General features: G+C 40.4%; 5 protein-coding genes across 10 annotated transcripts; all 5 read right to left on the bottom strand.

Annotated features, from left to right (window-relative positions):
- Positions 1 to 16,449: 16,449 nt before the first annotated feature.
- stk40 (serine/threonine kinase 40) lies at positions 16,450 to 30,646 on the bottom strand. The gene is made up of 11 exons (XM_029505312.1): positions 30,382 to 30,646; positions 26,770 to 26,896; positions 26,202 to 26,287; positions 25,390 to 25,533; positions 24,098 to 24,322; positions 23,790 to 23,842; positions 20,385 to 20,500; positions 18,865 to 19,009; positions 18,412 to 18,531; positions 18,115 to 18,199; positions 16,450 to 17,865 (listed from the first exon to the last, which is right to left on the bottom strand). The coding sequence occupies exons 2-11, from the start codon at positions 26,885 to 26,887 to the stop codon at positions 17,647 to 17,649; spliced, it is 1,311 nt and encodes a 436-aa protein (XP_029361172.1). The 5' UTR covers positions 26,888 to 26,896; positions 30,382 to 30,646; the 3' UTR covers positions 16,450 to 17,646.
- A 2,143-nt stretch (positions 30,647 to 32,789) lies between these two features.
- Positions 32,790 to 38,719, bottom strand: oscp1b (organic solute carrier partner 1b). Of its 2 annotated transcripts, XM_029504761.1 has the most exons (11): positions 38,540 to 38,719; positions 37,758 to 37,787; positions 37,148 to 37,302; positions 36,605 to 36,772; positions 36,062 to 36,142; positions 35,848 to 35,951; positions 35,337 to 35,465; positions 34,838 to 34,907; positions 34,464 to 34,606; positions 34,298 to 34,361; positions 32,790 to 33,848 (listed from the first exon to the last, which is right to left on the bottom strand). In XM_029504761.1, the coding sequence occupies exons 1-11, from the start codon at positions 38,649 to 38,651 to the stop codon at positions 33,729 to 33,731; spliced, it is 1,176 nt and encodes a 391-aa protein (XP_029360621.1). In that variant the 5' UTR covers positions 38,652 to 38,719; the 3' UTR covers positions 32,790 to 33,728. The 2 variants fall into 2 exon arrangements, with proteins under 2 accessions (XP_029360621.1, XP_029360620.1); XM_029504760.1 differs by lacking the exon at positions 37,758 to 37,787.
- A 363-nt stretch (positions 38,720 to 39,082) lies between these two features.
- Positions 39,083 to 40,580, bottom strand: LOC115045301 (cornifelin homolog). Its single transcript, XM_029504913.1, has 3 exons — positions 39,899 to 40,580; positions 39,662 to 39,798; positions 39,083 to 39,507 (listed from the first exon to the last, which is right to left on the bottom strand). Exons 1-3 carry the CDS (start codon positions 40,008 to 40,010, stop codon positions 39,403 to 39,405), a joined length of 354 nt encoding a protein of 117 aa, XP_029360773.1. The 5' UTR covers positions 40,011 to 40,580; the 3' UTR covers positions 39,083 to 39,402.
- A 1,749-nt stretch (positions 40,581 to 42,329) lies between these two features.
- mrps15 (mitochondrial ribosomal protein S15) lies at positions 42,330 to 49,218 on the bottom strand. The gene is made up of 9 exons (XM_029503821.1): positions 49,176 to 49,218; positions 47,757 to 47,972; positions 44,571 to 44,642; positions 44,408 to 44,483; positions 43,885 to 43,933; positions 43,669 to 43,753; positions 43,499 to 43,557; positions 42,826 to 43,017; positions 42,330 to 42,632 (listed from the first exon to the last, which is right to left on the bottom strand). The coding sequence occupies exons 1-9, from the start codon at positions 49,216 to 49,218 to the stop codon at positions 42,537 to 42,539; spliced, it is 888 nt and encodes a 295-aa protein (XP_029359681.1). The 3' UTR covers positions 42,330 to 42,536.
- Positions 49,219 to 49,295: 77 nt separating this feature from the next.
- On the bottom strand, positions 49,296 to 78,845 carry csf3r (colony stimulating factor 3 receptor). 5 transcript variants are annotated; one of them, XM_029504363.1, is made up of 18 exons: positions 64,568 to 64,635; positions 62,143 to 62,229; positions 56,654 to 56,750; positions 55,745 to 55,819; positions 54,960 to 55,256; positions 54,182 to 54,314; positions 53,886 to 54,052; positions 53,033 to 53,202; positions 52,730 to 52,883; positions 52,365 to 52,438; positions 52,040 to 52,247; positions 51,761 to 51,949; positions 51,439 to 51,540; positions 51,090 to 51,236; positions 50,867 to 51,007; positions 50,662 to 50,758; positions 50,502 to 50,580; positions 49,296 to 50,005 (listed from the first exon to the last, which is right to left on the bottom strand). In XM_029504363.1, exons 2-18 carry the CDS (start codon positions 62,155 to 62,157, stop codon positions 49,523 to 49,525), a joined length of 2,628 nt encoding a protein of 875 aa, XP_029360223.1. In that variant the 5' UTR covers positions 62,158 to 62,229; positions 64,568 to 64,635; the 3' UTR covers positions 49,296 to 49,522. The 5 variants fall into 5 exon arrangements, with proteins under 5 accessions (XP_029360223.1, XP_029360225.1, XP_029360222.1 ...); XM_029504365.1 differs by lacking the exons at positions 62,143 to 62,229; positions 64,568 to 64,635 and adding an exon at positions 78,627 to 78,845 and having other exon boundaries at positions 55,745 to 55,824; XM_029504362.1 differs by lacking the exons at positions 62,143 to 62,229; positions 64,568 to 64,635 and adding an exon at positions 65,551 to 65,735.
- Positions 78,846 to 137,308: the final 58,463 nt, after the last annotated feature.

Genomic DNA, 137,308 nt, shown 5'->3' with positions numbered 1-137,308 from the left:
GACACAACTTTGTCTCCTCAGAAAAACATAAACAACATGCTGATACTGTTCTTTGAATTCTCTGGACGATGCAACGTTCAGGGGATGATTCATTGAGTTTACATTTATATATACTGCACTCCTATGTTTGCTCTATGCTATGCTGTATATATACACATTTTGTTTTGATTTGAGTTGATTTGAGTTGATTTGGGATCACACTGTGTCACAGTGAATGAAATATTTCACAGCATCAACTTCCTGCCACTACTCCTTAATATATCCATATTTTTTTGGATGTAAAATTGGTGGTAGTCACAAGGATTTTGCATTTGATGGGTGTCATTGGAAGAGCTGCACTTCTCTCATTAAGAAGAAGAAGAAAAAGGAGTCACGTGTCTGACAGATTTTTCCCCGGGGCTCTGATAGCATGTAAGCATGCCTTAATTGACTCTGGCAAAGGGGCGTGAAGCTGTAATGGTCTCATGACGATGCAGAACAAATTGCACAAACAGACTTCTAATGCCTGATCCTTCTTTTCTTTTAGAGAGAAAGGGACTTTTTCTATGTACACGAGGGGATCAATCAGCTCATCACAGAGGGTAAAACGATTGCAGTGAGATTTGAAATGTGCCACTGTGAAAACAGACTGTATTTCTAACACTCCCAGTCCCTCCCTCCGGCCAACAGTCCTTCTGGGAATTGTCCTGCCAATCATGTGGCAAATAAATCCACACAACCTCTTTCTCTAAAGCCTGAGCTTCCACAATATACATCCTGGAGCAACAAATTTCCCAAAGGACACCCAGCCTCACAGTCATCCCCTTTATAAAAACAGCCACTCCTATTGCTGTATGCACTTTGCACACACAAACACACGATAGGCATTTTTAAATTTGTACTTGAACTATCCCACAGACGAGAACTAAAAATACAAGCCCCCCCCTTGTATTCATGACCGCTGAGAATGAGTTGAAATGAAACATCAAGCAGAAATTTGGGGCAGGCCAGCGTTTCGCTGTAAACCACAGGCACTTGTACAGACTCTGTTGCACAATGCTCTCAGACAGCAGCACATAATGACCAAAAGTGGCATCAATAAGATGTCAACAAACAAGCTGTTTTCATTCATGCGGTTCCCACAGTTATGGGTCTAACATTGGCTGGGCTAATATGAATATAAATATCAAACACACACACACACACACAAATAAATCAGGCTGTACAGTGCAGACGAGCTTTAGCAGAGTAAAGAAGGGTAGAAAAGCTGCACTTAAAGGCAAATATGGGCATGAATTTGTGTCTGAGTGATGCAGGCCAGAGCTATTAGATGCTGTCTTTTTTTTTTTCTCCCTCTCATTAAGGTGGAGCCTGAAGGAGTGTGCTAGAAGAGTGCAATTGAGATAATAACACGGTTGCACACACAGCTGACTGATGGGGACTGCAGAGCTAAGCGAGGCTAGAAGCCCGAAGAGTGCAGGTTTACTTTGACGTGCATACTGAGGACAGGACCCAACAGGCCGGGAGAGAGGAGAGAGAAAGGCAGGGAGCGAGAGACCATGTGTTTAAGGAAGTACATTGTTGTTTTTATATAAAGAAATACTCCACAAAAATACTTATCAAACGTATCAAATTTGCAGTTTGCAGGCTTCATGCCGGTCCTGACAAGCCGGCAGCTTGTTTGCGGCAGTATTCAGCATAATCTCACACAAATTACTATATTTTATATTTCCCAGAATCACGGCAAAAACATTTTAAAACTCCACTTTCTGCAGCATAATCCTCCTCTCCATCATTTAACCTTATCTTCCTTCCTTTCCCTGAAATCCTTCCATACTTCCATCGAAGCCTTTCTGTGGAATTTATTGGGGACACAAAGCATCATCTGGTGAAGCTGTTAGAGCTTTTAAAGTAAAAAAAAAAAAGAAGAAAAGAAGACTGTAGTTACAAGACACAAAGGTAAAGTAGACCCTGTATGAAGTGCTGCATCTTCAGGGCAGATTGGAGGCTGAAAGTGATGAGACAGGCAACAGCAAGCTGATTAGCATGCTAACTTTAGAGGAAGAAAAGATAAGACAGAGTTAACGGGAAATAGCTCATGGAGAGGAACGGCATGAAGTTTGATCCCGAACCCGAGGCGCTCCTGTTAACACTAATGGTGGCTATGAGCTTACAAACAGCTCCTTTAAGTGGATGACTGACAAAAGCTATTTCATCATTTTAAGTTAGAAACGATGAACGTATAATAAGAAGTCATAAAAACCTTTTCATCTTCTGAATATAATAAATAGGGTTAATTTAAGCTTTGTACCAGATTTTTGTTATATTAGTGGGTTATACTAAATTAATTATATTTAAAAAATGTTTTCAGAGCAAGCTCAAAGGCCTGCGAGCTGCTCATTTGATACCCCACAGGTTGGACAGAAATATAATGGAGTGTTCTGTGTTCTGCACCCCACAATCTCGCATGCACACAAACACCAACACCAAACCACCAACAACACAATAATTACAGCAGCCCACACCCACATCAATCGCTACAAACCACTCACTTTTTTTCTGCCTCAGGTATCCGTTTTCTTTGCTCCCACCCCAGAAGCTTAAGCCCCATGTAATCCTTCAGCACCACTGAACTTCCTTTCCTCCGTCCCTACATCCTGTCGTCCTCCTCTGCTGGGAACTGTTGACTCATGTTGGACTAAATCAACAGCTTTGAGTTAGAGGCATCCATCTGTGGACTGCGGTCACTACTGTGGCCTGCTGGTCATTTACCTCTTTACCGGAATAAACCCCCGCAGTTATAGTCAACACACACAGACACTTGTGATAACAAGCTGAGGTGCTTTTTGTTTTGCGAAAACGAGCACTCTGACACCATCGCACAGTTGGTGGAGCAAAAACGGTGTCAAAAAGTGGATGAAGGGCTTGTAATTGTGCCAGAACAAGTTTGTCACAAGTTCTGTTTTGCAGACCCCAGGGCTTTTAGAAGGAAGCAGATGTCCTCTCATCTCTCTAGCCCGCAGTTACGTCTGAACTTCTTTTCTTTGAGTGGAAATAAAAGAGCAGCAGGAAACGTGTATGACTGCATGACAGAGTAAAAGGGACTCTTAAAGTTTTTCATCAGTCAGCATCTTGTCTTCATGCATCTTATGGAGTGAAGATCTAAAATGCTTAATGATTTATTCCTCCCAGTGTGGAGCTGAAGCAGGACCCGACATGTTCCGGGAGCCCGTATAAAAGCGCCGCCTTATTGCACCGTATCGCTGAAGGTGCAGCTGAAAATGTATTCCTGTCATTTAAAATGTGAGCCTTTCCTGTGGCGCAGAGAGCCCAGAATAAAGATTGTACCCACTCAAATTAATAGGAAAATGTGTCCAAACTTTTGACTGGTACTGCATTGCTCTCACAGCCTTTACTGTTTAAAAGAGTGCACGCACAATATCTGGACCAGAGTTCATGAAGAGGAGTGAGTGAACCCCGCTTGCACCAATGTGAGCGCATACATGCGCTCATGAGTGGACTTCACGTGCAATGCCGTGTTAAGTGTGCATTCTTCAGCTCTCCCATGGCAGGGGAATGCAAAAACAGGACTCCCTCGGAGTGGAAACCATCTGCCTCACTGCTAATCACCCAGTGTAGTGTCGGGGTATTTACATTGAGGCTGCATGCTTGATGGAAAAAAGGGAGGCACGACTTCATACACCAGCTTCCTGCTCAAGATCCCAGAGTTTGTGCAACCACAGCATACTGCGATGCTTATCACTGATGAAATGAGTGACCTGCACTCTGGGAAGCAGCCAAAATGCTTTGCTCAGAGGTTTAAAAGCTGCACCACATGCTACTGTGTCCTCTGGATGTTGCAGTTACAGCTGGTGATTTTTGAAATATTATCTATAATCTATGTAGTTGTTCAAGTGTTTAATTGCTGACTTTTTCCTCTGGACTGGTGCAGAAAATTTCTGAAGTTTGATGAAATGTCTTCATAAAGTTTTCTTCTTCACACCATCCACACTCGCTCCAAGGATATCTCATTTTTTGCTCCATTAGGTGAAACATAATAAACATCTCCTCTGAGAGAATGAAATTCCAGGGCTGCAGCTGTAGCTCCCCCCCCCCGCCCTGCAGACACACACAAACCAACCCCCCAGACAATTCACCCCTTCTCACAGCACAGAATCTCCTGCCATCACTTTTAGGTCAAATGTCTGCTGGATCCAAACTGAAGAGCTGGTGCATTAGCTGTAATGTTAGGAGTATTGACAGGAAATTAAGTGGACAGAATAAAATGTGCTCCAGCTCTCTCAAAAAAAAAAAAAAAAAAAAAAAAAAAAAAAAATTGGATCAAACACTAAACCTTCCTCTGTATGGATTCCTAATCCAGTTCAGTAAAGTTAATTAGACACCAAAATCTGTCATTTAATACAGATTAATTCATGTAATTCAGAGCTCTGTTCTTACTGGTCAGAGGTAAGCGTAAAACAGTGTTTGCAGGATTTCCAGTTCAGGTTGACTCATCATCACTTCATTTTCAGCGTCCAGAAATAGCATCAGTTTGGTTGGGCAGTACAGGACGGTGGGGGGGGTAACGCTTACCGTGGAGGCTCAGACAGGCAGAAGTGTAATCTTGGAAAAGGCTTGACTACTGAGTTCACCCCAGGACGTACGAGAGGAGAAAATAAACTATTACAAGTTCACAAAGTATTCACTGGAAGCTATTTGAGCTGTTTGACTGTGTGTGCGTGCGTCTGCGAGTTAGAGAGATGATACAGGCAAGTGTGTAGTGGGAACAATAAACACAGCTTCAGGCCCTGAACTCTAAACCACACATTATTATGCCACTTTTAATCCACACTGCAGCATAAACATGGCGGAAACCTCGTCAAAGTTGAAGAAAAAGTCTTCCAAATTTTTCGCTCTGTGAATACAAACATGCTGAGCGAGGGATTTAAGCAGATAAAATGTTACATTAGCGCCGACTACCAGGACATAAATGTACACAAACACTCCACTAACTCAGCTTTGCAGTGCTGCTGGAGTTAAACCTTTGCTGCGCACCCTGTGTCTGAACCCTCTGCTGCTCCCCCCGATGAACCAGGTGTTTGGAATAAAAGTCTCTCAACCTGCTGCTGAGGTGGCGAGTGTGTAGACGATGAAGGAGCGGGGTCGGCTGGAGCCTCATAAATAACAGCAAAGCCTGCTCTACAGTGCAGAGAATCATTTACGGCGAAAGACACTGAGGAAAAAATGTAATCTAAGACAAAGAAGTTTCTGTTGTTGTTTCTTCATGACCGTGTCGAAAGGGTTTCAGCGGGCGCTTCGTTTCTGTCGTTTAACGCTTCTGAAAAATGAAATAAGGCAGTTTTATATTCAGAAGGAAGAGTTTTACTCGGGGCAATAAGAAAGAGAAACATAAGGTGAAATGATAAAGATTTGTGAGTGGGATTTAAAAGATAAAAAATTGTTTAAACAGACGGTGCACAGAGGTTTTGGCCTTGACACTGTGATTTAAAAGAACTGAGAATTGGAAAGGAAACCAAACTCTGCTTCGCTGGTGATTGTAAACAAACGTGTCCCAGATGACATGAGGGGTCTGGATGGTTCACGAAGCACCAGCAGATCCGTCACATGGGAAACCAGTGCAGAGATCTGAGAGTTTGAGCGACGTGTTCCCGCGTCGCTCTCCAGCAGCTGTTTCATCAAGTTAGTAAAAGTCATCTCATTCTTAGCTTTGTTTCACTTTCAGTGCACTTATTCAGAGATCATTTGGGACCATACAGCGACACCAAATGAATAATTACAACGTTACAATTATTGCATCCATGTCAAATGCTAACAAAAGGGCGCTATAAAGTGTTCCCAGAGCTACAATAGCTCTTTACTGAATACAATTAACACAGGAAGAGATGGTATCTATGTAATATTCAGGCTTCTAAAACTGTTGCTTTATCCTGTTATTTCAGTGCACACCATGCGTCACTTCAAGAGAAAAAAAATGATACAGCTTCTACTGCCACATTTCTCAAACGCATTCATTTTCTCAGGGGGAAATGACAGCCTGTCAAGAATTTCTGAGAAAGAGGCCAGGCTTGTTTAAAAAAAAAAAAAAAACTTAAAAAGAGCAGCTCCTAATTTTCTAAATTTAAACAAAGCCAAAGTGCACACCCTGTAGGTTCAGTAATTCACACTGTCAAAATGTTTAATGATTTTCAGACACCAGAGAGAAAGTGGGTGATTTTTTTATGAATACTTCACAGTAGTACAGCTTGTTGCTTGTAAGGGAAGTGTTTGCATTTCTTTATGTTAACAGTGTGGAGACAGAAAGATAAATGGCTGCTAGCAAAGGTTGACACACAAAGAGCCTGCCCTTTCATGGCACAGAGTCTGTAACCAAACCAACATTCAGCTGAGTAAGAAGCCGCATGCTCAGGTGTCAGGGCACCTTCAAAAATCTGCAGACTCCCATCCTGTTTCCTGCATCTTTCTACAGCGACTGTTCCCGCTTCGCAAAAAAATATCAGAGCGAGTCAGCAGTCAGGATGGGAAGAGCCCCAAACCATATCCCTGAGGAATTCACATCTGGGCCAGCATGAAGCCAGAGTCCGGTCCAGGCTTGTTTCTTCCCCTCCTTTTGGGAAACCGTGTTTGGCTGCAAAAAGTGGCTCTCCACCCACGTCTCATTGGGGTTGAAGACGACCACAAGAGCTACATCCTATATGAATGTTTGTCGCCCACTGTCTACTAAATGCACCGCAGTGCACCCACTTTGCACTGACTGAGCGAGAATAGACCTGAGCAGTCAGTCGAGCATTACCCTGGGAAGCCTGTAATGACTACTTCCAGTTCTATTTGACTTTCTGTGGGAAGATTGATGGCGAAGGAAGAAACACAAATGATATATAATGTGATCCCCCATATTGTTGTAGGCGGGTTGTTGCTTCCTGTTCCTCCATTAATGGCCCCCGCTTCCTCTCTCTCAGGCGTCAAGCTCAAAGGCAGCACCAACTGTCTGAAAACTGAAAGCCAAACATCAAATGAAGGATAAAATAATGGCCTAAGTTAGAGGTTGACAGGCTTGCAAGGTTTGAATTTAGGGTTGATGCCAAGCGCCACGTTCCTGCAAAGCATCCACACACTTCATAACCGTTGAGGCCCACTTCATTTGCACTGCTGGGAACACCTCTACGCCTGCTTATCATACAGTAATCCATCCAGACAACCAAACTGCAGCAGTGCAAGGCCCCGAAGAGCATGCAGACACATCTGAGCTCACATCAAACATCAGCACGGGGGGAAACCACCCGATCTGTCTGTGTAATGATGACGATAATGATACGAGATTATCCGGTAAGCAGCGTCTCTGTGGACAGCAACACCTTGTTGGTGAAAGAGCTCAGAGGACAACGGGCAGGCTGGTTGGAGCTGACAGAAGGGCTACAGATCTGTGGAGTGACGGCTCAGGCGGGAGATCCATGGATCCATCAGCATTCAGGGCCCCTGATGGCGGTGTGGGGGATGTTTCCTGGCTCACTTTGGCCAAACACACCACGTCACATCAATGTAGCGTTGTTGACCGCCTCCATACATTTATGGCCACAATTTCCCCCCTTCCTGCCGCTGATCCAACCATCATACAGTGTCAGCAAAAAAGTTTGATCCAAGAAAAAGGTGAGGCTACTTTCACAGTCCCTGAGGCTAAATGCAACCTTTTTCTCCCAGTCACAGCTCAGTCAGACATGAACACACAGATGTAAGGCGACCATTTTTAGCCTCCATGTTACTCACACTTTCCGGGGACATCCTCTGTGCTTTCACGCCATTAAAGCGGGGTAACGACGCGCCTGGTTGTCGCGGAGCTCGCCCGACGATTGTCGCATTTTACAACATATCTTCAGTTTCACAGACACCCGGAGACATTTTTCTGTGCCCCCATGGCGCCTTTGAAACAGCAACCACTGATGGATAATTCGGCCAACTTTAAACGACGTTTCGATGTGTGGAAAATGTTAACATGTACTTGTTGAAAGGATATTTTCATAAAAGGGTTGGAGCCCTCACGCTACGTGGAAAACCTTAACTTCCTGTTTACCCCCCAAAACCATTATGGGATCTGTAGTTCCAAGAAGTAGATGATTACTCCTCATTTCAAATTGATGCGACAAACTGAATGACAAATTAAATTGGCAATACAATCTGTAAATAACTAAAACACCACTATTTATTTCTGAAGAATCACAATTGTCTCAGATCTGAAAAGGTCAGAAAACCTCTGACCTTTGACCTGTAGGGTCTGTTAACCATCACTGCACAAAGAGCTGAGACGGTACATGGTGAAACCCTCATTTAAGAATCACAGAAACTTAATCAAAAACTCTTTGCAAAGTGGCAGAGAGGCTCACTCTCTGTCTCTCTTCACCTGTCTGCTCCTTCCTGTGCTTTCATGTGAGTCTTAGTGATGGACTTCCAGAGATTAGGAGTGAGCTCTGAAGTTTGACTCTTTGATTGGAGAAAATATTTGCAACAGGCACAAAGAGACAGAGATGTGTCTCGACCACCCACACCAAAACATGCTTTTGAAGGCGCAGTGAGAGGAAATCCGAGGGCTGTTTAACACCAACAGACGTGGGGTGAGGGAGTGGGAGGATGTCGAGAAGAGGAGAGGAGGATGTGAGAGTCAGAATTTATTCAACATTTTGGTAAATCTGGTGTCTTTACTGGCAAAGTGACGAGCTCAAGGCCTTGTGGTTTTTGCCAGTGGGCTTGTTTTTCTTCCACATTCTCTTCTTCACATGTTAACCGAAATCTTGTGATTTATAAACGATTCAGCTGTTAAACACCCACACAGCCGAGGCCAAAACGCAGTGTTTCATGTGCCGTCACACTAAAATTGTCTGGTTTAAGTGTGAATTGCAGTAACATGAAAAGACCCCAGGTATTTCAAAGTGTTGAATCTGTTCAGCAGGCTCAACGTTTATGAAGGTGTTTAAAGCGATGAGTAAAAGTTAAATTACTAAGCCTGAGGCAAACAAAACACAGAGCCATGTTTTTGGTTTTTTTGTTTTTGTAAAAGAAACCTCCTCTGTGCTCTGGTCAACAGCTGCATATGACTGTGTGTGTCTCAATTGCTAATAAATCTAAAAGAAACAGATTTTTTTTTTTCTGCACATATTTCATATTTTACAGCAAAAGTGCCACCCAGAGCTGCAATATGCTGTTTTTTTTTTTTTAAGAAGGACCCGACACCATATTATATTTCACCATCTACTTTATAATGTGAATGAAGCATGAGCAAAAACTAAAACACTTGTAAAACTTGATTTCAAATAAGAAAGCAGGATAGTTTTAAATCTTTTCATTTCTTATTTCATCTCATTCCAGTCAGTCCCCATTCCTAAAGCAAATAGAAACGTCACTTTGCACTCACGCAGGAAAGTACAGCGTGTAATTCACAGGGAGTTTGTCCCCAGTGTTTATCTCCACATCATCGTGGGACGGAGAGGTGCAGATGGACAGCTGAGTTTTCTCCGTAGAACGAATGTAAGCAGAGTCTGTAGTTCGCTCTGACTGTGCTGAGGAGTGACTGAGCTGAGACGGCCGTAATCGCCAGCGATGGACAACGGATGTGCTCCCACGCCAACACCACCTCAACTCGCAACTGCTCAGCGTGGGTTTGGAAGTTTGGAGGTGTTTTATTAATATAAATATTACTATCACTTTAAAAGGCCATTAAAGGTAAGTGAGGAAAAATATAGAACATACAAAGATGGCTTTCACACCTTTAGGACAAATATTTCCGAAAGGTCTGAAAATGATTCTGCCATGAAAATGTAAAGAATCATACAGAAAAGTATCCCACTCACTGAATCTGAATGTCGACCCCAATTGACATGAATCATACATTAACTCTTCTTTCAAGAAACCTGCAATGAGATGCTTATCTTTGTTTTCAAAGGTTTCAAAATGTATTTGTTCAAAAGTTTAGTCATGAAATGAATATGAAGTTGAAAACTTGTTGTGATTAATCATTCCCGTGGCCGCTGAAAGGGCTGCAGAGAACAAAAACAAAAAACAAAAACCTCACATCTTTTGCCGAAGTCGCAGATACAAGTCTACGGCATGAACAGGATTCATGTGGCAATAAACAACAGCAAGATCAGGAATGCATTTTTTTTAATCATCTATCTTTTGCATCCCAATGAAGAGGAATGAGTCCATACAGATCAGAAGCAGACAAGACATGTAAACAACAAGAGAATTAAAGACAAACACAATCGTGAATCATGTATTGTGAGTGAGTATGAGTTATTCAGCTTTAGGGTTAGCAATGCTCAGCATGTGGACCACTTTAGCCATCACTTAAGTAAATCTCAAAATAATTCATGAACAGAGGCCGTTATTAACTCAAAAATAGGGCCGGATGTCTAAATACTGTTAGACCTCATCATTTGACAGGAGATGGTCAATTTTTCAAAGGTTGTTTTCTTTCATGAATGTTTCCAGGAAAAAGGAAAAAGTACACACGTCATGTATCACGTATATATTCTATGAGGAAAATTCATTCATTCGTTGAAACTACAATAGTTCTTCCACGAATACACAGCTTGTGTGAGTCTTAGTGACGCCTGTTGAGCATCAGGCCAGCATGAACAGCATTGGTCAACACACACACACACTTCCTTGTTCACCTTGTGGCAGGCTGTTCTTGTGGTGTTGACAAGGAGGACAAGGACTGCCATTGACGGGGTCGCCCTCCTCCCCGCAGGACCAGATGTTCAGAGTTAGCGGGCAGTTTGAAAATGACACACTCATTCTTGCGCCATTTTGGATTTCCCACTCGACTCCTGACAGATGGGGTGCAGAGGTGAAGAAAGAAAGAGGGAGAAGGAGGAAATTCTTCCTGGTAGTTTGCTCGATACACGAAGAAGAGCAGTTGATTAAAAGACCTGAAGGCAAAAAAAAAAAAAAAAAGAAAAAATTATATGTGAGCAAACACGAATGCTTCACCATGATCGGGCCTGGCTCTTTTCAAACGTCTTCCTCCAGAGATTTACACACCAGGATGATAGAATCAAGCCATGTGTAGACAAAATATGCAAGAAGTAGACGGAGCAGAGCAACTCTTCTGCATCACGTCAAATCCAAATGCAGTGAAGAAGTAAAACAGAACGATGATGATAGAGTTTGAGGACAAGGCCACAGAGAGACGCAGCAGCTGTAAACAATCTTCTTCTGTACGCAGATCAGGTTTAGGAGATTATGAAAAAGAGGGGCTATACCCCGGCCTGCAGGAAGGCTCAGTATTAAGACTTTCTGGTTAAGATTCAAACCCACACAATATATCACTGATGATGTGACGGCTGGAGGATCTGTTCAAGAAAGCGAATCAGTGAAGTAGCATTGGACCATTTTGGGAAACACACTTTCACTTTTCTTCGAGTAAGATTAATAAAAAAGTTCCATTGCACGTTTCCCTGGACGTAAAATATGCAGCTGGAGGCAGCAGCCAGTTATCTCAGTGAAAGACCAAAGGGAGCTATAGTATAATACCGCTAGCTGTCATACTAGTTGATCTTCCTGCTGCTGGTTCCAGATTTGCACTTAACAAAGAGCTGAGAAAGCTGTGTCAATCTGATCATCAAACTTTTACAAAGAGAGAATTCTGTGAATTGGTTTGTCCTTTTTTTTTTTTTTTTCAAACAGTAAGCGGAAAACAACAACATCAATGCTAGATTTGGTCCCGTTCATTTCCATGAAAGGCTCGTTATGAGGCGCACACACCATGTGACGAGTGCCACAACAAAGCCTTTTCCCTCCGCTGGCACCAGATTTACAGCCACATCACACAAGTCACTGTCTGTTACTGAATTAGGCTTCCCCCTTTGATGTGGACAGAAAATGAGGACAAGCGGTTTTGTTACCTCGTTTGTTTTACTGTCTGAAATGTACAGATTGTGTTGAGATTACAGACCTTCCGAAGTTTGCAAAATCATACAGAGTGAGTTGTGGAGGGTGGCGGTGAGTGAACCGAACAGGAAACAAAGACATCGTCTCCACTCAGTCAGAGCTGCTCACTGCGCGGCGGATTGTTCGCTGTGATGCTGTTTGATCGTGTGTTTTATTGCTTATTATTCACACTCAAATGTGACGAGCGTGTCTGAAACAAAGCAATTTAAAGTTAGTAAAGAAAAAAAAAAAAGCCCTTTCCCAGATGTTTTCCATCCTTTTTAGTCATACTGGGGGCCATATCCACATGTTTTGAGGTTTATTTTGCGGCCGTGATGGCTTGCCAGCAAAAATGAACTTGAGAAAAACATAATGCTGCTAATCTCATCTTCTTCTCCCCCGTTTAAGGGTCTTAAATGGTATCAGCTGGAAGAGACACGGCGTGCTGGATATTAGTTTTACAAATTTAGGTTTTGTGTTCCAGTAGCAGGCCACACTGAGCCGAGAGATGGTTGTTACATCAATCTGACCTGACCGGCCTGACTGATACAGAATGAAGTTGTCGCCCTCAGCGGATGAATCGTTTGCTTTGCCCAATCGTGCTCAACAGATGATGAACTGTTTCTACTTTGAACTAATTTTCTTCAGGCACTGTGTCCAAATGTTCGCTTTGCTCATAACAGATTTCCTAATGTAACGGGAAGACTGTCACGACACACACCGAGGGGTACTTTAATGCTCTTTTGGGGATGAAGGCTTTCGGTTCTAATGATTATAACAAAAGCGGTTTCATGGTAGGCTCTAAAAATATCTCAAGTATCACTACTTTGCCCCATCCAAAGCTTTCACTTTGTGGAGTTTAATGTTCATTACAATCCCAGAGGGACTTTGGAAATGAAATGCTTTTGCCAGGGAGAAAAGGGAAGTTCATTTCTCTTGCTTTGATTCTTCATTGAGATAGTGAAGAAGAATATAAACAACACAGACAATGTTGGATAATTACGCCGCAGAGCCACATGTTCAGAGGCGGAAACCATCAGCTGCATAACATCTGACATTCAACACTTTCACGCATAAATCAGCTGATTTTGTGTGTTCTCTCCAGTTGTTGTATATTTGGTGTTTTGCTTAAATGCAGCATAAATTGGTTCATACAGCCGAACATCCACAGATATGAGCAGGCGTTGCATTTCCTTCATTTACTGCAAGCTTATTTATAATTAAGTGCGCTGCTACCAGTAACTCACAGAGAGAGACACCCATGGCAATGTTGTTACACACACATCTGGAAACGAGAAGGCTTTATCTGTTGTCGTCCATGTCCAGCTGGACAAATCCTACTCTTTTCCGGTGAAACTGAATACGTAATACTCTCTGAGGTAATTACTCAGGAACACTGCAAATGTCCTTACCCACGTGATTTCAGGAAGGACCTCCTCAAGGCCAGCTGGTTGTGGTTTAATGGTGACAAAACATCTGTGGAACTTTGACCCTTAAGGTCTCTGGACTCGTCTACTTAGCTTGACACGCTGGGAGACGGGCGTAATGACCCAGAGGAGAGATTCAGTAGGGACACAAAAGGGTGGGAAAAGTTTGTCAGTGTAAAATCATTCTTTTGAGTAGGTAGTAGTGGCCTTCAGTGCCACCTGCTGCTCCAACGGGGCACGAGTGATCCGTGGAACCATGAAATAGAGAATATTTAAAGGCGTACTGCAGAAAGATTCTGTTGCTGCTTCTTTTGTACATGCTATTATAATAGACCGGCCTCATGATGACATTTTTCATGTGCGCTTTTTGGCAGGCATGACATGATTTCCGATGGAATTAAATGCCCTGCTCGAGGAGGGTGGGGTGGTACGTGCCTGTGGCCAAAGGGCTAAGGTGAGGTGGGGGGAGTAGCCAGCAGGAGCCTTCCTGTTTGAGTACGTCTACCTCGGTCTGGTCCAAAACCTCAGCTCACGGCAAGACTCAGGTGGTTTAGACGCACAGAGAGCCGATTATTCCATAATCTGTTCACTCTTTACGTTTCACAGCCGAGGCTGGAGGCCACAACGTGTGAGAGCACATGAGCACGGCTGGTACTGCACATCTCCTGTAAATCCTGCAGCCCACATTTGGTGGAGAAATATGCAGAAGCCAACAAGGAACATTCAGTATAATGTGCCAAGATGAAATATTATGTTCAGTTCAGTTTCATTCTTTAAGAAAGTGCCCCACCTGGTGGCGATGAAGGGGCGTGGTTTCATACAAAGACAGGAGAGTAGGGAATGTTTCCATATCAAAGTTTATTGCTGACATGCATGTAGAGATCTGATGAAGTAGAAAAATATGTTTTTTATACAAACGCCTTTTCATCTGTACAATTACGCAGTTTTCTGTATGTAGATGCCCATGTCCGAACAAAGCAGCTTACAACACATTATCCCATCGGGTTTAAACTACACCACATTTCATATCCTACACTAAGTTTCCAGTTGAAAGAGTCAGTAATATATTGATTATATAAACTGGTGAATTAACTTTAGGGGCCAGGGCAAAAACACAAAATAAAACCAAGAAAAACTGAATTTTGAAAAGTAATTTCTCTGGGGCGGGGGGGGCGGGGTTATATTCAGCTTGTCCATTCATTGCTCTGGCACACTCGTAAATTCAAAATCATGCAAAAAAGTCACATGTTTTACAGCGAGTTTGACCTCACACTAGTTCCATGCTTTTGAGTCCACATTGCAGTCTACCAATACAACTCTGTAACAAACATCGAATGTGGTACAATGCACTAGCTAGAAAGTGAAACACTTTTTGATTAAGATGGGCAAGGGGGGGCCAATAACAACATATACATCAAGGGTCTACTGAACCTCTACTTAATATTCTGTAGTTGGGCATCGTGGAAGATGGCATTAAGACATTTCCAGGGAAGATCACTTAATGTCAGCATTCAGCAATGGTTACAGCGTTCATGAAACACCCTTCTCTGATGAACAACCTACACTACTACAATACTGCTGTATACCCATGGAATTCACATTGAGGTGGGTGAAAGCCGACAGCTCTCTTTACATATTATTTTGGCCTCCAGAGGCGGTGGTTGACGGCCAACGTGGCCTATAATGCACATCAATTGGTATGTGTTGAAACAAGAGTTGGTATCTGACTGGGTAAAACCACGTACAATATGACCAGCAGTCATGATGGTAGATTATTCACATACTGACCAGAGTGCTGCCTTGACTGAAGGATAGAGGGGTGATGAAGGGGGGAAAAACAAAAAACAAAAAAACAATAAAAATAAAAAAAAAAAACAACTGCAAAAACCCTAGCAGGAATCAAGCTAACATGCAAGTATCATTTTGTATTCTGTAAAAAATATAACTATGCAAAAGTCAGTCTCGTTATTAGTGTAGCTTAAATTGACCACAGACTCTGTGGCAAAGTGGCAAGAGAAAACGATTTAGGGAGCCAAAAAGAAAACCTTAAATGCTACTCGATTAATGTGGCTGGATCAAAATTGTTGAAGTAGAGCCAATGGTGGATCTGACAACACTTCTTAAAGCTGAGAGAGCAAAGAGATTTGGGGCCTGTTTCACTGACAGACGTTCCACGCAGTCTTACTCTAAGAAACTTTAGAGACATTTTCATTTAAAAAGAAGCTTTGTGACCGAGTATGATCAGTGTATGTGATACAAGCCCCAAGGGTTTTCAGGGGGAGTAGGAGTCTACATTAGTGAATAAATAAATCAACATGAAATTACAAGGAAAAAAGAAAACAAAGACAATTGAAAATATTCCAGAGCCTATGTTCATGCAATCAGATTGAATATAAATAGGAAGAAACATAGAGAGCCTAAAGCAGGTACCAATACCAAAGGCAAGATTGCAGTGTACAGATGCCTAACAGTCACTGGTTAGTAGCTTTGCCACAGTTTGAAGAAACACTTTGATAAAAGAGAAAAATGCACCAACTGCCAAGAGGTCCCAGCAACTAAACTTACACCCTACGAGTATGTATTTTCACTTCTCTGTGAAATATTACAGTATCGATCGCCAGTCACCAGCTATTCTCTCAGAGAGCCTAAGAAGTTAGATAATACAAGCATGTACACGTTGAACTGGTGAGAGGGCTTCAGAATGGCAATAGATATGTGATATTTTCAAATCTTAAGAAAGCATTTAGGACCATCGCTAAAAGACTTAGTCAAGTCCCATCTTTGCAAAGCCCGCTCTGGTTTTCACAGTGTATGCCACTGAGGCAGGCCAGATAACAGAACACAAAGTTCTGAAGGGTAGCTTCAAGGGTCTGAGAGTGTCAGAGGTGAACAGCTCAACAGCTCTGCCGACTCTTATTTTGCCTGGCCCGGAGAAACACACATGCACACTCATGGATACTGCAGACATGTCGAAGCACAGAATGACATCACATTCATACTGAAAAAAAAAAAAACAAAAACAAAAAACACTTGTCCCGTGATCTGTGTTGATAAAGAGAAACAAGGAAGTTGGAATACCTGGAAGCCATTTGATTCTGAATGAGGCTGTGGGTATCAGTTTCCTTGGCTAAGATAATTTTAAGACTTTTTTTTTTTTTTGGCAATAGAAACATGACAGAGCCCAGTCTTCACTATAATGGCACTGAGGAAGCGTTACCATTAATATACCTTGGCAGGGAGGATCCTACAGTTGTTCCCATTCAGTTCTTGGCATTGTGACTTCCAGGTACCTCACACTAGCTGCCTAGATGCTAAAAATAGATTTCCACAGGGGTGAGCAAAAGCAGGAGACAATGCATTCTGTCAATATCAAAGAGTACTTGTACTTTGATATTCAATATCTTCAAAGCAAGGGTAGGGATAAAATGCTACTTATTATGGTAAATATGATAAAAAGCTTATTCAGATTTCTTGAAACCACTGAAGAAGTTTCAAAGCATTATCACTGACAGAAAACATTAATGCTTTATGTCACTGGTGGCATCGCGACTCCTTTGTTACAATCCCTTGTCTCAGAACAGTGAGCATGGTTTACCAACAGAGAAGAGAGACAGAGAGGTAGATTGATTTGAAGTCAGAGTTACAGACAGGAGCGGTCTGGATCACTTTCGAAATAGGAAAAAAAAAGGAGATAGGAACAGGAGGGACTGAGAGGAGGAGGGTGGAATGGAGGTATAGAGGTGATGGCTGTGATCAGGTAATCATAATTGAGGCAATACCTCTAACCACTGGGAGGAGAAAGGGTTGCTACATGATCCTGGTCCTGTATTGCTCAGGGGATCCAGACTTGATGGGTAAAGTGTTACAGTAAGGGGATTTCAAAGGAGGAGGAATATGGGGTTAAATAGTCTTTTTAAACACTTGAGGCAGAGCCTTGTGTTAGCCCCATGTGTGACTGTGCCATCAGGTTTATTGCACAGTGAGATCTGACTGTGAGTGACCTGAGGGCAAAGAACCTTTGGTTCAGATCTTCCTCCAGGCCTTTCCATATTTCACCAGGTGATCCAGACATGAAGGGTGAAGTTCTGAGCTGGCAGATAGTTCTAGTGCCTTCCTCATGACTGCTCCACCTAGGTTGCCCAAAGTCCACCTATGAATTGGGCCATCTATACCTTGGTTCGGGCTGAGGCCCATGTATGCATGTTCAGCTTTGGGGCTTTTCCTCCTCCAACCTCTCTGGACTCTGCAGGTCTCTTTATTCCCTTGGAAGACAAGAGAGGCTGGAAAGGCTGATCGGGGATTACTTTCGGAGGAAACGTTGTGCCAGGATGGCAGCATCTAGTGGGCTAACAGGCTGGGCATCGTGGCCCAGACGCCTTACAGGTGGGATGTTTCCAAACTGACGTTTGGTGAGAAAGCTCTTAGCCTCGTGGATAGTGTTCTTTTCTTCAGCCAACAACAGCTGCTGGCGCATGTAGTTCTCAAACTCATACTGTGAAGATTCTTCTATCACCTTGGCCTGAGCAGAAAAAAAATAAAATAATAATGTTAAATGTGGCACAGCATCTGGACTGAACGCAAAACTAATCTCAGTATACTTGGGGAAGAAAAAAAAAAAAAAAAATAAGTAAGTAAGTAAGTAAGTAAGTAAGTAAGTAAGTAAATAAATAAAGGGGTGCATCATTGCTTTTCTATGCTGTACATAATTGTATCTGGCTGTTACCCAATGTTACTTCTAGGTGAAAATGAAAGATAAAATTTAATTTACCTCTTGCAGATGTTCTGGGTGATTGATCTGGTCATCAATATCTGGCACCACCTGCAGAGGGCCACTCATTGATGAAACGGTTTGCCTGTCATCAGGAACACAGTAATGATGATGATAAACGTCAGTCAGCTTTTGGCCAATAGCAGTTACTTTTGTAGACAGTGTCCATACAGCTCAAGTGAAAAAAAAAAAAAAAAATTAAATCATAAATGTGAGACCAACTGGCAGCAACTAGGACGTATTCCACACTTGTAGACAACAATAATTTTCCTATATACCAGCAGGGGGTGCAATTACCATGAGGCAATGATGGCACTAAGAGACTCCAGCACTTCGCCTGCAGTCAGCCTCTGCTGAGGGTCCAGTACCAGCAGCTTTCGAATTAGGCACACTGTGTTCTCAGATACACGACCATCTCTGTGAAAAGGTAGGGGGGACAGTTTTGAGAAAAATGTAATTATTGTAAGTCACAAGGTTTATTCTGCTAGTACATAACTGAACATGAAGTTTTGATCGCTTCCCAGAAAAGCTCTGTGTTGTACTGTATTTTTCAGATATTTTTATATGAAGGAATAAACAGAATAAATGTTACAGTACAAACTGTGTGCTATGATAGGACTGTTGTGAAAGAAATTTCTATTAGAGTGACTAGATCCACCACGTGTTAAAGAGGACTCATTCTATCTAAGAACGATTTCTTATTTGCCACTGTGGCCTGAAAAAAGGCAAGGCCTCTGAACAGGTACTCACTCTGGGATAGAGTACTCGGCAGCCTTGATCTTGCGGAAGAGCTCCTGAGGTATGCTGTCATAAAAGGGGAACTGGCCATACAACATGGTGAACAGCACCACACCAAGAGCCCACATGTCACTGGGTTTACCACGATACGGCCGTCCTGCAGACAGAGGATTGGGATATGTGTTTGACAGCAAAAATAAAAAAAAAAGATTGTTTAGTTAATAAGCAGATAAACAATAGGAGGTTGAAAATCAACTATTGATTAAGTGCAATGACAGTTTTTTTCCCTGTATGACTCAGAGGGATCAACCCAAATTCAATTCTTGTCATCAAGCAGTAATGATTGACAAGATGAGCAAACACAAACGACTATTACATTATTCTTCCAAGAAATTTCCAGAGCGCTGCCAACTTTTAAAATTGGTGAGCTGTTTTTCATGAGTTTAGAGGTAAATAAACTGGAGCTGGAGAGGAGGGTGGAGCATCATGGCTGTGCATGACCATAGGCAGTGTTGATACAGCCAGGCAGGCAACAGCAAAAGCAGCAGGCAATTCTGTTAAAGCTTGTGACACACACACACACACACACACACACACACACACACAGCCAGGCAGGCAGGGGATGGGAGGGGAAGGGGATGGATGGGAGTAGTTTCCCTCCAGTGAGTCATCAGTGTGTGAGTCACCGAAGCTCTGTTTAATTGTGTGCCTGTCACGTTATGCTGATATAAACGCCTGGGTTTTATCTGCAGATTGTGTGGCTAGAGGTGAACGATTTCTGTTTGAAAATTTTCTCAATTCTGTCAAGGATGTTGCTCTTCAAACAGTGGAAGTTGATAAAAGTGCATCTTCAAACATCAACTTGATTAGTGTGTCACGCTCAGGTTTTCACATGTGCAATGACAAATGAGCATTGTAAAGTTGAACAACAACGCTTGGTTTTCTCTTTTTTAGACAGTGATTCACACAAAGAGGAAAAGTAGCCTCCTCTGCAGTCACATACCACCAGAAAATGCATCATCACCATGATAACACAAACAAAGACAGAAAGAAAAGGGCTATTCCTGGCTTTTGTCAGTCCAGGATTGCAACATAGGCTCTTTCATGTTGCCTAATAACCGGAAAATCAAACATAAGACTGACTACTAAACGTTACGCAATCTCAGAGTCCCATCTGGACAGATGTCAATAGGAGCCACTCAACCAATTACAATGATCTTTTGGAAAATGCATGCAACACTTTTGTCTCACTTGTAGTTAATTCACAATTTATTTCACTTTTAGCAGTTGACAGGGGCAAATCTTAGGCAGTCAATAAGGTTTTCATAACTGTACACAGAGGGTCAATGGCTAAAGGGGGGGAAAAAAAAAAAAAGTAGGTGCAACTGTTGATAATAGCATGATAAAGCACCCCCGCCTGGACAAGGGCTTCACAAAGAAGATTTCAGCCACCTTCAGAGTCGTTAAAAACCACCTTGTTTGTTCTTAAAAAAACGAAATGTTTGCCAATATGTTAAACAACATTCACTCACCACTTAATACATCAGGGCTGATATAGGCTGGACTTCCTCTCTGGTCTTTGAGCAGGTCATCCTCACTCACCAGGTGCTTTCCCAGGCAGAAATTGGTAATAGTGATTCGGTGTGTCCTGCAAGGACAAACATTTATACAGGGCTGATCAACACCCGAATCTGCACCAGTAATCAGTTTTGAAACAAATAATCAACCAAGCATTTCTAATAAAACACCACACCCAAGGATTCATTTTCACTCAATTGAACCAGGAAACATATGAGCAAAAAAAGTCTTACTCATCAGGACAACATCTAAGTTTAGAATGTAAAACACAATGCATTTCTTCATGTGTTACGGGTGTTTCTTTGGCTGCATAACATTTTTACAATTTTTTGAAAAATGTTCTTGATTCAGGGGGTCCACATCCCCCTTCTGTGTTTGTGCACCTTCATATTAAAACCCCAATTAAACTCTTATGACTCGATAGTTTCTATCTTAATGTATCTAATAGTTTCTATAAACTCAGTTTGTTATCAACATCATCATTGTAGCTTTTGAGATTAGGTCCACTCCAGACACATTGGTGCTTCTAAATCTGAGGATATCCAAATGCTTTTTCCAGCAATGATTATTAATCTGGTATCTGTGGAAACAATGTTGCATTGTGAATTGTTCATCATTTACCTTGAGTCATCAAGGTAAAATTGCTTCTGTCAAAGTGAAATCTCATATCAAAGCAGAAAGACTATGGGCTGTTCAATATCATGGTTCTTTTTAAAGAGGAAAAAAAAAGCTGCACTTTGACAAACATATGAGTCAACCTGTGGCTTGGGATAATTGTCCTTATGACTAAGCGTGCCTGTGATGGGCTGGCAGACAAATATATAAAAGCTCAATAACATTTCAAATATGTACACAAAATGCACAACTTTGAGAGCACCCACACAATCACACCAATGCTGAACATGCACACACGAAAATGGACTCAAAAGCCCATGCGCACACTGAAGCAGCCATGGTCTAGAGCCTGGGTCTTCTCTAGATCACACTTCTCACCCACATCCGCTTTCTGAAAAGCATGAGGTCAACAGCTTCCCCTATTCTCTCTCACTTTCACACCCTGCTGCAGCACGCACACACAAACACACACACCATTACTGTGTCTGGAGCCAATTCCGGTCATACACTCAATTTTCCAATCTCAATCTTGCTTTAGAACATTTAGTCCACATAATTTCCATCTACTTATGTGATTCAGCTGCTTCACCAGTCTTTGTGATAAAAGTCCAACCATATAAAGACATTTTTATCTGCAAAAGGATGGGCCAGAAAAACAGTGTGATGCTTCAAGGACCCTCAACATAAAAGCTTTCTTTATGGATGAGTCTGTGCTTTTGTCTGCATACATCACGACCCAGGTTTCTATTCTTGCACCGGAGATTGGGTAAATGAAATTGCATATTTGCCTCGTGAGGCAAGGGTCCCTGGGGACTAAAGAGAGACCACAATATTGCTGCTCCCTGGTCATGTGACTCCGGGTAAGTCAGGAAACCAGAAACCCAATGCAATGACTTCTCCTACCTCCCCACAACATTTTGCTGAAAATACACCAGCTGATGAGAAATGAGGTTAAACGCAGGGCAACCTCTACATAGACCTTTAAAAAAACTAAACAAAAAACCCAAAAAAGCCAAAACATAATTTCCCAGAACTGATCATTTCGAGTATTTTACTAAAGCTTGCACCTACAACTACAATTGTCTTAAGGTTGTTGCATCCTGGCTACTGCTTGTTCAATGTCATTACTATGTTTAAGAAAGACTCTTTTTCAGTGGTATCAATTTTCACACCTTGTGCTTCTAATACCTAGATTAAAACTGATACAAACTGACAGGAGTGTAAATGCAAAAAACTTAATGTTAATGTATGGGTATGTTGCCTTTGAAATGCAACAAAAGCTGACATCCATCGCCTATGTCCCTGCTGATTGATTTATGACATCCTGCTTTCATGACAGCTGGCTCTGCAAGAGGAAATCGCATTATTCTTGCATAAACTGCTGAGCTAGTTGATGGCATCGCAGCATTTCCCAGAGTGATGACGAGTGGTGAGGAGAGGGGATTTTGTGGATCAGTCTACCTCTAAATTGTCCATGTCTTTTCCATACTGACTGTACAGTCATACACAAAAAGGGTGGAGTGCCAGAGGAAACATGCAAGCAAAGTATGATGCATAAAAGAGAAGGTAAAAGTGAAAAGAAAAAAGGGGATATGACAAATGGAACAAAACAAAGAACAGAGGCAGGAAAGAGATTTGAACAAAAAAGAAAATAGAGAACAAGAACAGTAGAGGGTGAATAAATGATGAAAATGTGTGTGCACGTATATGTATGTGTGTTGTGACGAGCTCTGTGGGGTGAGTCAGCTCTGAGCTATGGGGCCTTTGGCAGGCCTCGCCTTTGTCTCCAGCTGGGACGGAGTGTTCTGCTTGTCTACAGCTCTCCCCACCACTCTCCTCCCCTGGCCAAAACACTCTCCTGTTTCATTACTGCCACTGCTGCAGGTGCTGGTGGGGACAGTGGGCACTGGTGCCTGACATGCAGACTGATGTGACATCTAAAAGTACATAATCAGACAGGCAAATCATGTACAAGAAAGTGAGTAGTCTGTGGGATGACTATGATTCCACTCACTTATGTGTGATGCAAGAATATGACATGTTTGGATGTCAAGGTATCTGGAAGCAGGCGTGTTACACATGTCCTTCCAAATTAAATGACCAGCAATTCGGGATTATTTAAGTCTCTAGGAATGGTCCTCACTGTTCAGAAGAAACTTTCCATAAGATTAGTCCATTCTAAAGGGCAAAAATAGATTGAGATTTTACTCCTAAAGATATGCACACCTTACCACCACTCTGTGCAGACTGTATTTGGATAGGCCATTACAGATGAGTAGTTTCCCACCCTGAACTGCAGCAATGTGGCCTCAGGTGCACCCGGTAAAGTCCTGCATGATTCAACATTACACAAACTCACACCCCTAATTCCCTCCAACCCCAAACATTTCCAATGAGAACAAAGCAGTGGCATACTCTATGTTCGCTTTTGAGCCGCAGTCTACATCACCTTCTGCTTCCAAAAATCCAGCTGCGAACCACCAGGCACAGATCCAGAGACATGTCCTGGAAGTTTAGACTGCAGGTCTCACTCTTGGTCTGAGAATGTGACCCCTCTTAAAGCCGAGTTTAAAGCTGAATGCACACTGGACACAGGCTCCTGGGGCTTGCTGAAGCCTCTCACACACACAAACCTACACAATGATTTACTGGAAGGCTAAAATGACATGACCCAGTATAATGAGAGAGGACTTTAGCCAACCAGATGAGTGACAAGTCAAAACAGTGAATAAGCTCTATCTTACCGTTTGTTCAGCACCATGTTGCCCAGCTTGAGGTCTCTGTGCACTATGTTTTTCTGTAGGCAGGAAAAGGGAGAGATAAATTGTTTAGTTGTATCTTTCCTGGTGAATCATCTGTATCAAAAACATCAGTTTGTTTCTGGGAGTGGCACCTGAACATGGGAGATGAGTAATTGGGAAGGATGCGTTATCAGTAAACAGTAAAAAAGTAGTTTCAGTTTCAAATGTGCTTAATAATGAAAGTGGAAAGTATGCAGTAATTGATTATACAGCATGATGGTGAAGTCTGCAGAGCACTAACCTAGACTCACCTTATGTAAGGCATCCACCACACGCACCACATCGTAGAAGATGACGATGGCCTCACGCTCGCTTAATCGCTTCTCCTTTATGACATAATGCTGGAGGTTTATTAGATCTGCTGTCTTGTCACTGAAGTCATGAGCACATAGGCAGTCCAGCACAAGGCAGATCCGTTTCTTCATTTTGCGCACTTTATTGGCCTCCATTTCCTCCACTATTTCGTAGGCTCGATCCTGGGAATACAATAATCAAGAGAATGTGAGAAATGATCTTAATTTCAAGGGTGTACTTTGTTTGCAAGTGCAGACAGTTGTTGATGCATTTCTACCAGTGTCCATCCAATATAAGTTAAGTGATCCCTGAATGCATCAAACAACGAATTCCTGTACTGTACTGTGTGATAAAGCTGAATCATTCATCTTAAAAAAGGCGTAGATTAAAAAAAAAAAACAAACAAACAACAACAACTATCATTCAGAATACTGCATGTAGCCGATGTGACTAAGACACATCTACTCATCTACATTAGGTGGTGGAGCGTGAATAACAAAGGTCATTCTTCTTCTAACTCAAGACTTAGCAGAGTCACCACTTCTTATTGATTTCTGTATCAGGTTGTCAGTTTTTTTTTTTAGATGCAGTCAGCACCTCTGAAAGCATACATTATTAACTGGTTCCCTCGGTGGAGATGCACTATAATAATCCAATCAATATTGCAGACCTAAATGAATCAGAGTGCATGGCTCAATGCTTCTATTCTGAGAACACCGGGAGAACAAGCAGGATGTGAAAGAGAGACAAAGAAGGAAGACAGACAGACAGAGGGAGAAGGAAGGCAGATGGAACAATAACAAAGTTAGAGGAGGAGGCAGATGGGAAGACAGGTGAGGGAGGGGAGGCTCACTGTGAATGGATGGGGCTGTGAATAGAAAACTGCAGATAAATGTTGCTATTAATGTTACTCCCACTTCTCTATTGAAACAAGCCTGATAAGGAATATACATGCAGCTGGCTGGACTAATGACTGATACGCTTACATCTGCCATTACAGCGCTGAAAAGAACATGCTGCTACTTGTGCTTGAACGGTGACACCATGTTATAAACTGAAATGAACAGATACTTCCTCATGGTTATGTAGGTCTTTAAAGCAATCTCAATAATGTAAAGTCCTTGCCTACACAATGCAGAGTGATGCATTAAAAAACTAACAAACAAAAAAAAAAAAAAAAATGAAATTACTGATTTCCCCCAATCACATACATGGCCCCCAACTCAATTGCTAAACATCTGCAGTTTACCTGGAAGAGGCCATGGTGGTGGACGACCCCATCCTGGTTGTGCAGAAGAGAAAGAAGGGAGTACTCTGTGTGTAGCAGCATCTTCCCCTGCCTCTCTTCCTGAGTCTCACCAGCAGGGTCCACTCGCTCCTCCAGTGTCAGGATCTGCCATAATCACACACAAGAACAGACTGAACATTATAGGTCACAAGACAAGAGCTTGTACAGGATCAAACAGCAGCAAGAGAGATTTAACTATTTAGTATATAGCTAATCTTCAGTCCTTACAGTAAAGCTTTTAATGACTTAAGACATGACATTGAGTTATATTGTCAAGAATTTAAAATCTGTACAGTGGTGACAGCAAAGCAGGACTAAGGACTTCAAACAGTGGCTCATCTTCTAATGTGAAGTAAACAAGCTACGCAGCAGACACTGAGGCGCTGTAGCCACTGGGATGAGGGGAGGGTCACAGACTGGTTCACTACAAGGTCGTGGGGATTAAAAGTTGACATTCCAGGTGGGGCGTTACCTTCCTCCCTTCCTTGCACCCCCCCCTCAATCTTCTACTAGTCTTCTAACAGACATTGGATAGCCCCTATAAACAGAGTTTCTGGCTGTGGTTTTGTTGTTTGCATCAGACTGAAAAGGGGGGCCATAAAGTGAATACCATCAAAGTGGGGGTCAAAGGTTCAGATGTCAACTGGAACGTCATAGCCATGTTTTGAAAGACATGTTCAAATTTGTATTTAAATTGTGCTTACTGTGCTCAATGTGTTAGCAAGAGATAGAGATGCATAAAAAAAAAAATCTGCCAACCCTAACAGACTTACTTTGAGCTGATAGAAGTCATCGGTGCCGTCCTTTCTGGCCAGACACTGCACTATGCTGGGCACTGGTGAGTTGCCCAAACGAGGCCCTGCAAGGATAAGAAAAAGAACAGCTGCATGACCAAAAGGCAGGCTGTATGCCAGAGTGTGTGCTCTCACTGCAACTCATTAAAGGCTGCATGTGCATGTACCCATTAACACCCCTAGTGTAATGTTTTCTTTGGCACTCTGCATTGCATATAGTGGAAGAGTTGTGTAGTCGACAACATGAAAGACAGAGCATGGGAGAGAAATACATTTTCCAGAGGGAGGAAATAACCCCACTCAAGCAGAGATTCAGACCTTTCTGACCGATGTCATGGGGATCAGCAAAATTCTTCACATTCTTGTCCCAGGCGTGCATATACACAGACACCCCACGACTCTCTCACACACATACATGTTCAAGAAATCACTGAATGGTAGGTGCTCATAACACTTAAATACATACAACAGCTAGATACAATATCAGCCACATAAACTACCATTTCCATGCTTTTGGGACTTGGGCAAATTCCAGAAGCTTCCTTACCAAGGATGAAGGGGCCTGCTCTCTTGGCATTACTGCCGGATATCCCAGGACACTGCAGCTTGCTGGTCCTGCCTGATGACTCTCCAGCCCCCCTCTCAGACGAGCGCCGCTTAGACATGCTGGAGCTCTATGGGGGAATAAATCAGATTAGCGCACAGGATAAAGACAGTCAAGGTAAAGGGTAAGTGCATACATGTGACAGTAAGGAAGCAAACTCTCTCTCTCTCTCTCTCTGATGCCAAAATTAATGTAATGATTTGCAACCAAACAATGGTTTTATAAATAGCCTGTTTAAAAGACCTCACCAGACTTCAACAGTAGCCTTGCAGGCTGGAAGAGAGTACACTGATTAGTGAACAGAAGTGAGAGGGGTAAACTTCAGGGCAGCTCCTCCCAGCCTATTTTAAATATCCCTCCCACACATTTACCAACACCTCAGTGTGAATGTGAGGCCATTACAGCTCCATTCAGAGTGATGGCTGCTGGTGTCATCGGTAACACCTCAGATTCAATCTCCAATGGAAATGCGATTGTGCCACAATCTGCAATTTAAATGGTTGACGCTTTCATTTAATTGTATTGTATAAACACAAAATTCTTTAAACAGAGGCCTATTTAATTTGAATCTCAGCAGCGAACCGCATATCCATCTTAAGCTTTTCCTGCTGCAGTTGACACGAGTTTAGAAAATCCTTCCGCTCTTAATCTGTTTTATCTGAAAATCTGTACAACCAGCTTATCTATGTAGACCTTCCTCTAAAAGGACATGCATGTGTGAAAAGTCCATAACACACATGCAAAAAAAAAAAAAAAAAAAAAGCCAACCCCTTACACAATAATAAGGAACTAGATTTACATGCCAGAAGAACCAGTGACACGATGTGACACATCATCATTACATGAACTACTTTAACCGCCACGGTAGAGCTACCTCCCAGAACTCAGAGAAAGCAAGCAGTATGCCTTGTTTACTGATACCAAGTTGCTATGTGATGAGATCTCATGTGTTTTTGGTGACAAGGAAGTAGTCCCTTACACTAAGAGAGAGGATTCATACTACTGTCATCCCGAGTCTCCATTGGACAGAAATGCTTAACTGTTAACAGGTTTTAACGCTTGAAATATGGCATGGCAACTAAAGAAAATAAATAAATAATAAAAAACAGATTAAAAAGAATACTTCATCGAACTTAGGTGCACATGAAATACAGCACAAGCACAGAAAAGATGTTGTTCACTGATAGCAGTGGTGTGCATATTTTAACTGACTACACTAGAGAAGTGACTCAGAGTAAAAAAATCCAAAGCACTGCAAAACTGCAAAATAATATACACAGCCAGTCTTGCAAGTGAGACAAACTGGAGAAAAGTAGTTTTTCTAATGAATAAGACCATCTTCCTGTTTCTAAACTAATCATGCACTACTCGCCAGTTGGCATTTTTGGGCAGAGAGGAGACAGGACAGTTGGCAGTCAGTATGGGCTGGTATGAATTCTCACTTCCATGAGGCTTTTTGTGATCCCAGACAGCAGACAGTGTCATCATCATGTCTCTCGCCCATCTGTCTCTATCTCCACTAGTCATCACCCACTGAGTCTGATGAGCTGAGGTTTTCTGAGAGCATTTATGGCGCAAGCCAGAGTGACACCAAGTCACACTGCAAATAGTAAGAGAGCATCTTTCTCTTGAGTATGCAAACAGGAGAATAATCAACGACTGCAAAACATTAGTATCCTGGGGAAGATTTTTTTTTTTCATCCAGTGGCCAATGCTGCTGGCAGAATCAACAATGTACATAGTGCTTCCAGTACTGCCAAATAAATGTGTTTTCAATTGCTGTTTGAATGGTTTGAAAAAGGCAGAGGCAAATGAGTAGAAGAAGGGAAAGATCACATTTGTTGCCATTTCCCAATATTGTAACAAAGTTATCTGTAAATGTATTGATTACGCATATCCTTTATCTACAGTCATAATAGTCCATAATACTCAATAGATAGAAACAAACAAACAACAACGTATCATTTCATGCACCTTGGACATTAAACAATGAAGTGAGTCAGGAACATAAACTGCTTCGCAATACACAGCATATGGACCCAAGGCTATTCATCTACCTACTAAACACCAGCTGAAGTGCTGTAGAGCCAATCCCCAGCACATCTGAAAAGCAAAGGTCAATGCAACCAACTAATGCACACTGACCTAAATGACATCAGCACAATGACAGCACCCAGCTATCTTTTTCTGACACTGCTGCGCCTCTCTGCACAGACAGTGATCTGGCAAGGAAGACTATGTCTAACTGCCTCTGACTGTACCAGAGGGAGGACAAGAACAGATACAGCCTCTGAATCATATCACACAAAAGGAGGAGAGACACACTGCCGGTGCCCACGGGAAATGTGGGCTCCTTAAATAGTATCAGAACAAAACAACCACGTAGGTGTCTCAAGTTCCACCCACCCAGACTCCAAGCCACTTGTCTGGCTCTGCAAGCACAACTTAATTGCAAAATAAAGATGGTCCAAAAAAAAAATAAAAAAGACAAAAAATAAAAGTACCCTTAAGATGATAGCACACTAATAATTGGATTAAAAAGTAAAGCTGACAAGATGTATGATCCAAATCAATAGTTCCACAAATGGATCTGACAGAGAGGTGAATCAGCTCGAAGGCCGGACACGCTTCAATGCTGCCGCTCGACTGAAATGTCAATCAATCAACGAAAGCTCCCGTCCAGGCTACAAACAGCAGCAGCTGTTGGCCATCGCAGTAACAACGCCCTTGACCCCCACAACGACGCCGAGGAGGACACAAGGTCGGGCTGCAGATCGCCCGACGAAAGTGATTACAAATTCACACGCAGCCTGTCAAAGCGGTGTTTTGGTGCCATTTTGCGACCACGGGATCTGGACGCCGCTCGGCTCCGGCGGCCGGGAGGGGAGACGAGCCGAGACGAGCCGAGCCGAGCCGCGGAGTGAAACGCTGACGTTTCCCCTTTTCAACTTGGACAAAACCACTCGACGAGCTGCTAATGAATAACCAGAGCAGCTTGTAGGCAACGATAACAATAATAATTGCAACTTAAATAACCCAGGACGAAAAAAAAGAAGAAGAAAGAAACACCATTTAAACCGCTTTACACGGCGTGCGTTTCTGTACACAGTGGCCATTTAAATGAACGCTAACGTATACATTTACGACTCCCCCCCCCCCCTCCAGACATATAAATTAAAAACAGTGACAAAACCTCACTCGGTTGGTTAGGCACATATTCAAACTTCGTAGGGCAAAAAAAGCGGACTGAATGCCTCGGCTACACTGCCGGCCACACAAAGGGACACACAACACAACAAGGAGTTGGGCTTTCGGTGCAAACTACAGAGAGCGGAGTCGCTAGCTTAGGTTAGGGACACTTCGTCGTGTTAAAGAGGTTTTTTAACGTGAGAGCACCGAGGAAGGGGACGTCAGATGACGTTGGGCTAAAAGAAAAAAAAAAAAAACAAAAGCTACAGAGCAGCCGCGAGGCCATTTAAACACAAAGTAGGCAACATTACAGCTGGCTAGCCGCGCCGGAGAGCTAGGTAGCAACGCAGTCGTCGCCGTGCTTACCTCGAGTCAAAACCGCCGGGTAAAGTCTGCCTTGTCCCCTCACAACATGGGCATTTCTCTGCGGGAGGTGAGGGAGGTAGGGGGTAAAACGCTGCGGTGGATGTGCCCGGGGTCGGGAGGAGGGGAGGGGGGGGAGAGGGAGGGAGGGAGGGAAGCTTGTCGCTTTGAAAACCAGAGAGACCGCAGAGAGGGTTGGTTTTCGGGTTTGTTTTAGCTTCTGTTACCGAAAGAAGCGAACTGAGGAGAAGCCTCCGCTCGTCGCTGATCGCATCTTTCCACAGCGACAGCGCCACCTGACAACGGAAATGACGCACACGGCCCGTTTGATTGACAGCCGCGATCGACCAATAGAAGCGCCCGCCGCCCCCCCCCCCCCCACACTTTTTTTTTTCAGTAAGCTGCGGCGCACTGATGATGAAATTCTTTGGACGACGAAAGTTGGTAAATGAAAAGAGCATTACATCATTAGTACTGGAAATATGTTGGCCTTCCAAATAAAGTATGTTGTGCATGCAAGTGTCAGCGTGGATATAATACCGTAGGTAATGATTAGGTAATAATTTAGGTAATAATTTGCCGGTGAAACAACTGTCATCAAATGATAAAATAGCATTATATTGAAAAACAACACCATCTTCTTTCATCTTAAGAGCTACAGATAAAAAATGCTTTTTTTTCACTCAACAAGGAAACTTAATCAGTCATTAAGAAACTTCAATTAAAAAGCATAGATAATGATCACAAGCATAAACAACAATAACACATTAAGTCTATTCAGAGAAACCTTGAAATTTCTCTATTCATAATGGTATTGTGGACGCTGAGAGTGGTGAATACTACTTTGCTTTATACAGGGCTCGACTGTAGTTAATTTTAATTAGCTACACATTGCTCTTCATTTTGGTTAACCATATGACTCAGTGAAACCGTATGTCACTGTGTGAATTGCCCGATAAATGTTTACGATATTCAATATTTTTGAATCTTGAAACTGTAATTGGTTCAGATGTTATTGCAAACAAAACCAAGAATACAACTCAGCAAATACATTCCTCCCTCATTTACTCAGCAAGTATGGTTTTGAATAACATCAACATTTAATAAAGCCCACCTGTGTTCTTAATTTTGGTTTCCCAAGTCTCATTGACCTTAAATTCTACCCACAGCTACCAGTTTCAGATCAGTGGGCAGGTGTCATAGATGCAGAGGGTAAATGGCAGAGGGTTATTCAAGTTGCACTAGTCTTCCTGTCTTGACTCAACGCAGCATATGCCTTTGGCCACATGAAATATTTGCCAGCCTGTGGCTTTACAGTGTCCTGCCCACAGATTTTAAAGAGGAAACTGGAAACTGAATCATAATTCAAAATGCAAGCTCGGCAAGAGAAGCATGTTTTAGAGCCTCTCTTGGCCTATTCAGGGAAACTTTGGTTGACTGGACTAGAGGGACTTTCATGGCTTTGTTTAAAACAGCAAGCGTTGCAATATTTGTTCAAAAAACAAACAAAACATAACAACCCAACTTTTACTCATGGTCTTAGATCATTGTGTCATATAACTAAGATGCCTAAACTGATTTTTTAAAATTAATGGAATAAATAGGCAATTTTTCAAAACTTGGTTGCAAAAGATTGATTTATTTGGAGTTTGGCTGCCTTCGGTGCAGTTTTGCAGGATGACTGACATGATTTCTGGTTTCTGTTTGTTTTGCAGCTTGGCTGTATCCTCAAGGCACCTTGTCTCGCTTGCTTTTCCTTTGCCAAGATTATTGGGAAGACCTCACTAGAATCCTCCTCCCCTAGATCAATTCAGAGAAATGTCTTGGCATGTTTTGCCTGCATGGTATGCACCATGTCTGTGTGTGGTTGAGTGGGGGAGTCCAGACTATCAGTCTCACTTTGACTTGCAAGCAGATTTCACAAAAATATCCTGTCTACACATAGCATTTGGCATAACAGTTTTCGTTGTAGATATATGGGAGTATGAAGGGAGGCTAATTGCAGATGATCTTTTAAGCATACTGTTTATAATAATCTGGTTTAGGGATTGTCTTAATATGTGGAACAAATAAATACATATTTAGACCAGTCAAATAATGCATTTTCTTATACCAGAGTGCCACACTACCAAATGTAGACACAAACAAAATCAAGCATTGGCCTTGCGTATGACATTTCAATGCATTTTTGCTACAGCTAAGTACGACCATCAGTTTAAGCAGACCACATGCAGCACATATTTTTTTAAAGGTTTGACAGCTCCCCCTACTGTTGCATCCTATAACCCACAACAAGCTATTGCAGGATTCATGCCATCATTAGCGCTCTGTTGCATCAGTAACCAAGCTGATATTATTCATACTATCTTTCTAAAAACAGATTTACCCCATTTTTTTTTTATTGTTAAACTTTATTAAAAATCCTACAACACATCCAACAATTTGAGACATGGCAGGAATATGGACTTCCCTTCACACAGAAAATGATACAATAAAATAAATAACATATACAATAAACATATTTACACGTTAGACAGTTCATTATATTGCATTAATCTCTAACATAACCATTCACTCAATAATGAGAACGCTTTTGGGCCATATCTTGCCATTTACATCACATGAATGTGAGAAATGTCTTTCTCATACTGTTGCTCCTCTTTCCAAAATAAAATTCTTACCAAAATAAAGTTCTGATGTAATATGAATCATGGTAGAAAGAGCACTTGGGTATAATCTGATTCCTCCCCAGTATCATTTAATTACTTGTTAATAATACAAAAAAAGTCAGCAAATTCCCTCTTAATCTCATAATCTCATAATCATAAAATGGCCTATAAATCAGAAAATCCTCTCAAATTTAGATTTATTACTGACACTTAAAAGAACTGACCTTGTGTGAGATAAAATGTGTGTTTTACATACAGCAGCACAATTAGAATCAGATATTAAAACTGTAACATCTTGACTAAAAAAAAAACTCATGTTTTGCTATGACCACACAAATATGTTCACAGGTCTACTGTATACTTTGATGCAGTGAAACTCCTCTGCGTTTACAGCAAACATACTATTACAGTGGATGACAGTTTAAAGCTTGATTCATGACACCTTCTTTGTTCTTTGTTCTTTTGTCAACTATGGACACTTGCAGTTGGTCATTTAACTACGAGTGGAAACATCTACTCAAATCTGCATTTAAAAAGTACCCGAAGAAAAAGGTTCTCTGGCTGCATGTGAGGTTGCGGCAGCATTTGTGCAGGTATAGACAGCAGACTGCCCTACAGAAGAACAAACTGCTAATGATGCATGGTGCCCCACTCACTGGGCCTTTCTGTCTACGTGACATGTCACAGACCATCCATCATGGCCAGGAGATCATCTCCTTTGCTGCTGGCACTGGGTGACTGGTCTCCAGACTCTGTGAACTCTCCCATGATCTTGGCCAGCTCAGCATTGGTCTGTTGGTCCTGAAATCAATCAAAGTGTTGGAGGGGTCATGACTGGTACCTGCACCTCATTAGAGTAAATCCTGTTTGACTGGCAAAGCCTCACATATGTGGTCGAGTACTGTTCAGTATAACCTTAAACCAACATTGACCATAGCGTCCAATCATGCGGGTTGCATTTCAAGGATCAAAGAGACCCTAGTAGTTGTGAGACTGATAAGTTAACGAGGACTATAAGGTTTACAATTGTTTATTGCAAGGCCACATTTTTTGTTAAGGACAAGAAAACTGTCCACATTTTTTGTTAAGGACAAAACAATGTGTTGATCAGACTTTCAGTGTACACTTGCTATTATGATTGGACTGTTTGTCACTAAATGTGGAGTAAAATACAGATATTCACTGCACAAATACTGGACATCCAATTCCTTCATGCTAAAACAAACGAGTTGTGAGTAGAAGGACTTTACCTTTGTTGCTTGGATGTTTATTACTCCATATGAGAGCTCATCTGGTCTTGATATTAATGCCTCTCTGTAATAAAGGATTCACAGTAGTAGCTTTGAACATTTAAATACAACATTTTCTTAAAGAAGGATATGCAGCAGTTTCTTCCACACAAACAAGTGTACTCACTCTTCTTCCTCATCAGTGGCAAAGAGGTTGACTCGGAAACCACTGTCAACTGTGTTTCCTGGTTTCTGAACTTCTAACCCTCCCATTAACTTGGCCAACAGATTTAGCTCCTCTTTGGCCAGAGGGTTAGGAGCAGCATTGACCTGTTGACACACAGTAGATTTGGATATTTTCGATAAACCTGTTGTTAATAGGATCTTTCTCCTATTGCATCATGAAGTGCCACTTGATCAACTTCCTTTGTATGTTATGCACTATGGATACCGTACAGAGTTACAAACAAGTTGGAGTCAATCTTGAAAAAAAACAAAACAAAACATACTAACAATACAACAGTATGCATGTTTACAGTGCTCATGGAAAACCAGCTTCACCTTAGTGTGCTGAGTGGAATTTTTTGATGTTCCTGACATATGTGTTTCCACTGGACGAGTCACACTGTACCTGAATGAAAGGATGAGAAAGAGAGAGACCACACTTACATCCAAAAATAACCAGCAAAAGTAATACAAGTGCCTGATTTATATAGTGTAAGTACATACTGTGTGACACTGTAGCTCAGGCATCACTGTATAAATTAGAGGCTAAGTAAAGGGCTAATGACGATAGGCATTAAACCTTATACTGTTTCTACCTTAATCACATATGGAAATGTTCAATGTAAAACCAGACTTTAAAAGTATCTCCAAACCAGGGTTAGCTGATAACCTGGAGATTAAATCTCCCATGAACTGCAACATTCCTTTTTCATATCCTCTTGTGGGACTGGTGGCTTTTAAATAGACACCTATAACTTAGTACTGTTAAATGTTGCATTAAATAGATGATGAAGTCATGAACTCATTGTCATTGCATAAAGACCGTGAATCGTACATGTTTGTGCCTAGTTTGGTAACCCTGTCTCCAAAAATCTCAAAAGATCCTTCCCGGATAGCAGCACTGTAGCTTCCTCCATTGTTGAACTGCAGCCTGTTCACTTCTTCACCGGTGCAGCTAAACATCCTGGAAATAACAGACATAAAAAGATAAAATTTCTCTGATTAAAGTCGCTTCTTTAAATAGATCTGTCATGTTCTCTGTTCAACATTAAATGTTTCACAGACGACATACAAAGCTTATGTAATTTCATCTAAGCTAAACACATATCGAGTCTAAAGTTAGAAAGCAACAAAACCTCTGTAATGCAATTAGCTGTAGATAGGCCTTCTTAACATCAGATTACTGTGTCTGGGGACGATCAGAAAACAGAGTGTAGGGAAGAAAAAAGGCAAACCTTCAAGACCAAAGCTTTTTTTCTTCGCTGTCACTCGTCAAATCTCACTAAATCTGTTATTCTTTGGAGTGAAGATTGGTTGTGAGGGATAAGTGACGTCTACAGTGGTACCTTATCAAGCCAGGGACTTGTGTTCCATGAGGCACAGGACCACTGGTGGGAAGGACAAAACGGCCATTGGAGTTCTGTACTTTGTCTTTAAGGAAAATGGACACCTGGCACAAAAAAGGGCACACAAGGCTTAATTGAGAAACAAAAGAACAAGAAAATAATATCTTATTTTTAATATTCGCCTCATGATTATGTACTAAAACAATGGACTTACCCTTATATGCATGTCTTGAAAGAAAATTAGGAGAGTTTGTCTAATCAGCTGGAATTCACCACTAGTCAAGGGGGTATACATCTAAAAAGTAAAATAAAATAAACATTTTTAAATCAGTTGTTGCCTTGGCATCCTGTTTGTAGTTGTATTGGATGGATACATCCATCTTCCTTATTTTGACTGTTTGACTATTACATATGAACCTGTGTGGACCTAAAGACTATTTTTGGTCATAAGACAGTCACTCACATCTGTTTCAAATTCTTGGTTATGCAAGTTGTACTAGATAGCAGTTTCTCTTAATCCTGCCTGAGGAAAAGCAAAGACTTGCAGTACATTCCCAAATATGTTAAAGCAAAGCCAAATCAATGAGCAAGGATGCATGACTACTTCTAATTAGTTTTTGTAATTTACTCTTTCACAGTTTGACCCAGTTCACTTAAAGCCAAAACCTCAAACATCTTGCAGCACAATGCAGGAAGCACCCAGAAGCAATGTGCGATGTACCCAGAGCTGTCAAACGGTTAAGGCCACTTGTCATACCTCTATGAGCTGCCGATAAGTCTCATCAACCTGGCTCAGAATGCTGGGAGTGTCTTTCACAAAGTCTTTGATTGCATCCATGTGGTTGAATGACACGAGGAGGATGTCCTTCGGCCGAGGACACAGGAGTACCTGGTACTTGAATGCCATTGTCATCAAGTCATAGAGCTGTAAACAGGAAGACTTGCATCATTTGATTGTGCCATCCATTGGAATTCACATGCTAATGCTGTTATTGCATAAAATAACAGCAGAGGGAGCTACTCACAGTGTTAGTTGTATACACTATATTCATTACTATTTCTTCATATCTGTTAGGTAAATATGACATTGTAATTGATGTGTGGATACGCAGCATGCTTGTTTTTAGAGTACATCATTAGCTTGTATGCTTAAGACCCTGTAAGACCAACTGGGATGGCTGTTTGGTTAATCTGAATAAATGGTTAATTAGTGGATAAAATTTGTGTGGTAATGGGAAATATGAATCAGACAACAAATGGAAAAGAACATTTTAAAATCTGCAGGTATACATCATTCTACCTTGTCCATGCTAGCCTGATTGAGCCTCATTATAGATGCATGGGCCAGTCTGTCAAACACAGTCCTCAGGGCCTTCTTGGAATAGAGCTCTTGTGGTTTGAAAAGCTCCTCCAGGAACTTTTTGTTGAACATGGTGGTGATGATGTCATTCATAACTAATGAAGAACACAGTAAAAGTGCACAACACAATTAGCAAATGTTTGACAAATGTCCACAATGTGGGCTCAGAAGCAGGCAGATGAGAATTCTATACTACATGTTGGCCAAAACCATTTCATTCAAAAGTCTTATTGAAAAGGCGTTAACAAAGCAGAAGCATGGAGAGCAATCAGCATGTGTCCTATTTGACAGCATGAAGTGTACGTTGTGCCATGTAGATTCATAAAAATTGTAAATACAAGGCTCAAAAAGCCAAAAGTTTGTTTGCCAGGACACGGGCATCTGAGTACATACCTACCATTTACACACAAGAGTAAAGAGAACTGAGGTGTCATCTGTTATTTATTTATCAAGCCCTATTATTTATGAGAGCATCGCTTCATGCTAGGCCAAAGCAGAGTGAAGCGCTACAAATGCAGTGGGGCATACTACTATACTACAGTTGTAATACCTCTCCTTCTGTCCTCCTCTATCCAGTCAGCTATTGAGGAAACTTAATTAATTAAAAGTAGATATGTAAATGCAACAATGTTGTGAGAATGTCAAGACTTAATTTAACACAATAGTATGCTACAATCCTGGAAACACTATGAAGTGTATACTGTGTCCAGCCACTACACAAATATTAACAGCAGTTTTGGGCAGATGACATCAGGCGGCTTCCTATCAGACCCAACTTTATCCAGAGAAAGACAGCAGACCCAAACACTATCTTCGCAGACAGGAACAATAGTAGTGCCTTGATCTCAGGATCATGGTAACAGTCTATGAGGAGACAAAGGAGACTAACACAAAAAAAATTGTCAAGATCTCCAAGATGCTCGGACCAACCTGCCTGCCCAAGCCCAAGCTGAAGTTTAGCAGAGCTGGTGCTGTCTTCAAAGCAAAGGTGGACCACAACATAGATTTAGGTATTTTTGTATGCTGTCTGCTGGATAAAACTAATTATTCAGTGCAAGATCTCTGTAATCATCCTCACTTTATCACTTGCACAATGATATATACTGTATGTGCATGTGACAATAATTAATATAATACTCTATGACTTGTCTATGTGAATTGTGACCTTAGACAACCAATTTACTAATTAACTGTAACGCTTGAATAGTCTTTATATGGACTTTTCCCCGAAACTTCTCCAACACAAACACCATCCATGTCTGTGCAGTTATCGCATTATAGACTCTTGATGCGGGGCGGTCTCTTGTGCTGTTAGCCGGCTAAGCTAGCTACCTTTCCTGGCTTTGTCAGACGGGATATTCTGAGCCCGGAGCCGCTGGTCCAGGATGTACAGCATCTCCCCGCCGAGGTTGATGAAGAGCAGCGGCAGAGTCCTTGCAGACATGACGGCGTGTGGACGGCTGAACGGCCTCGGGTTAACCGCTGTGGCTAGCTGCTGTAGCTAGCTGCTGAGCTAGCTGCTGAGAAATCGATCTGTTTGGCGACACCTCTTCTGGTTGCCAGGCCACGAAGGAAATAGCCAATCAGGGCGCGGTGCGTTGTGACGTACAAGGAAGAGGAGGCATGCCCGTTTAACCTCCGCGTTGATAACATTTTCTTTCAAATCCAGAGGAAGTTACATCCGAAGTACCCGATGAATATCACCGATAAAAAAACAACACAAACTCAATTCATACGTGGAGGGGGTGCCAAAACATCACCACAGTTTAGAGTAGAGGTTCTTAGCAGTACTTAGATACATTTCTTTGGGAAACAGACCCATCTAGCAATTTAAGATTCTAATATTCTTCAAAGAAAGGCCACAAACAATCATAACAACATGAAGTAAATTTAAACAATCACATTTTACTGACAAACGGATTATACATAAAAGCAGTTCATTATGTTAGCAGTTAATAATGCGGCGTATTTACACTATAACAGAATTGTATAGTACAGTATACAGTGAAGGTCAAAGGTGAAATTAAATTCCATATATTGAATTGCATCTGTAATTAGCTGCTCTTTAATAGCTCATTATGTTTTCATTTGAATGAAAGCTATGAAAAACATACCAATAAAAAACACAAACTTCATCATCAAGGCATCATTGACAAAATTTTTATGAAATAGGGCTCAGAAATCTTTATCTCTTGTTACGGTGAAACGTCTCCATTCCTGATGCGGATTTCTCGTGCCATCCTGCATACCTCGCAAAGTCCACAGAAAAAAGTCATCAAGGCGTCATTGCACACTGTTCCCTGGAGTTGAAAGATTGCAAAACAAAACACAACACAGTATGTTAGAACATTTCCCACAAGTAAGGTTACCCAATTTCTAGAAATTTGGTAATATTATTTCATGAACCTGGAAAGTGTGAGAGAAATAATTAATGTCTCTATATGAATGACATACCTGAATACCATAGGTCAGTCTCATGTGAGTCCTCATGGCTGTTAAGCCTCCTGGCACACAACCCAAGCAACAGTTTTCTCCATACTTGTTTGCGGTGTAGCAGCTCAGCGCAAGAGGACAGAAGAAACCAAGAGCACCTACATAATAGAAATTGTCATGTGAATACATGAAAAACAAAAACAAAATGTTTTTAGTCTCTATGGAGAAAAAAAATTAAGCATTCTGGATTGTACTCACAAACTAACAGGTCACTACAGCAGGAGCACAGGCCAGTGCTCCACACTCCTGTTTGGACATTTGTCCCATAACCGCCTGCTCCTGGTTGGTGGGTGACCACTGGATTTGACATCTTGGAAGACTGGATCCGTTGTTTGTTTTTGATTTCGCTGCCTGGGTGATATTACATTATGCTGTTAGAACTTGACCAGGGTAAAGATTTGCCGTTTCTTGCAGGTGGAACAGCTGTAGGAGAAATTACCAAGCTCAATTTTACCATGTGGCTCAGTTATTGCCACGTTTTGGTCATATGTCCCTACACACTTTTCATTTCCAGTGTATGTGATGTTATAGTTTGATCTTTCACAGAATGATTAATCCTGTTGGTAGGAATATCTTAGTGGTATAACCCTAATAGAGATTCCATGTGACTCAACAGCTCAGTCAGCAATGATTCAAAGCACATAACGTATCACCAGACATTTTATGGATTTCTTTACATCCCTGGTGTCTAGGCTTTTAGATATTTTCTGGTTTACAAACTTACTGATGAATTCTTTCTTTGCATAGTTCATAATCAGAAATACATCAATATTTTCAGATAAGTATTCTCAATGCAATTAGTTCAACTTCCACCAAGGCTTCACAAAAAATTTTGGTCTCTTATTTGTTTGAGTTCCAAAACATTTCTTGCAAAATGTAAAATACTTCAAGAAGCTCACAAGTCACCTCATTTTGGAGTTGTTTTTTTTTTTTTTTTTTTACGTTTACGAGATCAGTATCAGAAGTATTGCTGTAGAAAAGCATGGTCAACCATTATGGCTCGTTATTGTCATGTTAGGAAAGTAAAAATATTCATATTGTGCACCCTGTTATATGCAAAGTTATGTAAAATGAAAATGGAGCTAAAACATTGCCCCAAAGTAAAAAGGACCACATGAGGCTCCGTGATTTTTTGTATCATAGCGGTCCAAAATTGTGCAGCTTATTGTGGATGCACAGCTTCTAAAATAGTTCAGTTTCAAAAAATTGTTTTGAACATGAAACATTAATGACATTAAACACCATTTGAAGGAAATTAACAGCAAATCTATCATGAGAGAAAAATGAGCTGTCACTTACCAGAAGAATCTGTCAGTCTGCACTCACTCTGATCAGGCGGACAAACTTTACACCACACAGGAAACTGTGACGAGCATGAGCTGTGAAACGCTGTTTAGCCAACAAACTGCTGTGGCTGAAAATGACAAACATCTGTGTTGACTGACAGGTAACCTTAAGTCTCCTAAAAGGAGTGCATCTTTGCTTCTAAGGCTGATCTTTTCTAATGCAGAACAGATCACCCATACAAATACTGTGCTTCTTTCTATTTACAGACTGGATTTCAATGCCTTTTTAATCTACCATTTGATCATCTTATTTCAGAGAAGTGTTGCAGCAGCAAGAAGATGGTAGACCACATTTTCAGAGAACAGCCACAAATGCATCACATCCCCTTTGTCACAAACTGCTTGAGGTCTTAACCAACATGTGTCACCATTGCAGTTTGTAAACGTAAGGCAACACTTACTCCACATGTGTCCTGGCAGAAAACTGCAGACAACTGCAAAAAGGTTATGATTAACAAAGACCATAATCAAATTGTGATTGTCCCTGTTCCACTCAAACAGGGTTACATTTGTTGACTTACATGAAATAACAGAGATTAATGGGAAGTTGGAGGATTATGTCACCTACACAAACAGTGTATTCATAAAGAAGGCATAATGTTGATATTAACAGAGGTGATTGGAGGTGTATTGACATCGACTATATTGGATATAAAATTATGACGAGGGGACCATAACCTGCTTTGATAAGAAATCCCACCAGCACAGCCTTTAAAATGTCCAGTTTCATCATCTCTCTGTGTAAGACATGTTTTATTTATAGCAGGGATTTTTCAGTGGACTCATCATATTCCTGTTATTGTTTCTAGATCCTGTGTGAGCAATTTAATACGTTTCTTCTCATATTGTAACATCAGATTAGAGACACTCTTGACGTGGATAAAACCTAAGCTGACAGAGATTTATTTTTAACATTGGCATTGCTTCATATTTTTTTCAGGGCACATATCTAATAGATGCTTTATTATAAAGTAGCCTTAATCAGTTTTTTGATAAATTATGTAACAGTAAGTTTGCCTTCAACAGTTGATGCAAAATTAAAATATTTGATAATGGCCAGCAAAGCAAGATAGCTGTATGTCTATGATGTCAATGATTTAGTGTTTAATAAACTTTTAACTTGCATCTTCAGGTTGAAAGTTTAAACAGTTTCATTTTGTATCAGACAGCTAAATATTTCTTGACATCTGGTTGTGTTAACTCAAGTATTTCAAGTAAATGCTTTTTTTCAAGCATAACAGTATTACAGAATAAAAAATAAATGTCCACGGCTCATTAAAATATAATTTTGGAGGTCACTTTATTCCAATTATTTCTAACATTCTCAGACAACCCTGACACTATCCAAAACGCACAAGGAAATCGTATTTTATAAAGGAAAACACATGAAAAGAAATGAGCTGGTTATCAACATGAGATATCATTACGTCAGAAGATGTAATGTAAAGACTCTGGTCAAGACAAACCATGAGAAGAAATAATATACAGTTTTATTGGGCCTTAGCTGCCTCTGTCTCTTTGGAGGCTACACTCTGTTTCATCTGTAGTCTCTTCTCTGCTTTCTGCTTCTGCACTTCTTTGAAAACCTGTGAAGACACACACCCACACGTTAGGTCACGACACAAGACTTGAGAAATGTTGCAATATTGTGTGCACTATTCTTTCACGAACGTGCAATGAAATGTAACTTATTTCACACAGCCCGCCATAAAACAAGTGTAAATTATCAAAGAGGGAAATATCGATTTAAATAGATAAATGAGAATCATTGTTCGCTACCTTAATGCAGAATGCCTTCTTGGCCAGCCAGCGACGGGTAGCCCATCTATAGTATTCTGGGGGGAAGGTGTAGGTGATGCCCAGTTGCTCACACACTCTCTCAAAGGCCTCATAGTGAACCAACCTGAGGTTTTTCAAATGCTTTTTTCTTCGGTCAATGGCCATGAGCATTCGCCTTTTATTAGCTTTGTCCTGGGAAAAAAGATTGGGGGGTAGTCATTATGTGCTTCAAAGAGACCTAGTTAAAAATAGAGGACAAAAAGTTAAGCAACATTTTCATGTACAAGGACATGCTTACAAAACTGGCAGAGAAAGAGTCCAGTTTTGCACAACCTCCGTTGTCAAGCTATGCCAGTTTTGAGATATATGTCCAATGTATGATGTAATGCGGAAATTTCCAACCATGACTGCACTTGTGCATGGTTTTATTTCATGAGGGGGAGTACACAGGATATCCTGTGGTTCATGCATGTTTGACGCCAGAGGAAGACAGGGAGGAAATGTGTGAAACGGCTCACATATAAACGTGTGAGCAGTTCAAAACAGAGCAAGCTAAGTTCCATGTTGATGTTTTATCATCTAAGAATCTAAATAAGTTGACAAAATAAATTTCCCTGTTTAACATGCACACAAGGCAAACGGTGCTAAAATAATGCTCATTTCACTCGCTGACCTTGGGGTGTTTCTGCAAGTGCTCCTGATAGTTTCGAATTCTTGCTGTCAAAATAGCCACTGAGGGGGAAAAAAAAACACGAAAAAGGAAAATTGAACCAATGTGAAATGTAAAATCCCATCTACTTTACATCTGTGGAAACACAACGCGTCACACTTAAACAAACTCACCCCTGACTTCCACTGAGCTGTGGTCATTCTCATCCCTCTGGACTTTGGCAATCAGCTGTTCTGTTTTCAGCTTTAACTTGTCGGTCTGAAGGCATGAACACATGTTCAGGACTAGTTATTCAAAGTGGCATGTAAGTTAAACAAATAAAATATCATAAGGATGAAAATGACAGGAGATGGCAAATAAAGGCAATCTGTTGACACAGGACAACTTACATGACACCCTAACTCCAGCGAAAGAAGCCTTTTGACAACGTCGTCAGTTCTGTGAAGAGAGGGGGGGGGAAAAAAACTCAACGAGAAAAGTAGTGGATTAATTTAATAAATATATTACTGCATTTCCTCTTATAGTGGCTTTTATTAAAAGGAAGGCTTATATGAGAGAGCAGACCTAATTGAATTAATTCTCTGCTGCATACAGCAGCATTCTCTCTTTGAACTTCATTATTAACTTGCACCTTCTGATGGGCGCCATGTCTGCAAACTGGGCGTGTTGTGGAAATGGTGCCTGACAGTATGCATGATGGTATCAGATATCCTAGTAAAAGGTATCTACAGCCACATAGTGGCACTGGCTGTTTTCCATTTCTTCATTTATTTGTTAAAATCACCTTCATGGAGACTCTGTGTCTATTGGAATGGAGGCCACAATTTGAGGAAATATGGTAATATAGTTTTACAGTTAATGGTATCTATATATTTTATGTTTTTACTGATTATATACAAGGTACAAATGTACGTTTGAGCGAGGGGTACAGCTGAGTAATCCATCTTTAGCATTGTTGGAGGAAGATCACTGAGCTGACTCTGAGGGACTAGAAGAAACAAAACAGGTTATTGAAAAACAAACATTTCAAGAACATCAGAACATGCTTGTGCTCCAGTGAAGCCTTATGAGATACCTGTCTTCTTGACGGTTTTTGCACCACGAGCGTATTGTCTCACTGGTGGTAGTGCAGCAAAAACTCCTGCAACTGAAGAGAGAGAGACAAAAGATCACGTGTCGTGAGTGGACAGAATGATGGAAAAGAAAAAGAAATTATGGTTAATTTGAGCTCATGAGAAACTGAAATGTTACTGCAGGACAAAGGAAAACATGACATGCACTAAACAAATTAAATGAATGACTAAGAATCACTGGTGGTGGTAATAACTGACTCACTTGACTCAAGCAGAAGGAAACTTCAAATAAGAACTACTAATACAAGGCTGAATTAATACTTCAGTGACAGTCTTAGCAAAGATACATCTCAGTCACACTAAGTTGGATGGAAAGACTTCCAAAGGTCATCACAAAACACATAATTAGGAGCAGAAAAACTGAAGTCCACACGATTCACCGATAGAAGATGATTTTATAACAGGCTTTGCCTTTCTTAAAACCACACAGCTGTACATTCAAAGCTAGCCAAAGACTGCTTCACTGCTCAATGTTGTTTCAGAAAAACAAATAGACAAAATGTGGATCTTTAACGATGCTGCTGCTATTTTATCGAGTCCAATTAGCACTTTCTAAGCCTATATAATAGCCTGCAAATAGAGGACAATAAATAGGCAATTTATAGGAGCAGTACTATAGAAGCAAACATTATTATCTAAAAGCATTTATGAATACCAAGATGAAAGTACCTTATGTATATTTTCTACCTCCCTTCAACCAATCTAATATATTCAATTTCTATTCCGTCAAATCATAGGTTGGTACTTCCTCTACAGGGTGCAGCTATTGAGCAGGTTAAAGAAGCTAAATTACTGGGCATCATCATTAATGAGTCTTTATTCTGGTCTACACATATAAACAATATTGTAAGAAAAGTTTGTAAAAGCATGTTTAACATCAGCTTGGTCTGGTACATAAAAAAAAAAAAAGACTTTGCTAAACTCCAGCTTGCTCAGAATAAAGCCGCACGACTGGCAAACTAATGTACTATAATGCATGAAAGGTTAGCATCTAGTCTAGTTTTGTTTCTGAATAACATCTGTATTTTACATAAGCCCACAAACCTATTCTCCCTTCTCCCTCCCTGATTATAATACCAGACAGGCCATAAGCTAGAATTTTTATTTTCTTCAAAATAGATATTTTGAGTAATAAAATGAATCAGAATGTATTTTGATTAATAAGGGAGTGGCAGTATATGGGAATATGTATTAAGGTATATGTGTAGTTTCATTCAACTGTGTGTGTGCATGTATTTGATTACCCCGGGAAGAATAGTCCTCACCACGGTGAAAGAATGTGAGTTTATTTGATCTTCAATCCAACATCAGGATAAGTAGGAGAAGAGCTGAGTATCTGACTGTGGAAGCTCAGCAGAGTTCTACCATCAAGTGTGTACAACTGACCTGTCTCATGAGGCTCACTTTATTTGGACAAAGTCTTCTTTCAATTCTGGTGAATGTAAAAAAAAGTCTTTCTGACAGTTACCAAGCCCAAGGTCAGAAATAATTTTGCAGCATCCTACTCAGCATGAAAGGAACATAGTCTCCATTGGAAGGTTCGTAGCGAAGGAAATATTTTATCTCTGCTGAGTGAGAAAAAATAAACAGGATGTTATGTAATCAACTGATCTAATTCAAGACAATCTACAAAATATGATTGTTCCATCAACAAAACCAGGCACTTATTAAAACCCATATCAGAGGGTGATAAGATTATGGCTTTAAATATCAGTATTGTGAAAAACTAAATTATGTTGTTTCCTGTGAAACACTGGTATTACAACACACACCATAAATCTGCACGCATGTGCAACTAACAGGATGATGCTCTTAACCCATTCAGGTGTCGTAGTGTTCTCCATTTACTGCCAAAAAAATAAAAAATTGGTAGTAAACCTTTCATCAAACAAGACTTGAATGTGGTTGGTTGTATGGCTCCAACCAATCAAGCTGCAGCATACATGCCTGTCCGACTAATGTATCACAACAATTTTGAATGGATTACGGTGTGGCGCTGACCTTTAACCTTTCAAATATGAAATTAAATAATTTGAGATTGGTATTGGAGATTGGTGTTTCTCATCACTAGCATATGAGGAGAGGGCTGGTTTAATTTTTGATCGTATGACTCATAATTTCGTTGAACTTGCCACAAAGTTGAAGAGATAAGTGGTTGCAAGAAACCACCTCAGTCACAGTCGATGCTGTCAATAGAAGCAGCTAGACTTGAAGAGAAAACAAAAAGTATAGTTGGTATAGATGACCTTGATATGATTCTAATGAAACTGGATGTTGCACTAGAATAGGGAGGCAAAGAGGCATCGAGATAAAAAGGCCTTCGTAGCAACTAAAGCACTTTAGCAGAAACGGGCTTGAGGTGGATCGTTCTGGTTCGTGTGCAGTTAACCACCAACACACATAGTTTGGCCATTTCTTTGTTGCGTGTTTCTTAGAAAACTAAATATAAATGCTGCTTGTCAGATCCGTCTGACACTTCTTTACAGCTGCTGCTAAGTCAAGCCAACCTACAGCAATCTTGTTTTTAATTTAACTTTCTGCTTTCACCCCCAGCCGTTGGCATTTTTATGACCGTATTACAACACCAGGCACAGCTGAGGCAAAGCTGTATTCAGGGTGTCCGCTCTTCAATCAGATTTTCTTTTCATTCACTTGGACTCAAGGATGACACGATTGGTGATCAAAGTCAAGGGTTAAGTCAAAGGTTAAGGCCACAGAAACACAAACACGTTTGTAATAAGATCGTAAAGAAAGGCCTTGTATCTATCTATGTAATAATAAGTGTGTGTTTGTGTGAAAGATTCACTACATGTATACATACACAGACTCACAGATATGTATGAAAGTGACATCACTTGTAATAAAGAAAAAAGTTGAGAAAAAAAAAAGTGTAGTTACTGATTTAAAAAAATAAATGCCTGTCTGGGGAGTCCACTCCTGATGAGGCCTTCTCACTTCCAGGTGTCACCCTGTAGGTGAAGGTGAGTTGTGTGTTTGGTGGAGGAGGACTGCAGCTCCCAGCAGCCCTCACTACCTCCACTGATGATGTCCCAGCTGAAGTGTGGGCAGAAGGGGCAGTTAAACCCTTCGGCAGCTATTTGCCCCCCCCCCCCCCTGCTCGGACTTACCGCAGCCGGCTCTCGGTCCCGATAACGAAGCCGAGCCGCACGATCGCGCCTTCAGGCACGACTCGAGCAAAGCACCGGCTGAGGACTTCAGGACGGCCCTCAGAGCCATGTCGGTGAACACGGTCCACCGGAGAACTAAGCCGCTGAAAGTGACGGAGAAACGACGGGCGACGGCGGCGACCGCTACATGAGGCTCGCCATGTTTGACAGACCAAACTAGCCGAGGGAAGACCAGGCGATGTTTGTCTCAGGACACGATATCGATCCAGGAACACATCGATGAGCCTCCGCGTCTCGTTTCCTTCCCAGAAACAACTTCATTTTTGAGATTTGTTTGATTTCTTTTATCACGAAGTGTAATTAGCTAAATTATTGTATTTAGTGCATTTTAGGTGATTCTGGAGGTTCAGTGTGGCTTCAGATTTCAAATTGAATGGGATATATGTTTGTGTTAAAATTACAATTAATACAAACTAATAATGAACTAATAAATATTTAAATGCCATTTAAATGTATCCATAGTTAGAGCTGTGATAGCCATTTCAGTAGCCTAACAGTAGTTCAGTAGTGCATAACAATAATGTTTACAGCGTTTAGTTCAAGTTTTAACTTTGCAATGTTTTCGCATTAAATGAATTTTAATCCTTGACACAGTTTACGTTTGCATAATTTCCCCAATATTTTAAAGCTAAATTAAAATGTAATTTAGTATGGGCTACAATGAACTTGAGGAGTCCCACCCAGGGAGTTAACTCCTGAGATCCTAGTTTTTATTTGGTGTGCATGTTAGTGGGAATTGGTGGCCATTTTTATTCTACACTGATCAATGTAATGTGTTTTGGTGACCACAGGATGGCAGACATAAGTATTCACAAAGGCCCAAGTTAAACTAAATTAAGTATTAAGTGACCATGGAGATGTACATGATCAGTAGTGCTGCTCAAATACACTGTGGCATTCACATGGTAACTGATTGGTTTTAGATATATGAAGTATAAGTGTAAGTGTACTATAAGCCTCAACAGAAACTGAGAAATGTTTTAAGCTTCAGTCGTTGATGAGCCTTTCCCTACTGCTGCCTCGGATTTCTGTTCTTGGCTGACAGGAGTGAAACCTGACATGGTCTTCTCTGTAGGCCACAGCTGCAAAGAGTTATCAACCAAGTTACCATAGCCATTCTGTCAGCTCTCACCTGTCACCTCTCATAAACAAGGTTTTCTGTATTCAGGACTGCCGCTCGCTAGTAGTTTTGTGGTTGTGCCAACCCTCTGAGTGAACTCTAGAGACTGTTGTGGGTGAAACTCCTAGGAGATTAGCAGTTTGAAAATCACTCTCACAACGCCAAGAGACAGCCTGTGGTTAAAGTCACTGACAAGATCTTTCCCTATTCTCATGTGAATGCTAACTAAAGCTCTCGACTTGTGGCTGCTTCATCCTTTGCATTGTCCTGGTGGAACCTCATCGTTCATAATTCTATGAATGAGCATGTGTTTCTAGTAAAGTGCTCAGAGTCTATAAACTACAACCACCGTCTTCACAAAACAATTTTTTTTTGTTTTTTCAGAAAAGACACAAATTTTCAAAGAGATGATGCATATACAAAAGTGGGTTTGGATGCAACATTGGGTTGACATTTCAAACACTGAATATAAAAATGATTGTAAGCATTACATCTAGCTCTATTTACAGTTTTTTTTTAAATGATTCAGAATACAGATTTAACAATACAGATTTAACATGAATATCTTTCTAACATGAAACCTTCTTCAGTCATTTTCCATATCGTTCATGGCTAATGCTTGCAGAAAAGGGAAGTCGTCCCAAAGAATGAGTGGCTTGGCCTTTTCTTCCACTGCACAATCATGGCACGCCCCAAAAAAACACTGCTCCCTTGGCACCCTATCAGTTGTCATATTCTGGTAGCACTTAGGACTAAAGGATTCTTGATTCTCCAGCAGCGGCTGTGTTGACTCAGAGCGCAAGTAGACACGAGTGTCTTTGGGTGGAGGGCTGCTGCACGGACCTGAGAAGATCACAGTGGCATAAGGCACAGAGTCACTGTTTGAACCAGAGTATCCAGGGATGAATGGTGAACCGCAAATGGACTCTCCCAGGTCACTGGTGTCCTCTGCACTGTTTGACCAAAGATCATCCTCTTGTTTGCGCAGCTTCATCGGAAGGTCCAGGAAGCTGAGGTGGGACAAGTATAATGGATTGGGCTCTTCTTTGTCCCAGGCAGGATGTGTTTCCTGCCAAGAGAAAATAAATTAGGATTAATTAAGATGCTGTTTGTCTGATGTGATGATGAGTGACCATGACAATAATTGCTTTACACGACTTTTAGGGGACAGTGAGAAAAGCTGTAAACATCCATCGTGTTTCTGGCAGCATGAAAATGGTATTTAATCTCCCTTTGACTCTGATTTGATCCTCACCAACGCCCAAGAAAGGTTAAGTGGCACTTTAGCTGCTAAATACTCCTATGTAATATAGAAACTGTAATTCTTTGTCTGTCATTTGGTGCTGAAGAGCAGATGAACTCTGCTGCCTCTTGGTGCAGGAAATAATGCTGATGAGAGCAGTGACGCCGAGTCAAAACGGAAAAGGATCCTCAGAACTGACGGTAACTGCAGAGTTAATTTATTATTGTTTTATACGACGCAGAATATGATCCATTGATCACATAAAACACAAAATTATTTTGTTGCATTTAACATTTATCTTGCAAAGGCTAGTTTTCTTGACCTCTGGTGATTCTGATGTCCACCTCTTGATACTGCTGTTAGCTGGATCAGGAACAACTGGCCAGAAGCAATTCTTCAGCCTGGAATTGGAAGCACAGAAGATAAATGTACAGAAAATAAAGGCCATCACAGCTTCACACCTGTCATTCAAGAAAACTCACCTTTTGTGGTTGGAGAAACAAGTCATCACCATGAAAATGAACAGCAATGACAGTCCAACACCAGTCGCGATTACAATCATCACAATGGTAACTGCATCTGAGAGAAAAAGCACATTAATTGAAATGTATGAGATGTGAGCTTTTATACCAATTTGATGTTTTTAGTCACGTTTCTTGAAAGCCACTTGAAAATAATAGTACCAACCAAATGGTTTCACTTCGAAATGGATTGTTGACCCGTTGAGGCTCCCCCCACATGTGCTAACCATCATGAGTGCTTCATACAGTGATGCAGTCTTGAGGTCTTTCAGGATGACGCTTCTCTCTTTTGGGTTGACATTCACAACTGAAAGAGAAGTCAGACATTACACAATGGCCTGTTCATAGCAGCAAGTTTTTAGAAGGCAATACATAGATACTTCTCCTACCATTGATCGGCCCCTTCTCATTCCAGTAGTAGACTTTGTAGCCCTGGATAATCCCGTTTCTTTGGTATAACGGTATTTCATCCCAGGTAAGCTCAATATTTGACTGCTGAGTCTTTTTAATCTGTATTTTTGGAACCATGGATGGAGCTTTGAAAAGATACAGATTCATCATTATTCATTTATATCCACAAGAGGGCATAATTCCTTCACATATCAGCTGTCTCTGCCAGAGTGCACAATAAATTTTATGGTCAATGCGGCCACCTCTTCTTCTACTTCCTCAAAGTTGAGGCAGCGTGACTCTCACACCTCTGCTTGCTTGATTCTCTTGGTATCTTTGGTGACTTACCCTTTTGGCTTGTGTAGGCATTAACAGTCTGAGGAAGGCCTATCCCATCCTTAAACCTGGGATAGACAGAGATTCCATAGGGCTTGTAGGGCTCAAAGCTTCCTATTGATGAGGGTGAAGATTTTAGAGCGGATCAGTGCCCATAAACTCCAAACAGTGTGTACAGGCAGGTCGTGCACAGGAAAAAGGAAATCTTAGGATCTTAGCATAAGAATAGTTGTTTGAATTTTCTGAGCACCCAAGAAGGAAAAGCAAATAAAAAGGTGGGCAAAATAAGAACCAAGGAACTTGAAAAGTGAAACATAAATACTGTAAAACATACCTGTTATAATGAAGCTGGATTCGTTTTTGTCTACATTTTCAAACTGGCTGAGGGAGAGGTCTGCTTTTAATAAAGGTCTCCATTCAACCACATAACCGGTGATGGTTGAGGTATCCACACTTTTCCACTGTACCAGGAGCGCCTGGTCATCACGAGGAATGACTTTGATGTCCGATATTACCACGAGAGCTGCGGCACAAAAGCGTCTTGGAGTAAAAATGTATGATACCGCTTCATACCTGAGGCTTTTTGTAATTGAATTAAAAATGTCAGTTTTACCTTTCGGTTTGTAAATCTGAACCTCAGTGGGGGGTGATTTCCCTGCTGTGTTTACAGCACTCAGATACACTCTCTTTGCTTTCATGGGCAGCTGGAAAGAACAGTAATTCCTTTTTGTTGAGCACACCTTTCCCCTTTCACCTGGCTTTTTTTGCACCGAGACGATGTATGACACATTTTGGCTGTTGGCGCGGAATTGTTTGGACGGCTAAAACAGAAAAAAAAAAAAAGGGAGAAACTATTGTTAAGGCAGACATCACACACTCAACCACAGCCTTAACAGAGGTTTGTGCAAGGTATCAAGTAACGTGTGTGATGTCTGCACCTTCCAAAACAAGTGTATGTTGATGTGTCTGTCCCCAGATAGTTTCACCAACGAGTCTAGGCGCCCGGTGGGAGCTGGAAACAGAGAGAGCTGTCAGCTTCACCTCCTGTCAAAAGCCTGCATTGCTCTTCTCACTCATACGGAAGTAAAACTTTTCTGTACAAGACAGGTCTAGAGATTCAATGCCAGAGTTTGGGGAAAAAACTCAATACCTCAATTCTGCTTGGGATGTGGAGCAAAACAATGGGAGATGTAGAACATGGCATTAACATATATTGAAAAGAGCAGAGAATGGAAGAGAAGGCAATAGATTGGAAAACGTTAGAGTGACTGATTGTGTGACTCTGAATTGATCTGAGCCTCACCACTCTCCAAGGTGACTCCGGACTGACTGCTGCTCCATTCACTCCAGGGGCTCCGCGGCTGGTATCTGACTCTAATCTGGGCTGAATACTGAGTCCCATGGAGGAGGCGACACAGGTCCGTGGGTCTGGTTGGTTTAATCTGGCTCACTGAGCTCTAACACACAACCGAGAGCACACACAAAATAAAGATATAACTCCAGGTATAACGACTAGATAAAAACATGAGTTCTTAGAGCTACTGCGGCCAAAATAAATCAACTAAACTTTCAGTTAATATTGAATACCAGATGTATTTGGACTCACTGGTCGTTCATTCCATTGACTGCTGTCAGCAGTCTTAAGTCGGACCTCCAGGTTGAAGCGGCAGTTATGCATCCAGGCTTGATGCTGCGATAAACTCCATCTTAACCTGAGGCAGCCGTACCTTTTAGGCACAACCTCGAGCTGCTGAATCTTTGGTGGGTCAAACTTAGCTGGAATTAGTGAAACGGTCAAGAAACAGTTACTCTGCTCTGTTTGTGAAATTCTGATCTGTGAAACACATTTACCCTGTCAGCCACGTTTCCCATCACATTCCACTCACAGAACTTATATTATATGTTCTTAAAAAAAAAAAGACAAAATAATACCTTTGAAACCTTCACAAGAGAAAATACAAAAGGTCGTTTAACAGCAGTCACAGCTGCTCTGAAGGCATTTCTAGAATCCTCTGAGATATTTCCTGAAAGGCACTTATAACCATCTGGATAACAAAACAAGCCCCCCCACCCAAAAAAGAATAAAAATAAAAATAAAAAAGCCTTTCCATAAACTGTTAAAATGAAGTTTAACCTAAGACAGTTGGTGGACACAAGTTTTAAAAATGCTAGATTGTATTATTTTATATGTGCATAAGAAATACCAAATTTACTTAATAGGGCAGGGACATATACATGAATCATGTTTCCAGTTGGGAAAAATATTTATTATACGCAACAGATGGGATTTTTTTTTTTTTCATCCAGATGGTTAGAAGTATCATCAGTGAGTGGTGTTAAGGGACTCTCTGGGTTTTTCACTGATCACCGCTCTGACATTTTGACGGAGGTTAGTACTTGCATGTAAAAGAAATCATCTGTGAAAATATTAAATAAATAAATATTCTTACAACTCTCACCTGCACTGACTGGTTCCAAAGTGATGGGCGCCGAAACTACCTCTCCAAGGTCATTAACTGCCTTCACATATATTTTCATTTCAGAGAACAGGACGAAGTCAGAACGTGGTATTGTATAGTGGTGGACTCCTGGTGGCAGGTTGTAAGTATAGTTCTTCTTTGTATCCCTGAAAAGAGGAAATCATGATTTGGAAAACACAGTTGTGAAATCTTAGAGGCATGTTCCGTAAATTACGCTTCCAAAAAAACAAACAATGACATCAAAACGATGCTTGCTGTTGGTGATAGTGTATTACCATATCTCAGTGTGGAGGGTGTAGTTAGTGAGGAGGTGGGTCTCCTGCTGCCCGGGGTCCCAGCTACAGTTTAGGGTGTTCGGGTTGGTGAGGTTTGTCTGACAGCTGACGTTGTGTGGAGCTTCTGGTGGATCTAGCAGACAGATATACATGTTAAAACACGATGATCTATAGATATATAACTAATTGCAATGTAAAAAGTTGTGTTGTGTAGCCATGGAACTGCAAAAGGAAAGAAGCTAGAAGCTAAATGTGCCACGCTATGTCTCCTGTTATGTGAAATTTATAATGAACAGTTTTATTTCATTGTAACTTTAATATTTTTTTGTCCCAAAAGGTTTTTCCATAAATATAATGTATATTGCCAATTAAAAATACGATTTCAAATGAAAAGGTACAGCTCCTCTTAGAAGTTATGTGGTCTCATCTTCATTCATCTTCTACCGCTTATTTGTTTCTGGGTCTTGGGTGCTGTGGTGTCTTTGATACAATTTTTCTTTCAAATATTTACTCTTCTTAACCAGGTATGGATCCTTATAGCTATTAAAATATATCAGGTTTCTAGTGATGACAACCTGGTTGATGAAAAGTTTCTGATTGGTTTTAAGCAGATTATACATTTCAGAATTTAAGTTTTGGTGTCTCATTATCCTCCTTACGTTGATCTCAACAACATAACGCCTCTTAAAGGTTCACTGGTAATATCTGTAGGTTAATTCAATCAGCAATGAAAGAACAAAGAAAGTGAAAGAGTGAATGAAATTAAAATCTTTCTCACATCCAGCTCTAATCTCCACTCCTCCTGCTACTTGAACAGGAGAGGTCTGGAAACAGCAGGTGAGGAACGCCCGGGTGTGATTGAAACTCGATATAACAACCTGAGAAATCTTGCCGCCCTCACTGGCCACGGGGCTGCTGGGAATAAAGCGATTGCCAAGTTGCCACTCTATGTGGACAGCTTTTCCAATCATGGCGAGGCAGTCGTCTCTGATGACACAGGTGGCTGTGACAGGTGAGCCCAGCGGCACCACTGAGCTCGATGTCCAGATGTTTGCACAGGGCTGTGCGACATGCTCTAAAAATGGAAAAAAGAATTTGAATGTGCAAATGTTGAAGATGTTTTCAACTGTAAACGGGAGGTCGAAGTAAGTCACAAATGGTGGGTGGATTCAGGAATTCCCTTAATGTATATGATTGCTTGATCATGGAGGAGTTATGTAGTCTACTGAGTACAATTCTAGTCCTATTACTTTACAGCCGACACTTGCATGGTACGGCCTAAGCCCCTCTTAATATTAATAAAAAGGTTAATCCCTCTCATTAAAATTAACCAAAATCATAAAGTCAGGAACAGCTAGTGAAAATGGTCAAATTTAATCAACAAGTCAAATGATGTGATTCGCATTCCTCACTTCTAGTGAATGCCCAGCCTTTTATAAATTATTGGTACTACTGAAACAAAGTTCTTTACATTGAGAACAGGCATAATAACACTTGTCCTTGTCTCTGCTGGTTGGGCATTTCCATTTAGATTTCTTGTCTGATTCTGAGAGCAGCACTCACCATTGCTCGCTCCGTTCACAAATGCGACCAGCATGACAATCGCTGACACCCATTTGGATATCATGATGGTAGAACCTGTTCTGGAGCCAAAATGAAATGCATTACTCTTAAATTACAAACTTTCATGCCCTATCAAAACAATATTTGAGTTGCTGCTCCTTTCCTGGGGGACATGCCCGTGTGAAGGAGGAATTGAGCGTGATAGCGCCCGTCGCTTCATGAGACATCATCAACGCTGTCCTACGCCTGTTTGTTATGGTCGGCTGATGTGAGCCAGTGTGCGATCTCCATAATGCATAATACCTCAGTGCAAACAGACACCTGGAGAACTCATTCACTGCTTCCTTCAAACAGTGAAGAGAAATATGCGGTGCTGTTTGTATAAGCCGTCTGCAGAGTTTAACGACAACAAACCAATACAGCCATACGAGACACGCTCACGAATAATAATAAAAAAAAAAAAAAACGTTCTTGACAGCTTGTATCCGCAATTATGTAGCATGATTGAACAAAGGATGTTACAATTAATGCTTTGCTTGTTGTGATGGGATTAAAATTTGAATTGTCTGGAAAATAAATAAGTCTGCTCTTCATACACTCTCTTCCATTAGAGGGATAAACCCAATGTCCAAACAGACAGGAGCATTGTTACTGCCAGTTTTTACAACGTAATCAGCCTTGTTGGACATGCGCTCCGTGGCTGATTGGTCATGTATAATGATGAGAGGCCGGCACTTGGAAGCTGAGCAGATGGAAGCAATTTTCTGGCATATTGCGAGGCTGATATTAAGTCAACACAATGTTTCTTAAATCCGAGAATGGAGCGGAACCATCTCATGATGAGCAGAGGGTTGAGGGAAGGTGAAATGAATGTTGTGGACTATTTTCTCCTCTTTTTTTAATACTCACCATCACACAAGCAGGAAAGTTTAAAAGTCACTGGACTCAGTTCACAAAGCACCACCAGTGAGACACAAACATGCCTTAACAGCTCAACTTCGGCTCTCTGTGATGTGCAGGAGGAGAGAAAGAAAGCAATTATTACTCTGAAGTAGAGATGGAATGGATGGAACAGTTCAATATTGCAAAAAAGTAAAAGTTAAGGTAAGGTAAGGTAACAGACATTCTGTGTGATAACTCCTCATAGCAGACTGTACACATACACGTATCTGTATGTTTTGGAATATATTCATACATCTGGACAATTTTTTTTTTTGGGTAAGATTAATTGACTGTCTGCTGCAGTAGCTCCAACTTCATACATTTTAGTATTTGCAGGCTCATCAGTGACTGAGCACCCCCTGAAAAATCTGATGCTCTCTAACATACAACAATGAAGCAAGAAGTGATTTAAAATTTCGTGTTTTCTCAAAAAAATGTGAGTTTTAGATGCTTTGTTGAACAAAACGGACTATAATATCTTTAAATTCTACTTCATTATCATATTTTATGTGGCGGTCACACATGGCACACGGACACACAAACACAGTACACATATGAGCACAGAGTCAGTGAGACTGCAGGGTTTGGAAATCCTGCGATCTCTGCCTCCTTGACTGAAACGGAAGAATATAAAGGGTGTAATTTATTCCTCAGGCAAAAACGGGTTTGTCACAGCTAAATTTATATTATCAACAGACTCGCGAAAGTTCAACTCAGCTTATTTCTCGTTTAGAATAACCTTTTGCTTTTGAGCATAAATTTTATGCAAGGGACCCCATGAGACAAGGAGGTATTACTTGAATAATTTGTAACTATCACTCAAGCTTGCAGTCGCTTCGCTGCCTGCAGTCCACAATAACCAACCATTCGGTGAAGTCTGAGTTCAGCAATGTGACGGAAATGGGATTTCTGCCTGTTTCTTATCAGCTGCATGCATAAAGGACTCCATTTCCCCCCCGCTTTCCCTTTTATTAATAGTTTCTGCTTACTACTAATAGGTAATCACCGGTGGCTCTGACAAAAGGCAAATGGGGAAAAAGAGAAGGTGAGAGTGGAGCAGGGTAGATATGCTTTTGGAGTGCATTCTATCAACAAACCAAATTTGGCATGCTCAAAATACAGACTGAATTCAGAACAGCCAACTGTATCGACCAGTTGTGGTCCAGATATTGATAAGCACATTGTCTACTTTTTTTTTTTTTTTTTTTAAACGTCTAAGTGAGTGATGTAAAGAACAATACGTGTATTTTGCTATGGCCACTGCTTCCTTTCCCGTTGGGGGTTACAAAAAGCCCCTCTCAGGATTTGGCAATATCCTTGACAACAGAATGCAATGTCAAACATACCACCATTTCCTCATTTTTTTGGTCTTATTTCTCACAGCATGCACTCTGTGTTTGAATAAGGGCTTTATGTAATAGAACGATTAATGGTGGTTAATCAGAGAAGAGTTCCTTGAAGCTCAGATTCAGTGACCTTTTGTGTCAGCAGTTGTAAATCTCCTAAATTCTAAATTGGAGGAAAGATTCAGTCTCACATCTGCTTTTTAAATGGATGGCCAGACCAGGAACATGTTTTCCACACCCTTACATGCTGACAACTCTTCAATTGTGACACTGTTGCCATTTGAAAGAAAACCTGTCTGTTTATAAAATCAAAATCCTCACAAAGAGAAATTAGCCAGTATTCATTCAACACTTTTCTATCATTAAACTCGAACAATCGTTATTTTAAAAGAAGTGTTTTATCTTCTTGAATTTAATTATCTGAGGACTCTGTGCTTTCATAGTCAATATTTGTTAAACAGAAAGAAAGAAAAAAGAAAGGAAAGATAAGAGGCATTTTTATACAAACTACAAAGGATGATAAATGGCACAAGCTTAATGCAGAACGGCCAAGAGAATCTTATTAGGCAAGCATTTTAAATTAAATTAAGATGATCGGTCCTTCAGCTGGAGGAGGATACATCTCTCCGGCCTGAACTTGTGTCACCCAGACTCAAGTTTTGCAAAGTTTTTCCTTTCCAATCTGACCTAAGTGTCAAAATGAAAGGAGCAGCAAATGGCTTGATGTGAAGATAAAGGAGAGGCAACAGAGAGGATTCACCACTCACCACACAGCTGCTGCGGCCGACCCAGAAGGACAAGTGGTTCTCATCAGCCCTGATAGTGCTAGATGAAACTCAAAGAAGTACAGACTGATAGGCATACGAGCGTGTTAGCCAAGCAGCGGCAACATCCTTGTTTTGAATTTGTGAAACTTCACTATTTTCCAGGAAGGAACACATGACTGATGGGGCCCAGCTATGGGAGTTTAAAATCAGCGCTTTCTCAAAACCAGCAGATAAAGGATTAAATTGCACAATTCTTCAGGGGATTTTAAACAATTATTTCAAGCCACGTTATTCAGATATCACCTATAAGGATGATTATCTAATGGGTGATCTGTATCTGGGCATTCCAAAGGCTATATAATTTTAGCTTGTCAGCATTAGCTTTGAACTTTTTTCCTGCATAAGTCACATTTGGATTCTTTAAGCAATATATTCAAACTCAGGTAAAGTTGCAGCATTAAAAATTGGGAATAAATTGGGAATTACGTAAGTGTTTAAAAGGTGGGTGAGCTTTTGCTTTAAGGTCAGCTGTGAGTGTGTGCTATATGTGAGCCTGGCCAGCTTTTTTAGTCCTAGATCAAAAATTTCATTAATACGGTGACGAGAGATGGATGATGGATTGTTAAGCGTATCATTATGCTTCAATTTGAGGGAATTAATGTCAGCCTCTCCCCGTCAGAGCTGCTCTTTGTTTGGATAAGAGCATGGAAAAATGAGTGTCCGTACGAGAGCACAGAGGATTTTCTACTTTATTCGATGGTCATTTTCCCTCAAGGTATTAGTGTGGGTGGGTGCTGTCAAATGGCCGACAGTACGGCCGGGAAAGCACTCAGAGGAACATAGACTCGGGCTCGGCCCGACCCGTCTGTATTGAGCGTGACCTTTGAAGTGTCATGTCTGCTGTAGCACAGAGACAGTCCCAAAAAAAGCCGTCATCTCCCTCTCCGCGCCTGTCCAAGCCTTTGTCAGCATGCTAATAGTACATGCTTTTTAAATGGGATTGTAAACTGTGGTTTGACCCCCCCAAGGGCACTTGAAACTACTTGCCATATCACGTTTATTAGCTTATTAAATTGTAAAATGATTCTCTGGCTGAGGCTCTCTGTCTGAATGGTGCAGCGCGGCGCGGCGGTGAGCTCGCCCACTCAACTTTTAATCTCACAGCTGTATTCCTGCTTGGTCACTCTGCCGCTCTCCAAGAGATAATGGAAGCTAACTGTTAATCAAGAGGTGCGCAGTTGTAGGTGTCTAAAGAGGTAGCAACAGGAGAAGAGAGAAGCAAGCACTAATTAAAAATACATTAACTGGTTATCATGCATTGACATATTTTGCTTGATCTTTTCTCCTAATCAGCAGTAATGAACAAAGAGTTTTCCATCCGCTGGGTATTACATGCTACGTTTCAGTGAGCAGTAAAATTAGGCGAGGGCGCCCAAAGCTAAGTCAAACTGATGAAGCTTTGCTCGGTTTGATTACAGTTCTTGCTCTCTTAATACAACGCTGTCAACTCTTTAGATTCTTAGTCACATCAGAGATGTGACTAACCCCAAATTAGTCACTGCAGGAAATATCCTCTCATATGTATCTAATGTTACATGGAGAATTACAGTAGTTAGCTGGAATCACAACTGCTAATAATGAGGTCTACATTCAAATCTACAATTATTTCAAAGGCACCCCTTTTGTTGGACAATTATCATTCCCAGCACTACACTCCACATGCGTGCACTGTGCTCAGGATTCAGTGCATTTTTTTCATTTTATTTTTATTCTAACAGTGCCTAACAGTCCCTGCAAACACAATAAGATGAATCACACATGCACGTGCTATGAGAGCCTCAGTAGTGATGCAAGGTCAACTTGTCAACAGCTCCAAATAACCCCCACCAAAAAACAAAAACAGAAGGAGAGCGAGAAAGAAAAAATACATTACAACACATAGTGTCAAGGGCAGCACGGTGGCATAGCGGTTACTGCTGTTGCCCCACAACAAGCAGGTTGAGGGTTCAGTTCCGAAGCACAGACCCAACTGGCCACTTAATTTATGATGGAGATGGATTTGTACAAATCACACCAATAGTTAGTTGAAAAGAAAGAAAAACAAAAAACCAAAATTGTCAGCCTCACAGAAAGGAGGGCAGGTGTTGTTACGACATCTCAGTTTGGACCAAATTGGTGAACCTGACAGATTGCAGTCCCTTAAGCCACACTGCAAGCTAAAAATGTACACCGACATCTGAAGGACATGTAGCCTACAGGGTGAGTGCGGTTGTGGCTGCCCACACTGTCAGATCTACCAGATGGAGGAGCCATATGTCCTGAAAAGTGGCAATGTGGAAGGTGCATGGGTTTTTCTTTCTGTTCCCATTATCGCCGTTTGCATATGCCCTGAACAAAGTGTCTGTACACATAAATATTAGATTTACACACATGAAATTAAAATATGAGACGAATCCTGCCAGTGATCTTTATCGTAACGAGTCGGCGGCAGTTTAAGAAGTTCCAGCGCGCTCCTGCCTGATTTTTATTCCGATCACAGTGATGGTCATATTCAGCCTTTACACTGGATGATCCTTAATACGCCTACATATCCCTGAGATGTTGTACACCGAGGAGTAAGGCCTTTTGTATTTCACTTCTGCTTCTACCAAGGGGTTTGGTTGAGCAAGAAAGTGAGACACGGTTGGAGAAAGAGAGAGAGAGAAGGCGGTCAGACAATCTCTGACTCACGCTCCTGCTCCTTACATGCACCCAATCTACTCCTATCTAGTACCTGTCACACGCTGGCTGCAAAATGGAATTGACTATTGATTTCCCCCTTACCACAGGTCAGTTGTGCTGGCAGCTCACAGCGGGCTCACTGAGAGCCCAGCACGGGACAACAAGAGGAGAGGAAAGGAACATGAACGGGGGAACATGTATATTCGAAAACACACACGGACACACAAGCGCATGTATGTGTTCTTATTTAACACAGTAAAGTCTCCTTTGCAAGATGTGTATTGCAACATGTGTGTCGGTTGTTGCTGTGACTTAAACATGGCTGCCGAAGCGTTTACCTCCTTGCATTACTGGGAGTGCATGAATTAATAACCGACTGTGAAACTAAATACTTAATTTAGTTGAGAAACAGGCGTCTTTTTTTTTTTTAGCTGAAATTACATAAAAGTTTGATCAAAGTTTTGCCATCATGATGGACATGATGGAAGGAAGGAAAACATAAAAAAAAAAACAGATAAGCCATATGGATAATGAGCGAATGAACGGACCTGTTCAGGTCTCAAGTCCACAACAGGGACCTTTGGAGGTGATTTCTCAGCTTTTTTAATAAATATTACATTACCCTGTGAGTGCTCATCAGAGGTTACTGAGAATTTAGCAGAGGTGTTGACTTATAGGAACTGTTTTAGTGGTCTGAAGAAGTGAAAGCCTGCAGAAAAGAACAAAAGAGAAGAACAGATATGTGAAACAGAAACATTTTCTTCTTTCTCATCCCCTTAGTCTTCTGCTCACACCTCTTCTCAACCCACAAGTTTTTTAGCAAGTGACTCACAGCAACACAAAATAAACATTTTGTGGAAGAAAGTTTCTCCTTTCTTACTATTTATTCTAAAGGTCATTGGCCCATATAATTAAGAATGGAACAGTTTTAGTTAGTTTTTTTTTTTTTGGATAATCAATGCAGGAATGATGCTTCACTCTCGTCTGTGTGTATAGACCTAAACAGTCTTTCTTGCTTTTTGTTAACGTAACTACAGTGATTCTCTATGCTTGGCTCTGAGCTCTGCCAAAATATGGATGACCTGCACTCAATATGCTGTGCCTGACTGCATTAGTCACCCAGAGGAACAGAGCTGCTGTGATGCTGCAGAAGTGCTGCGTTTGCTAGGCAATCTCACATCAAGTTAAAGATGCCTGCACACACACACACACACACACACACACACACACACACCGCACTGGTCTTCCTGCTGCGGGAGGCCAGTTTACCTTTGAAACACCCTGACAGATTCTGTCATCAACAGATGGTGAAAATGAGCATTCATAATTCTTCGAGAATAAAAGCTGTAGGTTTTTAAACTGTCAAAAACCTTGTTAGTCAGTTGCATGGCACATAATATTTATAGTACAGAGTACAGAGATTCATTCTGCCAATAATTTGCACATCACACACAGCGAAGTACTTAGTAAACATTGTTTACAAGAAGAAAATGATCTTTTGTGGAGAATTGAAATAATTTGTTGTAATTAAGTTTTTGAATGTCGGACTTAAATTGAATGATGTTAATGTAGGCAGAGCATTTATTTTGTTGGTTCAAAAGGTACCATCACAAAAATCTTTGCTCTCAACTTTAGGTCAAGGTGGGGATAAATGCATGGCTTGTCTATATGGACTACCTTAAAACTGCTTACATCTAAAGTTTAGTCTTTTTAAAGACATTTACCACTTTTTTTTTGAGGGGGCATAATTCCAAAACTGCCCAAAGTTAATGATACAAGCAATACAAGCTCCACTGGGTACTAAGTTGAGAGGCACGACTTTCTCCGTGGGCACCATAAACCTTTACTGTGTGTTCGTCTGTGAACAATAATCCGACGTTCTGTTGGATTCTCTTGTGGTTGCCAGCACACAGATCACGCCCGAACATATGGAAGCAGACAACTTAAAACGTTATCCGGTGATGAACTGGAAACAATAAACCGGAACCAGAGAGATTGTTGTCGTACCATGTGTTTGTGTGCCCTGCTGTTTTATTACATACTGCAGCGGGCATAGAAGTACACACTAAGGTGGTGTTCATTGTTTCACCCCCACCTCTCATAAGCACAGAAGTAGCCACTGTTCAGGTCATATAAAAAAAACCCAAATAAATAAATAAAATGCAGTGCCTCAATGACTGCACATTTTTCAGGCAAGGAGAGATGAATTTTGGGGGCTGATGTGATAAAGGGTATAAACCCACTGCCAGGTAAACACACTCACTTTTCAAGATAGGCTACTCACAGCCCTCATGGACCCTCAAGCACTGTTACAGACAGCTGCAATATAACTACAGACCGTGTACAAATGAAAATGTGTGAAATAAAACTCATTACAGCAGCCCTGCAACAGACATTAATACCTGGTCTGTCAATCTTTGTTCAGACTATCAAGGATGTGCTGATTTAGCTCTGTCCTCGAGTCTGAGCACAACAATAGCAATGGCTAGTCCAACATATGGTGAAAAACAGCTTCAGGAATTGATTTGTTGTAAAATGAGGGGATGGGAAAAAAAAAAAAAAAAAAAAAAAATCTAGACAATATACAGTGGCAGGTCATCACAAACCTTAAAAAAAAAAAATATATATATAAATAAATAAAAATCACACAAATCAAGTTGACCAAAACCTCCTGATAGCTGGTCAAAAAGGTTCCATTGGTCAAGGATCACTGCTGCTTTAACTAGTCTCGATGTGCTGCATATTGTCTTACTTGACTAATTGTTGAGGTGAACTTTATTTTGAGGCAAACATCCAAGTATGTCTGGTTTATCCCCCCTCCCCATTTTGTATGTTGTGACGTGAACCCGGCTGGTCCAGGTTCATCTTTGGCTGCTGCAGCCTGGATGTTTATGTGAAGCTCATTGTCATCCCTTCTCTCAATTTTCACTTAAAATACTATCCAAATACGGACAGTTTAGGCTGGATTCATTTAAATACATTTCCTGTAGTACTGCAATGTTTTGGATTTAGCCCGACATCTCCAATTGTGTGGTCTCCAAACTCACCCCTGCCTGCTACTTTTTCCCTTCCCAGCCTGGCACCCTTTATGATATATGGCCACTTTTGACTGCCTTCCTTCTCACGGTCCATAAATAGCTGATTGCTTCACTTTGTTCTGTCACTCATTTCCTTAGCAGCGTTCTGGCTGAGTGCTCATAACTGACTCCCTTTCTGGCTCCTGACTGATTGATTTATGGGTCGATCTGTGGCTAACCTTACCCGCCTACCATTTCACACACTCAAACTCTCCATCCGTGAGGAATCAAAGCTGGTTGTTGACACACAACAGTTTTTTCAATTAATCTTGCTATTGGATCTTGCTTGTCTGCGGAATAATAATTCAGGCAACGATAGATGTTTAATATTTGCTGACTATCCCCCAAATCCAAAACCTGAAGCCGCATTTCAGCACTTCATTATCTCTAGACCACCAGTGAAACATGCTGTCACTAAAAGACCAAGGCTATTAGGAGAAATTAACATAACCAGTAGTAGTACTTGCATACACCAGATTGTCAACAGATTATGGGATTTGTCGAAGGCTGACCTTCTGTTATGCAGCACCTGTGTACATCAGTGTGAGCCAAAAGGATATCTAACCTTAGAACCACCAACAGATGGCACTCTGGTAACACACAGAGCTCAGACATTTATAGTGAGGGAGAGAAGAATAAAAAAGGAGAAACACTGAGATTTATAACTATATAAGTTTTATATTCAATGAGGCATGTGTGATGCGTCTTGTTTAAGAGCTCTACAACAATGTAAAAGCTTGTATACAAATAAGTTGGACAGCGCTGCTTTCAGTAGTTACAGAAAAACCAGAGCAGAAATCATTGTTCTCCTTTCTTTAAAGGGCTTGCCTTAACTTGAATAACTCATCACAGGGACATCATTTGACAAGAGAGTTCAGATCTATGTCAGACACTTTTCTTTAATGACTATTCTCTTAGCTCTTAGGTTTTCAGATGTCTGAAGAAAGGGTTACCTTGAAAGAACGGCTTGACATTGAAGTTGCTCTGCAGACGGGCAGGGAGACCCATCCTTCCCCTTCTACTGAGTAAACGACTTCGGCCAGTCATCCCTCTGACGTGGCCTTTGTTGTGAAAATGAGATTGAACAAGGGCAGGAGCTTCGTTTTCCAGGCCAAATCCAGTTAGTCCCCTGTGGTAAGCGCCATGACCCCTGCTTTGGGGCAGGGAGAGTCCACTCGGGGACATGCCACGTCCATTTGGGACAGACTCATCAACAACAAGGTCATGCTTATTGTAGAAAAATGAGAGCGGCTTCCTGTGACCTTGAGGGTCCCAATTCACAAGGTCAGACTGGCCTGGAGCCTCAACCCATGTGGACGGGGCAGCATGCATGACCTCCTCAAAATTGGACTTATGGTCACCGACGGACTGCTCTACAGGGAAGCTGAGCACTTGGTTGATGGTGTAGTCGCTCTGAACTGGGTTGTAAGAGCCAATGGGCTGGAGAAACCTGGACTCAGGACTCCTGGGGTGAGCTTTTATATGTGCTCTGTCAAAGGATCTCACTGGCTGAGTTTCTGTGTAGGAAAGACCATTAGAGACAGTCTCACCCCATTCAGGACCACTGCTTTGGTAAGGTCCAGGTCCTGATGGCATCATGCCAGGGTGCATCACATGTTGAGCTGGCAGACTAAAATCAGGGGCTCCATGGACTCCAGGATAATCCAAACCCAAGGCAGCAGCGCGGGCTACAGCAAAACAAAAAGCAAAAAAATATATATAGATATAGTAACACACTGTATTTATCCTCAGCTTGCAGTTGTAGTTTTGCAAAATGTCAAAGCCACTCACTAATTGGTAATTATAAGATACAGTTACATCAGCCAAAGCGTGCAGCATACCTCTCGCTGTTTTTGCACAATACACACCGCCAGCTGATACAGAGTGAAGCACACCGATGCTGGAAGAGACAACAAACACTAGAACCCGAGCAGCACTGATGTTTCTTTTTCTTTTTTTTAACTACAGGAAAGATTCAAGTTTAAAACACCTGAGAAAAACCACCAGAGACAAACACATCCCTGCAGTCCTGTCAGCCGGTATTTGTGGCAAAGCAATTACTGAAACACTTGCCACTCTTGACTTCTTTCGCCAGCCACTCTGACACAGCACCTTACCCCACCCCCAAATAAGAATAAGAAGAAACCCCAGTCTGGCTTGATTTACTAATTACAGACAGCTGGTTGTCATGGAGACCAGAAACTCAACCACTGAAACCAGTCAGCCGCTGGCAAATTGCTTCATTACAAGCAATTAGTTGAAATGCTTGCTAGCAGCAGAAATCACCATAACAAGACATATTCTTCTCTAGCTCCCCCTTCAGTGAAGTGAAACAGCCTTCAAACATGCCAGTGCAGAGCAGTCCAATGATTCAGTCCAACTTTTGTCCAAAGAAAAGTTTGCATAAGCTGAGCAAATAGGCCTGAGTAAATAAATCCTTCACTGTGATGTGACGATGCATATGCTCCATTTTTAGAGAACTTTAAATGAACTGAGCAGGTAGCTAATTCAAACTTTCATTCACCGATCCTAAATCATACCAAGGAAATGATAAACAACTCTGCATGATTACCACAAATCCATAATGATCCCATTAAGCTTGACCTCCTTCGTGAAGCGGTTCAAAGAATACTGACAATATTTCCGCAGCAAACAGTGGGCTCTTATTATTTTGATTATCACAAACATGAACAGTCGGGATCTTTTATAAAAGGGGCGATTAGTGCTAAAAATTTTGAGAAAGAAGGAACCATAGACTGGATTCTTGCAGGTGGGTCCTGCCTGAGCCGACAATGATGCAACCAAGAGCAGTGGAAGCATTTAATAATTCACCTAAATTATTTCTGTCAGGACTGACAAGCTAAACGGGGCCTTGATTTAATTCTGTAATTGCACGTTCACCTTTACCCTGAACCCATACTTTGGTAATTAATAGGCCCGGGCTTTATTTGAAGTGTGGCATGGCAAGTAATGGAATTCGAATTACAGGTGATGTGAAACCAAAGCAAATGCCTTCTTGGCTAAGCAACTCGTGTTATTTCCTCGCCACTGTGTCATCCAGGGGAGAATGATGCCAAACAGTGTCACCGGCCCTCAATCAAGCTCCCCCTGCGGCCGGAAACTCTGCTCCTGAGCTATCAGCACCATCTGTACATTGCTATGAATGGACAAGACCTGCCTTCAACTTTTCTTTTTAAGGCTCTATAGGCACCAACACAACAATGTGTCTGTCTCTTGTCCATCAGCAGGGGCGGTATTCGTTGTGCGCTCACATTTCTGGGGACTATATAGCATGTGGCCAAGGTTGAATCGCTCGACACACCCTCCAGGGGCGGGCGGTGCTATCAAGGTCAGCAACAGTGCGCCACCTTTCAACCTCTGGGTGACATGAGCTCTGTCGCTCGTCTCCCATCGCCCCCTCTGGGCCTCATTTGTGACGAGCAGGAGGTCTGCAGTGTGGCTTCCACGTGGCGTTGGCACTGACTGAGCAGCCTCTCCAGACTGCCAAATGACGGTGAACTCTGACACTGCCACAGCACGGCGCTCCGGTAATGATTGTTTCAACCAAAGGGGGTGGCATGTAATGCGGCGCTATTAGAAACGTGCTGAAACCACATTTGTTTTGGACTAATTTTCTAAACTTGTGTAAATTTGTATCAGAATCAATTAGGCCTAATAATATACAGTCCTTAGAGGATTCACATCAAAGCACGTAAGCACACAATCCAATTAAGAGTGTTTACTGTTTAGACTGAAATGCTCATCGTTCCGCTCTTAATACCAATCCGCATATCAGTAAACAGTATTTGCCAGAGTGTCTTTTCCAGTGGCTGTGTGTGGGTGTTTGTGTGTGCGCGTGTGTGTGTGTGTTTACGTGTTTATGTGTGTTTTGTACGAGCCAAGAGAGATAAAGAGTGAGAGTATATGCAGCAATTTTTTTTTGTACATTTGTTGCGTGTCAGTGTCTTCAGGACACCAATCCCTGATAAGAGAACTGATAATCAGGAATTACAGACATTTCATTTGCTAGTTTAGAGTGCTTAACGGCGCTACGATGAATTTTCTAGGAGCCAAAACAGCAAAAGGCCAGAGGGAAGCATTGGTGCTAAAGTATTTTCGTCATCTCTGTTACAAGAGCACATAATAAAACCTCCATAAATCTAAAGTCATACATTTATTTCTAATGTTCATTCTCATATAGTAAAATCAGATTCTAGGTGGATAAAGGATAGATACTGAAGTCTTAAGTGCTCAGACCAAAATGCATGAACCAATCAACAAAGGGAACGAGGGAGAGCAGAGGAGGAATAAACACACGAAGAGCAACAGTTTCTGTGAGGAAAAAAATTGCTCAGATTCCACAGTGTTGTATTTCCAGAAAAATAATGGAGAACAATTGTGTAGAAGAAGAAACTAATCATTTGTTTCCATGTTACCAAATTAGCAAGCCCTCCAATCCATCTCCTGTTCATATGACATTCATTATAGGGCCTTGCCTGCACCGGGCCTGCTGAGCTTGCAATTCAAGACAACAATTAATTTGAGGTTTGGTTGTTTTTTTTTTTTTTTTTTTTTTTTTAGGAGCCTGCCTTTCTCATCATTTAACTAACTGAACACACACTGTGGCTTGCAATCCCTCCTTCTCTCTGGGCTTTTCAAAACAAGACATATATATATAAATAATAATAATAATAAAAAAAAAAAGAAAAAGAAAAAATGCTGCGAGGCCGAAAGTATAATTAAATATGACATCTCCAGGATGGCTCCTTTAAATTCGACACTAATTAGGAAAAAAAGCAGTCAGCTAATATTGCTTGTGATATCCTAAACAAAAGCTCCTTATGGCTGTTTCCAGAATACACACAGTGGCGTGCAGCGCGGCTTCAGCCTACTGTCAGGCCTCATTTCGATGCTGTGAGCGCCGCTTTGCATGGTGCTGTCCCAGACCATCTACGCAGGCATCAGCTTAGCGCCGAGGATTAATTAGCTATGTCAGCTTCTGCAAATGTCGGGACACCCAAGCAAACCAGTCAAAGAGTAAGAAAGGGAATAAGCAATGATGAATAAACATCGGAGTCTTCCTTCCTTACATTCCAAGCAAAAGGCATCGCCCTAACACCCAAGATGCTTGGCAGCAAATTCTGGTAAGAGGCGCCGTGGCAGCAGATCCACCGTATGGCTACAGACTGATAAACTAATTATGTGAGTCAGTTCATATTCGGACTAGACTCCACTGTAAACTTCCATCAATTCAAACTATTTGTGTGTTTTATTGCAGCTTATGACGGAATTCTTGAGTTTTTGTGTTCAATGTGTATTGTGTGTGCGCATCCTGTATAACCTGTCCCTGAAGGGAGAATTCAACCGAATCGCTGTCGTTTACATAAATATCACAGCTCTTGTATCATATTTCCACAACATTTATTATGATATTAAGAATTCTAATCTGTAAAAGCTCAGCTTTGGGTTCAGGCAGGGTTTAGGGATGAATCCAGTTTGATTCACCAGAGGAGGTGATGAACTTCTCTCGAACGTGCCAGCAGAGTTGGAGCTGCTAAGACCTGGATCAGCTCCAAATGGTCCATAACTGAGGAGCCAGGAGCTGGCGTTTGCGGGCTGTGACACCCAGGGAAGGAGATAAAAGTCTGTGAGTGTAGCGCACGGTGGTGATACCAGTCTGATGCTCAACACATCTGGACATGCCCTGCAGTCATAGCCATGCTGCTGTTTCTGCTAGGTAGAAAGGATCTGCAGGCTTTCACAATGGAGATGCACCAACTGGCATGGTGAGGGATGCAGGCGAAAACCTGGGGAGGGGCAGCGAGGCGTAGAAAGCAAAAATAAGTCTAAAAAAATGGAAGAGAGAAACAGGCAGAGGGCTCTTAGGCTCTGATGGCTGATCCCTGAGATTGCTGCCATGCCTTGATTCCTCCATCATCTCTCTCTCTCACTGAAAACCTGACAAATATTTCTTTTGCTGGCAAAGAAAGATTGGAACGTTTAGTTTTTTATTTTTTTTCTCCTTCCTCTCACTGAATCCGGCCTTAACAGAAGTGGGTAGATAAAAAAGTCAAGGTCAACCACAGCCTCCATTGTCTGCTTTTCGGCCTGCAGTTCAGAGGTGCGCCTTTAATGAAGGGGTGGAAGGTCCTCTGGGGTAGTAATTGGCCTCTGCCTCATTAATGAGAACCGGGCAGCTGTTGTGGAGGGCAACACATCGACTATATTGATTGTATCAAGTGAAACGCGCATCACAAATAGACCTTATAGCATTCGCACGCAGCCGGCGGCATGCAGGTGTCTCCCATCATCCGCGATACTGCTGGGAAAATATCATTGCCTAACAAGCTTCAGCAATTCACTTAGTACACGGAATTAGATGTTTTCACCAGCGTGAGACTCCTAATAAGAGTCAGGATACAATTTAGCATGTCTTCTCAGACTCTCAACGTGTTTCCCATTGTAACAAAAATAGATATCAAAATTCTCCAATTGCCATCACAGCTTCAGCGATAGTTTTCTTTCTTTTTTTTTTTTTTGACAAAGCTGCTGCGTGGCAGGAAAACAGGATGAGAGAGTAACGGTGGAGAAGGATGGAGTGGATTTTTCAGCTGTACTCCATATGTTGTGTCATTCGGGGGGGGTTGCTGGTGTCTGTGAATGCTTGGCAGGTTGTGTCTCCTTCCTTCTGCTGTGCACCCACCAGCACCCACCTGCCCCTCAGCCTCCAGGCCTGGCACCATCCACCAGTCTGCCGATACCATGAAGGCAGAAAGAACTTGCCGATGAAGCCGTCGTTGGTTCCTATGGTTCCTCGTGTGGTCGTAGAAATGTTGATGCTCACCGCACACTTGGAAAGCCCGAACAAACTGATAGCTTCTCATATCTCAAGACAATGTGTGATAGTTTTTAATTACGCAAAATACTTTATCTTATTAAAACTGTGGGTGACTGACTCCAAGGCTAGATTACATTTATAAGATTTCCCTTTATTCTCATTATCCTGGTGGAAGTCTTAGTTCTTTTGATGTTTCTTTGTCTTATTTTATAAACACTGGCAGTTGCCATGATTTGATTCCTTGTTTTATTTATTTCGTTAAGCTTATATGACTGCATTGAATTTTTTCAAACGCTATAAACATTTTTATTTCCGTCTGTCAAAACTTACATTATGTTGTATGCAGCTAAGTCATCAACAGCCAAAGAGCTGGCCCAACACCGATGTTTCCTCAAGTGACATCACCTGATATAATTCATCATATCAGGTGCAACTCTGCGTGCATCTCCCTTTGGAGTCACAAACTGCTTTATACAATTTCTGACACATATACAGACATAATCCCCAAACTGTCTTTGATATGCAATAATCTACAAGACACTGACCGAGCACTGAAAGGAGTGATAATCCAGTCTTTTTTCCTCAACAATAGCAGTGACGTTTTGCCTTGTGTAACATGTGACCAGCATAATTTTATTGCGGCTTTCCTCCCCGATGGTGTATGAAACCAATCTGTCGACCATCTGGAAGTGAAGCCCTAAACTTTTCAGAGGATGCTCTGTCCTCCACTCTCATGGTTCCTGCACAGCAGTCAACAGCCATTTGCTTTTGCTGAATAACACAGATTTTGAGCTTTTAATTGGCCGGCATCCTTGCCGTGACAGGAGACAGTACTGCAAATACAGCGGAAATATACACACGAGCAACGCTTCATCTGTGCTGACAGGAAATGTCAACAATGTTGAAAGATCTGCACTAAAAGTCTCTCTGATGGACACGAACAGAGAGACAAAAATCACTCACAAAAAATATATCTCTGCTGCGCCGTGATCATGAAGAAGTCAGAGTGCCCGTGACTCACTCTTCCCCCTGGGTCAAGCCCCGCCCCGCTCCTGTCTAACAGGCTGTGGGTGTCTCGCTCCCCTCCAGGTGAGGCAGCAGGTGCAAGGTCGACTGTACTGTGTGAAACATGGCCGTCTGTAGGAAGCTGGCAGTAGCCACGAGGTCATCCAAATGGGGGATCATCTCATTCACTGCATCCTTGTTTTGTAGAAGTGAAGACTGTACACTAATAGCTTTTCCATTTGCATGATGGGAAATGTGATCGCTGTACTTAATGTGCATCTACACCGTGGAGCTCCCAGGCTGGCCCGCTTCAAGTCACTTTATTTATTAGTTATTTATTTATTAGTAACATTTTTTCCCCCGACTTTATCCAACCTAAACATACCCAGAAAAAATATTTCATCATTCTGCAGTGACTGTGGTCTTATGCTGTTTTTCAAGATAAACAAATGACGCATACAGCCTTACATTATTGGCCATTTTGGCAATTGGCAGACAGAGCAGGTTAATGAACAAAACTTCCTGATTATGTTGTTTAAGATGTTAATTCTGGGAGCATTAGGTTTCTTCAAATATATCTGCTGGTGTAAATTTGTAGCACATAAACAAACTGCTATGACAATGTTCCCCCGGAGAACGGAGCTCTGTTCAGTACCACTTTTACTCCTGCTACCACGGAGGAAGGCCCTGATCAGTACCATCCAGCGGAGAACGCACTAAGCTTAGGTCTTCACATACACACAAAAAAAAAAAAAACACAGACAGTGTCCCTGCAGGGTGTTCTCCTGCTTCCTCCTACATTCACTGATCGGTGACTCTTTCTTTGCCTCTGTATGTTCCTAGATGTGATCGCCCTGTGATCGACTGGGTTCACCTGAGATAATGAATGAGTGACCACCACATGCTTATTTAAACGTATTAAAAAAAAACAAAACAAAACAGGGAAGCGAGACCCGATCACTTCACAAGGTGTCTACTTGAGATTGGCTCACTGAAGATGTGTATTATCAAGTGTGGACATGGTGAAGGGAATAAATGCAAAGTTCATTCGGTTGTTCAAACTGCTCTCCTCTCTGGCATGCTTCGACTTCAAGCTGGCATCATATTTGTTTACTGAACCGTTTAATTGACTGAATTACAACGCACAAAGAAGAAGGCAATGTGAGTGAGAACCTGCACACATAGTCACAGTGACAAATGTAAAACACATCTGGCCCTAGTCCCTGAATTAAACAATGGTTGGAAACATAATGGCATAAATTAAAATCAGAATGACCATAACAATACTGTACTCTACTACAGTACTCCCACACGCCTCACTCATTTGTAAGTGTTTGTTGTGATAAATGGCCTCAGCTTTAATACAAAACACATAAAACCCCCTGAGAAAAAAAGCAAAACAAAAAACCCATTTTGAATCACAACGTCAATATAGCAACTTGCTCAGACAAGCTTGTATTCCTACAAACCATGAAAAGAGACAAGATTGAGGTAAAAAAAAAACAAACATCCATCTTCGACCCCCTTTTCCATTTCCAGAATACCAATCCCAGCTCACATTGGACGAGGGCAGGGTCACCAGTCCGTCGCACAGCCAACACACAGAGACAGACAACCACTCACACACAATGTCGAGTCACTAGTTAACCCAAAAATGATGTCTTTGGACGGTGGGAAGAAACCCTTGCAGACACGGGGAGAACATGCAACTCCGCACAGAAAAGACCCAGACTGGGAACCAAACCCACAACCTCCTTACTGTTGAGCAACAGCACTAACCGCTACACCGTCAGTCTGGGCAAACGATTTCTTTTTGATTCCTAATCACAGCTGCCAAATTGGCAACTGTGATTAGGTTGCCGATAACAACAAATTCAAAAGATGTTCATTCCTCTTCAGCTGAATTGGGAAAAGGCACAGCCACTCATTCAGCAAAGAAAGAAAACATCACTGTGGGTGGTTTGAATGCACTTAGCATGCTGAAGGAAAAGTTGTGTTTGGCATCTCATCGCAAGAGAGAGTTCGAGTTGAAGTGTGGATAGACCGAAAAAGATCATATACTTAACCACTCATGGAGAAAAAGGATTCGATTGTTATGGTTCATACTTGCGGTGGAAAATGCTCTTTAATAGTCTGTGGTAGTGTCCAAAAACAAGTCACTTTTGCCTTAAAATGTCCAGTTTTATAGCAGAAAAAAATGGATGAGTCTGTTTGGTCTCAACTTCCAACAATCTTAAATTCACCCTTTGGCATTTTTGTGTAACTTATTTGTTCAACTATTATCAAGGTTTGAAGTTCTGTCTAGTTGAGGGCACGTCAAGGATATGCTAAGAGGATATGCTTGTCAACATGCTAATATTAGATATAAACACAAATTACAGCTCAGGCTGATAATATTGAGATTATCAAACTGAAATCCTGACTCAATGATCAAAGTGACTGAAGCTGATCTGTATGCAATCAAAATCAAGTTGATGTATTTCACTGTGAATCCATCCAAAAATCAATGCTGGGAAATAAATAAATAAATAAATAAAAAAAAAGCTCCACCTGCTCCGTCTTCCTGTATTATTTCACGTCTTATTCATCTTCCAACATGATAAGTTGTCATTGGAGATTTCAGAGGTGTTTTTATTCTAGGTTATAGCCCGAGTGTGACAGCGTGCCACACTTCCTTTCAAGGCGCTGCGTGCATTTGCGTTTTATTAACGAGTGAATACTCCAACTCCAAACTCCAAACAAACAATTCAAACAACTGTGGCTCTGTATGCCGGGGGATTTCATTAGAGGGATGATGGAAAGGTGTTTAGCACGAATATTTAGCATGAATAATTCACTGTGACTTCTCACACTGGAGAGTGGTGCTTCCCAAGACGGTTCCATTGATGTGCTCCGATTCTGAATGACGATACCTTCACTTTGACATCAAGGTAAGTCTGAGCAGTATTGATCTGAGCAGGAATCAATCTCACTCATGAAGTCTGTCAGTGTTTTATTCATAAATCCATCTGTCAGTCTATGTATCCAGCCATGTATCTGTTTATCAAAAGGTTTCCCTCTCTGTCGTTAATTAAGAACAGTTGTGAATTTTTGATCCGTCGTTGCCTTTCTTGCCCGGTGAGCCCGCTGATCAAACATATGTAAGGCAGGGGACATGGCAACCTTTGCTGATATGGCATTCTCTCATGGTTAGTTGAAGCTAAAATTTTCATGAGGGAAAGACAAAAGAAAAGGTAAAAGGTAAAAGGTTAAAGACGTATTTTTTGGCAACTATTACTCTACAGCACATAAACTCCATCATTTGAAACATGGGACCAGCTTGTGCTTATTGACAATTGAAAAGAAGGACTGGTTATGTAGGATAATCTTTAATTTTTAGAATACAGGGCAGTATGGCAGCATAGTGGTTAGCACTGTTGCTACAACAAGAAGGTCGTGGGCAGTAACAAAGTAAATTTACTCGACAGTAGGCCTGCAGTTTTTGAGTATTTGTACTTTACTTGAGTATTATTTTTTGGGTATACTTTTACTTTCACTTCATTTGAAGGACAAAGATTGTACTTTTTACTCCACTACTTTTCTATTGATGCTCTTGTTACTTGCTACTTTTTTGCTACTTTACATTGTTTTTACTTGTAATTTTTTTTTTGTAACATGCACATTTCTGTACGTGTTCCATGTCAGAATATGGCTACGATGTATAATCCTCATCCTACCTGGATTATTTCTCCATAACGATCAGCTCATTCTACATTATACACTGTGGCTGTATTATTACCTGGACCAACACACCTCTTGCATTCAGATGACCACACATTAGCTTGTAGCCAGAGTTTTGATGTTCTTTTTTTGAGCTATAAAAATGTCTGTAGCAGAATCGCATCAATGTGTTGTATAATGACATGCTACTTTTACTTGTATTGCAGTAGTATTTGACAAGTTCTGTTCTTTTACTCAAGTAGTGAAGTTGTGTACTCTGTCCACCTCTGGTTGTGGGTTCGGTTCCCTGCCAGGGGCCTTTCTGTGTGGAGTTTGTATGTTCTCCCCGTACCTGCGTTGAGTTCCTCCCGCCGTCCAAAGACATCATGTGTAAGTTAATTGGTGAGTCTGAATTCTGAATCTGAAGATGCATGAATGTTTGCTTTGTTTTAATGGCATGTCCACAGCACTGTGAGGCTTTTGGAAACACTGATTTTAGTGTGAAAGCTCTGAGACCTTTTGGAAATGACGACACAGTCACACCCAGCCTGGACTACCAGTGGTGAAATCCACATGAGTAATGAATTACGAAATATTACTGACCTGGCTGTCTTTGCTAGTAATTGTTGCGCAACCAAGTTCTGCATGTTGACACCACCAATGTTCTTGCTTTCCTCTTTTTTTTGGTATTTTCTGCAACTAATCAGCTGATCACAACTGAAAGCAGACATCTGTTTCCTGTTGACACCTGCTCACACATGCCCAGTGTACAATGAACAGTTTTCAGATGTGTCAGTATAAAAACAAATATATTAAGTTAGGGCGGAGATTTTAGTGTGGACATTATGAGATGTCTGGCATATAAGCAAAACAATTGGCAATGTTGAGTTTCCACAATGCTCTCGTACTATCTGACAAATAATAAATTCTAAAGTATTAAAAAAACAAAACAAAACAGTAAGTTGCAGTTATCTGGCACAGGCAGAAAAAACACCAATAATATGCAAATGCTATTTGACCCAGGTATAATTCACATTTCGCACTTTATACATATTCATAAACCTCTTCTTGTTTAAGGCGCAATAAGAAAGATATTTACTGGATGATGGAATAAAATGACCCCAATATATCTGCAGGGCTGGTTCTCTGCCAGCTGGTGAAGTCTGGCTTTTAAACCTTATTTATTTTGGAACAAATCCGCCTCTTTAGCGGTTTAATGATGCCAGACTGCGCTGCAAGTGAATGACATACGTAGCAGCTTAAGTTGTTTTCAAATAAGGTGTGTAAAAATACACGTACTATTACTTTTTTGAAGGAATTACCTTTACTATACTTTACTGCGTAATAAAAGACACACTTCACTTGTTTTCATGGATGTGTAACTGGTGAACTATATGAGATTAAGTTCATTAAAATTATTCTTTAATCAGTATCAGAAATAAAGCAGAAAAATTCAGGTTTGGGGATGTATCCACTATCAATTTAACAACCTTTCAACTGGAATGCAAGATAATAAAGAAGCTCCAGTGCCACAAAGAATTGGGATTTATTTATATAATGCACAAATTGTCACCTGCTTCCCTCTGCTTTATGCTGACATTATCAGCAACACTTTCATCAAAGGGAACGCAATGAGGATAAACGCTGATTAGTCGCGAAGGCAGTTAGCAAGCGAAGAAAGCAAATGCCTTCTTCCACGAACGAATAGCATTTCAGGATCAATTACTACAGTGGTGCCTTAATTAACTTGCAACGGATGAGAAGGGAATAAAAAACACTGGGGGGGGCTGACATAGCCAGTCAAAATGTGACCTTTTCTTCTTAATTGCAGTCAAGTTTTTAAACAAGTCAATTTAAGATTTCAGCTTGAAAAAAATCTATTTTTATAGATGATATTAGGCCGAGCCGGATTTTCCTCTGGCAAGAAACACTGCAGCCGAAGACTGAATTTGTGAAATAAATAAAATGAAACAGCTTCTAATAGTATGATTTGAATTTAAAGTAAATGAATGTAAAATCAGTGGTTAGGACTATCTTTCCCAATGAAAAATGTTTTCTTTTATCAATCGATTTTTAATGCTGAAAGTGAAATCACATCCAGTTAGTTCTACTCTTGTTTGTTAGAGACTAAATTTTGCATCAGTCTTGATCTACAGCAATTGGGTTACGTTTGTTAGGTGAGAGCTCTGCCCTGGTGCCACGGCATACGACTCAAGCGAGGCTGAAGGAAACCTTTAGTGCCTGCACAGCTCTAATCTGGTCCTTCCTAATCAGACACAGCAACAGACAAAAAAAACTGCTTCTGACACAATATGAAATTGCACCATGAAAAGTTGAGAAAGAGGCTGACTGAAAGCAAAACAGTGTGATAGAGTGGGAGCAGCTCTCTGTGCTTTTCACTGTCTGGTTCTACTTCATTGACACCAGTTTCAGAACGGTAAGCCATCCAAGGCTCAATGTTGCTGCGCTGATGCTCCCTGTGCCCACCTGCTCACAGCGTGCTCTCCAGAGGAAGGCCTCCCATCGGCTCTGTGCACGCACCTCCATGATTTATGAGCCATCTGTCGCGTCTGATGTTCCTGTCGCCCAAGACAGGATGTTCCCGGCTGGCATTCTGCACCGCTCTGCGTGGGCACCGCCTGGGCATGCCAAGGTCCGCTGTAATTAAATTACTCCAAGCAGGAACAGAGTGGTCCGTGTAATGTGAAAAAAACCTTGAACATGAGAGACAAACAAAACGTATCAAAGAGTGTCTCTGTTTTTAGTTAGCGTGAATCTGGAGCTGCATGCTACAGTGGAGGGGTTAAATAGATTAAAAAGATAACATTTATCTTTCTCTGTAGAGCATGTAAAAAAATTGCCATTTTATCCTGAAATAAAATTCAAGTTGGAAAATAAGCCTATTTATATTACTTAAGTTCAGACACTCGGGTTTGTCTCACAACAGGAGGCAGAGAGATGCTTCAGCATACACAACATGGCAGCTACAGAAACAGATTGGAGAAGGCAAACTCTGGAGAAAAACAAACACTAACAGCCACTGCACTGAGACATCAGCATCGCTCTCTCTCTCAGTTGCTGTCTTACCTGCCGCGGTGCAGCGCAACAAAATCCAAACACGGCGATTATTGAGACTGGAGTTGAGCGGTGTTGGGGGATGTCATGTTTGTTGAGCTGAGGTATCTCTAACTAACTCAAGAGAGCAGCGGTGTGTTGTGCCCCCTTGTCCTGCTTCGTGACAGCCACACGTGTCCCATCTTGTCCTGCTCAGTAATGCTGTGTGTGTTGACCCGTTGTCTGCCTGTCTTGTCCTGTGCTGTCCTGGCTTGTTGTGTCATGTCTTGTCCTGCGGTTTCTTGCCTGTTGTGGTACTGACCTGGCCTGAAGACTGACTTTGCCTGCAATGTTGACAAGTTCTCTGTGTCATTATTTCTAGCCAATTTCAAGAATATGAACTGGACAGAAATATATCTACCTACTCTGTTTTGGTACTAATTGACCATAAAATGAAGAAAATTCTCGAACTAATGGCAATTAAAATGACCTGGATATAGTAAAAAGCCCTGTAATAACATTAGGACATTACGTCATGTTGATGACTCAAGTCAAACACCACTCCTGATCTTTCAATAAAAGTCGAAAAAGAAAAACTAAAGTTATTAATGTTCTTGGACATGCTGGTTAACATCTGGCAGCCATGTAAACAGGCACTGAATTGATGGGTCCACCTGTGCACAGTCAAAAAACATCTCTCTTAGGAACACCTTAGTTAGACTTCAGCAGCTTTTCCTCTGAAACTCTCTGGCACGATACCGGCTGACTGTCATCAAAATACCACGTGGCTACATTTGCCATCAATATTCTGCTGGCTTTGATACAAACCTTTACAGTGATTTAGAAGACGGAGGCAACAGGATGTTAAAATGTAAATGTGAATTTATGAAATGATAATGGTAATTTTATTTCTCCACACCATCCTGTATGCTGTAATGTTTCACAAAACCAACGCAAAGCATTTCGTTTTTTTTTTTCATATTTGTGGTTCATGCACCGTGATGTGAACTTTCTCATAAGTCAACATGAATCTGGGGGTGTAGTATAATGGAGGTGTTAAACAGAGATTAACAAAATCAAATCTTCTCTTCTTTTTAATACGAAAAGGCCATGTTGAAAAGAAAAATCAATTTCTAAGTTTCTATCTTCAACATTTTTGTTGAGTTGGACGAAAGCAAACTTTACTTCATCAGTGCTGTGAGATTTCTTTTCATAATTGAAGATACAGGATCTTTACGAGGTAATTGCAATGGCACATTAAGTCGTCTTTGCAAGTGAGGTTAAACACTTTTCTGCAAGAGCGAAAGAGCCTATGAAAAAAAAAAAAAAAAAAACAGGAAAAAAGAAATAAGACTCTTCTGCAGAGCCGAGCAAAGAAACGCAAAGACAGGTTACGCTTTAGAAAGTGATTGAGGCTGAGAGAAACTGCTGCAGCTTCAGCACCTGGCATCAGATCCACCTTCTTTTCCCTGCTTATTCCCTGAATGACACCACATTCATCTAAGATCACTGAGTCTTCAGGTGGAGTTGCTTCATTCTTCTCACCCAAAACACCAGACAGGCTGTCTATTGATGCTATATTTATAAGAAGGTAACAGCAGAGCGAAAAAGGGATGATGTGCCTCAGGATCTCCTCACCTGCACTGTGTCAACCCACAATTTTTCCCGATGCACAAAAACCACGGGCATGTGATGTGAGCTGCTGCTTTGATACAACCTGTTATGCATCATGTTACAGCATGTGTGTGTGACAATGAGGGCAATGATGCATCAGTTTGGCTTCCGTGTGTTATTAATAACGTGCGTATTAATGAAAGAAGGAAAGAGGAGCATGTTGTTCTGACCTTGTTGGTTCGTAAAGCCGACTTGTCGATTAAACTCAACTCTGTGTCAAACGTTGTTGCACACTGAAGCAAAACTTGATGTACTGCAACAGTTAACAGAGCTTTTGGATCACAACGTGCACAAGCCTTATGCCGCATTTTTGGAAAAGTTTGAAATCCTTATTGCAGACTGCATTCCTTTAAAAAAAAAAAGGGGGGGGGGCAAATGATGCATTGGCTGGTGGTTCTGATCTTGGAAGGAGGTGGCTTCAGATGGATGATTGAAAATAATTATTTTTTAGTTTTGCTATTGCTCTACTGAGTGTTAGTATTAATAATCAACACTCATTCTAGAGGAAATGTTCCAAGATCAACATCAAACTTTCTTGCTTTACTTCTCAGGAAATGTGTCTTGTGTGAAACATTGGTAAGTGTTGTCAATCACATCCTTCCTTCTACTGAAGTAGCTCTGCCAACTCCCTGAAAATAAATAAGAGATGCTTAGTTGGCAAGGCTGGCCGACCCGACTGCCTTCACCCTTCCTATGCTGGGGCGGGCAGACGTCATGTTTTACAGACTACTTTTGATCCTCACGGAAATATGGGACAAAGTGCATCCCTTTTAAGTTCAACACAGGATGTGTATCTTTTTTACTAAATACGAGATGATGCTGTTTTTCAAGGAACGGTTGGCAAACCTATACTGAAGTCATGGTAACAGGATGGCTCCAGCTCATCTCCACACTCTCTGATAAAAACCTGGAGTAGCCTTCAGCCTGCCCTGAAGAATTACAACTACTCAGAGGGTTTATTTTTTTGCAAATGCCAAAATGATGGAGTTTCCGTATTCTCCCTGTGCCTGTTTGGGCTCCCTCTGGGTACTCTGGCTTCTTCCCACAGTCCAAAAAAAAAAAAAAGCATTTTCAGGTGAATTGATGATTATAAATTCCCTGAGTTAGGGTTAGTAGCATAGATAGAGGAAGAGATAGAGCTCTTATAGTATTAAAAATTAGTCATGACCACTTGTTTGCATGTGCTCATGGGAACAGGGTGCAGGCTGTGTATGTTTTCTGTCCATATAACAATTGCTTACAAGATTGCAAAATTCATGAGTATGTGGAGGAAAGAGGAAATAACATTATGATTCAATGAACTTCTTCTCTTTCTCTCTTTGTTGTCTCGCCTGAGGCCATATGAGAAGCTCCTGAGGAAACATCAGGCATATCAAGAAGACAGTTTCCTCCGACTCACTTTCCCACATGTACGAAACAAATCCACAGAAATTCAGAGCAGATGACTGCTCCGAGCTGGAGGTTGCACCAAAAGATAGCCAAAGTTAAATAACTGTGATTGGCTCGTATGCGGGGGACTCTTAAGCAAAATTGTTGTCTATAAATATTAATTTTTATCCTTAATGGCAAAGGATTGAAATGTGCTGCACTCAAGTGGTACATTATTTCAACTTCACACTTCAAGAGCAAAATTTCAATTTTCAGAGCCTCTTGCACTCACAACTAAAAACTGTTGTGAATCGCTTTGTGTACTCTGATGTGCAATGAACATCATCACGGCCATTAGGTGCAGCAAACTGGCCATCAATACTTGGGAGTGTTGTACTAAGTAACTGGCTGCCACAAAATCTACGAAACTCCAGATTAAATTGTCCATCTCAATTTAAGAAAAAAACTAACAAACAAACAACAACAAAAAAAAAACAAAACAAAACAAAAACACCAACCTTTTTTCTAAATAAAATGAGATGCTGTTTGGCAGGAACATCTGTGAGCCCGTGCTCTGTTTGAGGGGAAGTTTTAGCATGAGGGATTTGCAAAATGGATCAATATGCTGCCTGCGTGCTGTGATGGGGACATGGGAGACAAAGAATAAGGCGATTCCCTTAAGGATTTGCTTGGTTCATGCTGTGAATAAACTTCAATACCGTTCTAGATGAAAGACCAACATACAGTAGAATTGACGCATAGTCTCCCAAAGAAAAACCGAACCTAACCACCCCACCACCACAAAAAAAAAAAAAAAATGTTAAGCCAGCAAAGTCAGGGACATCCACTGGTTGGCCCCCTGAGATGCTGTGACAATGGACTCAGTCACCTCCACATTCCCTTAGAGTTTGAACTCTATCCAACCGCTCTCTGAAAATGGAGGCCTGCAGCAACGTGTAAACAAGTCATCAGCTGTAAACTCAAAGTCAGCGCTCAGGACACTTCACACTAAATAAAATCTTTGTTTTGGGTGTAAATTGAATTGAATTGAATCTGTAACCGCAAGCAAAACACCATTCCTCCATTTCCTTCAGTGAAATGAAACATTTTTTAATCTATAAAGCAGTTTGCCCAGTTTTAGAAGATGAAGAATAAACTCCACTAAACAAAAACAAAGTGGGCCAACAAACCTAACTGTTATTATGCCATTCATGTGGACTAGCTGGTCCATGTTGCACAAAGAAGATGATTTGACAAGGTACATATTATCCAGGTCATCTGTCAGGACAGGGACACCACAAACTAGTCCACTGTCAAGCGTTGTTATCCGTGTATCACGACGTCTAGTCCATCTCCAACCATGAACATCCGATGAATCTAACATCCTGTTTACGGTGTATCGTCAGCAGTCAAACGTGGTCATAATGTAAACATGTGCACTTAGCCCCTAAAACCCCTCACAGCAGCAGCAGGACTATTACCGTCAAAACTGAACGTGCGCCTTAACATCACATCTAATTACGCCAATCAGACAGGGAAAATTCAAAATCTCTTTTGCTAAATGGTGTACAAATGAGCGGGTGAATTTCACCTGCAATCACCACAGGCAGAATAACAGTTCTCGCTCATGCACCTCAACTGTTTGAGTGAGTCACTGTGTGAGTTTGTCAGCATAAATTAACGTTGTGCAACTTCTTTTGTTCGCTCAAAGCTGGAAACATTAACCTCCTGGTGGCAATGGAGGAAAGGTCAGGGGTGCATCGGGATTCGGCCCTGGACATCACTCATATCTGGATCAAATTTCCTGATAAAGTGTGCCGCTAGCATTGCTAAATATTTTACAGTGTGAAACAGTTCTCAAAAAACACATCTCCTCTGACCCACTTAATGCACAATTTGAAATTGCAAATTATAAAGCAATGAATGGAAGCATGAATTTTGAGCATTCAATCGTAAAAGTGAACATTTTACGCATTTGAGTCACGTGGCATGAAAAATCCTGGCCACTGCCAGGGACTGTACTTTGTTATTGCGTGCGATAGCCATGTTTATCTTCGTAGAGGAAATACTGCAACAGCTTTTCCAATTGTGCAATTGAAATTCCCATCCCAACGAGGGAGGAGGTTTTTAACCGGAGTGATATTGCAAAATGAGAAAATCCAGCTCTATTCACATAACATCAGTGAGTGGAACGTGATTGCAGTTTTCCATCTTTTGTAACAAAAAAAAATAAATCACTGCTGTTTTATGCAAAATGACAAAGGAAATGTGGCTAATGTTTGGCTGTTGTTACTAACATATATGTAACTAATAACCATTGCATTATATTTTTCCATAAGCGGAGCCCTTATTAATGCTAAATACATGCAAAATGCTCCTGCAGGTGCCTGCACATTATTGTGATGTTACCAAAGGCACCCTGTAGACAATTGAAACTGTCCAGCAAGTAATTACAGTTTTAATTCACAGATATAGAAAAATCTAACCAGGACAGGTTAAATTAAACCCCCAAAACATCTTCTCCATGCATATATAATTATCCCAGAACAGATATCATGGTCTTGGAAAAGATCCCAAATTTTGAATATTTTAACTCTGACATTGGTAAAAGTCACAATAGGCCCTCAAGGAACTTATATTTTTTCACAAGAATGAGGACAAGGGCTCCCTGAGCAACACTGACCCCTGTAATCATCAGGTGGCAAAATTGAGGTTAGATTTGCTTTAGGTGGTGGCAATTAATTCACTCCAGTCTTCTGACCCACTTTTTCCCCTCCAGGATATGGCGCTCCTCACCTCGCCTCGCCTCGCCTTCTCACACCCACCCACCACCTACGCACGCACCTTCTGCACAAACTGTGGCATGACAACAAACCTGTCGCTTGTGCTCAACACGTCTCTCTCACTCTCTCTGATGCCAGTGAATGACTGCTGTGCGTATCATAAAGAAGAGTTATTCATCGTTACTCATTTTGTCAAATAAAACACAGGTTGCTACATCCTACCCAAATTTAATATGTGATGCTGTTCACGGCTTCATTTGACAGAAGTTGTGCCACTAAACAAACCTGCTCTAAGTTTAAAGGGACAAGCTTATCGCACGGCAGCAACACATTTTTATGATTTCAGAATGAATTGACCTGTTCCCACATTCAGCTTTTCACCTCACATTGCAATACTATTGTAAATAAATTGCATTTTTGCTGCTACAGCATGTATATATATCCGGTCAAGTGATTCGGTACATTTTAACTGAGAGAGTACATGAAAACAGTGAAGTTTGACTTTTGTGACAAGGGTATACTGAACATGAACAATGTGTGCTCAGTGGGCAGGAAAATTGATGACAGCATATATCTGGAGGCTGTATACCTGCAGTGTTACAGTTGTCATGCTGCTGTTGGGGACAGCTGAGCACGGGTGATTAAAATAGAAAAGGACAAAGCATTACTACTCAACAGCAGCCGCTTTTAAAATATGATGTTTTTGACAGCTCCACAACCTCGACACATTTCACGGCATTGTGTGCTATTCAGCTTTTGTTTCTCTCTCTCTCTCTCTCTTTACTTGCTAACAGGCCCGGTCTACCCCGCTAAAGACACTCTTGCTCCAGTTCTGGTTGCATCACATTTCTTCCAAATAGGATCAGTGAAGGATTAGTTATGTGGGGGGAAAAGCACCAGCAATCATAGTGACACGTTACTTCCTTTTTCACCTGGAGAGGATCTGAACATGTGCATGGATATCATCTCTCACCGTCTGATACCCAGAATGCACCGCTGCAGAAATCTGGGTGACACCTGTGTTGGATTGAACTTTTTGCTGTTTTTTTCTGAGATTTTGTCCTCATGGCCCCCCTTTTTTTTGTTGCCTGAGGCGCCTCTAGATGGCACTGTGCAGCTGTTTGTGAAATGTCACCCAGGACAGTGATGTCGCGCTTCGGTCTTTGTGTCTCGTCTGACTGGATCCACCGCTGTGCTCTGAGGGGCATTCTAATGCTTCATTTCACTCTCATGCCATCCCCCCTTTCCTTCTTTGGTTATTTTTGTTCTTCACAGCCAATTGTGCTTAAAGAAAATTGCACTTTGGTCAGTCAGTAGGTCAATAATGAATATAGGAGCACTCAGTGAGAATTATAAGCCTGATCAACTAAGTCTTTCAATAATTTGCAATATATTTTGGTAATAATGATTGAAGCTCGTCTGATTTTCAGCATCACACTACTAAACTTCTCAATAACCAACAGAGACATGGAAAAGCTTAAGTGAAACAACCTTGATGCAACCTCTGGCAAAATACCCAACGCTAAGCTCCAAGTCCGGTCAAGGTCATTGCATTACATCCACAGGGGGTGGGATGCTGTTCCTGATTTGTTTTCCACTTTCAGAATTTGATCCCATCCTGCTTATTATATAGCCAGCTAGATATGACCCACCTGGATACATTAGTCACCCCTCTGCAACCCCTCTGCCCCGCTCTGTATGTCACACAAAGGACAAAAAAGGAGCCATGCAAGCAGAGTGAGGGGAAAGGCTGAGCCACTATATTTTCTCTCTTGATGAAATTAATCATTTAATATCACTGGGGCTTGTTAGGATTTGAAGCTATGTGTGTGTGAATAACACATTTTTACAGCCCGGTAAAAAAAAAAAAAAAAAAAAAAAAAAAAGAAGCTGTGATTCATAGATAAAGTGGAGACATGCAGGTATACAGTATAATGTAGAAAATGGCTACCCAGCAAGACGATATCCAACAATACAACCTCCCTAATGACATACCCATTGACAGCTGTGCCATTGTTGTGTTGTTAAGCTGATAATTAAGTAGAATTACACTTTTTAAGGTCAACATTTGTGAAATTCAACAAAGTACATGAATTCATGTGCTGTATTTGAGCATAGCTGCACAGCTGCTTCAACTTTACTTCAACTTGAGCTTCACAGATTTAGCATCAGAACTTGGGCTCCACTTTAGTTTTGCTCATAGTGTATGAAATATGATACACCATTGCAGAGAAAAGTATAAGGCGATGCCAAGTCAGTGATGGTTCTAAGGTTATCTCATTGTCTTTCTGTTTTTACCTTTGAAACTCAATTCTTACACCAACACGGATGGAGACAAAATGGAAATTTGGATTTGAAAGAACTGATATGGGTCATGTGACATGAGCACAAGCTACAGCTAAGAAATTTAGCTTATTCAGACAAGTTCAACTCAGCCTGTCAGCCCCTCAAGTAATATCATATTTAATATTAGTACACTAACAGGATGCTGCATAATGATCGGGATTGTTTACTAACAACCACTTATGCATGATGCATAATTCAGGTTGAGGTGTTGCCACTGGATATATTACGCCTTTTCCTCGATGCTCCATGTCAGTGTTTTCCGAAATATTGTGCTGTCATGTTTGTAATTTTGCAGCTGTAAGTGGTCTTCATTGTGAAGTGAAAGAAATATTGGTTCACGTTAAAATACAAAGAAACTGCCTGTTGGTACTAGCATGTTAACATTATCATCTGACTGCAAGCTTCGGTTTTCACATTTTTGTTGCTATGTGCCAGATATGAGAGCATAAGCAGAGTTAATGATGGCTGGTTAAAGTATTTAATGGACAAGCCATCTGTCAAATGCAGAAAAATGTCGAACTGCACTGATATTTATCAATAGGAGCCACTTTGTCACTTTGCTCTCTGCTATGAGATTTTTTTTTCTTTTTTCAATCTCAGCTGCTGGAAATGGCCAAAAGCCAGGTGTAGAAGTGTAGAATGCCCTTCTAGTCTGTCCATGTCAATGACACCTGTAAAGTTGAGTAAATGTATTTGAGTTTCCTGGAGCTCTCTCTCTGACTAAATGAGGAAAGATAGCGTTTAATACTGGGACTTGGCAACAGCTTTCATACTTTAAGATCCCGCAAATCCATCTACTGAAAAAACAGGGGTAGGGGAAATTTCTTTTTTTTTTTTTTTGGGTTGTTATTGTCAATTCCCACTAGAGCTGCGGCAGTACTAAGACTGCAGAGGATACTGATAAGCCAGCAAAAGAGACTCCACACCTTATCTCACTGGCACATTCCTTGTTCGCTCAGATTCCTTCTTTGCTGTCCTGAAAAAAAAAAAAATACAACACAAAACCCCCAAACAAAACAAAACAATTTTTTTTAAATTAATATAACAATTTCTTATTGTAAGAAAGACAATCCAGACAATCCATTTCATACTGAAAAAGAGAGCTCTCTGTTTGTCTGTGATGATTACCAAAAATGTGGGGAAAGATTTCCTCGTTTACATTTTCAATAATTTTTAATGATGTCGCTGTTTTTTTCTCCCTATGTCTTTTGAAGGAGTACGCTCATTGCAAAATCAATTATCGGAGATCATAACCAACTGTTTCTGCTGTTGATGATAAGAGCATCTGCATGAGGCTAACGAATGGCAGAATGCACGCCATATTTAGAATCACATTCTGACGCCTTAATAAAATGGTCCGACTTTATTAAGGAAGACTAATAATGTGTCCTTTTGAGTTTTACAGGCTTGTGTTGTGGGTCATTAAGCCCATTGGGGTGAGGAGCCGCGCTGGTGAGGAACAGCACAGCTGGGATCGTGACAATGATGAAAGTTAATGGTTCTAAACAAAAGTAAGGGTCTCTGTCTACCGTCTGATCCGAGTGCTTCGTCTCAGACGTGGGATGTAATGGGGCTTATACACAAACCCATGAATGCTACACAACGAGTCACCTTGCCAGGGACCAGAATTTGTCTGGCTCAGTGATCTAGCTGCAATCATGACACTGCAAGAACCTCATATACATCCTGTAGCTCTATTGTGGGTTGAAACAGGGTGACATGTTCTTATCTGCTGCTAGCATTCAAAATGAGCAACTCTGCCTGTCCAAACTCTGCTTAGCTTATTTAGCGTATTAAACCTTTCACATTGTCTGGGTTCACTCATGCTAATAATGATTGCCCTTGCACTACAATAAGTCACTCTGGGTAAAAGCATTCGGAAAATAACATATATCACGTCTCACTTCGAATCTGCTAAATACTCTGTCGCATACTGTAGAGAAAAGAGGTTCAGCATCAATTCCTACCGGGAATGCCGCATCATTTCACTCCCCCCTCAACATGCTGAAGATACGCGCAAACAAGTGGGTCAATCTAAGAGGAGATGATATATTTTGGGAGGCAGCCATCTTTCTGTCAGGATCAAAGTGAACTAGCTGTGTCTTCTGCCCCCCCAGGCCTTCCATCAACAACTCTTTAAGTCTCAAAGGGGATAATCCGAAAGGTGTGCATCGTGTATGCCAAGCTATTTCACTCTTCTGATGCAATTCTCTGTGAGACCATTTGAAAAGCCACCCATGAATCTCATCATCAAATGAAAAACATACTTTGAATGTTCAACAGCAATACAGAACAGACACCTGTAAATTTTTCCTCACTACTATTTCGGTCAAAACTGACACAAATAAGCATAAGAGGTTCCGTTACAGTACCCAGGTAGCGAGCATTATTCCCAGGGTGTCATGTTCAATAAGACTCTAACCCTGTGGTGCATTAATAACAACAAGAGTAACCTCCTCTTGTAACAAATCCACAGCTGTCGCACATTTAGCAGCACTTTGCTGGATGGTGTCAGCTGTGTGAAAGGGCTTCGCCATTCTTTAGGCTTAATGAACTAAACATAGAGATTACTTCATGGCAAACTTACAGCTTACACTGCAGGCACTGCTGGGACTCTTATCTAGTCATTAACAGATAAACAGATCTGAAACCTGATTGGCTGCGGCTTCCTGCGGATATGTCTGAGACACTCATTGGCATCCCCCCTATCTTTATCATTAAAGGAGAGTATTGGAGATTTATGAAAAAGAGTTTTCAGGTTTATGCTTGTTGAACTCCATGAATAATCCTAATTGGATATCAAATAGCTACCTGCTGCTCCGTTTCTCCTTATGGATAAGGACAATCTCCAAAGGGTGGAGCACAAATGTGTTTCCACTGTGCATTTCATTCACCAGCTCGTTCTCTCTTTGCAGCCTGACTTCCAAACAATTATGCAGAGACAACAGCTATTACTGTCTGTTACCCTTTATGATTGCTTTTCACATACAATATGACGTGTTAATAACTGTGTAGAGGACATCAAAAGGACACCTGCCCTTTCCTATCAGCATCACTGTCAATAAGCATGGAGTCCCTGGAGTGAAAAACAGAAAAAAATATATATTTCATTGCATCATCAACTTGTTTCTGCTGACTGATCACAGCATCCAGCAGAACATACTGACCACTGCCAACAGCTTAACTCTATATTTATCCCTTAAATTATGTCCAATAAGAATAAGACCAATAAGACTGTACTTTTAGAAATACTGTGCCTATGCATAGTAGAATAATAGTAATTATTTGTAATTAATTTTCAAATAGACAAACTAATATGTATTAATAAAGTGACAGGATTATAAATTAGAGCTGTTTAATTTCTGATGTACGCACCTTTCACAAAAGATCACATTCCAATATTGAGTCCAGTCTGCCCTGAGGAAATAGGATTACTTACTGGGTTTATTGTAACCTCTTGTCTTGTAAACATGACAATAACTGTGGGTTCTCATTGAACAGATATCAATGCCAACGCGGGCCATGCAGCTTTAACAAAACTGGCAAAAAGATCAGGATTTTCAGCCATTCCACATTGTTCCAAATCTTCTTTGGTGAAACTATTGCTGTTTGATTTAAACAGGCAAAAGCAGGATATATTTATTGTGCCTTTTCCATCTCAAGCTAAACTCTTGACTAAAATATATATTGCATGCGACTATTTTGATAAAGGTACAATCATTGTTGTATGTGAAGATTTATATCATACAGTATATACATTAGGCATCAGAAAATGAGTGGGCAGAGTAAGGGAAGCACTACAGCTGTGCCCACATGTGCAGTTGTGATTAAGTCATGACAATGATTAAATATCATATATAAGACTGTTGTAACGAGACCATACCTGGTTGAAATAAAATGAATGCCACATGTGTCAGTTTAGATAGAGGTGAGAACCCTTCGGACTGGATGCTTGATGTGGATTCAAACCGGTGTCAGTGTGGAGAAAGTCTCCCTCTTGATTTTGCTGTACTGCTTTTGAACTGAAAGCTTGACAGTGTATTGATCTCCTGCTCAACTAATCAGTAGCCTTGTCACATTATAACAAAGGAGAACCGATCCAAAAAGAAAGCAATTTACTTCAGCCCAGTGAAGATTGCAGGGCAGGGAGCAGTAGTTTTCTTCCCCCGTTCATGGACAATCTGATACAGGCAGTGGCAGAGCTTGAGCTGAAATCAAAACAATGTCTCAGCATATTCAGCCCGGCAGGGTGAACCCAGGGGCAAGCAAACACTCCAACCGATTGTCCATCTTCAAATCACCAGTTAATGTTGTTATTCACTCGAACTGGGTTGTGAGGACAAATGCTGAATGGATGAGGAAACATGAGATTTTAAGGACTAGGAGGGGAGGGGATGTTGGGTAATAGAACAAAAACGACAGCACAATTGAAAATAAGTTTCCAACGAGAAGAGAAACATGAACAACAGTTTTAATGTATCCATTTATCCTTAAATGCCTCTAACCCTAACCCTGCTTCACTGCAGATTAAACACATAGGTCAAGTGCTCTGCAAGATAATGAAGAAAGAACTGTCCTCACGAGGTCCCACTATAACACCACTGTTAGGATCCACAGCTAAAATAAATAAGCTCGTGATTGCGATTTTGATTGTGAAACCTGGCCTGCAGGCTAAATGTATGCACAAATAAGCAATAAAATTTGCACTTTCCGGTGTATAGGAGCAAACAGATCCGTCTGGAAAGAGCTTTAACTCCCAATTCCATTTTCTGTATCAGCACGCAGGCATGCATATGAGGCCATCACTTTGGCTCTAGAGGTACTATTAAAATAATCATTTAAAAAAAAAAAAAAAAAAAAAAATACAGTTTGGGCTTAAGAAGCATTTATGGTTCATCTTCATGCCTGTTGACAGACTTTTCACTTTCAAGTGAAGCGGCCTATCTGACTAAATGGGCCACAGAGGGAAAGGCTCCAATGTGGCACAGCTGGACGTGCTGTTCTAATGTGCAGCAAAAAATGTTTGCCTTCATGTGCAACTGTATATAACTCACTAACCTCCCAGATCAAATGTGTAGCATTCAGTGTACAGGCGGGCTCCATGGCTTAGACATCAATTTAGAGTCCCTCTTGTAACATAAAATGATTTGGATTTTTTTTTGTAATATACCCGCGGGTTAACACACCAGAGTCTTGCTTACATGGCTATACAAGGTTCTCCAAAAGAGGCAGTATGACATTGAAAGCAGTCGCTATGCAACCAAGAGAATCTGTGCCTTGCTGTGACCTACCAGGTGACCCAGTCTTTCTGACTCTGTAAGCAAAAATTAGAGGATGTGAGCTGACACTGCACCTTCAAAAGCTGGAAAAAAAAACCTTCCCTCCACAACAACCTCCTGCATTTGTCTGTGCTTCCATGTGTCAGAAGCCACACCATTAATAACACTCCCATGTGAAAATGTTTACAGTGCATCCCATTCATCACATCTTCCTCATAGTCTAATAAAAATGCCCTTTAAGGCCTTATTTTCACTCTCTGGGTTTAAAAGTGCTTTTTATTTTAGCAGTCTGCCCTCAACTTTCTCTGGAGTCCCTCACTACTCCTTTGGGATTGAGATCTCTTTGGACTTTGGGTTCAGAGAGCAGATGCTTGGGGACTGAAATCTCTGAGTTGAATAGAAAAAAAAAACCAAACTACATCAACAACAACAAAAAAACCACAGGGGCGATTTACCGCCAGCTTCTCTGCATGCGTTATTGAATTTAATGCAAACTGACAGAAGACAAAGGCTAAGAAGAATGAACTTGAAGCTACAAAGATCATCACCTCAGTTATGTGAACATTTAGTCCATTTGCTGTGCATGCAAAAGCAGGATTAAAAAGCATCAGCAAAAGTATTGTCTGAATTTGACCGTAAACTGAACTTCACTATGTCAATTATGTCTGGTAGCTTGAAAATAATCATACCTTAACCATGGGCGTGAACACCATTGCTAAGTGTAGACATTTTTTAAATGGACGCAAAAATACATTTACTTCATTTAAACAGCACCTATGGCTCATGAGTAGAGTTAAGAACGGTAGTAAAAGCGCTGAGTTAATGGTCTTTAGTCTGACCGAGAGAAACACCAACAGAGTGCATTCCATTTTTCTGTCTGTTTATATATGTACAATCTGTTACCAGCATATTTAGGGCAACCAGATAGATTATATTGCAATCTAGTACAACAGTCTGGCAGTAAATCCCTCCTTCATGAAACCTGTAGAAGGTTTGAAGGTGTCCAGACCATTTATCCAGACTGTGTGAGTGTATACTACATCTACAATATCTCTTAATCTATTCAACTGTCTATGTGTGCAGATTTTTTTTTTTCTGAATGCTGCTTGTGAACGTTCATGTTCTCCATGTATCTCCCTTCCCTTGTGGCATCTGCAAGCCTTTATTTCCATACCCATGTGTTGTTATAATCCTGGTAATGCATCGGGGGTAATGAAGCATCTGCTCATCTGCCTCCGGGTCATATAATAAGTATATCACTTCTATGCCATAAACATGAGCTGCTTTCACCTCTTCTTATCGCAAACCCGAGGCTCTTGCAGAGCTGTGGGTGTTGCACATCTGGTTAGGAAGACATGGAGTAACTCCAGGACTTGAACGCAAACCACGTGACCCTGATAAAGGCAGTAAGAGTGAAACGACCGCCCATTAGAGGAAACTAAAGTAAAATAAATAAAACCAGCCTAAATGGAATGCATTTAAATGTACTCTACTGGATTGTAGTTTTCTTTTGCCTTTCCAAATGTGGTATATCTGGGTTAATACTATTTTTCACACAATTCTTTCAGCCAAAACTGACAATAGAAGGATGATAGAAATATGATTATGGGACTGGCATTGCCTCTTGAATGGCAAAGAGATGGATTAGAACCAAAGGAGGTTCCCTATTGATAATCCCATGAGGAATAGGAGTAACTGGACCGTGAGTGGGTTTCCAAATGAAATGTAACGGAACAAGGGGCATGAGTTCAGCAGGGAGGTGAAGAATGCATGAGCAGGAAGGGATTTGTGGCTCATGTCATGTCACATATCAAAGGCTGTGAGGTCAAGGCCCTTGATTAGACATAACACACGTCTATATAATGTTTACAACCCTAGGTTTTGAAGCTTTATTGATGATGGATCATTATTCCAGAGCAGGAGTAATGTGATTTTGAGGGTCAAGCCACTGACCCTGTGATTACTGGAAGAAATACAAGGCAAGCAGCATACTTTTATATCAGGCATCCAAAATGTTCAAACTGACTACCCCTCTGTGACTGATAAGGCTCTATGTTACTCTTGATGGCCTTCATCAGTTTGATCTCATTAGATCCAGCATAATTGACTACTCGCATTAAACAATGACCCAAGCCCTTCATTTTGTTTCCTGTCTCACAAATGAACCTAAATTAACTGCATTTCTAGCCCCTGAAAGCACATTTTGAGCAACAACTACAGAGAAACTCAGCTGGAAATAACTAAAAATAGAACCCAAAAAACAAAACAAAACGAAAACATCCCTTGTCATTGAAACATGGGTAATGTTAACTGACAAATTGGCCACTCATAGGAAAAACATTGTTTCAAATTGGATGTCACTAAAGAAAGACATTCCATCCAGCAGCAGCTGGGAAGAAATTCCACAACATCCAGTGCATGACCTGCATGTAAATTATTGCCAGCATGCAGTTAAGTAGGTGAAATAAAACCATCATGTCCTCTGTACCAGATAGATTTTCTTTGTTTCTGGCCTGGAGGCACAGAAATAATCATGGAAATATGCGGTGGGGAGCATCCAGCAGGACTCCAAATTGTCCTATTATTTCTTAAATGAAGCATTGCATAAACTGACCTTTTATTTTCATTTATCTTAAGTGGGACTTTTATTTTCATTTGCGAACATGATGTTGAGCACAGTGCTACATAACAATAATCTAATCAGGTTTTTACTCATGAGCCTAAATAGAGGGTTTCTTAAAAAAAAAAAAAAATAAATAAAAAAGTGCTGCATTGATGGGGGTGGGAGCATAAAATTCAGCTCTGCAACAATTTCACATCATTTGACATTTCATATCATTTGGTTTGATATTATGGAGCCTGTGGCATTATCTTCAGTTCAATGCCTTTTCCAATTTGAGATCCACTGCCTTCCTGATTTTACCCTCATTTGTAAATGTCACTTAAGTAGAAGTGATGGAAATAATTTTCAGTGGTGTTAAAAGGAAAGATTTAAAAAAATAAAAGAATTAAGAAATAAAAAAAAAAATGAGGAAGAAAAAAGTTGGGGGGGTGGGGTGGGGGTGTTCAGAGGAGAGTGAAGGAAACAGCATCCCTGTGTTTGCTGGATTTAGTGTGTAAAGATAAAAGTTGAAGAACATTTTCCTGGCTGATAGGCTCAAAATATCATAAAATGACTTTTAATTATCAAAAATGTATTTGCTTAAACTGGGTTAAACATGTTTTAGCCCATTACCTCAAAGGTGGCTTTTCATTTGACAGTAGCAATGACAAGGTTTGCTGTACTGTCAACATTTTGCATCGTGTAGTGTGCAAATAAATCAAGTCTGATGCTTACCACTGACAATAGTGGAGTCCTGAGGGGAATCTACAAGCATATGGCATTGGGAAACCCAAGTCCATCCAATAAATAAATAAAGTAAGAACACAAGCACCCAAAAGGAATAAAAAACATAAAATCGTGTTTGTTTGTTAGTTTTTTTTTTCAAACAAACCTGTAAGCCACTGCTACACTCTTCTCTCCCCAAACTTTAATGTGATACAGAGCTCAGAAAAGACAGAAATGTTCTGCTAACATGTCTGCATTGTCAACATAAAGCCGGTGGAACAGCACTTGTGTTGAAGTGTAAGTGGGAGACAGTCGCTGCGTACCCTAATGCCTGTGTGCATCTCATCACGAGTGGTGCCAGAAATCCTGAATGAGTTGGCTCTGCCTGGTGATGTCAGGCAGAGGCGTGACCTTCCATTATTAGTCTGCTGTCACTGGCTTTTTCAGTCAATGTGTCACAAATACTCTCCTTCCCAATTCTCCACAGTCACAGCATGTCCTGCAGGGTTTTACTTTGCCCTTCTTGTCTTAAACAGGGTTAGGGTTAGAGCTGGCTATTATGCGGCACATAATTGCACTTCGTCATGCTGCAGATTGTCCCAGTAGGGAAAGCTGCGACGTGGGACATTCTTATTTGAAAGCGATATAGCAGAGGAATAATATCCAGTCATAGCAAATCCATCTCTCTGTCCCCAGAGCAATATTATGCATTCAAGCAGGAATGGACGCCAGAGCTATTTATTGTATGTATATGCTAGCAGGTGCATACTCGGGTTTGGTTGTCTCCAGAGGATTGTAATTGCTTCAAGATCTCATTAAGTGTGCATCATCTGATTGCCGGATAGTGAAAGTGCAGGGATGTAGTGATCCAGGCATAAGGAAATGACGGGAGGAAGGATGTGACCTCCCTCTGTCACCAGCAGGGAGCTGTCAGAAGCAAACACAGTGCACAGCAATAGTCACATTTCAGAGGTGGTGCAGGGTAGCTGGTAGACCAGGGGGGTGGGATTTTGCTTTCGTGCACGTTTTTCAAAATTCACTCGCTGAGCATAATGTATGAAAGTTGTTATCATCCTGTTTGAAAATCGACACCTTTAAAGATCTGCAGCAGAGATGAAGGAAATAGAACCACCTGCACTGTGATTGGACTGATGATCCAAATATAATTCAGGATTTCAAAATACGGCATTGTCAATGTCTGTGGCCTCATTTAAGGAGGTGTCACTGAACAGGGAAATCACAGGCTAATAGAAAGGTACTTAAGCATCTAGGCTAGATGCTAAATCTAGTGATACATACAAGTCTTTCACCATTTATTAATGCCATTATTGAATTTAAACAACATGCTGCAACATGTAAGGCAGAATTTAATAATTCCAACAGTATGAAGTACAATTTGGAAAAAGTGCAATAAAAGTATGACCACATTGAGAAGAAAATAACACTATCATTTTACATAGCATGCTTGTTTTTTCTTACAATGTAAATCCAGCAAACCCCTTTGTTCCTTCCTAACTCTCAAACTTCAGCTCAAATTAAATAACTCTCATCTCTGGAGGAGCCCTGAGCATTGAGTGAGCTTTACTGTGTATGAACTAGCATTGGCATGATACACAGTTAGCCAATGAACATCAAGCACCCCCTCAATTTTCAACTCCTAGAGTTTGGGCTGTATTTGGTTAAATGACTATATGCCCCACATAGTATATTGACTCTATATTGACTAACCTGTTTACAAGAAAGTGAGACCTTTATTTATTCTAATGTTTACTCTAATGTGTCAAAGCTGGGAGTCTGATGATTAAAAATATGTAACTTTTTAATGCTTGGAATGGACACATATGATCATGGCAGTTGGTGATGGTCAGTTTAAGACCAAATGATTGATTTGAGCCAAGATCCAAATGTATTTTAGTCTTAACAGGTGCATTTTTAAGATGCTAGGAATATTATAAATATAGCACATATATATAATAATATAAAAAGTGGTCCACGGTGTCTTACATGCACAAACACTCGCATACAGTAAAGTCACCTTTAGATGGCTTGTTGTTGTTGTTGTTTTATGTTCTCAGTCATATTAGGTTTTATTAGGTCAGAGATTTGCTTGTCAGTAACTGCCCCCCCCCCCCACAACAAAACAAAACAAAAAACAAGGTAAATAAATAAATAAACAAAATGTGATATAGCAATCAACATTTTTGTGTCATAAAATGTCACAGTAGTTTGATGATGCAGAAAAATATCAAAATATCTAATCAAAGCAAACTCTCTTTTTCGTGGCATTTTCTAAATAAAGAATTAAAGTGAAAGTACAAATAGCCAGCATTTAGATAAAAAATACATTTATTTTAAAAGTGTATTATCCTGAAAGTATTTCAGCATGAAGAAATGTGGCTACTCATATCTATTCCTTATCATCTTAGTATTTTTGTGATCAAACTAAGTCCAAAAGCAAGGAGAAAACACCAAAACTGCCAGCCACTGATGGTCACAGTGGATATATCTCCAACATTGGGGGGGTTCACATATTTGTGGAGATCTTTTTTAGGAAACTTAACAGTAACATCAATATCAATATTACTTTGCAACATTAAATTGTCTTCGCTGTACAGCCAAAACACAGCTTGGCTTGCAACATGACAGCCAACAGTTGCTTGTTAATGCCTATGCTTTTTGGCAGAGCATGATTTGAGTAAGCTATGAGAGGGAGACGGAGAGAGAGCTGATTGATGGATTGCTAATTGTGTCCTTGGTAAGCAGCAGATGCTCCGTCACAGATGCTGGGAACAAATTCGACTTGCTCATGAAGGAGGAGTACAACTGGCAACATTAGTATATAAACAATGAATAAGTGCTCTGTATTTCCACTATTATCATGCAGCTGGAACAACTAAAATACTTGACCTCACGGCGCCACAGTGTTAATTCATGCACTTAATAACATAATATCATCTAGCTGCGGTTGTGAAATTCTTATTTTAAACAAATTTAGCACCTAGATTTGCATGATGTACGAACAATATGTAATATACTTAACAAACCGTTCAGAAGTATATTTTGCTGTGCAATACCCATTTTCCTCCATCTATCTGGGTCAAATCACAGTGGCAGCCATGATGTCCTTCATGTGCTACATCTTCCAGTTCTTCCTGAGGCGATCCAATTTTTTTTCTGAGACAGGTGGGATATGAAATTTCACCAGCTTGTGTTTTGTCTGCCCTAGGTTCTTCTCCTGGTTGGACTAGCCTACTTCAGAATGCGACCAGGAGGCGTCTCGATGACATGGCCTAAGCACCTAAACCGGCTGCTTTTTTAATGAAAAAGTGGAGTAACTGTGGCTCATTTCCAAATACCTTTGTAACGCATGTGCCAATTCTCAAGGGCGAGCTCAGAGACCTTGCAGAAGAAATACATTTCGGCCCTTTTTTGATATGCCCCCAATAATTTGGTCACTCCCCAGAGTCTGTGACCATATTTCAGGGCTGCAAAGTCGATTAGCTGGTACATTACCATCAGACCAAGCTCCTTCTTCATAAGTCTGACTCAAATCCTGAACTGCCACAGATGTTTCAGTAAAATGCACTCAGTAACATCCACGGCTGTGTTTTCTACATGACGAGGGCATTCCAAACTTTTGCAAAATGATAAAACCAAAAGAAAGAACACTAAAAAGACAAAGGTGCCCTTGGCACAGCCCGTTTATCCACCAAGAGCTTCTGGATCATTTGCGACCTCCACAACAAAGATGGATAAGGCCTGCCCTGTGCTAGTTTGGGCACATCTGCCCAAAAAGGAACCCTTTCTAGTCACTCAGCACCCATTCGGATCACTGCGGTTTTTAATGGCCTCCTTCAATAATGATGTCCATTAGTTTATCTGGGGTCAGGGAACAGGCCCAGATCATCTTATTGCCACAACCGAATCCAATCCTCTGTAGTCTCTCTCAGGTATGTGGACAAATGATTTCAGGTAGGAGTGTTAAACCCTGACCAAAAGGGTCTCAAGCAAGATATCTTTATTGGAGTTTTTTGTCATCCTGGTCATGATCAGTTGGTGGCTCTGCTCATCTCTTCTTCTGAGTGTCAAAGACATACTTTGAGGTCTGTGGCATCCAAACAAAAAGTCTTTTGACTGTGCATTCTCCACAACCCCACTGAGAAAGTGCAAGAAGACTGCATACCACAAATTGCTGTGTAAGAGTCTGAGCTTTTGTCCCAGCGACACACTGCAGCGTGGAGAGGATCATCTCATTCCCTGAGGAAAATTCCAACGCAGTGGTTGCAGCTGGGGGCTCAAAAGTATTATCTGCACACTAGCCTGGTTTTCTATAATAATCTTCTGTTAGAAATTACAAAGATACATAGGCAGAGAGGCAACCTATTAAAGAAATACATTGTTTAAAGATACTAATGCCAACACTAGATAATTAGGAATCTAAATATTTTGAATTATGTCTTTAAATTATGAAAAGCAATTACAGGACATTACGTATACTACATATATTTACTCCCCTGTAATCTTCCAAAAGTTTCCAGCTGAATGTCTTGGAAACACCTCCGTAATCCTTCAAGGCTGGCAACAATGTCGTATAATTTGCTTACCACTTTTTATTGCCATAAATGCTTGTGTAATGCCTGTATTAGCCCTGTCAATCTTATTTTACAGGTTCCTCTCCATGTATTTATCAGAAAGTGTTTTCAATTAGTCCTTCAATCCCATGTGTTGCTTTTAGTTCAGGCATTGCAAACTCACGATATAGGGATAAAATTTCCTCCAATTTAAACAACTTTGTGAAAACACAAGTTACACAAGGGCTTGACACCTGTGCTGCAAAAACTCCCAACACAACTCAGCACAAAGGTGAGTGACATGTTTGCAGGGGACTTGGCTGGGTCACACTCCTTGTTCAGTAATTTGTGACACTAAAAACATTTAGTAACAGGTATAACACATCCATTGTGTTTGATCCCATTTCAGTTTAATCCCTCTTTTGTGTCGCCTGGAAAGACTTGCGTGTTTTTGTATTTGTGTATTTGCCAGTTAGACTTTGGAACTCGTGCTTTCAAACTGATGATGATGACGACATTTTTTTAAATCTTTTTTTTTTTTTTTTTTTTTTTAACTTGAATGTGTCTTCTAACACCAACCCAAACTCTTCTGAAGTTGTAGTGCATTGAACTCTCAAGGCTAGACAGATAGATGTACTTGATTGATCCCAAACTGGAAGATTCTCATGTTACAGCAGACAGAAAACAGACAAACTACACAACATAAAAATTACCAGAGCAAAATATACAAATGTGCAAGTCAACAGAAAATAAATCAAAATATATGTTGCTGTTTTGTGCCAGTGATGTGCAATACTAGTAATAAAAAAAAAAAAATAATAATAATAAAAATAAGCGAAGTAGAGTAAAACTAGTGGTATTGGAAGAAGTTAACAATTAAATACATAAAACAGATAGGCTCTGAATGTGCAAGTGACTGAACTAAACAGCAGAGACTTCACAGTTCTTTCTGCCTGATAGCGGTGAGTTATTGTACCGTGCTATGGCCTGGGGCAGGAAGGATTTCCTGTAACGGCCGCTACAACAGCGAAGCTGCAGCAGTCTGTTGGAGGAGCTCCGCTCTCTGTCCAGTATGTGGTGTGTGTGGTCAGGATCATCCATGATGGATAACAGTTAAGTGTCTTCCTCTCCACCACAGCCTCAAAAGTGTCCTGGGTGCATCCAATTCCAGAGCCAGCTTTCTTAATCAGTTTGTTGATTTAGGTACTACAGTACTTTAAAACATCTCACAGTGGGATGAAGTTTGATAACCTGTTATATATTAAATATAGTCGATTACCTTAAGTGATGTCTTCTGATAAGCCAACACAGAATCTATATTATCTGGGTATATACCATGAAAGCATTTCATTCCATGTAAATCATAATCATGTTAATGGAGGAGAAAATACTTAAAAAGCTATATGGATTCAAAGGTTGAACTAATGTGGCACCAGCTATAGAAAATTTCACTGAATTTCATGCCGCAGTGAAAGCGATCCCTTTCAAGTAAAAATCAGCTCGCTGTTCACATATATTCCCTTGTGTATTCCAAGGCAAGAACAAAGTATTTCTGTCATTTACATTTTCTTAAGAATGCACTGGAATTCAAATCAAGGCTAGTTTGAATGTAAAATAGGATGTTGAAGTGAAAATAAAACTCAGAATCTAATGTACTGAGCTGGACTCAACTGATCAACTGTGGCATGGAGTATTTCCTTCCCTGAGGTCGAAACTAGCATCACTGTTCCTCTCCTTCCTGAGAGTCAACAAGAGAATTAAAACTCCATTTACAAATTAAAAATGAATAGCATTAGCAGGCTAAAAACAGAAAACACTTTATTAGAGTCAGCAATCATTTAATAAATTCAGACTGCTTTTTTAGATTGCTGGCATAAACTGTATATTAGACAAATTATTAAAACTTCAAGACACACGATTCAATAAAGATTCAATGTGTGAGTGGATTTAATTCAAGCTTTCCTAAAATCCACAGTAAATGCTCCAGTTAAAATATTTGACCATTTTAATTAAGTGAAGTGTCATACTTGTGTGATGATGCCCCTTACTGCTCCCTAGTTAGTTTTGTGTGAAGCTGAACAGAAGGCGTAAGATAAGGGAGTGATGGTGGTGGATGTGCCTTCATGGCTCCCTCCCTTCAGTTTCCCTCTGAAGAAATTCTTTCTACCAACATACAAAGGACCATTTCAATCAGTCTCTTTCTTGTGACTGAAAGATACACAGGCTTTGATGCAGCATCCTTTGAGGATATTTATATATATATATATATATATTATTATTTTATTTTTTTTTGTACCACAGGATTGGTCCAAATTAGTAGGATGCCTTCTTTCCTTGTGATTCCTGCTTCGTGATTTTTGTATTATTTTTCTGGGTGCGGTGCATGGCTTTTTCTCCCCAATTTTCATTAGTTGCTAAATGTGTATGCATGACAATATACAGAATTTAAATACTAATCAGTGTTCCTTCAACAAAATATTAATTGGAACTACACTGCTGAGCTGTTTGTCATTTGTGTGCAGCCAAAACAGCCCTGCCAGCAGAGGTGTAGACTCCACTAGCTCTGTGGCCCTCAGGTCTCTGATACAAGAGATTTTGTGTTCTGCAAAGAAGTACAGCTTCCAGTTGGACATGTTCGCACAAAACAACTTTCACAGAAACACCTTTTGTCCTCTCTTGGATCACTGTCTTTCCTCAGACCACTGTCAGAACATGTTCACTACCACTGACTGCATGAGCACCCCGAATAAGCCTCACTGTTTCGCCGTCCACGTCTCTCATGTCACACCTTCAGGTCTGCAGTCTTTTACTCTGTCTGCCCGTGTGTTTTCGATTGTCTGAGAGGAGACAGGAATGCTAGATTCTGAGCAGAGCTCCACCAGCTGCAATCCCAAACCCCGATCAAATGCCCAGCTCTGCCGCTGCCTCCCTGCCAGGTCATAGTCTCTTCCCAGGCCCTTCCGGGAGGTATTTTGCTTGTTACTTCTTACATTCGATTAAACCCGTCCTCTTCCTCCTGTGGACGTGTCTGCTCCGCTGCAGCTCTTCGTCTTGTCAACGCTGCAACGAATGGCCTGGACTCCACTCAGCTTGGCTGGGCCCTCACCTCTGCATTTTGCCCATTTTTCCTGCATCCAACAAGTGGACTATGAGAATATCAAACCTTGATACCAAGAAGTTGTGTCTTGCTCATTCCATCTCTTAATGGTTGCAAATTTTTTAAGATTCTTTGAAGAAGTTCTATCTAACATAAAAAGCCAAATATGTTTCAGCTTCTTTCTTTTTTATTTATTTTCCCATTACATTTACAAAGCAAAGCATTGAAAAATAATTACAAGATAAATTGGGGGAAAAAAAATTCAAGACGCAGCCCAACTTTTAGATTTTATAGTCACTTATATTTTTTAATCTTAAAAAATTTGCAACCATTAATAGTAAATGCATAATTTATCCTCTCTCAAACAAATCACGAGAGGCTATAAAGCATGGCCAATGGTAATACTACTAATACAATGAGTCACAATCATTTCAATAACAATAGAGCAAATTTTGCAGATCTGCTGCATATCACTACGGGATGGAATGCTTTTCTTTGCAGCCCCACTCAGTGACTTAGATGGATACATTTTGCATATAAATCTAGCATACAAAAGGGTTTTTTCATGCTATCAAAATCTTAGAAATATGAGTTTTTGTCAGAAATAAAGAGCAGGAAATGAGATGTAAATAGTGAATGCATGCAATCAGTCTGCATCATTGCCACCAGTTCTTGAAAATCCAGATGACTCAATAACAGCTTTTATCACAGGCCATTCAGCTGCTGCCTTCTTTCTGATGAAATGTGCTGATTTTCCTCTATACTGTGCTGAGCATTCGTGCCCCCATCGTTTGGCCGCTGCGAGCGTCCAGACAGCTGGAGGTGTTTGCAGCTGCTCTGCCCTCTGCCCTTTGACAGCCTGATGGCAAAGCTTCCAGTCATGTAACCCATTTGTCCCTCCCTGAGTTAGATATGCCAGTGCTTTGGACGAATCTTTGGACTAATAACAACTGACTGATTCTGAAAATGGGCACAAGCTCATAGTGTAAGTCACTATAGGTGGAAGTGTCAGTATTAATGGAGTAATAGCGCTTAAATATACAATCAGTGTTCCTTTTCTTTTCGCTCTAGGAAGCTAAAGTAAGTCACTGTAATAGGGACTTCTTGCTAAAAACAGAGCCAACAGCATTATGATATAGCTAGATTTTAGAAATAGCTTCCAAGGCTTTGCATTTATTTTTGAATTATAATTTTTACATCCCAACATGTTGGACATAGAATATATTTTTCCTCTCCCAGAAAACAAAGCAAAGGCTCTCTAAACCAACAGGGAAAATTAAGAGGCATGTGCACGGTTTCATTTCATGGAGCTGCACTTCTTCACTGCCTGAAATGAAGCAAAGGTGAACAAATGTCATCATTATATTGCAAAAAAAAAAAAAAATCAATATTCTTTTTCTTCAAGCAAAGAAGTACTTATTTCCGAAAACTTTCTGACGGAAAAAAAAAATATTCATTACGAGAGACAGTCCATGCTGTAAGTATGAGCCATGTGTTTGTGTGAAAGTGTGGGCTTATGCGCTAGCCTGTGAAATTTTAAAAAGTGTGGCACTGAGCCAAGGTGCCCTTGGAGCTACTCTACCTCCTCGTCCTGAACACTCCACGGACGAGAGCCCAGAGCCCTCATGATGGCAAGTTATAGAAGTCCAAATAAATAGAAGCTGCCAATCAAAACAGATTCTCACCAAACTTTACTACCCGCTGCCCACAGAGCTGGACAGCAGAGGAGAAACTGATATGAACCTGGTCTGTGTGTTTGTGAGTACTTTTCCAATGGACTTTTTTTTTTCTATTAGCATACATCAATACAGAACTGACCGAGTTTTATTCTTGAAATGGATGTTGGGTAGATGCCTTGAATTGTACCGACAGGTGCTAAAAACAGTTAATGCCTTTAATGTCCACCAAGCATGCATACCTCCTTCTATCTTCTTTGAGTCCTGCTAAGGTTTCCATTGTATATTATTGGCAGTATTTCCCTTGGTTTTCACTTAAAGGAGCTATTTATAAGTTTTGCTCTGGCGACCTAGTTACCATTAAATGTCGTTTGCCCTCATAGATCAGCAACAAACGTAATCCCTTTTATTCCCCAAGTGATGCCTGTTGTCAACTCATTCTCTTTTGTTTTAGGAAAACATGCACACTAACCAGCTAGTCATGGCCTGCTTTGTCACTTTATGATAGGAACTCATTGTAACCTCAAACCTGCTCTGAAGACACAGCATTCCACAGAGAGCGTAAAATGATCCATGTGAATTCAGTATAAAGATTGCAGGCATATGTTTAAAAGCATTTTTGCCATTTGGCTCTACATTTGGATGTTGGCGTGTTCTGTAACAGCAAGAGAGGATTTCTGACATTTTGTTGACCACATGCCAAGATTTGGGTGCTAAAATTTTACATGTGAATCCAAAATGAATCCCATAAAAGTCACCCTCTATATTTCTTTTTCATTTTTACGATATGCCAAAATATACCCAATTTTATTTGAGAAAATTGAACACTGCTGTGGGTTGGGGGGGGGGGGGGGGCGTTCAGAAGTTTCCATGTATGTTTTGGTACTGTCTGCTGTTAACTGCAGGTCTCTGTGGGAGGAAATTACTAACCTTTAATACTTCCACCTGCCTTTTGAGTCAACAGGAAGACAGGAGCAGTGGATATTCGATAGTGAAAACAGAGATCTTGGGTGGAATGTTACTTTAAATCAAAGAATATGTTCCTGTGTAGCTAAACTTCAGATGTTGTGATTTCAAGGCTGCGGGTTTGTTGCATCAGCCTACATCTGAAGTCATTAATTCCACATTGCGACTAAAGTGAAGATAAAATACGATAAAAAAACATGATAGACCCCTCTGAAGCTAAATGCTCTGGAGCTTAGCTTATATTTCATGGTTATAGCATTAGAAGGGGACGGGAGAGACGGGGGGGAGGGTCCTGACTCTGAAAACTGAACACTGTTTTGAATATCCAACATGCAAAATTGATTTTGTGCCATGTTTTATATCATCGTATTACCTGTTCAAATCTGCTAAACCTTTATGTTTCCCAACACGTCTTCCTACTCCCCTGAACATTCCCCATCTTCTCATTTCTCATCCGCTGTCACCGACTCAATTGTCAGCACACCTCTCTCCTCTCCTCTCCGTCTGGGATATGACATATGAGTGTGAATATTAATGCAAATTGTGGCCTGAATGTGAAGATACTTTAGCTTGTGACATTCAGGAATTAAGTGGTTCTCAGTATTGTTTTTAGTACAACCTGCCACCTGAGTGCAGGAAAATAACATGCATTATCGATGTATTCTGCATCTATATCATATGACATATGCCTCTATTGGCACGTATGCTGGTCAATGAGAAAGGTCACACATCAGATATTATTTTCCATATTCTATATTTTGCAAATCAAAGCTGAATAAATTAATCAGCTAACTGATAAATCAATTAAGCAAAGACTATTTTGATAACCTTATTAACATTTATAAAACTGAAATGCTACTTTTCACTCTTACACGTTTCAGTAGAATTGCAAAGGATTTTTGATATTTGGTTTGACAGAATATTTTTAGTTAGAATAGTTTTAATATTTCACAATTTGCCATTTTCTGAAATTAAAATAGTTGTAAGTTGCAATATTAGTCCTGCAATGTTATTCATTGTTACATTGTTACATAATTTACATTGTTACTAACAGTTACCAGCATTACTGTTGCTTGACTGACTTTCATCAAAAACAACAACAAATAAATAAATAAAATACAACAAAGGATTGTTAGTCATGACAGAATAGTTATCCAGACATCAAATTGTCCAGGAGTGTCCTCATTAAACATTGCAATTCAAATGTTACAGATACAAATATATAATAAAGGTCAAGGTGTCCACAAGTAGTACTAGCACACTTCATGTGAGTGGAGAAGGTGTTTGAAACTCATATCACGCTGCTCTAGACCGGACTGCATTCAGTAGAGGCAGCAGATAATACCGTTGTTTCATGAGATGATTTCCAATTTCCATCAGGCAAGTATGAAAAGATTGTGGTGCCAAATTTGCTGCTGCTGCTAAATCGTTTGTTTGTAATACAAGGAAAGAAAGCATCACCTTCCCATGTGGCTTAATCACAGAGATTAATTTTAAAGTCGATACTGAAATGTCTGTGTAGAGGAGACCATGGTGTGGTAAAGATGGGCATCAAAGTCTGAAGTCTTTCATTCAATCATTCCCTTTGTATGCGTGACATTGCAAGTCAGAGCAAAGTAGAGCAGCCAGTATTTTGCTATTTAAAGTCAATGGCACAAAGGGAGGAAACAAATACATTTTTAACATTTAAAAATGTTTCTACAGCATGAGTGAAATCGAATTCTGCTTCTCAAATTGACACAGAATCATTACTGTTGCAGTATCAATATGTATCAATACTGAAACAGAGTACAGATTATGGGAATGGGAAGTCTCTGCACACGTGACAGGAAGGAGACAGCGAGGCATAAACGTGGTAAGGAAAAGAGACTGTGTGTGCAACATTCTGTTAAGATTTGGCAACGGGACGATTCAGCTCATCCACTCCTATCTCGTTACTGTGACACTCAAGCCCATTAAATAGAATAGATTATTGATTTTGCTCTCTTCAGCTGCTCTGAGATTTTCCATCAGATTCTCTGTGCAGTTAGAGAAGTACTGAAGAAAACCACAAGCTATTATGTGTGCTACCACACAATCATACATCACTTATACAAATGGGTAGTTACATGAAAAAAAAAAACAACCCAAAAAACAAATAAACAAAAAAACAACCAGGCTATATACTCCTCATGAGAATTGAGGGTTGTCATGGTGTGAGTGGAAATAGAAAACAAGTTCAAAACCCTCATGCGGCATAATGATTTCAATGTGTGAAGGGTTATAGCAAAAATCACATGCTGTTTTTGAATCGATCTGAAATTGCGAAAAAGACAAGGTGAGTCTGTTTTGATAATTGGCAGAGAAGGCACGGAGAAGAACTCACTGTTCATGATCAGACTTGGCTATTGAGTTAGTGTGCATTGGGAGACTTTTCACTTGGCTCTATTCTTCAACAGAAGCAGAATTGATTTACTTCTCATATTTGGCTGCACTGCTGTCATTTTCACAGAATATTTTGTCATCGTGTCACTCATGCTTTTAGCCCCTGGAAACTAAACTGCTGCTTTAAAAAAATTTCTAACAAGATTATAGACTGGAAAAAATTTCTTGATTACCAATTAATTGTTTTGGTCATTTTAGATGCAAAAATACCACAAAAATACTACTAGTGAAAGCCTCTTAAAGGTTTGGACAGACATATTAATTGGGTTTTTTTTCCTACAATTTATAGCCAGACATGATTAATCATGTCGTAATCAGCAGACAATTAAAGATGTTGAAGCTGTACCCACAGTGCTGTTGGGGGCATACTGTTAGTTTTGTAGTATTGGGGGGTTTATTGTTCACAGATTATTTTAAGAAATTGTTATATGTGACTGATTTAATGAAGTGAAATAGGGGATTCAAATGCATGTAAAAATCAAGGAAGTTCACTTTTTTTCACAGGAAAAATAATAGCATTTTTATTTTATATTGAGGAAGTTTAGTATATTAGCTCCTCCACATTCAGCAGAAGCATTAATCAACTGATGAATACATTGCAGCAATAGTAAAAAAAAAAAAAAATCCTAATAAAAAGTGCGACTGTTTAATACAAAACAAAATAAATTAACATTTCTACATTGTTAAGCAAAAGGCACTGTTGTCACTGTGGCATTAGCATGCTGAGAATGAGATCCAGAGAGCAGTGGGTGCAGTGCAGCAAGAGCAAACAAGGACACACAGTGTCACTGATGCGAAGCACCTGAAATCAAGCCCAGCCAACATCATACAAGTGCAGAGCTGCACTGCCAGCAGCGTCACACATGCACTTAGCCAAAAGAAAACAGCAAACAAGTTAGCAATGTAGGTCAAAGTTCTTGGTGCTGAATAACTCGACCGTTGGCGCTACAATTTTAAATATCAGTTGGGCATTTCTAGCACAGGACATAGGACTGTTCATGTCAGCAAGTAACCCTTGGTTCTGAAAGAGCGTAATGTTATACTCAACTACAACATGTTTAGGATGAGAAAAGCATCCACACAAGCTACTATTTGGTATTTTAATACATAATTTTTAGTTACATATACAAGATTATAAGATTCCATACATGTATTTTCTTTAATTTTTTTTTTTTTTGCATTTTACTTAGTGGTTGCAGGTTAGCATGCTTTGTAATAATCGGCCAATGTTGCATTTGCTTGGTATTGATATTGCACAAAAATTATTTTAATGTTCTAAATGTGTCACAAAGAGCAAAATGTTAAATCATAGCATTGTTTCTTTTTTGCCTCTAGTTGGCAACAACAATGCATCAACATGAGGTTCGAATTCCTGCAGCTGTTACTTCCCTTCCCCACAGGTGGCACATGTCAGCACATGTGAAGATGACAATGATCAAACAATTTGAAAATCTGCAGCCTGTTATCCTCACAAAATGAAATAATGATATTTTGTGCTACTAACAATACTCTCTGAAGTCTCTCTCTGTCTCCTTCTCACTCTGACCTGAAGTAATAAATAGTGGTAAATTCAATATCTGATCATTTTTTACCCACCAGGAGAAGATAATGAGGTTGTATGGCAAGGCTGAAATTGTGTGAATGTAGCAAGGGTATGCAAATCAGGATATGAAACTGTAAATGTGCTCCGCCACATGAGCTTTAGGGACTCTACACACTGTGCGGTATCAGCAATCTTTGCAGGTTTATTGCATATTACGTGGCAAGATGGGCCGAGTCAAATCTTGGACATAATCAGTGTCAAACTGTTTGCTATAAATTTTGAGGCATGTCAAGTTGTGCAATGGATGTCTGCTGAATCACAGGGCTATATATATATATATATATATATATATATATATATATATATATATATCAGTATATATATATATATATATATATATATATATATATATATATATATATATATATATATATATATTTATATATATATCAGTATATATATATATATATATATATATATATACAGTATATATATCACAATATATATATATATATATATATATATATATATATATCATCATCAGCATCTTGCTTCTTGCTTCATCCAGCAACACCAATAAGGCTTGCCTCATGACTGTAAATTTTCAGCTGTGAGCATCACGGTGTACAGGTGGCCCCTGCCACCAACACAACACATAAGACAATGTAACCTTACTTCCAAACTGCTGGGTGACTTTGTACTAAAATTAAATCAAATAAAAGACCATTTGAGACGTGAAAGAAGGAGAGAAGTGCGCATTTGATCAATGCCGTTCATTAATCTGGCCAGTTTTAATTGGCATGCTCAAAGCACCCACTGAGTAGGTTGGCACTGACAGCTGCAGTTAGTGGGTGGTTCGGCTCCTGTCTCATTGACAGCGATGACTGCTATGTTGATTACCCATAATTTAAAAAAAACAGTGCTCAAATTAATGGCAGTCATCAATGATAGACTGATTTCTGCTCTGTCAAACTGAAATGCACTTTACCAGCATCTGCTGGAGGAAAGCTTGCTGCCTTATCTATTTTACAGCAAGCACTTGTTCATTGAATCCTGCATGGACTATAATCCAGCAGCACACATTATTGTTAAGGATAACAGTGATAGTATTTGATTGAACTATGATTGGAAAAGGTCAACATGTGTTTTGCAGCATCCCTGAACCAATCAGTTACAACTCTGTGCCCTCTTTCTGGTTCCTACCATCTATCATGCTTTCCTCTGACTTTTCTCGAACACATTTGTTGTACACAATCTCGCCATTGTGACCTGATTTCTGTTCATTAGCTTTCACTTTCCCTTCCTTCAGCAGAGACGATGACTGAGTCCTCTCCCTTCACTGACTTGTCTGATAGGATTTCGTGCGCTCTGTGCTGATGCAATCTGGGCAGCTCAGCAGCTGCGATTCCGGCCTGTCTCCTGGTGATACTGCATACCCCTCCGCCCTCTGTGGATGTACACTGAACCAGTCAGCATTGTAGCAGGGGATATTGCCACTGCCATTACACAGACAAACAGAATTAAACCAAGGCTGCTTGCTAAATGTCAACAACAGCAGCTCCATCAACAGTTATTATCAGCTTTGCAGGAAGTTCAGGCTCGAGAGAATTTAGGAAATAGCAGTTATAATAGCAAAAAAAAAAAAAGTTTTTTCCTGACATTGAGAATAAATGTGGTTTTAGAACAGCTTTGGAGAGTGTGTCAACGTGTGCATGTGTGTTTAGAGAAGACAGAAGGGCAGAGTGAGAAAGAAAGGAAACAAGATTGAATAGGACAGAGAGAGAATCATCATGCAGGCCTCAATTTCCTGACGACAAGCAATTTCTGCGCAACTGTATGACATGCATTGCAAAGGGTAAGATGATAGATTTTCCATGACAGTGTTTCACTTTTTGTCCTCTGTTCTACTGCCACTTTCAGGGGTTACTAACAAGTCTGTCTCATTCTCCCCCTGTGCAAATCCCCAAAGGTAAGCCTGCAGTGTGCCTCTGGCTCATAGTGAAATGCCACCAGTAGTGAGTGCTGTAGCCTCACTTTCAGCTTCCAGGTATTACAGGCAGAAAGCCCAGCAAAGCATCCGAGAGGCTTTGGATTGAGGAAATAACGTTAGCCACTCACATACACACACTTGGCTACAATGGTACTAGTGATATCAGCAGGTTGCGCATGTGGCTCAGTAACGTGGGAGTAGTGTTGGTACATCTGCTCTGTCAGTGCAACGAGAGGGGTATATTTGTTTAAATATGAAAGTCCTGACATCCTTGCCTCTCAAAACACACTTCAGCCATTTTGCTGATATATCTTGACATTTCCCCATCCAGTCTTTAGCGAACCGGCTTATGTAAATACAAATTGTCAAAGCTGTGTTTATGGAGTGCAGACACTTGCCTTTGTGGGAAATAGGAAAAGCAACTGTTTATCCAAGTCATAACAGTCAGTGTCCCTGGTTGATTAAATGTCACAGCCTTAATGTGACATTATTATATTTATCCAGATTGGGCTAAAATGGAGAAATATGGAATAAGCAAATCTGTATTCAGTCTGATGGTAATTGTGTTTGCATATAAAGTCAGTGCAACATTTAATGCAATCAATTTAACATTTATATTGCCTCAGGTCTCTTTTGTGGTATATGCAGTTCAATCATTTTTTAATAGCAAATCAATGATTTCACTAATTTAGCTATTTCATGTCTTCCACAGCTTTTTTCAAGAGGTTTTAAACTACTGCAGATTTTCCACAAAGCACCAAATGTTCAACCTTTTCTTCAAACTTTTAGCATGAAATATTATTATGTTATCATTACATTATGCTTTGTTTTGATCTGACTGATTACAGGGTTTGCTCTTGTAGATTTGTGCCTTCCACATTATGCATATTGCGACAGCACTTGCTGTGTCCTGACAGTTTGACAAATGTCTTAGAAAGAAGCTGATTTAATTGTGTTTTTATCTAATTATCGCAGAGTGTCAAGATTTAGTTTTAAAGCTCTTTCTAATCATTTATCAAAAACGCAAAGCCCTTACAAGATTCCAGGTAACAAGGATTTATTAATGTGTGTCATAGGGGCTTTGAGAAATTACTTTACAAACGTTAATTATGTATATTGAATAAACACCAGTCTTGATCTCACTACTTAGGGGTCTGGGAAGCTACTGAAAAGTCAAAAAATTACTGTCATTATATTCTTGTGGCTTATACAGAAAAGGCCTTTGAATAAGATTCTTTTTAATAAGCAAAAACTGGTGAGAAAGCAAAATATGCTGTATTTTCCACTTGTACAGTGACACTGTGGGGAAGAGAGGAAATGAGCTAGTGTGGTACTCTGGTCAGGTCAAACGGTTTGAGATGATGAACGACTGCATCAGTTCAATTAAGGAAGCTTAGAGGGAGCTCTTTAAATATCTCACTCAAAGGCTCGCAGTCCTTTTTTATAGCAACCTGCAAACTTGCTGGTTAACAAAAGGATACTTCTGTCAAAAGGCTCCTTGTATAAATTCAAAATAGTTACCATAATACAGGCTTGAGCATGTGCAGCTATTCCCCTATATACTGATAATCATCCTTCAAATGACATGATTTATAATTTAAGAATTCATGTTTCTGAGTTGGTTGGTCGATTAGAAATGGACAGTTTCAACCTTGGAGCTGGAGAGACATTATGCTTGAATTGCACCAGTGTGAGCAGGTCATACAGTCCTCATTTCCACCACGTGCTATGGCCTGAGTCAGTGCTCAGCCACATAGCTGCAGTAGATACACAATGTTGAAGTTAATATATGCAAATACAGCCCAGAATTGCCTTCAGGCTCTATCTCTGGGGAAAGCCTTTCTCTCATGACCTTGATGAGGTCGCAAAATGTCCACTTGCAAACTTCCAGTGCCTTTCCAGCACAAATGATAATATTACAGTCCTGAGAAAATTACACTGATAGCGAGGGAAAACAACTGTTTACTACATTCATTTAATGATGTCTTCTAAATAAGGTCCTGGTCATTCAGCCATGAAAAGAAAAGATAATTACTGTCCTCTTGAGCCAGTACCAAAGCTGCTAAAAGTGAGATGACAAGTAACACTAGAGAACCTACTTCAACAATTACAATGCCATTTTATTTTCAATAGATGTTGGTAGTGATGTTTATAACACATCCCTTTCTTATCTTTCTTTCTTTGTGTCACCATTTATTTCATGAAATAACATATAAGACCTGATTGATGAACTTTTGATTTATGAAATATTAGTTCAATTATACCAGGTAGAAATTAAATAAAATAAGAATTAACTTCATATTTTTTATGATAGTTATTGCCAGTAGCTTCAGCGGCTGGTCTTGCAAATGGTTTTCTCTCAGGAATGCCCTTGTAGATTTCCCCCATTAGCTGTGTGTAACATTTGAATATTCTGTTCTGCTTGCTAATTAAACAATTATGCAAATGCTTTGAGCATGTAAAGAGGCATTTTCAAATACAAAGCTGCATAGATCTTAGTGGGGTGTCCTTTTATATTTTTTCCGAAACATCCATGTCCAATGGTAGGGGATATTTATACACGGAGACAACATATGATTCTGGTGTGGCGTCACCATTGTTTCTAGCATGGTGAGTAAAGCACAGCTCCTGAACCCCCTGGTCATTCTGTAATATTAGAGCAATTCAAGCTCTCAGCATTAATGTAGACAAAGGGTGCTTTCTGCTTAATACTATAATCTGCTGATTCCATCACATATTTCTCTTTGCATCATGTATTACGCCTTTCTAAATATTACACACAGGGAAATATTCACCACTTCCTTGTTTGTTTGCTGAAACTGCTTTGTCAACAAAAAATTATCAACAATGCTGTGTACCAGTGGTGTTTTCTACAGCAATTCAAACTGTGCCATTCAAAGAAGATTACACTGTAAAGCAGAACCAACCCCGCAACCGAAAATAGTAAACAGTATAATGAAGCACAATATGAACAAGCATTTTTCTACAACTTCCATATGTAGCAGGCGTATCCATAGCAGATGTTCCCTTGAGCTGCAACAGAATGCACTCTAGTGGTTGGTCTGAATTCCCTCTCATCACATCTCCCCTCCCTTCTGGCTTCCTCTTCATTGATAGTCGAGTCACATTCGAAACAATCCTCAGGCAATAATTGCCATAAACAAAAAAAACCTGTTTATCTGGTTGGAACAGCAGTCCCAATGAATATACGCCACCATGGGGAGTGAAGGGAAAATGGAGAAAGAATCAAACGTTGATATTCTTACAAAAGAAAGAAATCAATTTGAACCAAATACATATCTCCCCTTTTCTATCCCTCTGTTTAGCTTTGGGTAAAAAAATAATGGTTTCTGCACTTTTGCGGTGTACAAGCAACACACCCTGTCTGGTTGATAATTATAGATTAGCTTGGCGTCGGCATTATCAGTACCTGGGTAAGCTGCTTCCTAATTATGTGAGGGGAGATAGAAAGCTGTTACTGCATCTGCTATGTGAAGACACCAGAAATGTTCTTAACATTGTAAGTGAGGACTCTAATTGTCCACATTGTGGCAATCTTGTAACCCATGACACTAATTTGTGCACAAAGGAATAGTATTTAGCTGTAGTCCAAACAGCTGCCTATGAGGATTAGCGTATGCCAATGGTCATTGATGTTATGGCATAATATTGTATTAGAAGAACAGCAATGTTATTTGCTACTTACACATCACCCTGAATTATCTTGAAATTAGTTACATCCTTATTTTTATTGGAGTATGTCAGACACATTTCTCCCCTTACATGTGTGAACTATGAAGTTTAAAGGTTAAAGTCATGGTTAAAAACATATTAAGGCAGATAACTGGAGGGAAACAAATAGAATAAAAAAAATTATGAATAAAAATATGACACCATAATACTCTGGCTTTTGCTGAAGATACTGCTTTGACTTCAATGTTAATCAAGATTAAAAATGAAAAAAATCAATAAATGTTTATAACGTTCAACTGAAACAAGCATGTAAAAAAAAAAGGTACTGTTTAATGGTATGAACTTTTAGAATAAAGATATTTTTAAATGACATCTATCTTACTGCTCCAAAGTGAGTGACCCAAGTACCATTTATCAATGCAGTGAACCCATGCTTGGTCACCATGCTGAGAGGCACCATATCTTTAGCAAGACATCCCCGTGTCATTTAGGACTACGCTCATACAGACCGACTCTTTCAAACGTGTCAGGCAGTGATGCCTGTCTTGGGTTAAGTGTATGTGGCGCACTGGTGCTTGGCTTTGCAGTGTTTTTTAAGTGCTGGAAGAGGTTTGTTGTGTTGCCCCGTGAAGTAGCAAGAGCAGCACGGCATGTTCTGCGCAACACCTGACGCTGTGCAACATCTTCCCTTTTAAAGCTGAAATAATTCCACACCGCTGATGTGCTGTTCCTCATCTAGACTTAAGTCTCAGTTGAGTCAGTCTCTGATGGTTCCATCGAACCAGAAGCCTTTGTGCAACAGGCTAAGGTGCAGCATAAAAAGCTGATGCAGTCCACTGGTCCGCTCTTGCACGCATCACATAAGCTTTTTTTTTTATGTGGCCATATTGTAATCACACACGTTGCGACTAGAAAATCGCATTTTATCATATTGCAAATGCAATTAATCATTCAGCCCTAGTTATAAGTTCTGAAATGGTTTTTATTTCATCTGCTCAGAAGGTCTTAGTAAATGTTTTGGTGCTTTTAGTGGTTTTTTGTTTTTTAGTGGGCACCACAAGTCTTAATAAGTTAATGTTGGTGTAATGAAGTGATCTATTTTGTCTGCCCACAAAAACTGCAGTTTCTTTGTTTCAGTCAATGTCATTCATTTTGTAACCTAAAGCCACCAACTCAGTTCTGATTGCACAATCCATGTCCACATTTTATCATTTCTTCATATGAAAAGGATGGAATGAGCTCAACAGTGAGCAACAGAGTGAAAAATGAGTATAGGTACCTGCAGACACTTTGAGTCAATAATAAAAGAGAAAATTTATGACAGTAGCTCCACATACTTCATTCATCTGCCGTCCTCTATGAAATTATCCCAGTGAGGGTCACAATGGGCCTGAGCTTATTCCAGCACATACAGTCATTGATGAGAATAACAGCGTAAAATAAACGGCCAAATTACTGATGATGTTACTTTTTTCAGCAACATATAATCTAACTAATTACTGTTTCCATTGTTAGAATGCCATTACCATTACTGAGAATCTGGTGAGTCGAGATGAATCAAAAAGTAGCATTTCCAAACTGGAAATGTGGGCATTTTCATATGTTTTCTGTTAGTCATTTATGATATTATGTGTCAAATTCACTAATTAATTTAAAAATATATTTATGTTTCCTATATATTATTTCATAAGCTGTTGAATTTAAAGTTCCATTGAAGGAATAGAAGGAAAAAAAAAGAGAAATTTTTCTTATATATTTGTACATGAAAAGAAATTGTAATGCTATCGATACTTTCCCCGGTAACTACTTTTATAATGCTGTAACTCAGTTACTAAGTAAATTTTTTGAGAGAACTAACTAATACTAACCAGAACTAAATAACTAGTTAACTTTTTTAAAGGTAGAATGCCCAAGACTACATTTCGGCGAATTTGCGAACCTACTCGTCCATCATGCAAAAGTACATTTATTTGACCATATAAAATAATGATATATATATACATAATCAGAATAAGCTACAACTGCATTTCTCTGATTGAGAGAGTGTGATTTGATCTTCATTTCATCTTTGATCATTTTCAAAGAAATATGGCATTGAGTCGATTTAAAAATCAAGCAATTTAAGCAGAGCAGTGATGCAGGACTAACAGAACTACCATTTTATGTGGAACCTTTACGGAACTGTACCACTACAAATGACATGCCAGTAGGTATCGAGAGTAGGAGCCAGGAGAGCCCTTTACATGAGAGGCGAAATTACATTTTTGTGACATTTATTTCCCTCTCCAGTGCTGCACAAGGCTCATTTGGTGGCGCCAGGGGGCCTGTTGGTATCCACGGCTGTGATGTTGGGTCCATTAGAAAAGACTTTCATTTTCACTTGTTGGGAAAAAAGGCTGGCTTGTCAATGCCATAGTTGTGAATTGCTGGGTGTTGTGGAGACAAGCATCTTTGGGTGGCTTCAAACTGCATTTTATCACCCCAGGGACTCAAAAAAAATCCCTCAGTAAGACGATTGCTTTTCCCTTTTAGATGAGTACTTATGGACAGAGGTTGTGGAAGAACATGAGATTCCATGACACAAAAACATGCAAGCTACTTTATAAGGATGGTGTTAGAGTTTGTTGTATTTTAAACCCATAAGTGCCAGAGTCTTAAATATTTGGGCAGTGTGATGCAAGTAAGGCAGCAGAAAGCACTGAATACAATTGGTTAATGCAGTTTGTGCAAACGTTGAAAATACCTGGACTGAGGAAATTTGTATATCTGCATTAGACCACAGTCTTTTTTTCCAGACCATGAAATGCAGTCACCACACCAACCACAGAGAGAAGGTTGCTCAGCTGTATTCTAAAGCCATGCCATATTGGCTAAATGTCTAACTCCTCCCAGGCGATGGCACCTCATTTGGTCGCATCATTACACCAGGCCCTCAGAGCCTCCATGGAAGCGCAAGAGAGACTATAGTCTGCTGGACCAGTCCCTGGGTCAGAGCACTGCTGTGGGAACATCTGACTGCAAAACACTGATGGATGTCAGCAGACTGAAGCCTACCAGCCATCTGGCAGACTGGAGAGCTAACCATCGATCTGCGTCATTCCTTTGGGCTCGGAGGGTGAAACGTGGGAAATGACGTGATTTTTTTATATGATTTTTCCGAAGGGAGTGGTGGCCTGTGGCCGCCTGCAGGCAATTGAGACATTCCATTGAAATTGCAGAAAAGCCCGGGGACATGGCAAACTATAAACTACTGATATTATTGATGCAGCTTTTAAATATAGCGGGCAAGCCATATATCAATTAAGTTTTGTGGCCTTTGTGAATTCAAATCTGCTGACTCTGCACGCTCACATTGTTTCCTGTCCCTGGCATTGTCTGCCTGACCTGATGACTGTGCACAAAGTTTTAGCCATACGCTGTATTTTGCAATGAATTTTTAAGTAAAGCTCTGAAAATTATATATTTGAATTTGTAAAACTCTATAAACATGATTGCGAGGAGGTTTTGTTGACTTTCTGTGTCACATGTTCAGCTCATGCACTTTAAAATAATACAGCACTGCCAAGAAGCTAGTTGTTATACCACTTGCATTACATAAATAACCAAGGCAAAACAAATCCATGTTTTTGCAATCAATTTTGTTTTTCAGTGTTGGGATACTTCAACATCAGATTACTATTTATGTGTTTTTTCAAAATGAAGCCAAAATCTGCTATGTTGAAAATGATCTAAAATGTATGGTTTTCTTTGTCTTCACTGTGTTGTCAAGTACAGTTACAAAGGCCCACTTATCTTAGAACATCGACACAATGATTATCATGACTTGGCTTTTCAGCAGGACTGATTGGAAAAACCTCTGCTGACCAAAGCCTTACCTGAAGTGTGCCTGGACATTTAAATCTATCAAACCCTCTGCTGGTGGCTAAGTCTCCTGATTCTATCTGTGCAAATCATTTTAGGACGCCCATATAGCGACAGCAGATGTTGCCAGCAACTGGTACTAACTTTTCAAGGGCTGCTTACAAAATTGGTTGTTTTATTAAGCTTCTACAGCAGACAGACATTTTATGCGCCAAATAATTGATTGGTAGGAAAAAAAAAAGCAACAAGAATGCCAAAATAATGTATAAATCCATTGTTATTATCATCACTAACATACTTTTTCACTATTATTTATAAGGCAGCACTGTGTACTCTATGTGCCACAGTAAAATAAATGTGTAATATAATTAACCAAACAATGCAGAGCAGCCATATGCAGCTACCGACCGTTTTGTTAGATTAGAAATTGTTTTCTTTAGCTCTTAATGCCTCTCATTTTGTATACATTACAGTAAGAAGTATCAATAAGCTGGAAATAACTTCAAAATGCCACAGGATTTTATTCATAGCAGACCTTTTGATTAGTCATCAAGGGGAGAACACCTGTTTGGCTAATTACATTAATTATGGCTGTTATTCCAGTAAGTCACAACAGTGTGACAGTGACCTGACCTATAAAATACCAAAACCGGAAAAGTTTAGCACCTAAATGCAGTTCATCCATTAATTATATTCATATCTGTGCTGTTTGCTGGTTGACGTGTGAAAGAAGCAAAGTGACAGACAGTGAAATGTTTTTCTGCTAAGTCCACCTGCCTGAGTAGGAGATATGGCAGTGAAAAGGATGTAATTTTGCGAGGGTTCAGTGATTAAAAACCCTTTTCATTCTTTTCACATTCACCCAGACAGGTGGGCGATCAAGGGCACCGAGGCTAAACCAGCAGTAAATGCATATCGAAATAGCAACACACCTAAGACAACAAAAGAGACTCACGGCAATCTTTTTACAGCCAGCTGCATGTACAGAGATACTGGTGAGAAGTGTGAGCAACCCGACAGAAAAATTAAGATTTTACTCACATGTGTCTCGAGGATCGCGTTGAAGTTTCACTCTGAGGGGTGTCCAAACTTTTTTTTTTTTCCTCCCAGATTTGATGAGGTGAAAATGAAGACCATGAGACGCATGTTTCAGAGGTTTAGCTCAGATAAACTTTTTTATTTTTTATTTTTTTAAGTTTAATATCTTTACCTCCTCCTCCGCTCATTTGGTTTCAGATTAGGGTTCATAATCCAGCTCGTTCTCCAGCCGTAGCAGGCGACACATCTGTCGTAATCCCGCTGATTTTATTCCACCGTAGAGACAAATGAATCACTTTCCTCCTGTTTGTTTTGCTTCAGGCTCTGGAGGTCAAGTTGCTCGTCGCTCACGTTCATTTCATCGACAACAAAAAGTCTGAATCCATTCCTCTGGCCACCAACTGTCTCTGATATCCGATGAAAAATCCTCATTTCTCCGCCACGGTATTATGAGTCAGGTAAATATTAGCAAACTTAGCCTTGCTTCCTTCCCTGCTCGTCCGCCATCGTCTTTAACAACCACTGATGAATTCACCCTCGGTAACACAAAGAAACCATTGCAGTATTTTATCAGGTAGATTGTTCTGGGTTTATTTCCATTGGACTCTCGGGCTCCGGTGAAGAAAAGCTGCTGTGCCGTTTAAAACGGTTTCCAGTCGCTCCGGTTTTTCTCTCCCGGTTAGCTCGTTGCATCCGTTAGCATGTTCCGACCGGCGGTGCCTCTGGACAGCCACAGTCTCTTGGCAAATAAGGCAAACACGGTTATTTTGTAATTCAGAAGGAAAAAAAAACAACCCTCATATTTCAATCTGTCCTGGAAGGTTCCCGCAGTCAACTTTACTTTTTTTTACGCTTTATTTTTTATTTACGGTCGCCATTTTAGAAATTGGCTGGTAAGGGTCACGGTGAGGGTCAAACAGCAGGAAGGCGGCAGGAATGTCGGATTTTGGTCAAACATAAAATTGTATTTGGCATATGTGTGTTTTAAATACTCATTGGACAGCACTGGTCGTAGAGAAATTACACTTTTCATGACAGAGGGAATCGTATGAAATTCAACCACTGGTTGCAATTGGCCCCCTGGGGCTAGAATTTGGACATGACTGCTCTAAGCCATTGCTTCAGTGGGCCCAAGTGAATCATGGTTCTTCCATTTTCATAGAAAAAGTGACGGTGTCTCTTAAAATCATCTGATCGTTGATGACCAGTTTAAAGCTCGTGGAAAGCAGCACTATTAGATATCCTTTCAACAGGTAATACTTTCATTTGGCCAGTTCATGTTAGGAAACCATGCGGATAATTTTTGTCCACATGAATTTTACTTTTAAGTAAAATTAATTTAAATCTGGTGCCCTAAACAAGAGCGCAATAATGTAGATACTCCATATTTTGATGTGTCTCTTTGTCTGTGAGTGTTCAGCAAAACAGAAATATTCCAGTTCAGGTATTTAATATTTAAAGGATATTTCTATCTTCAGAAGAGCTACCTAAAACAGGGACTGTCCCTGGAATGCACTAGTGTCAGTGCTGCTATTTGCCACTTAGTGAGTGATGAGTGAGTGATAATCTCAGATATTCCTAAATTTAGATCCTTTGTGTTCTGTCCAAATGTTTCCTTTCTGTTTGTGGTTTGGAAAACACACGTAATGAAAAACAGTTGAAAAAAACATGCTATGATGAAGAGAAAGAGTGAGTGAGAAGGAAGTCCAATTTACAAATTTCTCACCATAAAAGATTAACACAAACAGTAGGTGGTACTCTGCCTTGAATAAATTGGAGACAGAACATATTAAAAACCACAGAAATTCAATAATACACCAAAATAAACTATATGGACACACCAAGAACTTCACAAAGTTTGCAATTCTTGAGTTCTACAGAATAATGCCAAAATAGGTTTTTTAATGGATTTGAAACTGTGGGAGCCTTTCATTTCCAGCTGGTAAGAGAAACCTGAAATAAAAAAAAGCACACACAAAAAAAAAAACAATGGTAGAAGCATCTGTCTGTGGCTAATGTGTTACTGTGTTTAGACTTTTCATGGACACCTGTGGAAATAGAGGAAAATTAAGGCTAATTTCAAAGCAAGCAGAAGCGAACTCTCCATCCAGGCAAAATTGTAGTTGATATCACTGGTTTGCCTCGATCAATGCATCTCCAAGGGATCATAAACTAGCCTAAGTGAACATAAATGTGCTGTGTGAAGTTTACAAGCCCAAATACCATGAATTCTTGGCACGAAAGCTCAACTTGGAGCAATTTGGTTTGTACAATTTTGAGAAAGAAGAAAAAATAGAAATAACAGAATTTTGCTGAAGTTGCTAAGAACCCACATTTATTTGGAGGACGTTTTGATGAAAGAAAAGATGTCATTATCGTCTTTTGTCTGCCTACATCAAGTTGGCATTAGTAGATTACAGTCTACACAAATAGAATCCCAGTTCAATAATTTTATTTCTCATAATCAGACAAGTATTATGCAAATATTAATATTCCCCTTTGCAAATGACTAACATTTCCTTAGAGGAACATTAGAGACAGCTTGAACCACAGTGCCCTTACAGCCTGGGAAGCAGCGTAAAGTATCAGCAAAGCACTTTCTTTCTTTTAAGAGTCATTACATACAAGGATTAGAGGACAAATTCCAGGAAAAGCATTAGCAATTAGAAGTCCAGCAGCCGTCAAGGTATGTAATTATAGGCAATGTGTGTGATTAGGGTAAGAGGTTCAATAAATTACATTAACATACTTTTAAAATCACAAGGGAGAGTCTACACGGACCCTAAAAGAGGCAGAATGCATGTATTGATTTTCCTTCTTCCAATGGAAATTTATTTGGTGGCTGCTGAGCAATGAGGGCCATTGCGGTGCTCAATTTCCTGACACAAAAAATGTTGAAGCTTCGCAGAGCAAACGAGTACCCTGCAGACAACGTAGCATGATTCTTTTGTTAAAAGAAGAAGAAGGAGAAGAAAAAAAGAGAACACATTTTTGATGCATTTTGTCTTCAGCTGCATTTATCATCCGTAGCTGTGTTACCACTCTTCCACAAAGAAATCGAAAGCATGCTTCAGCATCACACCTCATTCTGGGAGAGACTCAAGATGTGCTTTTTTTCTTGTTCAAATGCTAACCCTGGTTCACTTTGGGGTTTTTTTTTTTTGAACATTACAGGCACATAAATGCCCAAGATTTAGAGGATAAACAATTTAGAAAAGGCTAAGCACCATTCTTGATGGATTCAATATTTCTAGTGCAGGCTCTTTTATCCTATGCTAGTTGTATCTCAGATAAGAATTTAATGAAGTTTGTTAATCCAGTGAACACAACTTGTAGACAGGAGGACACTTAATTGAAGGGACATTGTGATAAACTTTAAAGGCTGATCAAGTAAAGTTACTTTTATGTTTAAGGGTGATGGATAGAACTGAATGGTTCCAAGCATTTCTTGATGTCAAAGTCTGTGCATGTGTGTGTGTGTGTGTGTGTGTCTTGCAGGGTTGCTTGGCAGAGCCTGAAACGCAGCTGTTGGCTTTAATCGACTTTTTGGATAGGGAAGATTTTCCAGTCCAGGGACACACACCTTCAAATCGGCTCAGAAGCTTGCTGGCAGCGACAAGAGCCCCATCTCCATGGTCAAATGGCACCTTTCAACCCCTCTGCTGACGGGCTGGCTTCAAGAAGGGGCTCAGGGTCCAGGGAAAAGGGCTGGCAGCACCAGCACGGCAGTCTTTTACGGTGGGGGAACCTAATTGCACAAGGCATCTCCAAACCCCACAAAACTGGCAGCTGTCCACACCTTTCCCTTGAGCTGGCTTAGATGAGTGCATCACTTGTATGAAAATCATGCTGGAAGCAAAAACCAAAGGTTTTTCAAAAACTTCACCTAAAGTTTGATTCTGTAAATGGCTTTTTTTCCCTACACTCCAATTTTATATTTGCTTGCTGCATATATGTATATGCTTACTGTAGCCAGTAGGTTTTGAATAGCATAACACACTAATAATAACAAGAAAGAAACTAAAGTTCAGATATTAAGCAAAGAAAGAAAAGTTGGTTTCCATTTCTTTGTGCTAAAAATATCAATTCTAAGTGAATACATATATAGAAGACATCTGTATAACACTTTCAAACTGGCTTGTACTTTATCTATTACTTCCCATTTCGGGAAAATAAAGTAATTTAATTTGCCCTTTGGATTTCTGTTCAAAAAGAAGCTGAGCATTTTTACTCTTTAGCTGTATCACCCCCTGTTGTCCATCTTCCTGCTGTCTGATATGTGAGCCCTGGTGCGGCTGTTAACTGCTTGGAATAGCAGTTTAAGTGGAGTGTCAAAGCCCACAGCAAAATGGTTGCCATTCTTCAGGAGGAAAGCATGCAGCACATGGCATCATTAAGCGGATGAGACCCTCAAGGTGATGTAGGCAGTCTCCATGATACTCCTTAGAATCATCAATTCTGCTTATGGAACCACTTACCTCCCAATGGCCCCGTAATCTATTTTTAATATTTGCCAGATAAGTGCTTTCACAGACATTCTTCAGGGAAAGGCCAGATTTTTACTATTAGTCATGAAAGAAAAAAGAAAAAGAAGAAGAAAAATACGGGAGTGCAGTAATAACCAAAACCAAATGTATTCTAGTTCTGTATTTCCTTTTATTCCTTCACCTGCACTTCACTGTTATGACATGCATTCTGACAGATGGAAGAGATAGTGCAAGGCAAAAAACACCTAAAATTATGTGGAAAAGCTTTCAACTTCCAGCTGAGGATTGAGCTTGCATACTGATGTCTGATATGTTATCTTATTTGTTTCTATATATTACCTGATGGCGTGTTTTGTGGAGAAATTACCTCATTGGTAGTGGTCGATAAACTGTAACAGTTAAAATTTGTGATTATAAGTAAAATTAAAAATATTCATCCAGAATTACAATGGCAAAATGATATTAAAAGACCAATGTAAGGGGATGTATTGGCAGAAATGCAATGCAACTGTCATATTTACATCTCTATCTGTGTATTACCACCTGAAATGAAGAATTGCTGTGTTTTCATTAAATTAGGATGCATTTCTGTAGTAGCCAGACTCTGAAGAGGACCTTCATTGTTTTTACATGATCTAAAGTACACTGTGGGTTCTCCCTATTGGTGGGTTTGGGATAAGGGGAGGGGTATCGAGTTGGTTCAAATCAGAAATCTCACTGCAGCATCCTACTTAACCTGCACACTAGTCACACACTGGTCAAATATGTATTAGAGCTGCTTTGGAGGGTCTGAGCAGAATATTAGACAGCACAGCAAACTTCTGGATGTGATGAACCTGCTATAATCAGGTTTAGTTTATTTAGTCACATCCCTCTCTCAAAAAACAAACAAACAAACAAACAACAACAAAAAAACAAAAAAACGAAACCTGTGTGTCAGGTTGTACGCTGTCATATATCTAACAATATCTGTCATCAGTCACATTCTACCTCCATACGTCTGTCTGATCTAATATGTTACAGTATATTATTGTGTACAGTCTAATAGAAATGTCACCAAGCAAAGTTGCGAGCAGCACAGTGATCAGAAAATAAGGATGAAGTTTTCTGAACATTTCGCTGCTTGCTCGTATCAGATGCCTTTGCCTGTCTCCTCCCTCTAATCAGCTCTCTTGACTGAGCGCAGATGTCTCAATTATTAATTTGCTCAGACGAGCCTGTGATGATTGATGAGAGGCGCATCCTAATCAATGGCGAATGCATGATAAGTGTTTACTGTGAAGATTATTGCAGCAGCACCTCAGGTGGAGTGGTTTTTCTCCTTGTTATTAGCACCAACACAGCGCCAGTAAATAACTCACTGACACTTAAACATGATCTTTAATCAGGGATTATCTGGCACTTGACCTTATTTTCAGAGTATGTTATTCTGCCAAGATTTTAGTGTGAACTTTAGACAGGGAAACAAATGAGTAATTTCTCTCCGGCTGGCTTTGATGGAGATATTTCATCATGTAAAAGCATTTTGGATGCCTGCGAGGCAATGTGTCTTTTATCCAAGTTTATGTGTTTGTGGATGCAGTTACACCATTTTTGGTCCAGACTTTAATTCAGATTTTGTGCAGTTTTGTTCTGGACCAAGCTGACAACGGAACCTTCTGCCCAGTACCCCTGTCATGGTTAATATCCAACGTCTGCCTCAACATTCATTTGTTTAGTTTCATTTTCATTGACTCTTGCAAGCGAAAGACCTCAGTGCTGTGAAAAAAGGAAATGACATACACTGTCTCTGCAAATCTCAGCAAGAGCTTTCAAAGTCTGACATTCCTAGCTTAGGGCTCAGTGCAGAGATCCACAAAGCACAAGCAAATGCTGGCCCAGAATGCAAATACCTTTTCCTAAAATCCGGCACTCAAGCTTGTTTGGAACTGCTCAAGTCCCTTTGAGGATGAGGGAGAAAGAGGTGGATTTTTGGGCGAGATTGTCTTGGTAAAGCCTCCGTCAATCACTCCCCTGGGAGAAAGGTTGGGAGGCTAGATGGCTTTCTGTACACATCCTGGCACAAGGACGCGTTCTTTGTTTCAGCTTTAGCAGCAATGCCAGCAGGACAAAGTCTTGTTATATCCACCAAAGCCAACTGTCATAATTAAACTGCACATAGGGTAACAGCAAGATCCCCCTTTTTTTTTTTTTGCAGCTGCTATGAAATGCTGCAAGAGTATCCAAATGTTTTGTGGATGAAATCCATGTGGATTCATGTTCACACGGCAGTTAAAGCTAAAACAAATGCATGGGCTTGAAAAAATTGTAAACCGCTCAATTTCTAATTTCTGAGTCTTTCTGTCGTCTTCCATGGAGATACAGAATCTGCCACAAAGAATATTACTGTAACGGTTTCTTGCTTTATGTAGCAACCATAGAAAACTAAAGCTCCCTGTAAGAGGGAGGGTTGTTGATTACATTTCAAATATTGTTTTCAAACTAAACAACAAAACCAAAAAAAGAAAAGAACAGAAAGAAAGAAAAGTCTTCCTGACTGTTGGTACAATGGAATCCGATTATAGGCCATCTTTAGATGGCAGTGTTCAACCATTGCAGAACACAGGAAACTGGTGGAAAGAGGGGGAACTATAAGCTTCTCGAAGGTCAAACACTCCTCCTTGAAAACCTCAAACCACTTTGGAAAAATGAACAATGTATAAACGGGGAAATGCAGGGCTTAATATGTATAAATCCAGACAGATGTATAGGATTTACTGGGGGTGACTTTATTATAGGAGATGGAGAACACACTCAAAAACACACACACACACACACACACACACACACAGTGTGACAAGCAGGTCTATATTCAGTCAGGATCTTTACAACAGGGGGATAAACTATGAAAATATTAATAGGGTTTTCTTGGCTTTCCACGAAATGGAAAAACTTGGTTACCTCTGTTGCTGACAAGACTTACAGAATCCAACATTCAGCAGGATGTGCACATCGCTTCACTGTTGAATCACCATTAGTGCTGAATGTCACTCAATATTTTTGGTTAATCAAGTATTAAGTTTTGTCTGAATTATATTGTTCAATACAAGAGATGTAACAGCCATTTGTATTCTGATCCAGAAACAGTTTATAGGCGAGCACATCCTGTTTGGTGTTGCTGTCAGTTTCAGAGCACTTTGGCTTCCTGCTCGTTTCCCATATTGTCAAATCCAATCACATGAAAATGTTGATAAATTTACATGAACATCATTAAAAAATTTTTTTATATGTAGTAGTGGAATGAAGTAGTTTCTAAAAGTGATCCTGATCAGTAACCAACTCCCTGGTCTAGGCCATCAAAAGTTCCTGAAGCACTTGAACACACGATGCCACGAAGAACAAATATCTTGCCATGGCTGAAAAGCCTGCTGCAGTGTTTTAAAATGACATGTAAATGGATTAAGAATGTAAAATCTCTTGTATAATCCTCAGACATTCATATGTGATGCGCTGCCTATATAAGGTCCATAATCACATCTCTTTATAAAGGAGCAACTGCCTCGAGCTAAGACTTACAACGAAGTGGTAATCATGTAGTACATTATATCTGGTCACTGAGCAATGCTGAAGCTGCTGCTCTACGCCTACTGTTTTTTACAGTGGACTGTATATGCTGGAGTGTGTGTTCCTCACAAGGGCAACTATGCCATCGTGGCAGGTCTACTCTTTAAGTCTGCTGGGTCTCCAGCAGAGAAGCTTCGGATTATTACAGTTAGAAATAGTCCTTATTTATCCCTAACTGCCTCTGACGGAAACATGTAATACAAAGCCCAGACCTCCCTCAGGTCTACTGTTTTTTTTTTTTCTGATGAGCTATAGAAGCCCAGGACTTGTGAGCATGGCGTCATCCTCCTGCCGGCTGACATCCTGAGTGGAAATGAACAAGGAGCGGCACTTTCTCAAATCCGTCTGACCGTGTTTGAGTCTGCATCAGATGATCAGTTTTCTGCCGTGCCAAACAACTCTATGCTGAATCTATTCAGTTTGAACAATTTCTGTGCCGGAGTCCATGAAATACTTCTAAACTTACTGTAGGAGACAGTTTTGGGAGAAGAAGCCATGCGTAGGTCACATGACCTGCTGGGTCTGATGCCTACTGTAAATGTTTGTCTGTCCAGATCAGTAGTATAGATGTAATGGATTTATTTTCTTTAACCATGACACATCTCCCATTTTGAAAATCAGGATACTCACAAATGTGATTTTCATCTAAGTGAACATTGTGGGCCTCAAATATAAGCACTGTACTCCTCCAATTTGATGTTGTACCACAAATGGGACTGAGCCTTGCTCACCTAGTAAGCCAAACTGCTATTATATTAAGTGGGATGAAATCACAACAGAAGAGAACACACAGTCCGACCAGTAATCATGAATAACTCATCTGATTTGACGCACCATCCGGGTAATTCCACAATCCTTGCTCTACTGGTGATTGCCTCAGAGACTTGGCAGAGGTAGAGAAGTCAAAATGATTAAATCAAAGCACCACATACACCGTGGCCCATGCACTGTCTGTTATCCATGAGGTGTTTTTATTTATTTATTTTTTATTTTTTGTAGGTTGTTTGGTCCCTGCCTGGATCAGCTGGCAGACGAGGGCTTTGGTTGAGCACCGTTCAAATATGAATATTTTATGTGAAGGGGTCAGGATCTGTGTAATCTTATGAATTTTATATATTGCAGCAGGTTTAAATATTATATGCTCTATAATCAGGGCAGGGTGTGCTGGTCTGACGACGTGTCTGGTAGGCTTTTCATGGAGACCTATTCTACTGTCCTGCCAAAGCTAGCAAGAACTGCACTCTGTTACAAAACTATCAAAAGACAGTGAGAGAGTTGCAAAAATGGTGAGGCAGCTTCAAATTTCAACAAACATCCATTTTAAACCTTACGTAGTGTTAAATCACGATCATTTTTGTTTATGTTAATTTTTATTCAGTATGAGCGCTTTCTTTTCTATGAATGGTTACATAAGAATATTATGTTAGGATGTAAAGGGTATATGAAAAAATATTTCTATGACGCCATTGGTGTCTAATATAACCTACAACATAGATTCTACTTGCCTCGTTTCCACAGACTTAATTGCATTAGAAGTGAATGACCTTATAATCTGGGGAAGGTTAGTAGTTCTAACGAGACAGCTTAGAGATCGTGAGTAAAAACTGCAGTTTGTAATTCAATGTTGTTGTTGTTTTTCTATCTTTCATACACCAGATTCATTTTATGACACATTACTGAGTCCATCTCAATTGGGGCAAAAAAAAAAAACAAAACAAAACACATCAGAGAATCAATTGAATCTCCAGGACGGACACGATTTTATGTGACAGAAAAGGGTGGATGTTAGTATTCACATACGCCTGCTGTCCAACAGAGAATAAAGACAAATGTAATCCTGAGGATGTCCCTCTCTGGATGAAGGTGTCCCATAAATCATGCAGCATCACCCCTCGCTCGTTCCAACTGCTCTTCAACAGAGGACTTCTTATTCGGCCAAATTAAAAGAAACCTCACAGCTCAGATTGAGAATTTGATATTATTTGATAGTGAGTTATTAGGAAGATGCATAAATATGAGTTGTTATTTAACACAGTGTAAGAACAAGAATTATGAGCATAAACTCTTTTTTCTTTCTGCAGGTTTTTTTTTATTTTCAAAGCGAATCATTAAAAATAAACTTGTTAGTTTGGAAATAGGATGTCATATGGATGAATCTGACATTTGTGAACTCAATTATAGGTTTGAATAAATATATTTACTGTATGAACAATTACTACAGCCAAATGATAAAAGAATGGCTGTCACTGAAAGACATTAAAATAGGAGATTAAACAGAATTGCTATTGTACATGAATAGATCCCTCGCTGTGCAAAGTTTTTTTTCCCCAGAGAGGGAGAAAGCGAGCAAGAGAAAAAAAAAAGACTAGATATTTCATTTTCTCTTCCACTAATAGGGATTTTCTCTCAGGTCCGGCACAGATGCTCCATTATGCATTGTACACAGTGCCATCTTCCTTTTAACAATCGAGGGAAATATTCAAAATGAGTCAAACCACATTTAATCAAATTAAACAAGTGAAGACTGTGATACTGAAGGTAAATAAAGAAATGATCTATTTCAGGATCGTTTTGGTCACACGAAACCTGCGTGGATGAGACCAGAGTATCAAATGTTACTTATCTGAAATATATCCGTGTGATATGACACATACACCCCCTCTAATTTCATACACCGAAGAGAGGTGAAACAGTGTGCAGAAATATGGAGGATTTAGCACAAAAAATCCTTCTTATCATCAACCACAAGGATGGCAGTGCTGAGCATGGCAAGGTCACCAGCATGACAGCGTAAAGTCATCAGCGCCATGCCAGTCCGCCTGCTGCTCCTTAAGCCTGACCTTGTCAAAGTCAAGTGTTGAGTTGCTTCAGCCAAAGCCAAATGCTCTCTCCAATTCTATGCGGTTGCGTGTGGCCTCGTGCGTTACTGATGAAGCGAACGTTCCTAATTGCTTCTGTGTGATTCCCAGACCTGACCCGAACTTGGCTTTCACTTCATTTAGCCCCCTCCTCTGTTGTTGCCAGATCTGCACCCGCCGTGGGACAGCTGGCTCACATCCAGGAGCATCAAAATATTGTGAGGACCACTCTCTGTGCTCGCCACCACCCTCCTCTCCAAATTAACCTTTAAATCAAAGATGGAGTCCTCTCCGCTCCTCTCCTCCCCTGCCTCTCCCTCATCTCATCCTCTGGGTGAATTAATAAAACCTTAATTTCCTCATTAGCCCTGTCAATTCATGCAAGGAGTAATAGGCACTACTTGGGGAAGTGCTCTCTTACATACAAAAATTTACTGTTGACAATTAGCTTCCTGGGTTCTGTCATGACTGTGTGTGTGTGTGTGTGTGTGTGTGTGTGTGGGTGTGGGGGGGGGGTGGTTAGGGGGTTGTCATTGTGCCCAATTGTGTGTGCAGAGGCTGTTTTACGGTACAGATACTCAGTGATCTTATCGATTATTTTACAGGAGCACTTCTGTTTTCTAGCTATTACGACGGAAACTTTCACAACAGGATTTTTTAAATTCATATACTCTTTGACCCTTGAGCTTTGCATGGCATCTCTATCGCACTCTTCTGTTTTAGTTTCCACATGATCATCCACGACCACAGCAGCCACTCGGAATACTCATGAGGTCATGACATTTTGTTTTGTTTTTTTTTTTTTTTTTTAGGAATTGCATTTTTTTTAGCAGCCTCAAGGGTTTTCGTACAGTTAAATTGACATTTGTTGTCTTTTATTTGCTGGATAACGCATATATATCATCTGAATAAGGAAATAGGAAAACAAGTCATGTGTGGAGAAGGTTTTAAAAAAGGCTTTTGCTTTCATATTGAAAAACAGTCATTACATCTACAACTACAACTACAATTACATTTGCTGAGGAAAAACACGAGACATGTTGGAAAAAAAAAATGTGTGAAATTTTCCTTTAGTTTTGGTGAAACGACCATTTCTAAAGTGTTTTAGCTGTTTATGTTTTCCTCCGAGAAGCACAAGAGACACGATTAAAAGCCACAACAAATTCCTCAGCTACACTTAGAGATGATTTTTATTACACATATTTGTAAAAAAAAAAAAAAAAATTCTAAATAAAAATGTACTAATCACGGCCGCTTACAAGAGTTCTAAATTGAAGCAATATTTAAGATCACCTTTGGGGAAGACACACGTCTGATATATTTCCTGCTTTACTCCATTCCATGCTCATTGTTTTCCTCCCTGGAATTATAATGCGGCGTATTCAGCTTTTGCTTTGACAGCGTGCCATTCCTTTGTCGGAGTACGTGTGTACATATGTGAAACAACAACAGCCTTCGTGGACTCGCAGCACTCCTTTGACCATGTACAGTGACCCACATCCTCCTGAGGGCAGAGTGTGTGACAGCACTATGCTCAGCTCCCCCTAAACCTCTCTGACAGGTCACATGGTGAGTCAGAGTGACTGTGAGTCATGCTGGAGAAAAACAATATCGGGTTTGTTGGCAGTAAGATGTTGGGCTAAAGGTCACCATGTTGTTATATATATAGTTTTTCTGTCAAAGGTACAGAAAACTAGTGAGGCGTCATTGTCAACTTGGAGACTTTTAGGTTTGTGTTATGCAACACACACTGTAATTTTGCTATTTGTTATGGCCTGTAGTGCAAAAGGTGCAGGTTTCCAGCAGAGTGAAGGAATGAATGCCTTGGAGAGGTGTTGCAGATTCAGGAGAGGTGTAAGTGTGAGAGCTGCAGCTTCAGAGAAAACGTCTTTTTTTCCTCTGCAACACTGGTATGTTCTGCTAAATATATTTTTTCTTTTGGATGTGTATTTCTGATTCATTTTTCAATGAATCGTAATCCAATTAGACCTCAAACCTGTTTATGAGTTGTCATTTGTTACACTGGTAGTTTTTTTATGGAGTTGGCAAGTGAGTGAAGACTCCCTTGTGCCCTTATCTACTCCAACTCATGAAGCTGATTCTGCTACAGAGATATGACCAGATATCGCTTTCAAACCATAAGCAATTTTAAAGCTTGATGCCTAAATGCGGAAATATAATGTCAAGTTTCAGTAAGTCACTCTTGGTGTGTTAGGGACCAGAAAAGACGAGCTGATATTACATCACTTGGCAATCCGACGCCAAGAGTATCGGAGTGTGATGGCCTTTTTAGCACGGCATATTGACAAAAAGCATTTTTGATTAGCGAGACCCAGCAGAACTCTGTCAGAGTCGTTTTTCCAGAGAAATATGTGATGTGACGGCTGACGCTTGTGATTTCGTGTGACTTGGGGACTCAGTTATGTTCAAAGCCGGCACACAGGAGAGGACGATGGGGGAGCTCGGTGCAGTGGATTGGCTGGAGGAGGGTGGCTGCTGATGCTGAGGGAAGATGGTGTTCTTTGTACGAGGGGTGTTTTCTCGGTCCTGTCGCAGCAGGACACCGCAGGCTTGCCTGTCAACACATGCTTTTAATGTTGCAAGTTTTCAAAAGAAACATCAAATAGATAGCGCTCATGATGTTGAGATGCATTTTATTTCTATCTTACGTTGTTAGAAAGATGAACAGTTAAACTTTGCCGCCATTACGGATGTCAGCACTTGTAATTGGAAAAATGCCTTTTGACAAAAATCTAATGAGCAAAGTGGGTTCTTTTTTCTGTCGTTTTGTGCTGCATGACGTGCAATACAAATTGGGTTATTTTTAAGTTTTATTGTCAAAAGGGTTCCTTTATCCTGCAATATCCATTTCAAGTTTCATTTGTGTTAAAGTAGAATAATCACTGAAGCAAAGCATTTAGAGAAACACCATCCATTGTCTGCTAACCACCCACCCAGACAAAGTTCAACCAGTCAGAGCTCAGCAACCCTAACTGGGCACTGCAGGATTTGGATTTGATACTAGGTATGTAAAGACTGTTGTTTTTTTTTATCTCATTAGCCTTTCAAAGACAAACTACACGTTAAAGAATAGACTGAACCGTGTGTTCTAACATGAGCTGCCTGTCTAACCGGTTCTACAGAATCTCAAGTAGTCTCTAGTTTGTTTTGTGGGGTTAGATGTGAGGTTGCGACCAAAAAAAAGACATTCCAGCTCCTTAAACGACATAACGAAACGGATCATCAGCTAGTGAAGACGATGGTGATGATGAGGGCATGTAGTTTTAGTTTCAGCTCGAGTGTTTTACCATCAAGCTGAAACTACACTCCCTGAATTGAGATGCATTCCTGATTGTGATGGACTTTGAGTTGAATCTGCTGAGATTATGATTACTATAAATGCAAAGGCTTGGTAACTGTCAGTGCCTCAGTTAAGGGTCAATTACACTTTATAAGACTAATTCCATGGTTTTAAATTTTGCTCACCTTTATTTGGTTCATTAAGATTCAAGACAGTTGTGTCTGCAGGCTTACCTGGTATTTGCAGTGCCCGCTTTTTTTTCTGTACAACTTTGATGGCTTATATGGAAAGTTCCAGACACAAACTTTTTTTTTAAATCTGCAAGTTTTTAGCTCGAAGTCAGTTACCTCTATCTCGCTTAATCCTTGCGATTCCACTAACCCCCCCCCCAACCAAAAAAAATACAAAATGATATTTTCAGGGCAGAGCGCTTTGAAAATGTTTAGCACAGAAACACCTTTTGAGGTACAGGAGTCGAGTGCATATTCGCCCGCTCTCTCTCCTTCCTCTCAGTGTTTCAAAGTTGCGATAAGATGTGACAGTCAGTCTATCAAACCTCACTGAGGGGTTTTTATACCATCCACGCTGCTGTGCTAAGTTATCTTGGTGGCATTTCACTGGTGATATAACAGAGAATCAATTATGAGTACACAGATATGCGAAAGGTTTAGTCAGCAAAAGATGCTTCATGACAGTTTGATGATATTCAGGTGGTAAATAAGCTCCAAAAAAGTTTCTTGAGCTAAAAATTCTTTATGCTTGACCAAAAGGCTGCATGTAAAGATAAAGAGAGTAATTATACTAATAATGTCACTAATGTTAAATGATGATAGTTTATGCAGCCATACAGTATGCATGTCAAAATATTTACAAACCATATGTGCCTAAAGTGATGTCTCAGTTTGTATTTACAGAAAGATGTAGAAAAGGCACATTCATCAAGTTATCAGCACATCTGTACAAAAGGAATCATATCATAAAATGTTATACTGGACTAAATGGAAAAATAGAGATGTGCATTTATCCAGTCATCCATAAGAGAGTGCAAATGACTGCACAGTGACATAAACGGTTTAGCATGGGCCCGAGCACATTACATATCATTCAAGTGTTTAAAAGGCGCTTTAAAATCAAATATGTGGCAGAATTAATGGGGTTTGAATTTTTTTGTCTCTCTCTCGCTCTCTCCACATTCTTTCTTAATAAAGAGGTGGTGGGCCATTCGAAAGCTTTCGAGATGGAAACAAAAACTGAGAGGTTTCCCAGTTGCTGTTGATACAGTCCTGAGCTGCAAAAACGTCACACAGGTCAGGGTAAGGCTGGTAGGAACCCAAAGAGGCTTTCTAATCAAATGACAGAAGAATCTCAGCAGTAATTCAGCCCACAGCGAAGCCAGTGAAATGGCAAAAGCCAACAAATCGGCTTTTTTGGCCTTCCTTCCGGTGATCAGATATCTTTTCTGCTGTCCTTGTGATGGATTGTTTGCTTTGCCAAATTAGTTTTTTTTTTTTTTTTTGAGAGAGCGAGTTGAGAATAGAATATTGAATATTGTCCCAGCAACGGTAAGCTGAATATGACATTGTCTGTTATACAGGAAACTTTAAATACCATAAGTTTTTAGAAGTTTTTTGGAAGTTTGACCTGAAAACACAATCAAAATTTCTACCATTTCATTTCCATTCATGACATTGCAATTATAAGTGAAGGCTAAAATTATGCTGAGAAGTGCTCACTGCCATCACTCTGACATATGGCGTCATCTTCCTCATTCACGGTCTCAGATGATCCCAGTCAGGATCCTGCTTGAGTGCGGACCAGGGCTTTGGTTGGTTTTCCCTTTTTCATGTCTAAATTTGAAATGGAGATTGTTCGGACAAGGAGTGGTAAAGTGTGTTATGGCCTTTTTTGAAGTTGAGATTAATAGACCGTGCTCCCGTCTCCCCATACGGCTGTAGAGGACAAGAGCACACTCTTATGCCACACTTGCACGCTCCCCCACTTGCGTATACGCCGGTGATGACAAATGGGAAAGGACACACATTAGCCCTCTGCGTATCTCACGCAGCGTCCTAGTCATAATGGATTCACCTCCGTGCCATCATCAACTTCTATTAGGCCCAGGACAGAATCAATAGTTTTCTAAATGCAACTAAATCATTCATCATAAGAGGCCCTGTGCTGTCCACCTTATCTCCCACCTGCTACCTCTCTGGCCTGCGTTGCTTCTTT

This window comes from Echeneis naucrates, chromosome 6 (assembly GCF_900963305.1).
Source record: "Echeneis naucrates chromosome 6, fEcheNa1.1, whole genome shotgun sequence".
Lineage (NCBI taxonomy): Eukaryota > Metazoa > Chordata > Actinopteri > Carangiformes > Echeneidae > Echeneis > Echeneis naucrates.
This window is presented reverse-complemented; position numbering and strand designations above follow the sequence as displayed.

Bases quoted from the DNA above. Each gene is read 5' to 3' on its own strand.
- stk40 (XM_029505312.1), bottom strand. From the start codon at position 26,887: ATGTCTAAGCGGCGCTCGTCTGAGAGGGGGGCTGGAGAGTCATCAGGC. The intron at 26,288-26,769 runs GTAAGGAAGCTT...TTATCCTTGCAG, and splicing joins AGCAGGCCCCTTCATCCTTG to GGCCTCGTTTGGGCAACTCA. The intron at 20,501-23,789 runs GTAAGATAGAGC...TTGTCCTTGCAG, and splicing joins AACATGGTGCTGAACAAACG to GACACACCGAATCACTATTA.
- oscp1b (XM_029504761.1), bottom strand. From the start codon at position 38,651: ATGTCTGCAAGGACTCTGCCGCTGCTCTTCATCAACCTCGGCGGGGAG. The intron at 34,362-34,463 runs GTGAGTACACTT...CCTTTATTACAG, and splicing joins GCCACTGATGAGGAAGAAGA to AGAGGCATTAATATCAAGAC. The intron at 33,849-34,297 runs GTAAAGTCCTTC...GATTGATTTCAG, and splicing joins TAAACATCCAAGCAACAAAG to GACCAACAGACCAATGCTGA.
- LOC115045301 (XM_029504913.1), bottom strand. From the start codon at position 40,010: ATGTCAAATCCAGTGGTCACCCACCAACCAGGAGCAGGCGGTTATGGG. The intron at 39,799-39,898 runs GTGAGTACAATC...TCTATTATGTAG, and splicing joins CTGTAGTGACCTGTTAGTTT to GTGCTCTTGGTTTCTTCTGT. The intron at 39,508-39,661 runs GTATGTCATTCA...TTTCAACTCCAG, and splicing joins GACTGACCTATGGTATTCAG to GGAACAGTGTGCAATGACGC.
- mrps15 (XM_029503821.1), bottom strand. From the start codon at position 49,218: ATGAGGTTCCACCAGGACAATGCAAAGGATGAAGCAGCCACAA. The intron at 43,934-44,407 runs GTACATTTGTAC...CTCTCTTCACAG, and splicing joins GCTGTACCCCTCGCTCAAAC to AACTGACGACGTTGTCAAAA. The intron at 43,018-43,498 runs GTCAGCGAGTGA...CTTTTTTCCCAG, and splicing joins ACTTGCAGAAACACCCCAAG to GACAAAGCTAATAAAAGGCG.
- csf3r (XM_029504362.1), bottom strand. From the start codon at position 65,571: ATGTCAAGCCGTTCTTTCAAG. The intron at 51,541-51,760 runs GTATGTTTTACA...CCTCATCAATAG, and splicing joins ATCCAGCTTCATTATAACAG to GAAGCTTTGAGCCCTACAAG. The intron at 50,006-50,501 runs GTCAAGAAAACT...TTCTCTTGGCAG, and splicing joins GGACATCAGAATCACCAGAG to GAAACACATCCTGCCTGGGA.